This window comes from Anabrus simplex, chromosome 4 (assembly GCF_040414725.1).
Source record: "Anabrus simplex isolate iqAnaSimp1 chromosome 4, ASM4041472v1, whole genome shotgun sequence".
Taxonomy (NCBI): Eukaryota; Metazoa; Arthropoda; class Insecta; order Orthoptera; family Tettigoniidae; genus Anabrus; species Anabrus simplex.
In genome coordinates this window covers 407,026,870-407,171,048 of record NC_090268.1, presented here as the reverse complement: position 1 = coordinate 407,171,048, position 144,179 = coordinate 407,026,870, and the positions used below count along the sequence as shown (strand labels likewise).

Here is a 144,179-nt window from a genome sequence, read left to right as displayed (position 1 = left end):
AAAGATAATAACTTACAACTAAAAGAACAAACGATCCTCCTCCAAACTAATTCACATTCTGCATCTCATACCTTCAATTAAATAATACTGAGTATTTTGTGTTTGAGCGGCTACTAGCAAGGTGATACTTTCCATGTCTACCATCAGTTTTAAAAATTATATACAGTACATATATATCTTGATACAAAATATGAGATAAAGCATGCATTATTCAGTTTTGTAAGAAAATAAACTGATGTTTCAAATACTCTAGTAACGTCAGCGACTCCACCACTCGATGAAACACTGAATCATATGACTCAATTTCTTTGGGGCTTCCAGCATGGCAAAATGTCCTGCATTTGGTATAAGTTCGAGGAAAGAACGGGGAATAGTCTGTAACAGAAGAAAAAAATGTTATTTTAGACATGATATGAGTTCTATATGGAGCTAGGATGGCGTCGTCACTTCTCACTCGGAAGGCCTTTTTTTTTTTGTTAAGAAGGAAGCCATTCTTTCCAGTGTCGACTCAGTTAAATGTTACATAAAATCAGCTTCATGGTCCGTATCACACTTCAACAGATTCACAATTAAGTATTTATTTATTTTCCACCTAGTTGATACAATGATTGCTTAAGGCAATTTTTAATGGTTAAAAGTGGTACATGTTTCGTATATTATCAACATCTTCAGCCACATCAATTTTAAGGACACTTCCTCTAAAGCATCACTTTGTCAATTTTTATATTTTTCATCTAAACAGTGTTATGTGGCTGAAGATGTTGATAATATACAAAACATGTACCACTTTTAACCATTAAAAATTGCCTTAAGCAATCATTGTATCGACTAGGTGGAAAATAAATAAATACTTAATTGTGAATCAGTTAAATGTAACATAAAAGCTTTTCAGTTTGTCGAACACACAAGTTCAATATAAAATATTGCACTAAAACTGCCACAGGTGTAGAAGGTATTGGAAGTGGAAAGTGTTTATTGAAGATTTTATTTGTAAACCTTGTTAAGTAGTATTTACTACATGATCTGAAGTGTGGTGATAAAATATTTTATTTGTATTCCATGTAACTACCTAAACTGTACAGTGTAAATAGTTTGGCAACATATGGTATTTGTAACAACTAGATTTCATTTTTATATTTACTGGAACTATCCAGAAAGTTGTAACTTGAATTTTTGAACAGGGTGTATTGGCCTTTGTTAGTTATGTATTCTAGAAAGTATGTTCTGACTGTTCTGGAAATGGAAGATTCGCGATCGTGCGTATTCGAGAAAATTATTTAAACTTCACGACTGAAGTAGGAGTTGTGATTGGTGAATCTGGGTGGCGATAGGCAGGCTCCTGCGTTCTGATTGGCTACTCCAAGGCTAGGGTTTCCTTTTTAAAGAAAGCGAGGCAGCATATCGGGGTCTCTCTGTCTGGCTGTCTGAAGTTTTGACGTCGTCTTGCTACCAGGATGGGCCACCTTGGGATAAGCACTCTCAATTTCTGTTCCACCTTAAATTTCACTTAATGTTCGCTTGCTTTTTCATATGGGAGTTTGCTCTAACCTCACCCAGACTCGCCACTCAATTATTTCGGATGCCTTAGCTTTTCAGCTGGGCTTGCCTGTTTGTTTCCGAGGCATTCCCCTTTCCTTGTTTCACTAAACATGTAAATTGTAGTTTTATGTATTTACCTTGGGGTTTTGGCTCTAGTAGTTCCGTGTCACCTGACGTACGCTAGTTTTCCTCTGCCCAGCATCAGAAGTGTTTTTGGGTGTGGGGTCAAGTTGAATTGGCCTCTGCGCCAAGTTTTGATATTTCTGATTTTACTCTTTTTCAATTATGTTGTTCCGATATTTTGAAAGGTACGTTTAGCTTCGATCTAAATTGTATTGTACGACTTGGGTTGTAATTAGATGTATGGTATTTGCTTGACTCTTTGAACTTATAGGAAGCTATTGTCAAGGAACATGCAATTTGTGTGTCTCAAGGAACATGTAATTTGTAGTTCACAAGTTCGGTATGACTGAAATAGTTCGGAATTCGTTTGTAAAGTCCTTTGTAAATAATATTTTGGTAAATAATATATTTTGAAAATCAAGGATCAGGGTTAATTTTCCGGAATATGCAACCTAAGCCATCTCAATGCCCTTGGTAGGTTCCCAGCTCCTTTCACGTTCCTGGGTTTTTATCGTCAAGTTGCCCCTACTGATATTTACCAGTGTTGTTATCGGCGGAGTTCCGTGTAGTTCATCAGCTGTTTTCTTGTGTGTGTAGTGTCTTAGGTACCATGTAATTGCACTTATTTTCCTCCCTTTACTGTGTTTGTTGTAGCCGCTGAAGTAACGGTTACAAAAACATACCTGTAAAAATATTTTTTAAAACACAATATGTTTGACAGACTGAAAAGCTTTTAAGTTACATTTCACTTGAAAGGTTAACACGCAGTGAGCCATCTAGTGACAAACTATAACTTATAATAGACCAATGGTAAAGTATCCTCAATTTCAAACCAAAATTATTAGCGAAGTCTTCCTCATGAACAGGGGAGATTTTCTTCTGAGACAAGGAGCAAAGTTCTCTGTGAAATGGAAAGAATTACACCTTGTGCTTGACACGTCAAAAGCCGAGAAGGATGTTTGCTGTAAGAATGGAAAGAGGGAGACCTGAGAAAAAGGTCAAGAGGCAGATGGTTGCAAAGGAGTTAAGGAAAGTGTACAGGCCAGAGGACTGAAGTGGAGATAAAAGAGAACAGAATGTTGGTAGAAGGCAGAGGAGAAGCTCATTTTCCCAACAAAACCAACTGACGACTGAAGATGATGATTATCCAATGAGCTAAAATCAAAATCTATGTCTTGAAACTTCATATACACTGAAAACACGGTAGAAGAGTTTTTTATTATTACTCTTCTTTCATTTTGGCCGACTATGGACCACGTTAATTCGGATTCAACTTCATCTGTTTCTGGGCTTTCGTCCTCCTTCATTCTTTCACTCTGCAATCTTCCCCTTTCTTCTGTCCAGGGCACTTGGGTACGGGATCTTTTTCTTGAAACCTCTACGTGCCCTTGATCCTCGACTTGTAAGCATTGCTGCTGCTGATTTCCATTCCTTATATTCCCATTTTTTCCAGATCCTTCTTCACCTCCTGGTACCAGTGCATTATAGCTTTCCTGGTCTCAAGAAAGCTTATTGTCTGATTGGTCAGTCTTCCCGAGTTCATTCTATAGACATTTCCGAAGAACTTGGCTCTCCTCCAAGATCTTTTCCATCTTGAGATATAATTCTTGGTTTCCTTTCTTTGTGTATGATCCATCCTCTGTTCTTTGGGATCCCAGTATCTTCCTCACAATCAGAAGAGTTTATAATAAAGAGCTAATTTAAAGTTCACAAACTGAAGCCTGTATTAAGCATGAGATCTTGTATTCAACTCTCATTTCTTCCTTGCCACCCTTGTAGTCTACTTTGCTTTCAACTACCTTTCACCTTTTGCTTTTATTTGTTTTCATTTGATCTGTCTTCCTACAGAGAAATGTCATTTTGAATATGATACCATTTGAATGATGCAAAGAAGTAGAAAAATGCCAAATTAAGACATATACAGAAAGGTTAAACATGAATAGGATAAACATAACAGGTTAGCATCAGAAAAAGGAGCAATCATAAAGTAAACAACACAATCATTCTTCAACATTAATTTCTTCTCAGCCCTCGGCAAGCTCACTTCTGCTTTCCAGCTTCATCAGGAGGGTAGGTTATAACACACAGAGCATCAGTCAGTATTCATCTTTATCTTTTTCTCTCTTGCCTTTCCCTGTGTTCATCTAGCAATTTTCTGAGTCTGCCGAAAGACCACCTGTATAAGTGGTCCCCTTCTTCCAAGTGCCAACGGCCTCCTCGGAGGGCGGATGAGCAGGTAGAGGTCCAGGGCACCCTCTTGTCCTTGCGATAAGAAATCATCGCTAAAGGCGGATGAACTGGCTTGATCTGGTCAACGACATTAGGATGCAGAAGGCAAAGGGAAACCACTGCAGTAAAGATCCTAGGGATATCCCTTGTATAGCAGCCATGCCAAGTTGCGGTAATAGAATTGTAGTTACTAATCATGGAAGTCGGAAGCCAAGATTCGGCAGGAGTGGAAACAGCAGCAAGGCCTCTCCGATCGTCATCATGCGAAATCCTTGCAAAGAGAACAGTAAGTTCAACTTTGGTACATGGAATGTGAGAACACTAGGTAAGCTCGGAAAATTGGAAGAAGTAAAGAACTCAATGATCAAGAAAGACGTAGATGTGCTTGGTGTATGTGAAACTAGATGGGCAGGAAACGGAGACTTTCAATCAGGGAATTTCAAAGTAATACACACCGGAAATGATAAAGGTGGAATGAATGGAGTAGCAAAAATCCTAAAAGGTAAATGGTGTCAAAATGTGATGAATGCCATTCATATCAGTGACAGGATTATGATGGTTAAGATAAAAGCTGACCCTGTTGACATAGTCATTATTCAAGTATATTTTCCAACCACAAACAGTGAAGACAATGTTGTAGAAGAAATGTATGATTGTATTCAAGAACTCTTTGAGTTAGTAGACACCAAAGCTAACATTATCTTAATTATTATCGTAATGGGAGACTTCAATGCTTCAGTTGGTAGTCATGAAAATCTTAAACATACTGGCAAATTTGGACTTGGCGAAACAATTAAACTCTATTGGCGAAACAAACTCGAGAGGAGAAATATTGCTCAAGTTTTGTGAACAACATGAACTATTAATAACTAATACATGCTTTGATGTTCACAAAAGACGATGTTATTCATGGAAGGCTCCTGGAGATAGTAGAAGACATCTGTTAGATTACATAATAATAAGACAGAGATACAGAAACCAAGTGCTAACCAGTCACAGTTACCCAGGAGTTGATGTAGACAGCGATCATATATTAGTTGCAGCGAAGTGTAGTTTTAGAGTCAGAAAACATAAAGCATATGGTTTGAAGAAATGGTGTTAGAATAACTTGCACATTGCAGATTTGGCTTCAAAATTCAAAGAGAAAACTAATCACTGAGTAGCGAAAGTACTGGATGGGAAAATGACAGCCGCTTCAAAAATATTGGGTAAAAGAAAATTGGAACCAAAGAAGCCTTGGATGACTCAAGAAATTTTAGATCTCATTGAACAGAGGAACAAAATAGAAGCAGGGATTTTGAACAATATAGAGCATTAAAAAATTTAATAACATATAAGTGTCGATAGCAAAAGACTGCTGGATGAATGAAATTGGCGAGGACATTGAAAAAGATTTAAAAGCAGGGAAATCTGATAAGGCATATTTTAAAATAGAATCATTGCAGAACAAGAAAATAACCAGAAGTAATGTGGTTAAAAACAAAGCAGGAAATATTCTGTTTGAAAATGAGGAAGTAGGTGATTGCTGGAAGCAACATATTGAAGATCTATATGAAGGTTAGGAAACAGATAACATTCGGGATTATGTAGAGGGTGAGAGCCTGAATGTGGTAGAAAGGAAAGGCCCACCAATAACGAAAAGCGAGTTTAATATGGCTCTATACTTATTAAAGGATAAAAAAGCCATAGGTGTTGATAACATTTCAGCAAAGCTCCTAAAGAACTGTAGAGACATCATGAAAGAGAGATTGTTTGATATCAATACAAACTGCTATGAAGAAGGAATCATACCACCTGATTTCATAAAGAGCCAGACAATAACACTCCCAAAGAAAGGAAATGCCAAGAACTGTTCAGATTACAGAACAATAGCCATTCTATCCCATGCTTCTAAGATCCTACTGACAATACTTAAAGGTCGAATCAGCAGGAAAACTGAACAGAATTTAGATGACGACCAATATGGCTTCAGAGCAGGTAAGGGTACTAGAGAGGCAATTCTAGCTCTGCGTCAAATCCTGGAAAGAAGACCGGAAGTTAACAGGAAAACTTATGTAACTTTTGTGGATTTAGAGAAAGCATTCGACAAGGTTGACTGGAAGTTATTATTTCAAACTCTGAGAACGTTGGGTTTTGATTGGAAGGACAGATGTTTGCTTTTTAACCTGTATAGAGCCCAAAGCACAGAAATGAACATCAATGGAACGACAAGACATGCAAGAATAAGAAGAGAAGTGCGGCAAGGCTGTCCCTTATCACCTTATCTGTTTAATATCTTCATAGAATTTGCTATTAGAACAGTAAAAAAACCAAAGGGATGAATTTTAATGGTAAACAAATTCATAGTATTCACTTTGCACAGGATATTGCATTGATAGCTGATTCAGAGCACAAAATGACTAGGATGCTCGGTATACCAAACACCACTTTACAATGGCGAAAAATGAAAGTATCCTCCTATTCAATACATCTCTCCAACTCAACATCCCCTCCCTTCCTCAAACCAGCCCTGCACCTCCCTTCCCCCTCCGCTCCTTCCAACCTAACAAACACAGCCAACCAACAATAGACTCGATCACGCGACCGAGACCGTCACTTTAAGAAGGCCACACCATTCGAGCTTTAGAAGTCAGCGAGTAAACTAACATCCTCTTGAAACATTCATTCTTTATATTTGCCAAACAAACCCACCTCCATCTCTCCAACTCAACACCCCTCCCTTCCTCAAACCAGCCCTGTACCTCCCCTTCCCCCTCCGCTCCTTCCATCCTAGCAGACACAGCCGAACCAACAATAGACTCGATCACGCGAACGAGACCGTTACTTTGAGAAAGACAGGCCACTAGAGAGGACAACCACCTACTGCACACCGTAAGTTTAAGCTTTCTTCACAACCATTCCACACTTTTTACTTATCAACCCATGTTTCTCATACAACCTCATTTTTTCCATTACAGATTAGAACTTCATTGACGGTTTCCACTAGATTACTACAATTTACTATGCATCTGTCTTCTACCTAACACAGCTTCTCATATTTTTTATATGCGGCCCTTCCGACCCCTCTATAATAAGGCAAAACACCAGCCAACATTATGAAACAATAATGAAGAAAGGGACCGCTAGATTGAGAAGATATTAAGAATGCTGCTATTTCTGAAGCCTTAAATTTAAGGTGTTTTTTCTCCTTATCACAGGCTTTTCGTCTGCAGGTTAATTCAGGCTTGGTTTCTCTCAAAATGTTTGCTCCCGCTCTCCTCCTGACCATTTTGATGTGATGGGTTTCCACTAGGATTTTGACAGCGATTTCAAACTGTTTTGTCGTTTTTATAAACTAATAATTTGTAAACTATGAGGTCCACAACCTCACCATGTGCTACTATCATTCATTTCCATCTGCATCATTTGTTTTCTCATTCCCTTGTTTCTTAGGTTAACGCAGTTTTTTAGTATCAATTATTATTTCAAATTAACTCCTGTTTCACTGAATTTTGTTGCAATAAGTTGTTTTTTACTCTGCATATTGATGTAAATATTGTATATTTGTGCTATTTTGTTTCCGTCTAGGCTCTCTTTTGTTTGTTTTTTCATTTGCGCTTTCATTATGTTTTTTAGCATTTTTTCAACTCATATTATGTAAATTATTCCAACCCCCCTAATTTTTTCACTGAAGATGGCTCAAACGAGCCGAAACATGTCTGAACTTGTTTACTCCGTCTAATGACGGAATATATGATGTATTGAATAGGAGGATGCTTTCATTTTTCGCCATTGTAAAGTGAAAACCGTCAATACGGAATGATTCTAATATCTTATAGGACCTCTACCGTATGTACAAACTTTGGTTGTAACATAGGATGACAGGAATACATTCTCTGCGTCTCTCAGTATTAGACATACTGTATAATGTGGAAAAAGTCCCAAAGTCTGCATATTAACATTCATAAAAGGCACTATCATGCAAGTTAATATTATATATGCGCCAAAGTCATGTCATATTATGCAATATTAAACGTCTAAATATTCGCTATTAAATCCAAAATCTTCAAAATATGCACTATGCATAAATTTTCTCCTAAAAACAGGCCAAAACATGCAAACATGCACGGAAAATGAACGGTTATTTGGACTCGTTAAGCCATAAAATGAATATCTGCAAAGTTTGAGAAGTGTAACCAGCTTATTTAAAAACATGCGTTTGCATGGAAATCCGGGCTCTAGTAATAACACTACCCAGATAGCAAAATTCTTTAACCTGATCTATTTTTTCACAGCCTAATTTAATGTTTGTTTTCAATTCAGTCTTCTTCTTTTGAACGACCATCATTTTTGTTTTCTTTGTATTTATTTTTAGCCTGAACTTCTCTAAAGTGGTGTTTGGTATTACAAGATATTAGAATCATTCCGTATTGACGGTTTTCACTTTACAATGGCGAAAAATGAAAGTATCCTCCTATTCAATACATCATCTCCATCTCTCCAACTCAACATCCCCTCCCTTCCTCAAACCAGCCCTGCACCTCCCTTCCCCCTCCGCTCCTTCCAACCTAACAAACACAGCCAACCAACAATAGACTCGATCACGCGACCGAGACCGTCACTTTAAGAAGGCCACACCATTCGAGCTTTAAAAGTCAGCGAGTAAACTAACATCCTCTTGAAACATTCATTATATTTGCCAAACAAACCCACCTCCATCTCTCCAACTCAACACCCCTCCCTTCCTCAAACCAGCCCTGTACCTCCCCTTCCCCCTCCGCTCCTTCCATCCTAGCAGACACAGCCGAACCAACAATAGACTCGATCACGCGAACGAGACCGTTACTTTGAGAAAGCCAGGCCACTAGAGAGGACAACCACCTACTGCACACCGTAAGTTTAAGCTTTCTTCACAACCATTCCACACTTTTTACTTATCAACCCATGTTTTTCATACAACCTCATTTTTTCCATTACAGATTAGAACTTCATTGACGGTTTCCACTAGATTACTACAATTTACTATGCATCTGTCTTCTACCTAACACAGCTTCTCATATTTTTTATATGCGGCCCTTCCGACCCCTCTATAATAAGGCAAAACACCAGCCAACATTATGAAACAATAATGAGGAAAGGGACCGCTAGATTGAGAAGATATTAAGAATGCTGCTATTTCTGAAGCCTTAAATTTAAGGTGTTTTTTCTCCTTATCACAGGCTTTTCGCCTGCAGGTTAATTCAGGCTTGGTTTCTCTCAAAATGTTTGCTCCCGCTCTCCTCCTGACCATTTTGATGTGATGGGTTTCCACTAGGATTTTGACAGCGATTTCAAACTGTTTTGTCGTTTTTATAAACTAATAATTTGTAAACTATGAGGTCCACAACCTCACCATGTGCTACTATCATTCATTTCCATCTGCATCATTTGTTTTCTCATTCCCTTGTTTCTTAGGTTAACGCAGTTTTTTAGTATCAATTATTATTTCAAATTAACTCCTGTTTCACTGAATTTTGTTGCAATAAGTTGTTTTTTACTCTGCATATTGATGTAAATATTGTATATTTGTGCTATTTTGTTTCCGTCTAGGCTCTCTTTTGTTTGGTTTTTCATTTGCGCTTTCATTATGTTTTTTAGCATTTTTTCAACTCATATTATGTAAATTATTCCAACCCCCCTAATTTTTTCACTGAAGATGGCTCAAACGAGCCGAAACATGTCTGAACTTGTTTACTCCGTCTAATGACGGAATATATGATGTATTGAATAGGAGGATACTTTCATTTTTCGCCATTGTAAAGAGGTCCTATAAACCAATTAAACAAGTACTATCTTATCTGTTGGTTGAGTAAACATTGATGTAAGCCGGAAGTCCCCACGTCGATCTCAGTAATTCTTAGGAATAAGGTGTCCCAACTATACACTGCTATAAATTGAACCTTAAATTGTGCATTATTCATTGACGGCTCATTTGTTCGTCTATGTTAGACGAAGAAAACAAAACTCGAATCACACTTCTGTGACGCCATGTAACTGAGATAGCAGCTTAGAAAACTGAACCCTCTACCGTTGTTATTCTAGAATTTCCTACCCAGAAATCTCACTTGTCACACATCTTTGTTATCGCACAAGGCAATTGTTACCAGTTATTGAGGACATTCAAAAGTATCTGCAATCATCGCACGGAGAAGTAGCTGCGGCAGCTAGAGATAGTGATGAAAATAATTTTTTGTCCGTATTGAAAGTTTCATAAAATACATAGGAAAATATTTAAAATTTATCTCCACCTATTCAATACAATGCAAGATGTTGACATTTAAGTCAAAACATTTTTCAAATGTGAGACATGTTTCGTCTCTTACTGTGAGGCATCTTCAGTCACTAATCAAAACCTTATTACTTTTGTCAGACAACATTTCAAACATTCTACAGCTATTATAAAAATGTTCATAAAACAACTAAGAATCTAATACAATGATGAACAATATGTAGTATACTTGATGAATAGGACGACATTAGATGGTATAGTAGTACGGATAATGGCTTGAAGCCTTAGTCAATATTAGGTTTAAAATACATAGTGGAAAGCATATAAAATCATTTCAATGAAGATATACATTACATTTAAATCTATAAATAACTTATGAACTATTGACCATTAAACATTACGGGCAAATATACGCTGGCGTCAATAACAATTGTCCAACATTTGGAATGTTTTTCCTTTACATTTTATATTAATTAATGTAATCTTTTTCATACGTGTATATTAACATGTTATTTTACCTATACTTCAGACTCTGACAACGGCTTTAAGCCATCAACTGTCACTTATGATACCTCCATTCTTAAGTGTACCATCTAAGAACCTACTATTTTAATATGCGCCTGTCACTTCTTGTGTTGTAGAAAGATAATTTTCTGTGTGTAAGAATGTGCGAACAGATAAATGGGTGAGCTTAAATCAAGACAAGTTGGAGAAATTACAGTAGTTGTACAGTGTTTCAAAAGGAACTAACTTTTGATAGTGCATATTTTCCAGTTTATTTTACATGTTTTGCCATATGATAGTGCACGAATGCATGCATATTTTGAGGTTTGATAGTGCATGGAAATCCGGGCTCTAGTTATTACCAATGATAATCAGTGTCTGATGGAAGTCAAAAGAAGAATTGCTATGGTAAAACAAGTGTTTCAAAGCAGGAAAAATCTATTGTTAAATAAGTACATAGGAATTAAAAACCAGGAAGAAATTTGTTAAAACCTTTGTTTGGAGTGTGCTAACTTACGGTTGTGAGACCTGGACTTTGGGAAAACAAACACATTCAATACTAGAAGCTGTGGAAATGTGGTTCTGGAGAAGACTGCCAGGGACGAGTTGGACAGAAGAGAAACGAACCTTAATTTATTCGATAGAGCAGAGGAAAGCTAAATTTTTTGGACACATCCCACGACATGACACCTTTCTCCGGAATGTCTTCGAAGGAAAGGTCCAAGGGAAGAAGTCGAGAGGAAGACCACATCTCTCATACCTTAGGAACATAATCACTCAGCTGGATTTTGCTTCTTACGTCACGATAAAAAGGACTGCTGAAGACCGTGGGATGTGGCTGCAGCAAGAAGCCTTAACCTTTGGATGGATGGATGGACGGACGGACGGACGGTGTTATGACTTGATGTACCGGTCACCTACTATAACCTTCATCAGTAGCAAGAAAGCTTTAAACAAGATCTCCAAGAATTGTAGCCAGTAGAAGGCATTGAAATTTGCCACTTGGATCTAGAAGAGAAACCTTATCAAATTTATTAAAATGTGACAAGAATGAAAACCAATTTTTTATGCTTTCCTCCTAACTTATTTACTTTCTTAGGAGACAATTTATAGGAACACTTAATTTGCAATACTCACTGTGAGTTAGGAAGAGCTGATGCTACTGTTTCTGATTTGTGATCTTACGTCAGAAATTTTTAATATATATTTAACGTCATAAAACATTAGATGTACTCCTTTTCAAAAACTATTTGTTTTACGTCGCATTGACATAGGGTGACAGTGGAACAGGAAAGGAAGCGACCCTGGCTTTATTTATGGTACAACTCCAGCATTTTCCTGGTGTGAAAATGGGAAACCACAGAAACCATCTTCAGGGCTGCCGGCAGTGGGATTCGAACCCACTATCTCCCGATTACTAATAAGTACTTTGGAGAAGATACTATATCGTGAACCATTGCCTTTAATAAATCCCCAGAAATCTTATCTATTCCAGCTGCTTCTCTAATTTTCAACTTTTATATCTTTCTATGAATATCTTTGTCATCATTGGTAAATTTCAGTTCTTTCCTAGTACTGAATTAGTCACCACTTCTACCTGGACACTATCCTTATATCCAACTATCTTTACATACTACTATTCTTCCCCCCTGTTATTATCAGCAATCATTTTTGCTGCTTTCATGTATGTATACTGTTTGATTTAATAGCATCCATGTGACACAGTACATTGCCTTTAGTATGGCACATTCTGAAGAAAACGTGGTGATATGATAGCAAGGACTAAAATGAAAAAATAAACAAATTCTAGACAACAAACAGGGTATAACATAAATGCTTTCATGCACTTGTGTTAAAATGAGGTATTCTAAATAGCATAACTTAACCTACTTACTCTTTCCATTTCACACTCCTGTACGAGAGTCACGTAAGGATCCTTCATCCCATGGACTAGTAAAGTGGGTACTAAAATTCGTCGGTGAAATGCTGAATCTCCTTCTGGCCAATCTTGACCTCGAGCTATGTGCTGCAGAACATATGGAGGAATACCACTACTCAGAGCATCAGCATAACTTATGTGCTTGCCACACGGAGCATACAAAATGTCCCTAGAAAGAGAAATACAAAAAAAATTATCTGAAGAGATATTTTCACTTTGTTCTTGTTATTGTCCATGAAATCAAAATGACAACTCAAACTAATGATGAATAGGAAAGTGAGTAACCTTCAGGATATCTTAAGGAACATAGTTACAAACAATCAAGACTGGGAACTATTATAAAACCATACAGTCAAACCTTCTTACAACAATATTTTTGGGCCTAAACAGATGGTATTGTTATATCAGTGTTACTGTCATACTGAAGGAATAAGAAACTGAAATGAGAATAATGGTTGACCTACACGTTCATTCAAGGTAACATGCAAAGAGCTAACTATTTAAGATTCCAAAGTAATTAGTTCCATCTGACCCAGCAATTCTGTTGCTTTTTTTGTTATTTGCTTTACGTCGCACCGACACAGATAGGTCTTACGGCGACGATGGGATAGGAAAGGCCTAGGAATGGGAAGGAAGCAGCCGTGGCCTTAATTAAGGTACAGCCCCAGCATTTGCCTGGTATGAAAGTGGGAAACCACGTAACTGTTGTTAAGGCAGATTGCAAAAATTCATTTGAGATCAAGACAGGTGTTCGACAGGGAGATGGTCTGTCACCTCTTTCATTCAACTGCGTACTACAGACGGTAATACAGGAGTGGCAAAAGACGTTAAAAGAAAGGAACCTTTCAAAACCCATAAGGATTGGGACAAAGAAAAACGGAGTGGAAATAGATTGCTTAGCATTCACTGATGATATAGCCCTTACGACAGAAAATTTCAAAAGTGCAACAGAACAGATCTGTGTTGAAGGAAGTAGCAGAACAAACAGGTTTACAAATTTCCTTTCAAAAGACAGAAGTAATGTCAAATATCAAAGATGATACGGCACAACTAAACACCAAATATGGAACGATAAACCGTGTTAGTAATTTAAATACCTTGGGGAATGGATTCAGCAAAATGGACTTGACAAAGAGGCCATAGCAGCAAGAATCAGGAAAACGGAAGTCACTTTCCAAACCACCCGCAACATATACAACAAAAAACCCTGAACACAAAAATTCGTCACTACAACACTGTCATCAAACCAGTATCGCTGTATGCATCTGAATGCCTTATCCTGTCCGAGAAATGTTTGCTTGCAGATTTAGAGAGGAAAGAAAGATCCTACACACCATACTTGGCCCAAACTACAAAAATGGCATCTACATTAGTAAATCCAGGCAAAAAGTATACTCTAAGATAGAGAAAATCATGGACACAATGCGTAAAGGCAGAGTTCGCTTCTACGGTCATATACGACGGATGATCGACTCTCGATGGACGAAACGTATCTTCAGTATATTTGACTCAAAACCAAAAACGGCAATGCCATGGTACGTTAATGTCAAGAAAGATCTTAAAGAACTGGGCCTACAAACAGAAGATGTACAAGACCAAAATCTTTTCAGAGCAGCCATCAAGACTTTTGGGACTTTCCAGGACAAAAAACGGGCAACTGGTGCTAAATGTACAGAAGAACATTGTGCTAAGCACAGTGAGCTGATGAAGACGATGTGGATCAAGCGAAAAATGAACAAATGCCAGAATGTAAAATGAGGCTTATCGTGGTCCCTAGTTGGCCGATTAGCGAAGTTGAATGAATTAATATATATATATTTCTTTTTTTTTGAAACTGCTGTGTACTTCATTCCATCATTCAAACCCTTAAACACTGCTAATTTTTATTCCAAACAAATTAACTAAAGATGAATAAAGGCCATACATATCATACCTCACCATACTAAGGAAATAACTGGGAAGACTGGCTATTTTTAAAGGTTGTGTACTTCAAGCTTCGATTGATTAATAGTAATTCCTATTCTGAAGTCGTAAGCCATATCTGCTACCGTCCATGAGGATCATCGTATCACTTTTTATCTAACATCAAGATTTGTTACAACAGGGTGTTTCTGAAATTGCTTCATCACTGTAATGAATAATAATATTATTAAGATACGACATCTGCCAGGTCTGTACAAAAATATTGCTCAGTGCAGGTTTATCATTACAAAAAAGTTTGACTATATACGTCCAGGAAGGGATGACAAAGTACAGAGGGTTGCTTCCATAGGAAGGGGATTTTAGCGCTGCTATGTGAGTGCCAAAATCAGGGTTCTTGGAGGCAAACAAACCCGTTTTCATTTAGTCCTCTCATAGCAGTAGCAGGTGTTTTGCTCTCATAATGCCTAAGAAAAATGAACCTTTTTGGGAAGCCTACTTCATTGCCCTTTTTGATGTTCAGTTATTCTGCTATTTCTGAAATATACAGGAAGCAAAATTTTGTGGTGTTGTAGAAAGAAATCAGTTCGCTGTTGAATAAAAAAGGAAAACCTTATGTGAGGTTAACTCCGAAAGGAATAAATCCACAACCTACTACTAGGCATACCCCAGACGTGATAAGGAAGGTTAAGGTCCTTGCCTCTGGCAGTAACCCAGCCACACAAAGAGTCATTGCAAGGACATCGTCGGCTGTAACTCGATCCGAGTATATATCATTTCTTCCTGCATAAAGTGAGCAGTTCAACTCAGTTTATGGATGTGTTTACAATGACTGAACAGACCAATCTTGGAATAAACATACGCCCACACAAATCACACTGAATGGATGAAAGTGGATGGGGTTGTAATTGATGGCTTTCTTGCTTGGCCTCTTGATGTCTGCGGTGTTCTCTTTCAAAAAAGTTGACAGCGGTGGATGTAGTGTTCCGCCACAGTGAACGGTCCACAGCACATTCTTCCCATGCCTGTATATTTATACCAGTTGTCTTCATGATGTGTTTTAGCTGGTCCTTAAAATGCTGAGGGGCTCCACCAGGTCTACTGCCGTAGCAAAGTTCACCACAAAGAATTTGGCGGGGAAGCCTGGTACCACTCATAGGTAAATATGGCCTAACCATCTCAGTTGAAGAGCGATGATTGTTGCCTCAATGCTATTTAGCTGCACTTTGTCGAGAACTGCAGTGTTGGTCACATAATCCTCCCACTTAATATTCAAGATGTATCTCATTTTTTGTTGGTGGAAGTGCTCAAGTTTTTTGATGTTACGATGATAGTGTCCAAATTTCACAGCCATACAGTAGCGTGGAAATGACAACAGCTTTGTATACCATGAGTCTGGTATCTAGTTTTAGGCCGTTATTCATTAAGACTCTGCGCATTAACCGCCTGAATGCTGCATAAGCATCCCCAATTCTTTTATCGACATCTTGTTCGCAGGTACACCGTTTAGACAAGATGCTTCCAAGATATGAAAAGTGATCAACCTCCTCCAGTGTTGTGTCAAAGATGGAGATACTGAACTCAGGAAGAGTTAATCCTGGGGCAGGTTGTGCAAGTACCTTCATTTTTTGTTTTTTTGGCATTAATGGCAAGATCAAAGCGATCACAAGCAGTTTTAAAGCAGTCGACTGACTGTTATAGTTCTGCAGGTGTTAGAGCAGGAGATGCATACTGCAGTTCTGTCACCCGGGTAACCAGAGTACATCTTTGTGAGCAAAGTCTTGCCAGATTGAAAAGGCCTCCATCAAAATGAAATTTAGTCTCATGCAGCATGGCAGCCACTGTACAGTGCAAAGTGTGTAGGAGCAAGCACACAGCCTTGTTTCAATCCATGAGTGATTGGGAACGAATCTGATACTTGGTTACCGTGAAGAACCTGTCCAGACATGCCATCATGAAGAGCTTGAACCAATTCCACATAACGTTCAGGACATCCAAAAATGTCTCAATACTTTCCACATAGCAGATCTTGGTACTGAATCAAAGGCTTTTTCCAGATCATAGAAAACTAAATACAGAGGCTGCTGCTGCTGCTGCTCTATGCATTTTTCCTGGAGTTGTCTAGCACACAAGATCATATCTGTTGTGCCTCTGGAGGTTCAGAAACCACATTGAGACTCAGGCAAAATCCTCTATGAAATAACTTGGAGCCGGTTTAATAGAATTATTGTGAGAATTTTACCTGCAATTGACAAAAGCGATAAACCTCGGTAGTTTCCACATACACTACAATCACCTTTCTTGAAGATAGTGATGACGGTACCATTAAGTCGTCAGGTACTTTATGAGTTTCCCAAATCAAGAGGATGAGTGTGAAAAGTCTAGTATTCAATGGTATACCTCCATTTTGTATCAGTTCCAGAGGGATGTTATCAGGACCAGGAGACTTTCTTGGTTTTAGTTGACTGAGTGCTTTGGTGAAATACATGTACGTAGGTGGAACTACCATCCATGGTTGTTGGGGTTGCTGAGGGACATTACGAAGAAAGTCCTCAGCGACATTGGAGGCACGATTTAGAAGCACAGAGAAATGTTCGTTCCAATGCTCTAAAATTTATCCATTATCAGTTAAAATGATGGAGTTGTCAGCAGTCTTCAGTGATGCCGATGAAGATCGAATTGGACCATATATCTCCTTTATGCCAGCATAGAAGTTTTGCAGGTCACGGGCATCAGATAGTCTTTGCAGTTCTTCAGCTTTTTGTTGCCACCAGTTATTCTTGATTTCCCTCATTTGTGCCTGACATTTTTCTTTAAGTTCCAAGAAATGTGATTTCTTCACATTGGAAGACGGATCTTGAAGATAGGATAGATGGGCTTCCCGTTTGGCATTGATAAGACACTTAATTTCTTCAAGTATATAAATAAGGAATAAACAAGGATTTGAAAAAAGGAAAAAGTTGCAAGAAGTGAGTTTATAAATTATAACATCATAATCTTTCAGAACATCACATAAACAGCAACACACTGAATGAAAATCATCTGACAGGAGAAAAATGGAAATTTGTGATCATATTAAATGAGGCTTATGTTTACCGAAGTGACTGCAATAAATCCAGTACAATTTACTACCATTAAAACAGTATGCAAAGTACAAGGAAAATTTCTCAAAGGCATTTATGATCATCACAGGTTACTGGTACAATCGGAAGTTGCTAACACCCTGTATTATTAGAATGAAATTCTGATTCCAATTTATTACACCAAGATCCCAGCTCTCTATGGAAGAGACACAAAGTCTAGGTGCATCAAAATAAGACCTCCAGTCACACTAATAATTTGACCCTGGAATTAATGGAAAGAATGGAGCAGGAAACAAGAATACAACCTATTCCTATCAGCGACATTCCAGTGAAATCTTGCGTTTTTCCATGGATTTTGTGCCTATGGACTCTTGAAAAGGGCATTTGGAAACAGGCGTCCTCGTACTATAGGTGGCCTATGAAAAGTCTGTAAAGAGGAGTGGAAATTTCTGTGTATGGCTGTACTATGTAAGAGAATTCTCTAGTCAAAACTATGATGTAGAGCCATAGCTTGTATGAAGGGACAATAAACACATAATTGATGGTGGAGATACAGCTTTTTGTAGAGTAAGAATCAAGTCAAATTTGTAACCAGAGATCAGAAACAACTCTCCACAATGATGGCAAAATTCACTGAGATAACCCTGAAAAGAAACTCTTCAGAGCAAAGTTAACTCACCTTCTGAAGCCACAAAGCAGCAGTGGTTTCATTAGCACTTGCAAGCACGGAGATACAGACGGTGGACGACAGTCACCTGTGCGTGGTGCAAGAGGAGTTGGTCCCCCTCCACTGATAAGAACTAGTTGCGAGACCTGCTGAGGACGATAGCGGGCCATTGCTGCCGCCAGACTGCATCTATCAAACATTATCACTTCCTCTTCAGATGTTCTTATAACAATACTGTCTAGGACTCTAGAGGAGTCTTTAAAAACTGCCATGTTACAGGATATGCCTCTAAACATCAACAGTTAATACGAAAACCATTTCCAGTAGGGAATATGCATATTAAATGTTTGAAAATCCAATAAGTGTGCTTTGTGTGCAGTACATTGTTCATGAGCAATTGAATGAGAGATACCTGACTAGTAGTGTGTATCACCCCTATCACCTTGATGACGGTGGTGATGTGGAGTCACATGGACTCCACAAGACATCGGAAGCACTGGGGAGCCATACTGATCATGTTTGCTGCCTGCCTCCCATAATCCACGAAGACTGGTTGGAGCAGGATCCAAGGCATGAATATCCCTCTTGACAGCATCCCAGATGTGTTCGATGGGATTGAGATCGGGGCTCCTCATCTTCACATCCGTGGAGTGTTCACTGAGCTATTCAGCCATAATTCGGGAGCGATGTGCTGGAGAATTGCTTGCTGTAGGTACAGATCACCTGCATGGTGCTGGAGGAGAACAAAGGAGTGAACATGATCTGCCAGCAGGTTCTTGTAACGTTCACCAGTGAAACACTGTCAGATGTACCAGGGGTCCCATTTCATCACTGCCTCATGTGGCTGATGTTGCACTCGTACCCAGCCATCAGCATGTACCAAATGGTACCTCAATCATCCATCCAGGCAACCTTTTTTCCATGCTTCCGGTGTCCAATGGTGGTGTTCCTTTGCCCATGTTAGTCATCATGCTTTGTGGCAGGGGTTGATCACAGATCCCCTTTGGGATGCTTTCTTCTTTACCCCATGACATGGAGATTGTTCTGAATGGTAGAGTTGCTCACACATCATCCTCCAGCATTGAATTAACGAGTGATGCACTGTGGCCCATCTATCCACTCTTATGATCCGAGCTAGCTGACGGCGACCCCCGTCATCAGTCGACCCTGGTGGCAGTGGTTTTGCCCACATCCACATACTCACAGTACACTCTTGGTTAAAAGATATAAACTTCTTTTTGTTTCCGTATTGAACTGGGATCACAGAGATAAGTTTTTTAAAGTTCAACCTGTTCAATACAAATTACGAGTGGTATAAGTTCACAGGACCCGCCTTAAAATCCTCCTCCTGTCCTCTACTCCCCCAACCCGCTCCTTCCCCTCCCCCTCTCCCCACCAGATATAACCTACCTCACTACACTCCACCCGTCAGTATTAGTCCGTACCTTCACACAAACTGTAGCTTCTCAACACGCGTATATTACACACATTTTAGCTCGACCAGGCCCATTATATTTTAATACTTATAATTCCTTTGTTTTAATTTCACTTCAGACTGATTCAAATCCTTCCTATTAAACTGAGAAATTTTAGTTCATCTGTATTACATCAGAAGAGAAGGCGGAAGGACAACCAATTATCATTAACCGTTTCTTCTTTATAACTTTATTAATACATCATTGTATAATTTTAACGAACACAACAAGCCTTTTCAGACATGTGTAATGATATATACTAACGCATATTTCTACAAGTTATTTACATGAACAAGGTGTTATAAACTAAAATTACGTTTTCATCTTGACAAAATTTGAACAACAAGTGTCTTGGGCGGACAAATTATCGCCAAAGTTTCTAATGCAACCATAAATATGACGTGATGATTTGAGTATTAGCACATAAAAAGATCAACAAAAACAGTGTATCAAGTGATTGTTGTAAGTTTTTACTATTTTATTCAGCACACAGTGTAAATAAATGTTTCAAAAGACTTTTATACTTTGATAACCTGTCAAAACTTTTTAATCTTTTATTGTTAAAAACTATGTATTTATGTGTGATAACGTCAATTTTAATTATCATGTCCTTTCCCAATTGTGTGATTAATGTATTTTATGGCTGATGATGACATTTAAATGTTGAAGCTGGTACCATTATTGAATAAATGTTGTAAATAATAACTTATACAACTCGTAATTTGTATTGAAAAGGTTGAACCTTAAAAAACTTATCTCTGTACACTCTTGATACAGTGACCCTTGGAAAGCATCTCTTCAGACAATCTGGCCGTGATCAAATGTGCTGAGGTCTCATGTCATATCCATTCTGTAGCCAAATGTTACTCATGCAGCTCGTTACATGCTATGCCCTCCTATTACATTCGCTTGGCAGACCACAGCACCATTTTGCCAAAGTGGCAGCTATCTCTAATTCTCTAGTTCAGTTGCTCATGAGTGTAGTGTACTGAGAGAACAGGATTTTCCATGTTTTGAAATTATACACTAAAAAAGGAAATTACTTTTTCAAACATACTAAATTTTTTATGAGCAATTTAGTAGCTCCCTAATAACACTGGATTGGAAAAAACTGAAGATAATATCAAATATATATATATTCTAATGAAGCAATAACTGAATTATCCAGTAAGCTAATCTGAAGAACATTAGGCCTAAATACAACTGACATAGGAAACTTTAAGAAAGTAATAAAATTTTAACTTGGGCATATGCTGCATGTTATTTATTTTCTAATAATGGTATTGTTGTTGTTTTGTTATTATTATTATTATTATTATTATTATTATTTAGACATTAATCAGATTCTGTCACATAATTGCAAAGAAAAATTCAGAAATTGCAATTAAAAGTTTCTTAATTAGTATAAATAATGAAAACTTAACAGATGTGAACAAAGGTAATTTCAATGAAATAATTTTAAACTTATAAATAAAACACATACTGTAAATGTTCATAAATGAGCAGCTGCATATGAAGATGCATGATGTTGTGCAAGAGCAAAAGATATGAGAGGTTGTAAAGTTTTTTATAAATGAGCTGACATCTTAGAGTTATGTATTTCTGAATTTCAAGCGTGCTGATATCATTGAGATCATACATGGTATAATATAAGTTGTTCTATTGTTCTTAAAGAAAATGCAGATTTCCTGATTTTCATTTTCACTTTAGCCTTGATAATCAAGGTGGATATTGAAACAGCATGTTGATTTTCAGATTCGATCCACTGAGCCAACATCCTTTCCAATTTCTCTTATCTTTATTATCTTAGCAGTTGACAACCTAGTCACACTTTTACAACTTTCTCTTGTTTTCTCAACTTGATTTCTTGTTTTTAAAGTTAATTCTGGAATTTCTGTAGCTGTGACTATGTTGACTGTGCACTCACTACATCTATACTTATTTCTACTTCTGCCTCCAGTATTATATATTATCTCTGATTTATTAGCCTTTGAAGTATTTTAATCGTAACTACCTAGGGCTCTCTAAAGACTAGGTATGCTCGCCCGCCAATATGGTTCATTCCCGCACTACGTTGGTAAGGAAGTTGACCGCCCCACGCTTGTATATGCCATACCTGCCAACTTTGCAAAACCAAAAATCAGGAGATTTGGACATGAAAATCAGGAAAAATCGGGAGGAATCAGGAGATACAATTGCTCAAAACCGAAATACAGGAGTATTATGGTATATTATAATACTTATTGTCGGAAAACACGACTGTTGCTATACGACGCTACAAGGTTGAAAATTACACATCTCTAGTCCCTCAAAGGAAGTATGCGAGTGAGATGTTCGGTCTCTGATAAGTCTTCCGAAAATAGTATGAACTCATGCTCCACATGTGTGAATCAGTCATGCATTTACTGTAGATGCCATTAATATATTGCATCACGCGCCCGCGCGATTATGCGAATCGCAATACTATTTTTTCAAAGTAATAAATTTAAATTCGCCAAAATTGTCTCCGAATGGCTCCTAAAATCTCCAGAAAAGTCCCCAGCCGCTATCTTTGAAATTCTGTCACTAATTTATTAAAAAACTTCAAACCTAGCGACTAGTCTCTAGAATCGACTAGACTGATGTGAACGAACACGAACGTAGCACGTAACAACGAGAGATTGACGATCGAAATACGCGTCGTGATATTCAGGTTTCAATAAACATTGCACATTCGCGCGCATTTCTCGTATTAATAAACGTCGATATTTAATTTGAAAGCGGCAATGAGCGAAGGACTTCCGGCCACTTGCGTACAATGCTGAAATGGCGGGATTTGAAAAAAAAATGTTTAGTTCAACAAAAAATAAGCTACAATCGGGAGGCGGGAAACAATGTCGAAAATCGGAAGTCTCACGCCTAAATCGGGAAAGTTGGCAGGTATGTACCTCTTTCTTACTGTTCTCAAAGCTAGAAAATAACGCTAAATTAACATAATGTAAAAATACTCATTTTCAGTATTACTCAAACGGTTACTCAACATAAATATTAGTATATTTCGTACATTATTGTGTAATTTTTACTCGAGACGGTGATTGTAAAAGCAAGGTCGTTTATAATTTGCCTTTTAACAATCAAACAAACTAGGCATGTACCTCACTGGAGCAATATTAGAAAACATAGCTTACTAATAAATCAGTTTATTATTATTATTATTATTATTATTATTATGATAAGTAGAATACGTTGTTCGTAAGCTATGCGCCGCGATACCGTCAAATGAAATGAGGGACACCGTGGTATTGATGTAGGCTACTGTAATTCTTAAATCGTGGAATCTGACATGGTAATCGGTCAGTGTCAAAGATATATAGATTGTGATAGAAGATTTTGATACCATATGATCTCCGTCGGTATTTCATACTTGCGTGAAATTGATTTCAATGTTGTCGAAATAATATTCTTCAAATAAATATAACGCTGAAATGTGATGTACGAAAACGAACACACGCAAGTAACTGGGATTCTTTAATTTTATTTCTCTCTTATAAAATTTAGTCCCTTTTGTTATTTTTTTTAATTTCTTGACGCTATTTCTAGCGAGTGCAGCCCTTGTAAGGCAGACCCTCCGATGAGGGTGGGCGGCATCCGTCATGCGTAGGTAACTGCGTGTTATTGTGGTGGAGGATAGTGTTATGTGTGGTGTGTGAGTGCAGGGATGTTGGGGACAGCACAAACACCTAGCCCCTGAGCCATTGGAATTAACCAATAAAGGTTAAAATCCCCGACCCGGCCGGGAATCGAACCTGGGACCCTCTGAACCGAAGGTCAGTACGCTGACCATTCAGCCAACGAGTCGGACCCTTTTGTTGTTTACCAGTATTTAAAAGAAGACATTCTATGAGTAAAATAAACTTAATTTTTGGTGAGTGTTATGAATCTCATCAGCTTATGCAGTTGTAATGAACAGAGGATGGTAGTTTATTCAACCGAACGTTCATGAAACAAATGTTATGTTATTATAAACTAGTTGATGTACCCGTGCTTCGCTACGGAATTCTAAATTTTATACAGAATTCTAGGTTAGGTAGTGTAAACGTTGTGAGTAAGATTGTATTAAGTTGCATAGCTCTTAAAGTTGCCCTAGAAGCACGACGGGCAAGTCACCAACGTCTTTTCTCATATGAATACTGGATTAGGGAATTTTCATTGTAATGGTAGGCCAGCTTGCCTACTGTCAGTCACAATCAGGTTGGGGAGTTTTCATTATAATGGCAGACACTCACTCTCCGCCTGCCTTTATAGATTCTCAGAAAGACTCTCTTAGTGGTTTTCCCAACTGAAATGAACATGGGGCATTACAATGATGTCAGTAGGAATGGCGCGATTAAAAAGCATTGCCTTCATATGAAATAGTCGATCAAGTGAAAAACCACACATTTTCTCACTTTTAACGAACAGTACTATGCTGCCGAACTAACAGTCCAAAGCTACAGTGCTGGAATGACCAAGACTCAGACATCCGTGATCCGTGAACAATCTTCGTCCTTTTTTCGGTGGGGGGAAGGGGGATTTCAAATAGTGGACAGTCCCAGGGCAAAAACTATGCCCGTTTACTTAACTGTTTCTTGGGAGTACCTGATGAGTCGGAAAATCTCAATTCACTACACTGGCGGGGGAAAGAACTGTCTGACTTGGAGGCAATTTTTCCTCCAAGCCAGAGAAGAAACCAAATCTTCGCTGCTAATTTGGAATAAAATTAATGTCGATTTAATGAAAGTGAAGAGGAAGAAGCTTTTCCTAAGAAACGGCATTTTTCAGGGTTGAATTTTGAGTTACTTAGTGAATTGTGGTACTATAATTTGGAATAGGGCTAAATTGTAATTCCAGACCAGTTCATACTCCTACTACTACTAACTGAGCCTCTGACTCAAGTGCGCACACTGCTCTTTCAAAACAGCGCGTCAGAGTAGGCATCGAACAGCTGCCATACTATGATGAACCAGTGTGTTACGTACCAGCAGTATCCGAAAATGTATGAACCAGAGGATTGGCATGCTAAAGAAGAAAGTTATCTAACTCCTCATCTATTTCCCGCCAATATTAATTTAGGCTGTTATACTCGGTACGCAGCAGTAATCCCATCTATCGGAGTTGAATGTCAGCATAAGAGACAAAGAAAATTACAACAAACAACAGTCAGTGTAATGTTATTGTTGATCTATGTTACGCGCTTTCGATATTGTAGGCCTTCACATTATTAATTGTCTTCCGGTTCTGAAATACCACTCTTATCACAGTCGGTACGGTAAAACTGAATAAGATATAAATGATCGGAAATTATATTCTCTATAACTTTTGTTATGTAGTACTTTTCCATAGGACCAAGAACATACGTATTTAAAAATTAAATTTTAGGTGCCTTCCCCTAAACTACAATTTCACCCAGGGTGAATAACATTGTTTATAGCTTAAACTGTAGTTTCTTATTCCCCGACTCTATATACCGATTTTCATTAAATTCTGTTTAGTCATTTTGTCGGGGCTCGGTGTTGATATGGACTTAGCAACAAAAATACAAATTCATGAATATCTGTGTTATCATAGCCGGTACGGTAAAAATGCATAAGACGTAAATGATCAGAAATTTAATTCTATATAACTTTAGTTATGTAGTACTTATCGATATGACCACTAATATAAATATTTGAGAATTGAATTTTAGGCCTTCCCCTAAACTACCATTTCACTCAGCGTAAATAAAATAATTTATAGCCTAGATTGTAGCGGTTCACCCCCCGACTCTACGTACCGATTTTTATCAAATTCTCTTCAGCCGTTTTCTCGTGATGCATGTACATACAGACAGACAGACAGACAGAAATTACGGAAAAGTAAAAACTGCATTTTCTTGTTACTGTGGACATGATCGATACAGAAATACCATTCTTTTCAAATTCTGAGCAATGTACAGACAAAACTCTTATTTTATATGTATAGATTACATTCAGGAAGAAAGTAGGAATAGAGTAACTACTTCTATAGCTGAATCTTCTCTTCCAACCTGAAGTATTGCACTGATAATCAGTTACCAGTGACTTGTAAGGTGAGTGTGGAGAATATTACATTTTTTGACTTTGGCAAAGTTAACAGCAATTTTTTTTTTTTTCAGAGGATCCTCTGGTTTGAAGATAAGTAGTATGATTTCTTAACACAACTCACCTTATTAAACTTGAAAGGCTTGCAACATTGGTTAACTTGCTCAGGCAGCACATTTCAAAATATATGATAGTTAAGTAACATTTTACAAATTGACTGTCTCCTTTTATTACAATATTTACAAAATAATAACATTCCATTCCTTATTTACCTTCTTTTCCGAAGCAGTCCCTACACTTTACCTCGTTTCCGAACATTCTTGTTAAAGTCCACAACAGCATAGAATCGAACTTTGAAGAAGTGTCTAACGTTGTTTTATTTTAAATTACAGTACGTTGGAGAACATGTACTGGTAAATTTATCATTAAAAATTTTCTCCACAACAAGATTTGCACCATTTTGCATTATATAATGCTTATAGTCCCTATAGAAGACCTCAGAGTTATAAATTAATTTCATAACTTCACAATTTGGTTTCTTTAGACCACCCAAATTAAAAAACCGAATGTTTCAGAGCTTGAGTCAGACAGCTCTTTTTAAAACCTGTCTGCATATAGGCCTACCACAGATCTTGGTTTTCAATAATGCATTTGTTGTACTACCACTAATGTTAAACAAATTATTTCTGTCATATGAAGTTAGTTTTGACAAATATTGTAATTGTGGTGTTTGGAAGTTGAAATCCTGTTGCCGGACTTTGGGGGAAGAACTGAATATTGAATGATCAGCGTGACTGAATTAAGGGGTGTAGTGATGACAGTGGGAGCTGTATGCAGGCTTAAGTCAGCAGTTGAAGTAGAAGGTGTAGCAGAGGTAGTGGAGGCATAATGCAGATCAGAAGGGAATCTAAACAACCTGTATACCGCAGTAGAGACATTACTACAATTAGGTGCAGAACGACCCACCCCTATGTAAGAAATATCCACACAAATATAGCACTATTCTGTCCATGCACGCGGTGATTAAAGCAATATGTTCAATGTTGCAAAGCGAGCGCTCGTAGGACAAACTAGAGTTTGATCACATGGCCCATTGCTCATGTATGAACCAAAATGGCAGCTAAGAATACCCATCTTATAGAGCCTTATAACTACCAGCTTATGCCATAATGTTTACATTGCAGAATACTCAAATAATGGAGCTGTAAGACTGACATACTACAAGATGCTGTCTTTTCAAAGCAGTGAGCACACAGTCATGTGACCACGCTAAGGTTAACTTCTAAACTGCTACCAGTTGCAATTTTTACAAATCATGTTATAGCAAAAACATATAACTTGAGAACAACATATAACCTGTATTGTCACAGTGCAGTGTTCAGTCTTTTCCCAATGTTAAGTCCCCTTAATACGTGGAATTTGGTAGTCTTAGGAGGATGCTGAGGCATTAAATTTTGAGAAGGTGGTAGATGATTTTATATCAAGAAATGAGATTAGAAAGTGGGCAATCCTTCAGAGAACTATATTTCTCAATGGAGACTGTTCAGGCGGTAGAGCTTTGCACATTTCGTATCATGAAATGCGTAATATACAGTAACAGGTCAGTTTCTAATTCTTTTTTCTTATGATTATTTTTGATAGCTTCATACATAAAACATTCCTTCAAAATATTTATTTATGAATCAAGTTATATTTTTCTGTTTACTTATGAATATTATTGAAAACTCAGTACATAAGACTCTTTCAAAAATGTATTTGAGAAACAAGCTCTATTGCTCTATTATTGTTCTGTTTTTCTTATCTGTGAATATTGTTATTATATAGGAATGTTTGCATTAATAGTTGTTCCTCATTTCACATGGCTGTGTTCATGTTAATCAGGTCTCGCCAATTACCTGAAGTAAGACACTTAAAATTCCAAAACCATAAAACAACCATCACTGCTTTGGAAGAGGTCAGTTCCATGTACACTGAGGCAATGATACAAGTATTCAACATCAACTTCAATGGGCCACCCATGTTATCTGCATGTCTAATTCACACTTTCCAATGTAAGTAATGTACTCTTGATCGAAGGATGGGTAACGTGATCAGAGAAGACAGCAGAAATAATACAGGGTCTCTTATAAACTAATTCCAAATGCATGGCGTTTATACTCTGTGCTATGGCAGCTGCCTCAGACGAACTTAAGTCGCACGTGGCCACACTGTTTAAAGCGTGTATGAAATGTTACCTTCTAAAATATGCTGGAAGTGTCGTCCTTCCTGGGTTATACAGGCTTGTATCTGGTACCCACATTCTGGCTGATGCGAGCGAATGCTGCCACTGCAATGTTTGATTTCTTTTGCAATGATTTCTTTCAGTTCCTCCAATGTGTGAGGATTTGCTCGATACACTTTTTCTTTCAGTTTACCTCACAAGTAAAAATCACACACTGTTAGATCTAGAGAACGAGGGGGAAATAGACCAGCACTGATCACTCTGTCTGCTAACACTTCCGAGATTGTAAGAAGGGAATCTTCTGCCATATGAGCAAGGGCTGAATCTTGAAATTGCTGTCAACTGTTTTGTCATTTTTACTAAACCAATAATTTGTAAACTATGAGGTCCACAACCTCACCATGTGCTACTATTATTCATTTCCATCTGCATCATTTGTTTTCTCATTCCCTTGTTTCTTAGGTTAACGCAGTTTTTAGTATCAATTATTATTTCAAATTAACACCTGTTTCACTGAATTTTGTCGCAATAAGTTGTTTCTTGCTCTGCATATTGATGTAAATATTGTATATTTGTGCTAATTTTGTTTACGTCCAGGCTCTCTTTTGTTTGTTTTTTCATTTGCTCTTTCATTATGTTTTTTAGCATTTTTTCAACTTATATTATGTAAATTATTCCAACCCCCCCCCCCCTAATTTTTTTCACTGAAGATGGCTCAAGCGAGCCGAAACATGTCTGACTTTGTTTGCTCCGTCTAATGACGGAATATATGATGTATTGAATAGAGGATACTCTCATTTTTCGCCATTGTAAAGTGAAAACCGTCAATATGGAATGATTCTAATATCTAGTACCATTGTTACTCACTCACTTACTCACTCGCTCCGTAGGCTTCTGAGGGACGTGAAGTTCACGTGCCGATCTCACAATCCTCTTCCATCCTTTTCCATCTTGAGCCTGCTCTTACCAGTTATCAATTTGGAGGGTCCGGCATACCTTGTTGATCTCCTTCTTCCAGGTGCTTCGGGGTCTTCCTAAAGGTCTTTTCCCATTAAGAGATCCCTTGTATAGATCTACTGGTGCCCTGTTATCCTGCATACTCAATACATGTCCATCCTAGAGCAGTCTGTTGGATTCTATCACACCCATTATAGTGTGTTGTTGAGACAGTGTGTAAATCTCATAATTAGATCTTTTCTGCCAGCTTTGAGAGATAGGATCGAACCACTGGCCAAATATTTTTCTATAAACTTTATTCTCAAAGACTTGCAACTGCTGCTGCTCCTTCTTGGTTATATTCCATGTCTCGGAACCATACAGAAGTACTAATCGAATGACTGTATTGTAGATAATCATTTCTGCATTCCTTGTAAAAAACTTAAGAGCCTACTATAGGGCTCATAGAGTAAAATGCCTAATTTGCATTCTTAATTCTAGCTTGGTGTTCCTGTTGCCTTCGGTTTTGCTCATCGATTAATACAGCAAGGAATTTAAACATCTCTACTCTTTTAAATATATCTTCTTCTTCTCATCTTCATCCATTCCCTTTTCCAGATTCTCTCTGGGTAGGGTAGTGTACCAAAGTCCTCCACCTTACTCGATCTTATGTCTGGCCAGTTAAATCTGCTATGGTAATGGAGTAAACCATAGAGCCACTGTCTCCACGCCGAGTGTCGGGCGGCGGTAAATAGCCTGACCCACTATAAGGAGCAACAGCTAAGGGCGGAGGAGTCCTTATAGAAGGGAAATTGACCCTCAGTGGAGGAAATGCCACTGAAACCCCATATCAAATGTAGCGTCTGTACTCCAGAGGAGTGGCTACAAAAAGTGACTGTTCTCCATGTTAGGAGTGGCCTACAAGCTTCAGCTGGCATTAGCTCTAAAATGCCTTTGGGAGTGGTGAACCCATTATAATAAAAGCCTATATGATGACAAGTGCACTGAAGCCTTTTAAATATATATATCTATAATTATAAAAGGAAGTGTTTGTCTGTCTGTCTGTGCGCGATGTCCAGCAAAATCTACAGCATTGAGATATCTGAAATTTTGAACATAGGTCGATGGAAAGGTGTCTGAATGCACCTCGAAGCCGGAATTTTCATTTTCGCTTTCGTTGGTGAGTTATGAACGAAAAACCATCGGAAAACGTGCATTGGGCTATGACAATCCAACGTGCTGTCACCAAGATTAAATGCATCGAGACGCTGTCGCTTGGGAACGTACGTAAGATAGGTACAGAACACAGTATTCAAGGAGCCATTTTACGTCCAGGGCGTAGGAAACCGTTTTTGGTCTTATATGGTGTGAGGGCATATGACGCTGTTCATGCTCTGCAATGAACACGGCTCTGAAACTGATGACGAATATTATTGAAGCCACCATCATTACTGAGCATGCTGCGGGCGAAGTAGTATTCCTCGGACTGTAAGTCCATTGAGTAGGAAGCCATTTTCGGTCCGCGACACGAGGAGCCCTCAGCCCATAATATTCGGAAGTGTTTGGGTGCATGTGTGCGAAGCCCAGTCAAATCTACGGCACACAGAGATCTGAAATTTTGATATGGGACAATCGCTTAAAGTTGTAGGACTCCATCTTCGAAAACGGTGCTTTTGCCATTGTCAACTCTTCGTGGACTGTTCAAGAGTTCGAAAGGCAAACGCAATACAGTATACATCTTACCTCCAAATAGGACATTAATATTTTTTCCGAAGCTGTATAAGGAAGTAATATATTTTGTATTATATAACATGGTTTTTTACATGGTGTTAATATTATTTGTACCATCCATCAACCCGGTATTTTAAGCATTGAAAGTAACAATATAATAAAAATAAAATAATGTATTTCATGCAATTTACGACAAAACGATGTGAGTTAATAAATATAATGTTTTAATTTGCTTTTAAATAAATAGTTTAGAAACATCTAACGGTTCAATTAATAAACGCGGGCAAAGCCGCGGGCACATGCTAGTGTATATATATAGTTGCTTTAGAAAATTTACATAGTCTAATGTTTTCTAATTTTGGCAGCAAGTATAGTTACTTATTAAATAAACAAATTAAGGGCATAATTTATTTTTTTTACAATCGGTTTTACCTCGCACTGACACACAGATAGGTCTTATGGCGATGATGAGATAGGAAAGGGCTAGGAGTGGGAAGGAAGCAGCCATGGCCTTAATTACGGTACAGTCTCAGCATTTGCCTTGTGTGAAAATGGGAAACCACGGAAAACCATCTTCAGAGCTGCCAACAGTGGGGTTCAAACCCACTACCTCCAAAATGCAAGCTCATAGCTGCGCACCCGTAACTATCCAACTTGCTCGGTAAGGGCATAATCAAAATACTTCAGATATATAGAAAAATGTTATGCACTGCAAATCGTAGAGCATATATCCGGCCCTTGCTCCATTTCTTCATGGATATGAAGTGAGATTAATCTTGATAGCGAGATTTTACAACCGGATGCTCTTCCTGATGTCATCCTCATCAGAGATGAAATGAATGGTGTGATATATTAGAAAGGGATAGGGTGAAACCTGGTGATGGCACATAGTTTACTCCTGTCGAATAGCACCAAGGAGTTTGCTCAATGCTTAATATCTCCATCTGATGGATGAATCACCATCAACATTGCCACATGCCCTCACTCCATATGAACACTGTGCAGTGGCTTGGAATTGAATCTAGAATTTTGGCAGGCAATCAAGTGATTAGAAATTTGTATACCACCACCTCTCCTGCTGGCCAAAATTCTGATGGTGAAACATTCTTCGACTAACAGGACTCAAATCAGTTAACCACAGTGTCAGACAATATAGACTTGACGCCTTGATGATCATGCCTACCAGGCCATATGCACAGTAAATGCCATATTTACTTGCGTATTAAACTCCCTTTTTTCCCCCCCACTTTTACAGCAAAAAAAGTATGCGATAACCTCAAATTTTGTGCAGTGAACACATGACTTCTAGGCTATACAGAGCTATTAATTGTACATGTAAACATTCTACACTATTCTTTAACAAACTTATGAATGTATATTTTTTTAGGCCAACATATAAAGTAGATATAGTCAGTTAATATAGTTACTCATATCACGTCATTTGTTTCATGTCATCAATTCCTCTGATGAGATTGACATCAGAAAGGGCATATGATCGTAAAAACCGGCTACGAAGATTCGTCTCACTTCATACTCGATCCCGTAAAGAAAAGGGATAAGGGTATTGTATTATCATATTATGCAATATTGATACAAAATAACTTAACGGCCAGTCATTTGTCTCTCTCAGTTGAGCAGTAGGCCAACCACACAATAAACCTGAGTAAACCTGATCACTGCTTTCATTTGAATTATCGACTTGGGCCGCAAACTTCCCTGCTACCGGCTTGTCATCATTCCAAATGATGTCATCTTCACTACCATCCCGTCAGCCATGCACTGCAATTGAGAGCATTCAAAATCCCATCTTTTTGAACCTTTTAAAAAGTTTTGTTCCCGACTATAGAGTCCAAACAGTGAGAATCTATTCCCAAATGGTTTCTAGAGATGGTCTCTCATATTCCCAGTTGGTGTATGTGTAGCAGAAGCCACTCCTTCCGAATAAAGCCTATAGAAAACATGCCAAACCAGCAGCTGATAACAAGCGTACGTAACGAGCTGTACTTCCGAATGTAATACATAGCGACTGGAAGCATTCTTTCGATAACTGCGGCTGTTGAAAGCCAGACCCTCACGATGGGAAGAATAAAAATAAATAACAGAAAAGTTTGCCGCATTTACGGATATCTACAGGTGTGGCGGTTATGCATTTTATTATCATCATAATGTTTAATTTTGTACGTTTGTTGTCTCCATTTTTTATTAATGCGTAGTATGTTTTGTTTGGCATCTCCAAAAATCGTCAAAAGTAAGTGGGGACGTAAAAGCTGATGACTTACTCATCAGCTACCGGTAGTTACTATAAAGTTTCAAATCTTACCCATAGGCATGTCCAATGATGACACATATTTTATTTTCTCCTATGAATTTATCAAAAAGGTCTAGTGCATCCTTAAGAAGGTGGTGAAAAGTATAGGCAGCAGCTCGGTCAGGTGCACTGCTGTAGCCATGGCCCAGCATATCGGGGGCAATCACTTCATAGCCTTCCTTGGCAAAGTGACGGACAAGATTAGCCCACAACTCAGCCGAACACCCAACACCATGCAGGAAGAATAAAACAGGTTTCTGAAAATAGAACACAAAATATAACATTACTAAATTCACAACAAACTATACATGTACATTGTAAAAAAAGTAATTTATTTAACTCACATTATCCAAAAAAAAAGAACTTGTCAGCAAATACACCTATCTTTGTCACATGTGAACATTAAGGAGAATCTAAGATCAGAACTATATCACAGCATCAGGCTGGGATGCAAAGTGTAAGTAACATACCTACTCATCAGAAGTCTTTAAATAAAAAATGCCCGTAGACCTGAAGAGAACAGTTTTTTGCCAGTGTATCCTCCCTGTACTAACTCATGGGTGTGCGGCATGCAAACTGAATGAATTTGTCAAACAATGACTAAGAAGAGCTCAAAGATCGATGCTGAATTTCTAATGAGATAGGAAGAGAGCAAATGACATATGCTCAGTTACTAAGGTTATTGACATCATTCAAAGAGTGGCACCTCTGAAATGACAGTGGGCTGGACGTGTGGCTTGTAGAAAGGACTGCTGGTAGACAAAATTTGTTCCTGACTGGAGCCCTAGAGAATACCAGAGGCCAAGAGCAAGACCAATGGATTGAGGCCACATCTTATAATAAATGAATTGGCTGATAAACCAAAAAAGAGACTGCAAAACACACCATATTCTGTCACTTGAGAGTAATAGCTAAACTGGTGATTATTAAAAGACTGACTAGTAATGGAAAATCAGCCTTCAGAACGATACTGATTCAGTAAGTTACTTATGATTGGATAGTTTAACACAAGTGAAGACCTCAATGGCATCGAAGACGGAAAAGGTGGTTTTCAGAACGGCAGAGATGGGAGATGTGGCAACTCATTAGCCGTAGCATCTGTCCTCGACTTGATTAGATCTGTAATCTTTATTTACAACCTCGTTAAAGTGGTTATCCCAATGAACATCTTTCATTATATTAACTCCTAGGTACTTACAGTGGTCCCCATGACATCTGACAAGGAATTATTTTATCCACAATTAAAAAGCCCCTCTATTAGCGTACAGAAAATTGACTAAAATGAAACACACATTTTTCACTTTTTATACAGAATATTAATTGCTCCAGTTAGAAAATATTACTGAAACTTTTAAAAGATACAGCATTTCTAATCAATTCCTAAAATTCCCTGATGTATTTCAAATTCATACATACTAATCCCATTTCAATAAAACACATCTCAAAGTAATTTCCCAGAAAATTTTAAAATGTTTATGAGATTTAATTTAAAGGGCATATTATTTATATTATTATTAATAATAACTTCAGATGGTTGAGGCGCTGACTTTCTCACCCCAACTTGGCAGGTTCGATCCTGGCTCAGTCCAGTGGTATTTGGAGGTGCTCAAATACATCAGCCTCGTGTCGGTAGATTTACTGGCACGTAAATGAACTCCTGCGGGACTAAATTTTGGCACCTCGGCGTCTCCGAAAACTGAAGAAGTCGTTAGTGGGACGTAAAGCCAGCAACGTTATTATTATTATTAATGTTAGCTACTTTTGACGGTTTTAGGAATTTGTCCCACAGGAGTTCTTTTACGTGCCAGTAAAACCACAAATATGAGACTGATGTGTTTGAGGACCTTCAAATACCACCAGACTGAGCCAGGACTGAACATGCAAAGTTGGGGTCAGAAGGCCAGCACCTCAACTGTCTGAGCCACTCAGCCTGGCATTATAAAATATGATTCCCAAATTTATGGCAAAAGTGGCAAAAACATTTCTCCACAGAATGTGGTTGTGGAGCTCCAAGACAAACAGTTAACATATTGTGAAACAGTGTCCCCTTACAGCATACCGGTATCAGGCGTTTTTTAATAGCTAATGGGCATCAAGTGTGGACTATACAAATAGTTTATCTGTGCATTTATAAATGATATACACGATTCCATTCTAAAATAATTGCGTGTTGTTACTCCCTGCCCCCTTTATATGCTAAATAAAAATAAAAATCCCAGACAACAGTTTCCTTTACCAGGAACGTTGGCTAGGGGATATAGGTCATGTAAGATACAATAGGTTTGGCTTTTCATGTTTTCCAATTTTTAAACCAGACTAATGACAGTGCTGTACCTTAATCAATGCCATGGTTGGAACCTTCCCAGTCTTACCCCTTTCCCACCTTAGCATCACCAAAAACCTGTATGTGTTAATGTGACATAAAATCTTTAGGGATAAATTTATTTCACTCTGAGGTTCAGTGCTGTAGGAAAGAAAATAAATTACTGGAAATGTTCTGAAATCAAAGAAAGCTAAAATAAACCATCCAAGCAATACTGTTTTGTAAGATTTTGTAAATAGTAGTCATCCACATTTTTCCCTCATTAAGGACATCGGTAGCACTTTATTAACAAGGGGGGCATGTTAGGGAATGAGAAAATCATGCAAAAATGATGTGAAGTGATACCTGAAGTAGCAGAAAGGAGAGGAATCCTTCCATTTTGCTTGCCAGGGACCCACCGAACCTCCCTTAGAAGTATTCTTACTTACATGGAAAAATTAAAAAGGAGACCATGTCAATCTGGGAAAGGTGACTATTTTCTGTATTCCTATTGGCCAGAGCAGTTTGCTATTGTTTCCAATAGAGCTCTGTAAAAATAACAAAATCATAAAGTTTGAAAGTGTTGTAGGTAGCATGTGCAGGGTGTATCTGTGACGTGAATGTATGAAGTAGGTAGATTTTTTACAATTTGTTTTACGTTGCACTGACACAGATAGGTCCTATGGCGATGATGGGATAGGGAAGGGCTAGGAGTGCAAAGGAAGCAGCTGTGGCCTCAATTAAGGTACAACCCCAGTATTTGCTTAGTGTGAAAATGGGAAAACCATCTTCACGGCTGCTGACAGTGGGGTTCGAACCCACTATCTCCCGAATACAAGCTGATAGCTATGTGATCCAAACCGCACAGCCACATGCTCAGTGAAGTAGGTAGAGAAGGAGTGAAATTTATCTAATTTTAAGCCAGATCAATGACACTGTGTAAGCTACCACGCTTAACATACTGAGATATGCTAGTCAATTTTTTTTAGAGGTACAGGAGGTAGAGAAGCTTACTGCACTATGCTGGATTCCTGCCTCTCTTTAGGATCCCAGTCACTAAAGTTTCACCAGGACTTCTTTAGCAAAATATGCCTTTGATTAGTCTATAAGATTTCATATCACTGCACATTCATTTTCAAACAAGTATGTAATACATCAAGGTGTCTGGTATGGCTGAATGGTCAACATTGAGGCCTTCAGTTCAGAGGCCGGTTGAGGGATTATAAACATATCCGATTAATTCTTCAGGGTCCAAGTGTTTGTGTTTGTCCTGACACACTCCTCTTCATATTCACCATCGCCATTTAACAACCCTTCTGCCTTCCCAATCTACCTGCCTCCCCGTGTTGTTCAGCAAACACTCCCTAATTTACATTCTCTCCACAAGGATCGCTAGTTGGATGACCCTCGCAACAGCTTGTCCTTGTCAGTTGGCACTGGCTACTCCTGATATGATATAGATGTTGATTGGACCATTTATATTGGTATTATAAATTTACTCATTTGGGACAAATATTTCAGGTTCCCTATGGGAATCAGCATGTACCGTATATCATCTGATGGCCAGGCAGGCATCAATTTTTGGTAATGGGACAAAGTCTCTCATAGTGCACTGGCACTGCCGGTGGTCCAACGTAGCCTACGCAGTGGCCTTCATGGTATGCATTAGCCATGCGTCTTGGTGAGTGTGCTACTTACCAACTGATGAGCCCAACTTAGCACACTGGGGCGAAACGCTGGCAACCAGGAATGAGTTAGCTGGAAAATTTATAATGTCCTGTAATGGACCATTTATATTGGTATTACTCCTGATATTACAGATGTTTTGTTTTAGTAAAATATATAGTGGTGTTTCTGGAAGTGTTTGTGCTGGTTTAATTTGTTTTGGTACATATCAGAAGCTTAATCAGTGTGTTCCAGTAGGATAGATGTTTGAATTTGTGATTCTAAACTGTACTAGACTTGGTACTAGAAAGCTGCAAACCGGCTTTGTACCGTCCACTCTGAAAAGAGCCAGGACAGTTCTCATTCACAAAGGAGGAGACAATGATTGCCCAGCTAAATGGCATCCAATAATCATTTGTAGCATAATTCAGAGGGTAGGCTAATTGAAAGAATACTAGACCAAAGGTTTCGTCCATATATTAGTTTCAATCAGAACCAGAGGGGATTCAATAACTCCCTAGGGACACATCTAAATAAGTCAATATTAGAGGTGGTTTTACGTTTGGCTAAAGACAACAAACACGACACCTGTGTTGTGTTTTTAGACATCAGAAAAGCTTTTGACAATGTGGGGCACCTCCATCTACGGAAGATTCTTGATTCAAGGTATTCCTGATATATTGACCAATCTTATTATGAATTTATAAGAGGATAAGAGTACACAGATTGAAACATGAAACAAGAAAACTGATCCCATCCAATTTAAATGTGGTGTATTGCAAGGTCCTCCACTATCTCCTGCTCTGTGTAATTTAGCAACAGATCACATTCTTGTAGAATTATCTGAGGAATGTATAGCTAGCCAGTATAGTTTCCCTCTAATCAAAGGAGAACAAAGACTGACGATCATGAGCTTTGTAGATGAAACGGTAATCATCAGTAACAGTGTGGAAGCAGCAGCTGAACAAACGAAAATTTCCCTACGATTGCATGAAATAGGCCTCGACATAAATGTTTCAAAATCTGTACATGTATGCATCAAGGAAGGGAAACATTCAGACAAAAACTTCAGTATAAATCAACGAGAAATAAGAACACAAGCCCGTGGTGTATCTAGGCAAAAATTTATCCAATGAACTGTTATTTGACCCTCAAACTACCCTGACAAAACTAAGAGACCATGTAGAAATTCTTGTTAACTCACCTTTTCTGCAATCAAACCAGAAATTCCAAATTCTAAACTGTTCAATCACTCCAACACTTATACATTCATTCCAGGCAACAGCTATGTATAAACTTCCACATAAATTTCTATCCGATGCAGGTATGATAATAAAAAGCACGCCGAAAGAAGTCTTTCAACTACCAACTGATACGCCAGACCATATGCTACACACATAAAGGAAATACAAAGGCTTTGATCTCTTCTGCACCTCTTGGGAAGTTCGACTTCAACATATAAACATCTGTACAACTGTGAATAAGACTTAAATACGGAAATTAGTCGATGTATTGACCACCAAGCAAGAACGAATGTTCATATGCATGAAGTGTTTTTATATATTGTTTTATCTTGTACATATATATAAGTTAGTTTAGGTAAAGACATGTTTTATACACTAGTTTTAAGACCTTCAATATTTTAGACATACAGTTGCAACATTGTACAGAATGACATATACGCCAGTTCACGCTAAGACGTGCCCCATTTGTATGTGACTAAATGTACATCATCATCATATGGCATTCCTTCAACACCACAATCTTAATCAAAGCTTCATTATATAAATATGTATGTATGTATGGTTCAGCTGAAGATGACCTTGAATATGAGGTCGAAACCGGTCCTGTAGTTTAATATATACAATAAATAAGTATTGATTGGTGGAAATCCTCTCCTATTTTTAATTGTGCAATTGTCAATACGGAAATGAAGATTATAGATTACGATATAAACATCTGTCAGATTTTGAGCAGAGAGAAAAACCTTTATATACATGGCACAAGGGACCTTAAAACAGAGAGTTAGGACGGCTTGAATCAACTTGGCATTGAAGCAACTGACCTAATCATTTACAGTCGCACCCAATTTCCTGATACCAGGAAGGTTCGTACCGAATTGCAAGAACGTGAAATTTTTCACTGGAGTGAACTGCCTCATACGGGTAATGGTGTCACATTATTTAAGGAACACACATCAACTAATAAGTGGATATCTAATCACCATGGTCTGTCATGTTCAGAATGGCGCAAAGCAATCAGATGACAGCTATTGTTGCAGTTCACTCCCTACCGGGCAGGTTCCAGGTCAACACCCTCTGTCGGTGTTGCCACAGAGAGCACGAAACACTTGCCCATGTCCTGGGTGCTTGTCTGTTTGGAGATGTTTTGATGATCATGATGATGATGCTTGTTGTTTAGAGGGGCCTAACATCTAGGTCATCGGCCCCTAATGGTACGAAATGAGACAAAATGCAATGACAATTTAAAAGTACAAAATTCATCCACTGACCAGAATTCAAAACGTGATAATAGACGAAATGCAATGACAATTTAAAAGTACAAAATTCATCCACTGACCAGAATTCAAAATGTGATAATGAAGAATGAAGGAATGAATATGAATTTAAAACAATCAGTGGATCCGACCCGCATTGCCTCACCTGACCAGAAACAATATTACAGACCAAGGAACTGTTTCCAAAGCACAATCCTGAATCGATGATACTTGTCCAAAGGAGTTCAATATCCATGTCAATGGTCCCTCATAATGGCACTTATCGCTAGTAAAGGAGAACCATGGTATTTCTCAGGTTGCGGTACTAATCAAAGGTAGCGTAAACTCATGGTGTTCCAAATATTATGGTACTACCAACAAGTATTGTACGTCGTACAGGTAACACAGGCTTCTGGTGTTTCTCACATAAGCGAATCTCATAGGCAACGCAAACCCATAGATTCCTCACTTAGGTGTACTAATCATGGGCGCCGCTATTCCCGTGATGTTCCGCATATAGTGGGTACTAATCATAGGCAACGAAGGCCCACAGTGTCGCTCATATTGTGTTACTTGCTATTTGCTTTACGTTGAACCGACACAGATAGGTCTTATGGCGACGATGGGAGAGGAAAGGCTTAGGAATGGGAAGGAAGCAGCCATGGCCTTAATTAAGGTACAGCCCCAGCATTTGCCTAGTGTGAAAATAGGAAACAACGGAAAACCATTTCAGGGCTGCCAACATTGGGGTTCGAACCCACTATCTCCTGGATGCAAGCTCACAGCTGCGCGTCCCTAACCACACGGCCAACTCGCCCAGTTATATTGTGTTACTAACCGCAGGCAACACCCAGACTCGTAGTGTTTCTCACTTAATGGTACTAATCACGGGCAACGTAAGACCGTGGTGTTCCTCATTTGGTGGTACTAATCACAGGTACTGGAAACCCACAGTGAACCCCGCTCTACTGCTATGAATCACAAAACTATCGAGTACCTAACAGAGTGGTACTACTCGCAAGTAAAGGCAACCCATGGTGTTACCCCGCATGATGGTACTAATCACAATGAGTTTCATGGTTCTGATGCAATCATCCCTTGGTCGCCCCTTTTAGTCTCCTCTTACAACAGGCAGAAGATACCATAGGTGTATTCTTCGTCTGCACCCACAGGGGGTAGACAAAGAGAAAAACGAAGGAAAAAGTAGGGATCCGTCACTTTGAAAAATGAAGTAACGGACGAAAAAAAGCAAGGGGCATGAAGGGCGTGAAAATGAAAGACTCCCTAGGCCTCGAATGCTCTAATATCATCGGGGTCGGAAAAGAACAAGAGCTGACCAAGGGAGGTCGGACAGTATAGATGAAAGTGAGGAGCCTGGCACAAGTAAGTAGAAGCAATGCCAGGACTCAGCTAAGGGCCCCGTGGTCACCAACCCACACTCCCAAGTTGAGAGCCCCTGGGGTTGGAGATGTTTTAAGGAATAGTCAACACCACAAGATTCTACACATGATAGCCGGAGCCCTCAAAGAACAAGGCTATATGATCTACGAGGAAGTGTCTGGACTGGCGGCAAATGGAAGCACCTGATGAATAGATATCATTCCCTTTAAACCGGAAAACAAGAACGGAATGATCATTGACTCGACGGTGCGATATGATTACAGAAAATCAGCTTCATGGTCCGTATCGCACTTCAATAGATTCACAATTAAGTATTTATTATTTTCCACCTAGTCGATACAATGATTGCTTAAGGCAATTTAATGGTTAAAAGTGGTACATATTGCATATATTATTAAAGGACACTTCCTCTTAAGCATTACTTTGTCAATTTTATATATTTTTCATCTAAACAGTGTTATGTGGCTGAAGATGTTAAGTTGCGATATGAATCGCATTCTGGTCAACCAGAAGAAGTGGATTTAGAGAAGAGCATTTATGACCCTACAATCTTGTATTATAAAGAAAAATATGGACTGCAAAATATATGTCACAGGCTTGATGATGGGAACCCAGGAAACAATTCCTAAATTCTTATCGCAGTTTTGTACTTCATTAGGTTTAGAAAAACATCTGTTGACAAACATAGCAGTAGCTGCCATCTGCGATTCAATATTAATTTTAGGTAACCATTTATCCAGTCAATAGCATTGTGTGTGTACTTTTTGCTTCTTAATTCCTTTTTGTACTGTATGTGAAAGACATTTCATTTTCCATGCCCATACAATTTATTACATAGTATTTTTATAAATAACCTGTTAAACAGTGATGGTAGATTTTGTATTGAAAAAATGAAGTTTACTTTGTCCTAGTGGCAACCCTATAACTAGGGAAGTTATAAACTAAAACAGCAGCTTGTATTAACCAAATGTTTCTTTAACCTGTATTATATTCTGCATGCAGCTGCATGTCATCTAGAAGACCAAGGCAGACCTTTATTTCTGGCTTTCAACCAATGCCATAGGGCTATACTGAAGAACGTCCGAAACACACTGCTAGAAAATAAAATGGGATGTAAACAAATAACTGGTGAATATGCCAATAATTTGTTGAAATCTAGTACAAGGAAATTATTAAGCCTGTTCCTCTTCTTTAACTTGAAAATATGGTGCATCATCCAATTTCGAAAAAAAATCAATGTGAAAAGGGTGAGAAAGGTATTTTCTACTGAGGTCATAACTGCTTTGGAATGTTTGAAGGATAATTCTATGTATTTTAAAGCGCAAGCTTCCAGAATTGTAATGTGACTACAACTTCCCTAATAGTAATAAAAAAAAGCCATTTGATATTCAAAATGCGAGTAGTTTTATTATCCATCAAAATCAAGAGAAAATTCACTTCGTCCACATGCACGATGAGAGGCTATTATGGTTGAAAAATGAGTTTCTGGTGTATCTAGCACAGAACAAGAATCCTGCCATAAGCTGGAGATGGATTTTTTTTTTTTGGTAAAGACACTTATGAAGTCATTCTACTGATTAGTACTTCTACAGTGTAGTGCATTACGTGCAATCTTCTGAGTTTCATCTGGTCCTAACAAGGGCATTTAATAGTGACTCGACTGAAATTTTTTACGGCATATGACATGTTGGATTGTAGAGCAGTTGTATTCAACACGAACCGCTGGCTTATCAATGACAACCTTTTTACAAAGAAGGAAGGAGAGACTTTCAGATAAGGTCATATCCTGGCAGGATCAACTGGGACAGGAATTGAAGCGGGCTACAGTTCTGGAATTTAGTGAAGAATAATTTTAGGACCCCAAGTAAGTTCCAAATATCCACTTGATTATTTTGCACCCTGAATGAATGATCTTAAGTGAAGTATTAATTTCCACACAATAATGCTCAGAAGTGTTCATATAGCATAACACTACCTAAGGGAAAGTGATAATACCTAAAAAATCAAACCCTGAATATTATACAGACTAGGTTCAAATATACACCATGCACTGCAAGGTTTATAATCATCATCATCCTAAACCATCTCCAGTTTCCCGGGAGTGGTATATGAGCCTCCTCCATCTCATCCTGGCCTTGTACCATTCCTCCTCCACCAACTTGTCCCAATCATGCCCAATTCCTGGGGGCTTTAGAATACTGGGACACCCTCTCTCCAGGAGTCATAAATATGGATGGCCCTTGCCCTAGGTTAAGGGGGAAGACCTCAACGGCATCTACAGCAGAGAAGATGGACTTTGGTACATTGGAGATGGTGGAAGCGGCAATCCATCCTTCTGGGGGTATAGAGATGGAACCTACTGCCTTGTAAGACGAGGAAGGCATCCTCAAAGGCTAAGGGAGTAAACCCTGAAAGAAAATCCTCTTATGCGTTAGGCCTAGCAAGTCAGCAGGAGAGTACCGAGTACAGTCGCTTTCAATAAGGTTTATAATATTATAAGGAAATGGTAATTGTACAAATCTTATGTGAAATTCCTTTCAGAAGAGAGATGTGTTCATTGCGATGTTCAGGAACCCATCAGCCCGGCCCCCAGAAGTACATTTACTTTTACAACCTCAACGTACGTGGAAAACTGCCAACAGGATTCGTACAAACCATGGCGTATGTAACGACTTCCTCTACAAATGGAACAAAATTCCTGATCCATCTTGTGTTTGTGGAGCGACTCCCCAGACCATCCAACACATTGTGCAGCAGTGTAGTATTATGTCATACTCGGGAGATCTGAAGGACTCTCTATCGTTGACTCCAGATGCTGTTAACTGGATAGACAAATTGACTCTCGCAATGTAAGTGCATACACTGTCATTGTATACTCTGTTTCACGTCTAATAGTAATAAGGCCATAGTTCTTTAGTACATGATTTATATATAGTTGTATATTCCAATGTGTTGCCATACGCTAAATAAATAAATAAATAAATAAATAAATAATACAACCTAATAAAGAGAATCACACGGCGTTCTCCACTGCTTAAGTAGCCATGTAAAATTGGATATGACGTCATTCCCGGCAATGATGAGAATTACATTCCATTACCAACCCCCGCAGAATAAAAGCACAAGTAAATAGAACCTGTAAAGGAACATACTGTCCACACAGCAAGATAAAAAGATAATTTAGTAGCTGTAACCTATTTTTGCAGATGAAATGAAATGGCGTATGGCTTTTAGTGTCGGGAGTGTCCGAGGACATGTTCGGCTCGCCAGGTGCAGGTCTTTTGATTTGATGCCCGTAGGCGACCTGCGCGTCGTGATGAGGATGAAATGATGTCGAAGACGGACACATACACCCAACCCCAGGCCAGCGAAATTAACCAATCATGGTTACAATTCCCGACCCTGCCGGGAATCGAACCCGGTACCCCTGTGACCAAAGGCCAGCATGCTAACCATTTAGCCATGGAGCCAGACATTTTTGCAGATACAGGCCAATCTCTGTCATGAGAACAGTGGCCCGTTTGGGGCCACACTCCCTTCGACAGGCTTTTTTCTATGGCCGCGGTGTATACTGTCCATACAGCGAGAAAAAAGGTAATTCAGTGTTTATCTTAGTTCCCAAGTAGACAAGCTGGCAGCCTTGTGCACCGCCTGATCACGTCATCCACAAGAGGGCCACGAGAAGGAAACAAACGAGTCGTTCCGTGCATAGATTTTTGCGATACAAGTGACCCATGGTACTAATGTTGAGGTGTGCGGGATATAGTTTTCATAGCAAGTTGCTGCTTGATTTGAGTCATATAGGTATCAGCTTGCATTCGGAAGATATTGAGTTCGAAGTCCACTGTCAGCAGGTCTGAATATGGTTTTCTGAGGTTTCCCATTTTCACACCAGGCAAATGCTGGGGCTGTACCTTAATGAAGAACATGGCTGCTTCCTTCCCATTCCTAACTTTTTCCTATCCCATCATTGCTGTAAGATCAATCTGTGCCAGTGGGTTGTAAAGCAAATTGTGAAAAGAAAAAAAAAAATTACAGCCTACAGGACCATCAAATTGTAATCATGCAGTATAAAGTTTATTCAACAGGTGCAGTTAAATATCTTGAGAGGACCTACTTACCAGTCTTAAGGTACTAGATGCAGCATGATGACAAGAGTTATTCTTTCTTCTTAAATTAACCTCTGGATTAATGCTCTCCTGTAAATTAGATTCTGTGACTGGATCCAAACAAAATGTGTTTTCAGATCTTTTATCATATACGGGTATATCTGTGTGCGATTCTTTGGTTCCACCCTTAGTAGGTGATAATGACTGAGATTCAATAGAATGTTTAGGGATGGCACTTAAACCAAAAGGAGATTGATTATGGGTGGAGTTCAGCACTGAAGGAATTTCACCTAATGAGGCTCCATGGTCACTAGGGCCTTTTTTACTACAATAAATACTGTTTGAATGAATACTTTCTGTTTTAATTCCATCTAGCATGTCAGGTTCCTTCAGTGACCCAATAAAATTAGGATTTACACACCCCATTTTAATATGAACAATTTCATCCACATCTCCTTCACATGCTCTGCTTTCTTCTTCAAATAAACTATGATTTAATGTTAATTCATCTTTGACCTCAGAAGTGCTATTCGAAGATGGTGAAGTAACAATATTAGAAGAATTCTTCTTAGATTGCATATACTTCAACGAACTTTGAAACCTACCAAGCTTCCCACTTTCAGAAAGAAACCTGAAGGTATCATGTAAAATTTCTTGAATTAAGGCCTCAACAAAGTTTTCAATAACAGTCAAGTTTTGTGTTTCGACTGCAGATACACCATCAACATGGGAAATGTCCAAGTGAACCTCTTCTTCTTGGGTGCCAGGTAAAATATGATTTGAAAACTTAGAATCTCGCACTGACTTAGTCCAGGATTTACGGAAAGAACAATTGCATGTCTCAGTTTGTCTTATTAAAGGACGACTCCATCGTGTAAACCAATAATCTTCAGATTGTTCTGAAATGTTGGAAATTATTGAATGACTTCTTGATTTAATGCTGCAGATATCCAGTTGTGGGCTCACTGCCTCAAGAGGATATTCCACAGACTGAGGTGAATGAAAAGAACGTTTATTTGCTTCCAAACTTGTAAAGTGTTTCACATTACTCTCAATATGAACTACCCTTATCTGTCTTTCAGAACTCAGATGAATAAAGTAGCTATCCGCAAGGCCACTCGTATCTGGATGGACTTGATGTTGTCTTCTGAGACATGGTAAATAGCCCATGCAAGGGTTAAAAGTTCTTGAAGTGAAATTCTCAAATAATCCTAGCCAGTTTTGGGACTCTGATGGATTGTTCATTCTGCATCATGATTGGTAGCAAGTGCCTGAAAGAAAAAAATAGGGATATTCTGTCAGTTTTCCGTAAATACAGTTGAACAAACAACTAGCTTAATATTAAATTACACCCGATTTGGAAATCTAACCCTGAGGGGTGGTTGATGAAATCAAGGACTTAAGAAATATCCTGGAAACAGTAAAGAGAAACTTACCACAATAAATATCCAAGTGTTCTTCGGTCTCATTTCATATGAACGAGTAAATTTAACTTCATATTCTCCAACACCCACTCGCACACCTACTTCAATAAATTAAAAAACAGCAACAAGTGTTACCAGCACTGCCTATAGCCCTACACAGACTCGCATCGCGAAAAATGCATTGTGTTATAGAAACAATGTATACACAGCAGAAGTATGATTGTGGAAAAAATGATTAATTTCTAAAAACAGATATAATTTTTATGCTGTACGATTAGAAATACCTCAACCTCTCGGAATTCATGTTGCCGATTATGATATACCGTGTGCCGTGTACCATCGTTTCCGAAACGTCAAAATGCGAGTTTTATGTGTCGATTAATCTATTACAATGAATATGTCGATTACAATTGAAGATCTCTCGATGTTGTAATATTGATTGTCACTTGAGATGTAAACGAGAATCTGGTCTAGAGGCGGCAAACTATCGATAGTAATCGCCATCGATATTTTCCGATATAATGAACTCTACTATCGATAGTAATCGATAGTTTTCAGAAAGTGGAACGAATCGCATCATTATTCCCGAAAATACAACATTTATTGAACACTAGCTGATGTACCCGTGCTTCGCTACGGGATTCTCAGAAAGACTGACTTTGTGGTTTTCCTAACTGAAATCAACATAGGTCATTACAAAAACGTGAGTATGAATGTAGCGATTAAAAGCAATGCTATCATATAAAATACTCGATCAAATGGAAAGCCGCATGTTTTATTACTTTTAACGAACAGTGCTGCGGTTAGATTGCGGTGCCAATCTAATACTCCAAAGTTCCAGAGCTGGGATGACCAGGCCGCAGATTGCCATGAACACTCATCTTCCATTGTTCTGCTAAATATGCACACTGTTCATTCCAATCAGTGCCTCAAAAGAGGGGTTGGATAGCCCGAATGCTATGATGATCCAGTGTGTTACGTACCAGTAGTATCAGAAAATTTAAAAACCAGGAGAATGGCATGCTAAAGAAGAAAGTTATCTAACTCCCCAGCTACTTCCCATCAATATTCAGGCAGGCTGTTACACTCTGTACGACTGGGCGAGTTGACCGTGTGGTTAGCGGTGCGCAGGTGTGAGCTTGCATCCGAGAGATAGTGGATTCGAACCCCACTGTCGGCAGCGCTGAAGATGGTATTCCGTTGTTTCCCCACTTTCACACCAGTCAAATGCTGGGCCTGAACCTTAATTAAGGCCTAAGGCACTCCCAGCCCTTTCCTATCCCATCCTCGCCATGAAACTTATGTCGGTGCGACGTAAATCAAATAAAAAATACTCTGTACGCAGCAGTAATCCTATCTACCGGAGATGAGGGGCAACAGAAGACACACAGCACATCACGACAAACAATGGTCAATGGTACTGTTATTGTTGATCAATGTTCTGAGATTTCTATATTGTAGGCCTTCACATTTAGTTTTCTTTCGACTCTGCGATTTGTAAAATATTTTATACCGTAAACTGTAGTTTCTTATTCTCCGACTTTACATACCGATTTTCATTAAATACTGTTTACCCATTTTCTCGTTACTCGGCGCTGATAGGGACTTGGTAACAAAAATCCAGGTTCATGAATATCTTTGTGATCATAGCCAGTACGGCAACAATGTATAAGACATGAATAATAGGAAATTTAATACTATATAACCTTAGTTATGTAGCATTCATCAATTACACCTCTAATAAGAAATATTTGAGAATTAAATTTTAGGCCTTCCCCTAAACTACCATTCCACTCAGCGTGAATAAAATAATTTACAGCCTAGACTATAGCGCCTTATTTCCTGACTTTGCATACCTATTTTCATCAAGATAGGACTACTAATAACAACAATATTTGAGAATTAAATTTTAGACCTTCCCCTAAACTACGATTTTTCGCAGCGTGTATACAATTATTGATAGCCGAAATTGTAGCAACTTATTTCCCAACTTTGCATACCCATTTTCTTTAAAATACGACCACTAATAATATAAATAGTTTAGAATTCAATTTTAGGCTTTCCCCTAAACTACCATTTCACTCAGCGTGAGTAAAATGATTTATAGCCTAAATTATAGAGGCTCATCCCCCAACTTCACATACCGATTTTCATTAGACCACTATTAACATAAATAGTTGAGAATTCAATTTTAGGCCTTCCCCTAAACTACCATTTCACTCAGCGTGAGTAAAATGATTTATAGCCTAGATTGTAGAGGCTCATACCCTGACTTCACATACCAATTTTCATCAAATTCTCTTCAACCGTTTTCTCGTGATGCGTGTACATACAGACAGACAGAAATTACGGAAATGTAAAAAGTGCATTTTCTTGTTACTATGGACATGACCGATACAGAAATACCATTGTTACTGCATATCGCATTAACAGTTATATTTGAGTGATTTTATGACTTATTTGTGTAACTTACATTATTGTAGTGTTTTATTTATATTTCTTGAAATTGTGAATAGAGGGCAGCACTTGGCTTCCGGGACTGTTTTCTGGCGCAAGTGACTGGCGAGAGAAAGGGAGTAGCGCGTCAGACATGCCGCTAGTAACATGTAGAGACAGCAGTCTCACAAAATACTAGCACAACAGTGCTAACCTTTCAGGTGCAGCCAAACCATTGGCACAATAACAATTAGGAACACAAGTGTAAAGAATATTTCGAGTGTTAATTTGTGTCAGTACGTACCGCATGTGTAAATAAAATTTTATTGTATATGTACAAGAAGTACGTTCAGTACTAGTGCCTTTTGTAATTCACGTACATCTAAATATATGTGACTTGTGTACCTTTTATGTTTTATATACTGTATTGCCTTAATAACATTTAAGTGGTCCTCCGAAAGTGTAATTCATTGTTTTTATGTGTGGTTATCATACGCGACCTCCAGAGGTAAAGTTTTGATCGAAAAATAAACAACATTTTCATCTCGGTCAAACATTTTGGTCCTAACGGGCCGGATACTTCGAGCTTTCATTTTATGTGACAACAAACATAGTGCATTTACAGTGACTGGATTATGCCGATAATATATTGTGATGTATCGTGGTGCAATTTATGACGCAATTCGCCACATGGCTGATTTACGCGCGAACTCACGCCGCTAAATCAGAGCTACCAACCGCGCCGGTCAAATCTTCCGCGCTGTGGAATACAACCTGTGGACTGTTGGCAGTAGCAACCCTGAGCCATATCAAGATGGCTCCTTGATGACAACAACTACTTCCCACACCTTACAAGGTCAGATCCAATTCATATCTTTATTCCTATCCTTTCATTATGGCAGAGGAGAGTATTAAAATTCTAATACGCAAACGAGGTGTAATAAAGGGCAGCGTAACACGTATTAAAAACTTCGTAGATGGGTTTAACAGTGAGCAGGGAATTGTGGCTATTATCTCTCGTAGGGAAAGTTTAGAGGAATTGAAACAAAGGTATGAGGACATTCAATCCCAGCTAGAAATCAGTGAGGAGGGAGAAACATACGAAGCAGATAGAGAAATATTTGAAGACACATATCATCAGATAAAGGTCGACATAGACAGAATAATCACCCAGCATGAAATAACAGGTCTTTCCAGACACTCCAGTCAAGGGAATATCTCAGTAAGCAATAATTACAATGGGGCGCACATCAAATTACCTACTATTACACTGAAACCATTTGGAGGCGAGTACGAAGACTGGAGAGGATTTCACGATTCCTTTGTATCTATGATCCATAACAATCAAGATTTGCATGATATACAGAAATTTCACTACCTAATTAGCAGTCTAAGAAACGAACCTCTTTCAATTGCACAAAGTCTCCCTCTATCTGCTGAAAACTACAGCATAGTTTGGCAAAGGTTAATAGACAGGTTTCAAAACAACAAATTAATTTCGTCAATCCACATTAAACGGATATTAGAGCAAGACTCAATCCAGAAAGAGAATGCCAGTTCTCTCAGAGAGGCTATAAACACAAGTCAGGCCAATGTAAAAGCATTACAAGCCCTTGACTTAGATGTTTCAATTGAAGATTTATTATTGTCACAATTGTTAATCAACAAACTAGACCCAGCGACTAGGAAGGCATGGGAAATACACACTTCAGGTTCTGAGTTAGAATCTCTGGAGGTGTTGTGGACATTTTTAGAAAAGAGATGTTTAGCACTTGAGGCAATCAAGCCAGGTACTCAAGTTCAACAGATTAAACAGTCGATTAGATCTACACCCAAACATCAAGTAAGCAATGTGCATGCTAGTGTTAATTACCAATGTGTACTCTGCAAGGGCTCACATTACCTATTTAAGTGCGAGTCCTTCAAAAGGCTCAATGTCCATGAGAGACATAATGTTGTGAGAGATTACAAATTATGCTTTAACTGCTTGGGCAGTAATCATAATGTCAATCAGTGCCAATCAGGCTCGTGCAAGATGTGCGGAAAGTATCACAATTCACTATTGCATGATGACACCAGACGTGACCGCAGCAGGCCAATGCTTAGCTCACGGGAAACAGAGAGAGAACACAGCTCACGCCAAGCAGTAGCTAATCACACAACCCGTTCAACAGATGTTACTCACTGCGCTGTCAAGGAATCCGATCTGTCTACAGTCTTGATATCAACAGCGATAGTCAAGGTTAAGGACATTCACGGTAATATGCATGAGGCTAGATGTCTTTTGGATTCAGGTTCTCAGACAAATTTCGTGAGCGAAGAACTAGCTCAATTATTACGTCTAAGAAAACAAAAACATGTTACACCAGTAACTGGAATTAACGGTGCAGGAGTTCAAACCTCACACTGCATTACAGTTCATTTGCAATCTGCGGTCAGCCCTTTCAATGTAGATGCCACATGCTTAGTGCTACCAAAGATTACAAACAATTTGCCAAGTAGAAAAATCGACATTTCAAGATGGAATCTACCCACCAATATAAAATATGCCGACAGAAATTTCCACATTCCAAGCAAGATTGATTTGCTACTCTGTGCAGACATATTCTTTAAGGTTATATTGGAGGGCAAGAAAACTCGTGATGGGTATCCAACATTGCAGAATACGAAACTGGGTTGGGTAGTAGCTGGCCAGGCACCCATACAACACCAAGGGGAACATGCAACATCACTATTCATCCAGGTAGACCAATTAGACACACACCTTAAAAGATTCTGGGAAATAGAAGAACTGAATATGCCACCAATCACTAAAGAAGAAAGAGATTGCGAAGAACACTTCACTAAGAACACAACGCGAGATGCTACAGGAAGGTTCCGAGTTCGACTGCCACTTAAACAGACTTCATCGCAGTTAGGGAATTCATACCCTCAGGCAGTAGTGAGATTCTACAGTACTGAGAAGAAACTTAATCGTGATCCCAAATTAAGAGAAGAATATTCAGCATTCATGAATGAATATCTGAAACTTGGCCACATGAAACCGGTACCCACGTGCACTGAAGATGGAGGATACTTCATGCCACATCATGCCGTATTCAAACCAACAAGTACCAGCACTAAAACTCGTGTTGTCTTTGATGCGTCTGCTAAGACTGACAGTGGCGTATCTTTGAATGACAAGTTACTCGTAGGTCCTACCATACAAGACGACCTGCATTCTATTGTACTACGTTTCAGATCACACAAGATTGCTCTTGTCGCAGATATTACAAAAATGTATCGACAAATACAAGTTGACAACAAGGACATGAAACTACAACGAATACTATGGAGAAACACTAGCACCGAACCTCTCCAGTGTTATGAACTCACGACAGTTACTTACGGTACGGCAAGTGCTCCCTTTCTCGCTGTGAGGTGTTTGAAACAGTTAGCCGATGACGAGTCAAAGGAATTTCCACAAGCAGCAGCTGTCCTTAGAAAGGATTTTTATGTTGATGACCTCCTAACCGGAGCCAGTACTGAATCAGAAGCCATTCGTTTACAGCAAGAATTAGAGACATTACTGTTAAGAGGGAGATTTGAACTTAAGAAATGGTGTTCTAACAGCAGTAAGGTCATGTCAAAAATACCAGAAGAAAATAGAGAAACCAAATCACCACTTCAACTCGACAATGCAGACACAGTAAGAACATTGGGAATACTCTGGCACCCTTCTACGGACCAGTTTCAATTCGACATAACTGTTAAAAGGGTTTCCCATGCAACCAAGAGAAGTGTACTCTCAACTATTGCTGCAATTTTTGACCCTCTGGGCTTATTGGGTCCAGTTATTCTCTCATGCAAGGTCTTCATGCAACAACTCTGGACCTTTCAATTAAAATGGGATCAAAACCTGCCGAGTCAGCTTCTTAACACTTGGAATGCTATTTACTCGCAATTACCAGAACTTAACGACATCAAAATTGACAGGGACATTTTAAGTAAGACTAAAGTTGTAAATTGTGAATTACATGGTTTCTGCGACGCCTCTGAACGTGCTTACGGGGCTTGCGTGTACATTCGTACCACAGATGAAGAAGGGCTTATTTCATGCAATTTGATGTGTTCTAAATCAAGAGTCGCCCCACTTAAACAATTGTCAATTCCACGCTTAGAATTGTGCGGCGCTCTCCTGTTAGCAAGATTACTTAAGCGAACGTTCACGAGTCTCAACCTGGATATAAGTTCTATTCATGCGTGGACAGACTCTACAATTGTCTTACAATGGATTGCGTCACCGTCGACGAGGTGGAAAACATTCGTCGCCAACCGGGTCTCTGAAATCCAGGACACGGCAGAAAACTGCACATGGCATCATGTGTCTACACAAGAGAATCCAGCTGACATATTGTCACGAGGAAGCGAGCCTCAAGCATTAAAATCACATGACCTCTGGTGGCATGGACCGTCCTGGTTGTGCCAGCCTGAAGAATTATGGCCAATCAGTACTGCAGAATGTACCTCAGAAGCACTTGAAGCCAAACCCACTACATGTGCAATCAACAGCTGCGATAATGAAGACATCACTACACGGTTTTCCTCGTTATCAAGAATGAAACGTGTCTTTGCGTACTGTAAAAGATTCATCTACAATTTACAGCACTCACATGCGAAGATTACAGGAAATCTAAGCACGGAAGAATGCAACAATGCACTACGTTGCTGTGTACGATATATTCAACACCAGGAATTTCAGAAGGAAATTCAATATCTTCAACTGAAAAAAGAAGTTGACAAGAGAAGTCAGTTAAAATCTCTCGCTCCATTTCTTGATAAAGATGAGTGTCTCAGAGTGGGCGGGCGATTACGTAATGCAGACGCAGCATATGACCAGAAACATCAGATTATACTACCAGCGCATCACCATGTCACGAAATTAATTATTCGTGACGAACACTTAAGATTACTACATGCTAGCACACAGCTACTAGTTGCATCACTTAGAATGAAGTATTGGATTCCTCACGCCAGGACAACTGTCAAAGGTGTCATTCGCAAATGTGTGACATGTTACAGGTTCAAGGCCGAGAGCTCATCGCAATTGATGGGCCAGCTGCCTGCTGAAAGAGTTAAACCCACTCGTCCTTTCCTATATAGCGGTGTAGACTTTGCGGGACCCTTCTTCATTAAACAGGGTTCTCCACGTAGTAACACGAGAGTAAAATGCTACGTTGCACTTTTTGTCTGCTTAGCCACCAAGGCCATTCACTTGGAACTTGTAAGCAATTTAACCACCGAAGCCTTCATTGCTGCCTTAAGGAGAATGATAGCCCGGAGAGGAAAGGTACTTCAACTTCACAGTGAAATCAACTTCGAGAACTTAACAAATTATTCCAATCAGAGCAACACCAACGTGAAATTGATAATGTTGGAATCCAAGAAGGATTTACCTGGAAATTCATTCCTCCACGAGCACCAAATTTCGGAGGTCTTTGGGAAGCTGGGGTGAAATCTATGAAATTTCACCTTACTAGAATCACAAAGCACGCTCACTTGACATTCGAAGAAATGACCACTCTTCTCTGTCAGATTGAATCCATTTTAAATTCACGTCCAATCACTCTCCTGAACAATGACCCAAATGACACCTCTTATCTTTCACCCGGACATTTCCTGATAGGAGAACCCATGATGGCCATACCTGAAACAGACCTAACCTTATCAAATACTTCAAGGCTTTCCAGGTGGAATCATCTTCAAAAAATGAAGGGACATTTTTGGAACAGGTGGTCATCCGACTATCTGGGCAGCTTGCAGCAACGCATGAGATGGAAGTCAGCACAGCCCAGTGTATCTACAGAACTGTTGTCCTAATTAAGGAGGACAACACTCCACCATTGGACTGGAGACTAGGCATCATTGAGCAAACATTTCCAGGCAAGGACGGGTTGGTGAGAGTCGTTGATGTCCGTACACCCACAGGAGTTTATAGGAGACCTGTGTGCAAATTATGCCCACTCCCAATTGACTAGTGACCTCAGTGTAGTGCGTCGTCCATATTTTCTTGTGTATTTGTGCATATGTATTTATCTTTGCCTTGACAGTTTTTCTTTTTTTTGAGACAGAACTCATGCATTACTTGTCTTATTTTCAGGGTATTTAATTTCATTGTTATTGCATTTAATTTGTAAAATGTGAGCACATTTTAAGTGGGCCGGTATGTTACTGCATATCGCATTAACAGTTATATTTGAGTGATTTTATGACTTATTTGTGTAACTTACATTATTGTAGTGTTTTATTTATATTTCTTGAAATTGTGAATAGAGGGCAGCACTTGGCTTCCGGGACTGTTTTCTGGCGCAAGTGACTGGCGAGAGAAAGGGAGTAGCGCGTCAGACATGCCGCTAGTAACATGTAGAGACAGCAGTCTCACAAAATACTAGCACAACAGTGCTAACCTTTCAGGTGCAGCCAAACCATTGGCACAATAACAATTAGGAACACAAGTGTAAAGAATATTTCGAGTGTTAATTTGTGTCAGTACGTACCGCATGTGTAAATAAAATTTTATTGTATATGTACAAGAAGTACGTTCAGTACTAGTGCCTTTTGTAATTCACGTACATCTGAATATATGTGACTTGTGTACCTTTTATGTTTTATATACTGTATTGCCTTAATAACATTTAAGTGGTCCTCCGAAAGTGTAATTCATTGTTTTTATGTGTGGTTATCATACGCGACCTCCAGAGGTAAAGTTTTGATCGAAAAATAAACAACATTTTCATCTCGGTCAAACAACCATTATTTTCAAATTCTGAGCAATCTACAGACAAAACTCTTATTTTATATATATAGACAATCACAAAAGAAGTAGAAAGCACAACTATTTCATGCTATGTAATTTCTGAAATATAAATCGGAATAATTCATAAATCTCTTCAGTGGCACGTCCGGGACGTTCTCGGGCTGCACGCGCTTGCCCATAACGTGACCGCCCGAGAAATTCTCTTTCAGCTGCAGTATTCATTTTGCGATCGCCCGACATGTTGCGGGTATTGTAATATCTTTGGTAAAATGTTTCACAGCGTTCTCAACGAATGGCAGGATAGTTTTCAGTTGCTTTCATGAAGTCTTTTGTCCCGTATTGGCATCAACTCAACTAAGGTTAGGTTGAATGGAGAATCCCACCATCCAAAATGCTAAATAGTCTTTCTGCCGGCACTGAAGTCGCGGGTATGCAGAGATACTTAAATGCACACCTATGAATTGGAACAAACTCCTCACGCCTCACCAGCTAACTGCAAACAGCTGTACCAAAGAGCTATACAATTTCTGTTGGCGCGAAAAATAAGCCAATGATGGGGGAAAAAAAATCTATCGTTGACTATCGATAGTAGGTAACTGACTATCGATGTATGACGATAGTTGTTGCTATCGATGGTTATCGATAGTTTTCCGCCTCTAATCTGGTCGAAAACATGCAAAATGAAGTGAAAAAGGATTAGTTCTAACCTAAAATTTTGTTCTATCACATTATGTGAATATTTATATTATTTACTTACTAGTGACGAATAAAAGGAAGACAAACTGAGAAAATGAGGTTTACATCGCTTCTGTGCCGTGTGTCAGATATGACAAAGCAGTTTTCCAATCTTCCTGAATCGTACATTAAGAGAAGCATGGAACAGGTGAAGACTCAAAATATTTATGGTGTTCTGTCCAGTGACAGGTCCTAGACACTACCGCCGTCTTCTCCTGCCCCAGAAAATCCGTTCTTTGGTCGTCTGATATCCTCCACTCTTCTCTTCATTCACCATTGTTATTCCTTTCCGTCCTTTCTTCTTTTCTCATTCTTCCGTATCTTCAAGTGCTGTTGTTAGGAGCCCTTTTCCACTCATGACATAGCCTTTGACTCTTTTTAACACTTCCACTGTTTTCTTTTCATTCTCCTCCAAACCCCCATTTCAAAGTCTTAGATCCTAACCTTATCTCCGTTTTTCAGTGTCCATGTTTCACGACCGTATAAAAGAACATTCCATATGTTTTGTTTCTAACTCCATTCCAACGAAGTCTTAAAATTGTTACTTTTTCTTCTTCAAATCAAATCAAATCAAATCAAAATCTCTTTATTTGCAAATGAGGTGTCTACCTCGGTGGCAAATGGTACACTAAAATACATTATTGTCAAGCACTAAATATTAAATTAACAAGAGAAGAAAATTTTTCCTATAATACAATATTATACAATTTACGCTAACAATGTTTTCTATTAAACACACAGCTCATCCTTAATAAATTTATATTGTTAACAAAATTCTAATTATAATATCTCCTGTACTACTTACAAATATAGTCAACTGATATACAGTATGTGGAATTGCTTCAAATGATACTATAAAACTGGTATAACATTAATATTTACATTGCATTTATTTATTTACTATTTTTTTTTACCCGTTCTGGATCCTAAGTAGCATAACGACCTGCTGCGTCTTAACCAGAGCCCCTTTTGCCACCACTTTTCAGAGTTCCTGAAGGGCCTTCACAGCTACCGTAGCGGTCCCAGGGCCCTCGAAGTCCCCACTGTACTTCACCCCTACAGGCAGTCCCCTACTTTGGCTGTCCAAACTCCTTAGACCAGGGGATGGAATTAATTTATTCACACACATTTTTTTTTTATTTACAATAACCTGCACCGGTCGAATGCCCTCTAACACTTCATTTATTTTCTCTGTTGCTGTTTATTCTCTTCTTGAATATCTGTACAGATTTTGGAAAAGGATCAAACACTACCCCTGGTAAACTGTTCCACTCCTTCACACCCTTCCCAATGAATGAAAATTTACCCCAATCGCTTCTGCTAAAATTCCTTCTAATTTTATATTTGTGGTCAGTCCTGCTGATATAATTATTTTCCAACTGAAGCCTCTCACGGATCTCTCCCCATGCTTCTTCTCCTGTATAGGCTCTATATAATCCTGTAAGTCTAGTTTTCTCCCTTCTCTTACTTAAAGTTTCCCACCCAAGTTCCTTTAACATTTCTGATACACTACTGTTTCTCCTGAAATCCCCTGTTACAAATCTTGCTGCTTTCCTCTGTACACTATCTATTTCTTTTATTAGGTATTCTTGGTGAGGATCCCAAACACTGTTTGCATATTCCAATAATGGACGAACCATACTCAAGTAACTTTTTTCTTTTAATTCTTTGTTGCATCCTTTAAGTAGCCTCATTATGGCATGTAATGATCTGTATGCTTTCCCAACAATGTCATCAATATGACCCTTCCAGTGCAAATTACTTTCAAATCTCACACCTAAGTATTTGCACTTGCCATCTTTTGGGATAACTACCTCATCCAAAGTATATTCAAATTCAGTTATAAAGCTCCTGTTTGTAAAAGTTGTAACAGTTGATTTGCCTCCATTAACCTTCATATTATTTTCTTCAACCCATTGTTGGATACTTTCAAGGTCCCTTTGTAATTCTGAACAATCCTCAATGTTGTTTATTTCTCTATAAACAATTATGTCATCTGCATACAATCTTATTTTTGATGTTATATTGTTCCCTAAATCATTTGCGTATATTAAGAAAAGTAACGGACCGATTATACTACCCTGTGCAATTCCCTTCCAAACTTTCTCTTCCTGCGATACATTATTTCCTACTTTGACTTTCTGAACCCTTGAATTTAGAAATGCTTTTATCCAACGTGTAACCCTTACATCCAATCCTATTCCCTCCAATTTCTTTAATAATATTCCATGTTCCACTCTATCAAAGGCTTTGGAAAGATCTATGGCTATGCAATCTAACTGACCTCCTGAATCCAACTGATCTGATATGTCCTGCTGAAATCCCACCAGTTGTGCCTCACAAGAAAATTTCTTTCTAAATCCATACTGGCTCCTCATGAACCAATTTTTATCATCACATATCCCTCTGATGTACTTCGATAATAAACTCTCCAGAATTTTACAAACTATACTGGTTAGGCTGATTGGTCTGTAGTTCTCTGGTTTCCTTTTATCACCCTTTCCTTTATAAATTGGTATTATTATAGATTCCTTCCATTCCTTTGGTATTACACTATTATTTATGACATAGTCAAAGAGAAATTTTAAATAAGGCACTATGTACCACCCCATTGTCTTTAATACCTCCCCAGTAATTTGATCACTTCCTGCAGCTTTTCCTTGCTGAAGCAGTTGGATTTCTCTGAAAATATCTTCGTTTGTGAATGAGAAGCTTCTTGTTTCCCTCTGTCTCTCTCCCTCTCTATCTTCTGTTTCGGTTTCCAACTCTTGACAATCATCTACTGAATCTCTAAATTCCCTACTAAATAGGTTTGCTTTCTCAGTATCTGTTAAATAGTGTTCACCCCCTTCTCCCACCATTGTAGGAATTTGGACTCCTTTTCCTTTTTGATTCCTGATATATGAATACAGCTTTTTCCATTTCCCTTTGTGGTCATTACCCTCTTGAAGTATGCCATTCATATAATTCTCTTTTGCTTCCTTTTTCACTCTATTCAGTTCCCTCATTAGCTGTTTTCTAGTTTCTCTACTCTCCCTACCCTCTTTGATTTTCCTGTTTACTATTCTACATTTTCTTTTTAATTTTCTTATTTCCCTTGTATAATAAACAGGGTCTGAGGTCATTTTACCCTTCTTAAAAGGTACAAATCTCTTCTCTCCTTCCCAAATAATTCCTTTAAATTTAGCCCAAAGTGTATCCACGTTACTCCCTTCACTTATCCAACAACTGAATTGTGATTTAAGGTAAGTCCCAAATTCATCAACTTTAGTTTTTCTGTACAATTTCTTGTCTTGTGTAACCCTCTTATTAAGCCTTTTTGCTACGAGTCCTACATCCATTATTACAGCCTTATGGTCTCCTATTCCTTCAATTACCTCAGTTTTATCAACAATTTCCCATGGTTTAACCAAGAATACATCTAGTAAGTTATTGAGACGAGTCGGTTCTTGTACTACTTGTGTAAATCCTCCCTCCCAAATTAACTTATTTGCCAGTTTCTGTTCATGGGCTTCACTTGCAGCTCCTTTCCATTCAACTTCAGGCAAATTTAGATCTCCCCCAATTATTACCATATCATTATTATTGTTTTTATGAGTATAATCTATTATTTTTTCAAAGATTTCCATGTCTCTTTCCTCTCTTCCAGGCCTGTATGTTCCTATAATTCCCACCTCCTTCATATTATCACAAACTAATTTTATCCCTAATATTTCATCCCTTTCATCGGTAAACCATTCATGTGAACAGTAAGTTTCCTTCACCAGAATAAACACCCCCCCTCCCTTTTTATCTCCTCGGTCTCTACGATAGACTGTGTACCCTTCTGGAAATACTTCTCTATTACCCACCCCTTCTTTCAACCACGATTCCACTCCTATCACCACATCAGTCTCATAAGATTCCATCAATGTACCGAATTTTAATTGTTTATTTACTACACTTTGACAGTTTACCAAGAGCAGTCTCAGACCCCCTTCCTCCCTAAAACTTGACTGTTGCAATTGGGTAACTTGAAATTCCTTACTATCCTGAGTTTCTTTTTCTAGTTGACTGAGCCAGCTTGAAGTACAACTGGCTCTTTCTACTAGTTTTCCTGGTCAGTATTATAACTCAAGGGAGTTGCCTGTTTTACAGTACATATCTTAAGATTAATAAAATCTAGAACAATATTTGCTATCTTTCGTTTACCTGAATTGTTTAGATGGAGGCCATGTTTTGTATAACAGTATCTCTCAAAACTGCTGCTTCTTTTCTAGCCTGTTTCATTCCACTGCTGGATGTAGGCCTCTTCCATGTGCGTCCATCGTCTTCGGTCTTGAGCCACTTGGAACCAGCGTGTTCCAGCCAACAGTTTTATATCATCGAGCCATCTCTTCTGGGGTCTTTCAGTGCCTCTCTTGTGTTCCCATGGTGTCCAGTGAACAATTCTAGAGGTTCACATATTGTAGTCTTGGAAGATAGGAAAACGTAAAGGGGTCCACCTTTTCAATACAAAAGTGTTATAGTTTATTTATAACATGTATTTGCACTTGGAACTAGTTTCGACGCTGTTTAGCGTCATCATCAGCCAAAATGTGGGAAATAGGCCAGCATGTAGGCATTTATATTACACAAGGCGTTGCATTAAACAATACACATCTTACAAGGAGATAAAAACAGGGACGAATATAGAAACAAATGAATCGTTGAGAAAGCAAAAGTTGTACATATTAAAAATAACCTTAACCACACATCTTGCAGTGCGAAAATATTCTTCTTGAATGATTCCTGAATATAAAACACACGCGCACACATTTCTGAGGAGCCAGCAGGCAGGACAAAGTAAAGTGAAACCTTAAGAGTTCTTCTGAGTAGAGTTCATCATTTTTTCTATGTTCCGACTAACTAATGAAGTCTCCCTTGAGTTCCTGATAAACATACACAACAGGAAATTCTCCTTCACTCTCAACAATAGTTATAAAGACCAATGGTAAATTTCATTTTAAATATTGTGCAGAGACGTGAAAGCATGATCTTGAACATGATATGACTCCTTCATTTAACCCAATTTTTTACACAAGGTGTTACATTAAATAATACACATCTTACGAGGGGATAAAAACAGGGACGAATGTAGAAACACATGCATCATTGAGAAAGCAAAAGTTATACATATTAAAATAAGCTTAACCACACAACTTGCAGTGCGAAAATATTTGCGCGCGCGCGCGCGCGCGCTCTCTCTCTCTCTCTCTCTCTCTCTCTCTCTCTCTCTCTCTCTCTCTCTCTCTCTCTCTCTCTCTCTCTCTCTCTCTCTCTCTCTCTCTCTCTCTCTAAGAAGAGCCAGCAGGCAGGAAAAAGTAAGGTGAAACCTTATGAGTTCTTCTGGGAAGGGTTCATCATTCTGTCTATGTTCCAACTAACTAATGAAGTCTCCCTTGAGTTCCTTCACTCTCAACAATAGCTCAGAAGAACTCTTAAGGTTTCACTTCACTTTGTCCTGCCTGCTGGCTCTTCAGAAATGTGTGCGCGTGTGTTTTATATTCAGGAATCATTCAAGAAGAATATTTTCGCACTGCAAGATGTGTGGTTAAGGTTATTTTTGATGATGATGATGCTTGTTGTTTAAAGGGGCCTAACATCGAAGGTCATCAGCCCAAGGTTATTTTTAATATGTACAACTTTTGCTTTCTCAACGATTCATTTGTTTCTATATTCGTCCCTGTTTTTTTATCTCCTTGTAAGATGTGTATTGTTTAATGTAACGCCTTGTGTAATATAAATGCCTACATGCTGGCCTATTTCCCACATTTTGGCTGATGATGACGCTAAACAGCGTCGAAACTAGTTCCAAGTGCAAATACATGTTATAAATAAACTATAACATTTTTGTATTGAAAAGGTGGACCCCTTTACGTTTTCCTATCTTCCATTCTCAGTTCAATACGGACAAAAATATGAAATTCTTAGGTTTAAATGTTGTAGTCTTGTCGAGCTATGTGTCCTACCCATTGCCATTTTAGTTGTGCTACTCTCTCCAGGATGTCTGTTACATTCGTTCTTCTCCTGATGTCCTCTGAATGGATCTTATCCCTAAGACTGATCCCTAGCATCTGTCGCTCCATGGCTCGTGTTCGCTGAAGCTTGCGAGCACTTGCCTTAGTCAGAGTCAGTTTCTAGGGCAGCATGTACATATTATAAACCTTGGTCTTCAGGTTAATTGGAACATTCTTGTTGGTCAGGATGAATCTTAGTTTTCGGAATGCTATCCAACTCATACCTATTCTGCGAGGAATTTCTGCACGTTGGTTGTCTTTTCCACGTTTTATCTTGTGTCCAAGATAGATATACTCATCAACAACTTCTAAATATTGATTTCCCATGTTAAGTGGTTCACTGTATGGGCGTAGTATTTTCATTTTATCAATGTTCATTTCCAAACCAATCTTAGAAGAGGCAGTTTTTAATTCTTGGATCATATTTTCTAGCTCTTCTAGATTTTCACTTATGAGTGAAATGTCATCATTACAAGATATTAGATATTATGTATTGAAAGGAGAATACATTAAAATTTTTCCTTTGTAAAACACATTGTCATCGGAAAAATGTAGGTGGTTCAAATATAACCCATTGATTTTTATTCCTTTATGATACCAATGAAGAGTTTTGAATACATCTTTCAAGGCAAGGGTTAACAGCTTTGGAGAGATTGTGTCACCTTGGCAAACTCCTTTGCCAACTGGGATTTTGTTGGTGATGAGGTCTTCATCCACTCTGACTACCATTCTTGTTTGATCATAAATGTTTGCCAGGAGCTTTATATACCTTGCCCTGAGTTTATCATGGCATTTTGAAGTGCCTTCATGATTGCCCAAATCTCCACTGAGTCAAAAGCTTTCTTATAATCATTGAAGGCCAGATGAATCTCTAAAGTAAAGCTAAACTCAGTGGGTTTTTTTTTTTTTTTTTTCAAGAAGAAGGCGAATAGTCTGGGTGTAATACCAATATAAATGGTCCGTTATTGGACATTATAAATTTTCCAGCTAACTCATTCCTGGTTGCCAGCGATTCACCCCCGTGTGCTAAGCTGGGCTCATCAGTTGGTACCTAGCACACCTACCATATCATAGTCTGGATGTAACATTAAAATCTAATTTTTTAATTAAAAATTGTCCACCTTTTCAATACAATATAATGTTATATATAATGTTACTTTGAAGCTCAATACGGACCCAAAAAATGAAATGGGTCTATATAACATGTAGGCCTAATGGTCTGGATGTGTTCGCCAGTTGAGAAACCTTTATGAAATCCCGCTTGCTCGGCACGTTGATAAAAATCCAGTTCTCTCGTGAGGCGGTTGGTTACAGTTTTAGTCAGGAGCTTGTAAAGGTATGGTAAGAAACTCACAGGACGATAGTTCTAAATTTTCCTTATCACCTGATAAGGAAAATTGTTACCAATTTGACCAAAATGTATTCGAGCTCTTTAGGTTTTTTCTATATAAATATATATAGCCTATATATAATAATTTTATTGCGCACAGTGTGATTAAAGGATCACAATTAGATGACTAATGTGCTCTGCATAAGTGTTAGTCCTTGATAAACTCACTAATCGAACAGGACCTCGAGGAACACTTCTGGATATGTTATCTTTCACATACTTGGTCACATAACCTACACACACAGTTTATGTTTGGGTCATGAAATACTTTTTTACACATCTTGAAGTGGAATCTGCGAACAGCCAATCTCGTAACTATATGTCACAGTTGGTAGCCCATTTCCACCCATTTCTGATCCCTCATGGCCTCCGTTGAGTAGAAGTCTTCCCAAATGTCCCTCTTCTTTTCTCTTAGTTTATGCATCAGTTTATCATATGCTGCACCTCCTGGTAATATAAGATTGTATCTCAGGTCCTCAATCAGGAAAGTTTATCTCGCAAGCTGTTATACAATGGAAAATTCTAAATTCCCATGGAGGGAATTAGATATTTTTCACCAGTAGAGCATGTCAAAAACAGATCAGATGTAAGGCTTTTCAGGCGTTTGCTCTATTAACCAGCATTTCGTCTTAGGTCTGACACTAGACTCATCAGAGTGGGATGTGTCAGACCCTACCCACTGACGCTGGGGTGTATGCAGGTGAACTTATCAGAAGCCCTTATAAGAGGCACAGTCTGATAACTGCATATGGGAGATAAATCTCCAAATGGAATTATTCTTCCATTCCAGTTAAGAACTAAAACAGATGTAGCTCATTAACAATCAACCACGGGGCTTATGTTCATAAGAATTTTTGTGTTGTTTGGAAACAGTGATAAAATTTCCAAAGCTTTATAATTCAATAATTCCATACACCTGCATACACCCCAGCGTCAGTGGGTAGGGTCTGACACATCCCACTCTGATGAGTCTAGTGTCAGATCTAAGACGAAACGCTGGTTAATAGAGCAAACGCCTGAAAATCCTTACATCTGATCTGTTTTTGACATTTTTGACATGCTCTATTGGTGAAAAATATCTAATTCCCTCCATGGGAATTTACAATTTTCCATTCGGAATTGCTAGGCGGGCAGTAATTCCATTATGGAGATTTATCTCCACATCCAGTTATCAGACTGTGCCTCTTATAAGGGCTTCTGATAACTTCACCTGCATACACCCCAGCATCAGTGGGTAGAGTCTGACACATCCCACTCTGATGAGTCTAGTGTCAGACCTAAGACGAAACACTGGTTAATAGAGCAAACGCCTGAAAAGCCTTACATCTGATCTGTTTTTTACTATTATACAAGTCGAGATCTTGTAGTCTTTGATACACTCAAGACTCGCTTCAGGTTCCTGGATCTTTTCCAGATCTTCTAATTGCTTCACACTCAGAAATTCTCCTATGATCTCAAGCCCGTTGGTTAACACTGGTAGCACTTTTACTTGAAAGAGCACCATGGCTGTCTCTACTGCAATTTGTGCGGTGTTCTCAATGTCATTCATCACTTTCAGAGCTGCAATCATTCTAGCTCTTGTATGGATCCTGAAACTGCTGCATGTGGTCTGCAAAGTTACACCTAGGTATCTGAAAATGCTAACTCTGCGAAGGCGGACGTTATTACACTATATGTGCTCTGCTTCGTTTAGTTTACCTCCTTTCCTAAATTACAAACTATCCACTTCATTCCCGTATCGATTCCTAAATACGACTAGTTCAGTCTTCTCCTCATTAATTTTCATTTTATTCCTGTTTGCCCAGTCGGGTAGCAAGTTCATCAACGTTGTAGTTCTTTTATGTCTTCAGCCGCTATTGCCATGTCATCAGCATACAAGTATCTGTGTCAGTCTTTTCTTTTTATCTTTGACACTACATCTGAGGTGAAAGCGTTAAATAATATAGGGCTGAGTGGATTACCTTGAAGATCTCCTGTAGAGTGTGGCATCCAGTCTGATGACCCATTGCCATTGTCCACCTGTATATAATTCACAGCCAGCAGGTTTGATATATATAATTTCATGTGGCTATTTCTCGCCAAGTGCAGCCCTTGTAAGGCAAGACCCTCCGATGAGGGTGGGCGGCATCTGCCATGTGTAGGTAACTGCATGTTATTGTGGTGGAGGATAGTGTTATGTGTGGTGTGTGAGTTGCAGGGATGTTGGGGATAGCACAAACACCCGAGCCATTAGAATTAATCAATGAAGGGAACAGGAAGGATTGCAACAACTATCGAGGTATCTCATTGATTAGTATACCAGGCAAAGTATTCATTGGCATCTGGGGAGGGTGCGATCAGTCGTTGAGAGGAAGTTGGATACCAGTGTGGTTTCAGACCACAGAGAGGCTATCAGGATCAGATTTTCAGTATGCGCCAGATAATTGAAAAATGATACGAGAAGAATAGGCAGTTGTGTTTATGTTTCGTAGATCTAGAGAAAGCATATGACAGGGTACCAAGGGAAGAGATGTTTGCCATACTGGGGGACTATGGAATTAAAGTTAGATTATTAAAAGCAATCAAAGGCATTTATGTTGACAATTGGGCTTCAGTGAGAATTGATGGTAGAATGAGTTCTTGGTTCAGGGTACTTACAGGGGTTAGACAAGGCTGTATTCTTTCACCTTTGCTGTTCGTAGTTTACATGGATCATCTGCTGAAAGGTATAAAATGGCAGGGAGGGATTCAGTTAGGTGGAAATGTAGTAAGCAGTCTGGCCTATGCTGACGACTTTATCTTAATGGCAGATTGTGCTGAAAGCCTGCAGTCTAATATCTTGGAACTTGAAAATACGTGCAATGAGTATGGTATGAAAAGTAGCCTCTCAAAGACTAAATTGATGTCAGTAGGTAAGAAGTTAAACAGAATTGAATGTCAGATTGGTGATACAAAGCTAGAACAGGTCGATAATTTCAAGTATTTAGGTTGTGTGTTCTCCCAGGATGGCAATATGGTAAGTGAGATTGAATCAAGGTGTCGTAAAGCTAATGCAGTGAGCTCGCAGTTGCGATCAACAGTATTCTGTAAGAAGGAAATCAGCTCCCAGACGAAACTATCTTTACATCGGTCTGTTTTCAGACCAACTTTGCTTTACGGGAGCGAAAGCCGGGTGGAATAAGGATATCTTATTCATAAGTTAGAAGCAACAGACATGAAAGTAGCAAGAATGATTGCTGGTACAAACAGGTGGGAACAATGGCCGGAGGGTACTTGGAATGATGAGATAAAGGCTAATTTAGGAATGAACTCGATGGATGAAGCTGTACGCATAAACCGGCTTCGGTGGTGGGGTCATGTGAGGCGAATGGAGAAGGATAGGCTACCTAGGAGAATAATGGACTCTGCTATGGAGGGTAAGAGAAGTAGAGGTAGACCAAGGCGACGATGGTTAGACTCGGTTTCTAACGATTTAAAGATAAGAGGTATAGAACTAAATGAGGCCACAACACTAGTTGCAAATCAAGGATTGTGGCGACGTTTAGTAAATTCACAGAGGCTTGCAGACTGAACGCTGAAAGGCATAACAGTCTATAATGATAATGTATGTATGTATGTTCCATACTTTCTCTCAAGTGTGTGTGTCGTGTGAAAATACAAACCCATTGCTCATCAGTCAATAAAATCATCGCATTAAGGGGACACTATAGTGAAATTTCTAACTTCTATATTTTTTCAATGAATTTTTTCCATTTTTTTTCTGAGGTGTAACACCTCAGATATAGTAATGCAACCAACTTTCAATATTGTACCTATACAACTTTTTGAGTAGGAATTTTTTTACTCTCCTTTTACCAGCATCGTTAAAAAAGTCCTTTGCATCACAATATTTTTCCATTTGGCACCAAAGTTTGCACAAATATGCTGTATAGTTATGACAACAAACATCAGTATCACAGTTTGTTGTTTGAGAAATATATTGGCCTGTAGAATTTTTTAAATGTAATGTTTAATTTTTCTAAAAATAAAATGTGTACACACAAAATTTGGTAGGTTACATAAAAAATTGAATCACCTTAAACAGCAAAATGCACACTGACATTTATGCACTAACTATCTAGCTACTACTGTGTAAAATTTTCCCTACATCAGACAAAAATTGCATGATAAGGGATTATTTTTGTGAAAGAAATCATGAAAATTTTGCTAAGCCATAAAATGCAAAATAAAAATCTATGCAACTTGACTCACTTTAGAACTGTCCTGCACAATAAGTATGCCCTTCAGACTTCTTTCTTCTCTCTTCCAGTGATATTTTTATCACCTTATTCTTTTTCCTTAGCTCTTTACTTTCACCTGAGCTCCTTTTCCTGCTTTGTTATAAGCACCTTTGGTCTCGCTGGTGACTGATGTCCACAGCAGAAGTTGGTACTGGCTTCCCTCTGATGGACTGAAGGACCTCAAGTGTTCTAACACACCGCATATTGAACTCACTCACAGCACTCACAATACCAAGCTGAAGTTCATTTCTAGTAACAAAGACTTCTTTTGGACATTTGGACACTTATTCCAAAGAAGACTGTGAAGGCTCTCATTTGGATTTTGTGTCTTCCCTTTTGTGCACCTTTGTAGCAGTACATCTGATTCAAGCCTCTGATATGTTGGCATTATTTTTAAAACTGCATCATACAGAATACCACATCTGCTACTCAATGCTTAGATTACATTTGAAATCCAAGTAAGACAGACGTAAGAAAGGGAAAGCAGCAACTGGAGGGGCGTGTCCAGTAGAGCATGGGACAGTTAAATGCTAGTGCAGCGCCATTTAAATGAGGCACTGTGGGTTTTAAAATGGCGGCTTTTAAAAAATAAAAGCATTTTTTGAAAGAACACACATCAGGGTATTTTTTAGAGTTCTAAACCCAATTTTGACATTTTCTGCTAATTCATTAAATTTCACTATAGTGTCCCCTTAAGCAATGTCCTTAACTAGAAGCACTCTCTCAGCTACACTTATTGTGTATTAATGTTGCAGTTAAGGATGTCAAACTGATAGATATTGCTTCTTTTTGTTCTGTACCGAGCTCGATAGCTGTAGTCGCTTAAGTGTGGCCAGTATCCAGTATTCGGGAGATAGTAGGTTCGAACCCCACTGTCGGCAGCCCTGAAGATGGTTTTCCATGGTTTCCCATTTTCACACCAGACAAATGCTGGGGCTGTACCTTAATTAAGGCCACGGCCGCTTCTTTCACACTCCTAACCCTTTCCTGTCCCATCGTCGCCATAAGACATATCTGTGTCGGTGCGACGTAAAGCCAATAGCTTTTATTCTGTACATTGCATACCATCATAATCCTTCTTGTTTGAACACCGTTGGCTAACTTCTTCCTATTCTAATCCAATTTTATCAGTTAATAAATCTCCAGGTGTTATATTTTATTCTCTCATAACATCCTTTAGTAAACTAGGCCTAACATCGAATAATATATCTTTCCTTGTCTTGAAACTCATGTCATGGATTATATAATCACTGACTTTTGTAACTTTAGAAACACCAATCAGTTTAATAGACAGGAAGCCTTCTCTGATATATCTTAAATTTTCTCATATGCATTATGCATATATCTGGAAGGCCAAGGCTGCAGGCCTCAGGATCGTGTAAAGCCAGTGCAGTGTTGTCCTCTTGAACTCTTATTTTCATAGTAACATTACCTCACAGCACTAGATATCTCTCGGTGATTCATCATCATTCATTCAACATCTACCGTCTCAATGTCAGTCCCTTTCATTTACTTTAGATAGATCATGTGTCTAGCACTCGATACCCCATGTCTGACTCATAATTCAGAAATCATTTATTGCCTGTTTAGGGAACTGCAGTTAGGGCTATTATGCTCTAATAATAATAATAATAATAATAATAATAATAATAATAATAATAATAATAATAATAAGTCTTGGGTAAGGAGTACAAGATGAAAATAAATAAGTCCAAAACAAAAGTAATGGAGTACAGTCGGACGAAGGCAGGTGATGCAGGAAATATTAGATAAGGAAATGAAGTCTTAAAGGAAGTAGATGAATATTGTTACTTGGGTAGTAAAATAACTAACGATGGCAGAAGTAAGGAGGACATAAAATGCAGACTAGCACAAGCAAGGAAGAGCTTTCTTAAGAAAAGAAATTTGCTCACTTCAAACATTGATATCGGAATTAGAAAGATGTTTTTGAAGACTTTCGTGTGGAGCGTGGCATTGTATGGAAGTGAAACATGGACGATAACTGGCTCAGAAAGAAAGAGAATAGAAGCTTTTGAAATGTGGTGTTACAGAAGAATGCTGAAGGTGATGTGGATAGATCGAATCACGAATGAAGAGATACTGAATCGAATTGGTGAGAGGAGATCGATTTGGCTAAATTTGACGAGAAGAAGAGATAGAACGATAGGACACATCTTAAGACACCCAGGACTTGTTCAGTTGGTTTTTGAAGGAAGTGTAGGGGGTAAGAACGGTAGGGGTAGACCAAGATATGAATATGACAAGCAGATTAGAGCAGATGTAGGATGCAATAGTTACGTAGAAATGAAAAGGTTAGCACAGGCTAGGGTGGCATGGAGGGCTGCATCAAACCAGTCTATGGACTGATGACTCAAACAACAACAATAATAGGCATGATAAGTTTGTCTTTCAGAGGAACAACATTGTTTTTGTATTACGTTGTATTTATTTGCCTTGCAATTTCTTGATATGGTTATGGCTATAGGGCATTTCTTTCACGCTAAGCTAAAGTTAACTTCTCCACAAAAGTAAATTGGCTACTACTTATTAAAATAAAATTCCATGGCACTGTAGCCCTGATGAAATGGCGTATGGCTTTTAGAGCCGGGAGTGTCCGAGGATATGTTTGGCTCGCCAGTGCAGGTCTTTCGATTTGACTCCCGTAGGCAACCTGCGTGTCATGAGGATGAAATGATGATGAAGACAACACATACACCCAGCTCCTGTGCCAGCGAAATTAACCAATGATGGTTAAAATTCCCGACCCTGCCAGGAATCGAAGCCGGGACCCCTGTGACCAAAGGCCAGCACGCTAACCATTTAACCATGGAGCCGGACATAGCCCTGATGGGCCTTGTCCTACTAAGCGACCGCTGTTCAGCCCAAAGGCCTTCTAATTACAAGGTGACGCATGGTCCTCTCGGCTGTTATTCTCGACTTTCTAGACTGGGCCCGCTACCTAGTTGTCAAATAGATAGTCGCTTGTCGCATAGGCTGAGTGAACCCTGAACTAACCCTCAGATTCAGATAAAAATCCCTGACCTGGCTGGGAATCAAACGTGGGGCATCCATTTAAAACCAGACACACTATCCCGGAACCACAGGGCCAAAAATTATTAGCATACTTACAGTCACTAGGAAATAATAATAATAATTAGAATTTATTTTAAATTCATTTATTTTACATGTCCATAACATGAAATTAAACGATAATAAAATGACTAGGGTAGACAGAATAATGCATATACAATTAAATGTGTTTTGAAGGTACCGTAGTCCGGATAACCTTGTTTTTTGCTGTAAAGAGGTCATTCAACTTATCTGGCTCTCTGCAAATCAAAAGACTGTGCATTAGCTTTGTGTAGTGGAAACCTGCTGGATTTAGAACATCTTTTGATTTGCAGAGAGCGTCATTCCCCTTTCCAGTCTAGTATTTCACGATACCAGAGTAGCCGTGCTTGGCGGTGTCGTGTTGTGAGTGGTAGCCTGGTCAGAGGCACATGCGATTGTAATCCTACTACAAGCAGATGGTTCCCAATGGTCCTTGGTAACACAGCAGGTGCAATATGTGACTGGATTTTGTTCCTGGATGATGTTTGGTCGGTCTCTGCTGCTCATACAATGTGTTGATCTTGATGCGCATCTGTACTACAAGGATGTCCAGAGTCTGGTCTGTGGGTGTGGGAATGTTCCACAGATCAGTGCTGAAAGCAGCGGCCCACCACCGATACATTGTGCCCAGCATGTGCAGTAATCCATCAATATGTCCATCCAGCGCTTCCCGCAGGCCCACAATGCGACCCCGTACAAATGGCTGCAGTTCTTCAACAGAAACATACTCATCGACAGGGCATGGTTGTACCATTGAATGAATGTTGCAAACACTGTTCACCACTAACTTCAGCACAGTTACTGCCTGCAGAGTCAAAACAGAGTGCATACTGAGCACTACCTGATTGCCAATGTCTGTGACAAATGAATCACTAACACACCCCCTCAGTATGCACATATTATACCCGGGTGCTACTGAACATAGTCCTTGAGGATGTTGCATGTTTTTCTGACAGTGTAGATGCATGCCATTATCTGCAACTTCTGGCCTTTTACAGCAAAATTATTTTGAAAGTGAGCGCCATGCTGACCCCTCGACCAACAGCAGGTTAATAGTCGAACCAGCAGGGTTGGAAAAGAACACGAATTAACCAAGGAAGATTGGACAAGAAAGATAAAAGTGAGGAGCCTGTCACAAGTAAGTAAAAGCAATGTCAGACTTGGCTAAGGGCCCTGTGATCACTAATCCAAACTCCCAAGTTGAAAACAGAAGTATGTTGCTCCCATCTGAACAGCAAGGTGACTAATAAAGAATTGCGGGTGTACATTGGAAATCAATTATTGATACATAATAGATTCCCTAAATATCTAGGAGTCACCTTAGATAGAACACACTCCTGTAGACAATACTTTCGCAACATCCAATCAAAGTAAGAACTCACAACAATGTAACCTAAAAATTATGTGGTACAACTTGGGGTTCCATGGCAACTTTACTCACACCAACCTCATAGATACACAGCTCAACACCACGATGCGTCTCATCACCGGCACAATAATGATAAGTAACAGTGTAGCGCCAACCTCACACTTGCAGTGTGTACAAGATTAGCCTCCATAAGATGAATATGAATGATTACATGTGCTTGTCACAATAATGACCTCCTTAACCATATTCATCAGGAGAGACAACATGTTTGTTTACTAATGTGATTGGTAGAACATTTTTGAGGATTTAACTAGATGTAAAATTATGTCATTGGCCAATTTTTTTAAATATGTTCTTGCATTATGTCATAATATGATTTATAAACTTATCGTATTAAATATCAAGTTATATTGAATTTGTGGATTGACCGTGTGATTTCTTGTGAAGCTATTTTGCATAACTATAGTGTAAATCAATACAATCCAAATCTTGAAGTTTATCACATGTAACAATAAGATCTGTGGTTGCCTCTGTGGATCAGTGGTAGAGTGTTGGCCTACGGGTCCCAAGATAGCGGGTTCAAACCCGGCAGAGGTAGTCGGATTTTTGAAGTGCGGAAAAAAGACCATTCAACACTCCATGTCATACAATGTCGGCATGTAAAAGATCTCTGGTGACACATTTGGTGTTTACCCGACAAAATTCATTAAATCTCAGCCATAGACGCCCAAGAGAGTTTTGGTTTACTCGGTCTGCCATCTAGTGGGCCTGGAGTAAATCGGGATGTCAAAATTGATGAGCAGACAGCCAGATGGCATTAAATTGAAATGTCTGCACATGGTAGCTGAGGCTGTACAATTATTAGAAAAAAAATAAGGTCTGCACTCACATATTGTCTGCCTATCCTCAGCCATATCTTCCCATTGACATAAATGCTCTCCGTGGGGAGTTCAAGAAAATAATTAATAATCCACAATTACCAATACGTGGTGACATCGCGGACGTTCATCTGAATCATCTACGGTTTAGAAATCCATCAATAAGAAAAGCAATAGAATTGAAGAGTACCAGTTTCAATATAACTAAAGAATGGCAGGGAAGACAAGGTGTCAGGCTTGAGTCCACTCTGCAACGCATTGGTTCGTTTCTGCCACCTGGATTTGAGTTTCATCGTAAAACATGGTCTACTCTCAACAGGATACGATTGTGTTGTGGTAACTGCACAGATCTCCATTACAAATGAAAAAAGAATCTCTACTCCTTCCTGCAATTGTGGTGCCTCTAAGCAGACCATCCACATATTATCATTGAGTGTCCAAAAAAAAAAAGTACAGTGGCAACATCAGTGATTTTGCTCATGCATTACTAGAGACAATTAGTTATATAAACAACGTAGATATAAAGATATACTTTTTTTCGTGAATCAGTTAGCATATATGCATGTATTGTATCTGTAAAGCCATATGCTAAATAAATAAATAAATAAATAAATAAATAAAACACCCGTGCCAATTTACAGTATCATAAAATTACTCGTAGAATAAGTCTGCATTATGCATACATGCCACGTGGTCGGCCCAAGAAACGCTGGCTTGATCGCCTTCAAGAAGACATACCAATATAAATGATGCATTATGGGAATCAACATCTATATCATTTAAGAAGACATGTGCTATGTTCATCTTGTTTCAAATGATACCCTTAATAGAACGAAGTGGAGATTGTGAAATAAAAATCTTCCGGGCTATTATGCCATGGTCCACTCTTCTCATTTTGTCCAGACGTTTCGACTACTGCTGACTGCAGTCGCCAGCAGGATACAAGAGAGAGTACCTACACGACGCCACAGAAGATGACTACTGCAGCACACCCAGGACTTGTGCATTTGGTTTTTGAGGGAAGTGTAAGGGGTAAGAATGGTACAGGTAGGCGAAGGTATGAATATGACAAGCAGATTAGAGCAGGTATAGGATGCAGCAGTTATTTAGGAATGAAAAGGTTACCACATAGGGTGGCATGGAGGGCTGCATCAAACCAGTCTATGGACTGATGACTCAAACAACAACAGAATGACATAGCTCAGTGTAAAGAAAGTGTCCTGGAACATGTAAAGTGTCCACTTAAGACAAGTGGGTGAGACTAATGGCGATGTCCGTTGTCCGTAATTTGAGGTGTCCACTTAAATGAGGCTTATTTAGCATGTGTCTTACGTAAAATAAAATCGGTTCCATGGAAAAATGTCCATATAGAGGAGCTGAATAAAGGTTCTATTAGAGCAGATTCGACTGTAGATTTTAATAGCTTTGGACAAGTCAGTAGAGGATGAAATTAAGTCCTTATTATTGCTAAGTGTATCAGCAATACTTGTAATAATTAGATCTATATGTCCTATCATTCTGTCTCTTCTCGTCAAATTAAGCCACAACAATCTCCTCTCACCAATTCGATTTGATTCAGTATCTCTTCATTCGTGATTCGATTTATCCATCTCACCTTCAGCATTCTTCTGTAACACTGTAACACCACATTTCAAAAGCTTCTATTCTCTTTCTTTCTGAGTGAGTTATTGTCCATGTTTCACTTCCATATAATGCCACGCTCCAAACGAAAGTCTTCAAAAACATTTTTCTAATTCCTATATCAGTATTCGAAGTGAGCAAATTTCTTTCCTTAAGAAAGGCCTTCCTTGCTTGTTAGTTATTTTACTACCCAAGTAACAACATTCATCCACTTTCTTTAAGACTTCATTTCTTAATCTAATATTTCCTGCATCACCTGACTTTGTATGATTTTATTCCATTACTTTGGTTTTGAACTTATTTGTTTTCATCTTGTACTCCCCACCCAAGACTCTCTCCTCCACACCATTCAGCAACTTCTCCAGATCTTCTGCAGTCTCAGATAAAATAACAATATCATCGGTAAATCTCAGGGTTTTGATTTCCTCTCCTTGGTTTGTGATTTCCTTTCTAAATTCTTCTTTGATTTCCTTTACTGTCTGTTCTTTGTAAACATTGAAAAGAAGGGGGAACAAACTGCAGCCTTGCCTCACCCCTTTCTGGATTGCTGCTTCTTTTTAATAGCCCTCAATTCTTATCACTGCAATATCAATTGGCCATTATAAATGTTCTAGTTAACTCATTCCTGGTTGCCAGCATTTTGCCCCAGTGTGCTAAGTTGGGCTCATCACTTGGTAAATAGCATACCTACCAAGATGCATGGCTAGTGCATACCATGGAGGCCACTGCATAGGCTACTTGGAGCCATCGACAGTGACAATGCACTATGAGAGACTTTGTCTCATTTTCAAACATTGATGCCTGCCTGTCCATCAGATGATAAAGATGTTGATTCCCAGAGGGAATCTGAAATATTTGTTCCGGATGAGTACATTTATAATACCAATATAGTTGGTCCATTATTGCACATTATAAATTTTCCAGCTAACTCATTCCTGGTTGTCAGCATTTTGCCCCAGTGTGCTAAGTTAGGCTCATCAGTTGGTAATTAGCACACCTACCAAGACACATGGCTAGTGCATACCATGGAGGCCACTGCGTAGAATACTTGGAGCCACCGACAGTACCAGTGCACTATGAGAGACTTTATCTCATTTTCAAACATTGATGCCTGTCTGGCCATCAGATGATAAAGATGTTGATTCCCATAGAAAACCTGAAATATTTGTTCTGAATGAGTAAATTTAGAATACCAATATAGTTGGTCCATTATTGGACATTATAAATTTTCCAGCTAACTTAGCACACTGGGGCAAAACGCTGGCAACCAGGAATGAGTCAGCTATCGTCATCTATCAGCAGGACAACACTCCATGCCACCATGCCACCGACCCATGGAATTGCAGCGATGGTTTCAAGCCATAGACATTGGTCTGCTTCTCTGGCCTCCTTATAGTCCCGATCTGAACCCCATAAAAAACCTATGGAACAGAATGGCATAACAGTTGGCAAAACACAAGCCCAAGAACAGAGAAGAATTGAGACTGGCAGTCCTTACACTACGGCAACAATTGATGCGCGAGTAGTGTAGAAAGCTAATTAACTCTATGCCTGACAGGATCATGGCATGCTACAATATTCCAGAGGTGGTCCAACAAAGTACTGAACATTGTCATGTAACTTGTGCTTTTAGTATCTCTGTTTTGAGTGAATAGATATCTGAATAATAAGTTGAAAGATGAAAAATAACATGTTTTATTGGGTGGTCTTAAACATTTTTCTGACACTGTACTGTATAGGCTTTTGGGCTTATGCCGTGTCAAGAAAATAGACACGGCATAAGCCCAAAAGCCTATACAGTATCATGTCTAAGTACAGACCGTGAAAGCATCAATGACAACATCTCTTGAGTTATCTATTGATTCTTAATTGATCTTTCCTTTCTTCCTAACATCTCTTCAGCAGCCCTACTGACCTCATTCTTCATGACTGTCCATTCTTCTTCTACTATGTTTCCTTCAGTCTTTCCATTTAGTCCTTGAGCAACATGTTCCTTGAAACAATCCTTCACATTCTTTTCTTTCAACTTGTCTAGATCCCATCTTACTGGATTCCTTCCCTTCTTCAATTTCTTCAACTCCAGACGGCATTTCATGACCAACAAGTTGTGATCAGAGTCCACGTCTGCTCCTAGGAAAGTTTTGCAATCCAACACCTGGTTTCTGAATCTCTGCCTAATCATAATGAAGTCTATTTGATACCTTTTGTGGTGTTTGAACCAAGTAGCAAGAACTAAATTGTGATTGGTGCAGACTTCAACCAGCCGACTTCCTCTTTCATTCCTTTCTCCCTATCCGAATTCTCCTTCTGCATTACCTTCTCTTTCTTGGCCTACCACTGCATTCCAGTCTCCCATAACAATTAGATTCTCGCCACCTTTTACATACTTTATTCTTTATCTCTTCATATATTCTTTCGATTTCCTCATCTGTTGAACTAGTAGGCATATAGACCTGCACTATCATAGTGGGCATTGGTTTGGTGTCTATCTTGACAACAATAATCCTTTCACTATTCTGGTCATAGTAGCTTACCTGCTGCCCTATTTTCTTATTCATTATTAAACCAACTCCTGCATTTGCCCTGTTTGATTTTGTGTTGATAATTCTGTGGTCATCTGACCAAGAGTCCTGCTCTTCCTGCCAATGTACTTCACTTATACCAACTATAGATTCTCTAACCTACCACAACGATTCAAACTTCTAACATTCCACGCTCCGACTCGCAAAATGTTCGTATCCATCTTCCTGATGATCGCTTCCTCTCGTGTAGTCCACACCCGGAGATTCAAATGGGGGACTATTTTACCCAGGATGAAGCCATCATCAGTACATCATTCATACAGAGAGAGCTGCATGTCCTTTGGAGTTAGTTACGGCTGTAGTTTCCCATTGTTTCAGCTGCGCAGCAGTATCAACAGAGCTAAGCCAGGTTGAGTATTATTACAAGGCCATATCAGTCAGTCATCTAGACTGCTGCCCTTGTAACTTTCAAAAGGCTGCTACCTCCCTTTCGCTGTCACTCTTTCTCTTAAAATCATTCTGCAGACATGGGAATTCCTTTTGAATCTTTGTACGATTTTGTGTGTAAGGAAAACAGAAAGAAACATACATAGGAATGCTGAAGTTAAAAGATATAAATTTCATTATGATTGATCTGTGTTGAACTGTGATTACAATAATATTTAAATATTTATTATTAAGGTCCACCTTTTCAATACAAACTGTATAATTTTTCACATTACATTTACGTTCAGGGACTAGTTTTGACCTCACTGTAGGTCATCGTCAGCCTTAAAGCAAATCACTCAAATATTTATTGAAGAAAATAAACAATGTATGACACAAAGGTCTTAAAAACTGTATGCACAACTCATAGAATTCAAGTTAAGACTGCTTACATAAAATAAAATGCTGTTGAATGTGCATTGACACTGCACTGTGTCTTTAGTGCTGAAGTTGCCGTGAAGTTAATTGTTCTGCACAGGCCACTTTCCAAACCTTTCATTAGCGTCTTGTATTCTAATTAGTGTAAATTCTGATAATTCTACTTGCCCGGAAATACTACCAGTGACTACTTACTCACAAGTTACCAAGGGATTTTCCAACATATCTTGCATCATTCCAGTCATAACTCAGATTTTCACTAATAAGTTCAAGGTCAGGTAGTTCCGCTAACCACTCAGTGTGGAGTGCCGTAAACTGCACGCAGACTCCCTAACACTCTCTGTCGCGGTGTGACGTTCATTGCACGCGCGTAGCAGCTTCTGATTTGTGCTTCTATCTAGGCAGATATTTATTCTGAACATCGCAGGCAGTCACACGGTATGTTATTTGCGTTCTGATCGAGGGTAAATGAATGTGTACCGGTTACTGTGGAGGAAATGTATATAGTTTTTGCGTTGTGTATGTTAATGAGCATAGTACAGAAACCTGTATTGAGATCTTATTTCTCAAACAATCTGGTTACTAGCTACTTCTATATTTGGTTCAGCCATATTTCTTGGTCGATTTGAAAGCTCAGAAGATTCCTCCACTTCATTGACCTTGGATAATTCCAGTAAATTATGCTGTTTATGTGTTTATGCACTAATAACATACTGAATATTTTGGTAAAATTCATTGAACCGCTTGTCATTTACACCCGATTAACTAAAAGCCTGCACTCATAGCATGCTTGGTGCTATACACCTCCCGCAGCACATGGTAGCCAGGTAGTGAAAGTCGTCCTACGCTGAGAGGTTAAAATTGACAAGGAAGAGACTTTATGTGCTGATTGTCGAAGCAAAAATACCATAGCATTTCAGACGCCCGATAAACATAAGTAGGAGCGACGAGCGTGTTTAGATCTCGAGCCAAGGAAAAATGTACTGCAAAAGGTCTTTCAGTGAGAAAAACTCCTTGAAAAAATAAACTGCGGGAAAACACAATTGTGAAGAATAAAAATGACAATTTAAGTGAATGAGAGGAAAATAGGAATCGAGGAATGAAAAGGTGGGAGTCATTACAGTATACGAGTGGTTCAAATTTGTTCAAGCAAAGAAACTGTGAGTGAGGGCCAGTGTTACAAGAGAAAGCATGAGAAATCGTAAATAACCTGAAAGTTGAGTTTAATTCAGTAAATATACCGGGCGAGTCGGCCATGCGGTTAGAGGCACGCGGCTGTGAGCTTGCATCCAGGAGATAGTGGGTTCGAAACCCACTGTCGGCAGCCCTGAAGATGATTTCCCATTTTCACACCAGGTAAATGCTGGGGCTGTACCTTAATTAAGGCCATGGCTGCTTCCTTCCAACTCCTAGCCCTTTCCTATCCCATCGCTGCCATAAGACCTATCTGTGTCAGTGCGATGTAAAGCCACTAGCAAAAAAAAAAAATTCAGTAAATAATTTGTGTGTCACCTTGGGTCGTTATTCTCTTTTCGAGAATATGGCAGTAAAGAAAAATGTGCTAAATTTGTACACCCAGCTGAATGATTATTTCCTGAAGCTGTATTGAACGTAAATGCTGTAAAATCACTTGTAATATTTCCCGGGCAAATACAGTATTTAGTTAGAAATTATTTAGAATAATCAAAATAAAAATGTACGCTTATATTTAAGGTGGATGTTCTGTACCGTTAAAGTGTTCGATTAATTTTTACAACCTTGTTTTAGCAGACACCTCGCGTAACGAACATTTTACCATGGAACCGACGGTGTCCGCAGAGTATATTTAAAATAGTGTGTGTTCCATCCACCTTGTCAGTACACTTTTTATAATTGAAAATTATTTATTCATACGTGTTTCAGGAACATAGTACATTCCCTTCATCAGTGAAATCCATTCAAAGAATAATAATGTTATTTGCTTTAGGTCCCACTAATTACTTTTATGGTTTTCGGAGACGCTGAGGTGCCTGAACTTAGTCCCGCAGGAGTTCTTTTACGTGCCAGTAAATCTACCGACACAAGGCTGACGTATTTGTGCACCTTCAAATACCACCGGTCTGAGTCAGGATCGAACTTGCCAAGTTGGAGTCAGAAGGCAGCGCCTCAACAATCTGAGCCACTCAACCCGGCAATGAAAGAATGAAAACAATATAATGCTATCTTTTGTTTAGCCCATATTTAGAGAAGTATTATATCATAATTCACCATATCAGTGAATAAACAAACATTAGTGAAATCATCATCATCAACGTCCCACTCCAGTTGCCTGGGTGTGGTTAACAAGCCTCCTCCACTCCTTTCTGTCCTTCCACTTTTCCTGCTCCATTACTTCCGCCACATCCAATCCAGCTTCTCTAATGTCCTTCCAGATCTAATCCATCCACCTTCTTCTCGGTCTTCCAACTGGTCCCTTTCCCTTAATTTCTATTTCCAATTCCCTTCTTGCTACCCTTTCCTTTCCCATTCTTTCTACATGTACGAACCATCTCAGTCTTGCTCTCTGTATGTTCTGTACTAACGGTTCTATATTTAGCTCTTCACTGATTTCAATATTTTCTATCTCTTCTTGTCTTTTTAACCAATGTTCTTAAAAATTTCATTTCTTACTATCTTGTCTCTTATTAGTTACCAGCATTTATATTACAATTGGTATGAAATACTGTTTATATAATGTTAATTTCATTTTCTTGGGTACTTTGTCATCCCATAAAAGCTCTCTGACTTGATGATAAAATGTTGTACCTTTACTTAGTGTGTTATATTAATTTCAGGGTTGATTTCATTACTTCCATTAATAATGCTACCCAGATATGTAAACTGTTCTACATTCTCTAACCATTCTCTGTGTATGTTCACTTGGCTTCTCTTTTTCTCTTTTCCACAGTGCATGACTACAGTTTTCATTTCACTAATTACCATTCCAAACTCCTTCAGATTTTCATTCCAAACGTCCAGTCTCCTTTGTACTTCCTTTCCTCCCTTTCCCCAAATCACCACATCATCTGCAAATACCAAAGCATTCACTTCATCACTACCGATACTCTGTTTTACATGTTTTATGATTTCATCCATCAATATAATAAACAATAATGGTGACAGTGCACTTCGTTGCTTGAGACTTTTTTTTTTTGTGTAAAGTGTTTCAGAGTCACCACTCCCCACTTGTACAGTGCTCTTACTCTCATGATACAAAATTTTTATCTTGTTAATTAATGATTTTGGTACATTCCTTTTCAGTAGACATTCCCATACATGTTTTCTCTTAATTGTATCATAAGCCTTTTCCAGTGAAATCTTATGAAAATTATTATTACATACAATTTTAATATTTTGATGATGTTGAATGAGAATACCTAAATAAATTTAAGATCCTCAAGTTTTATCTTGGGGCCGATGACCTGCGATGTTAGGCCCCTTAAAACAACAAGCATCATCATCAAGCAGTTTTATCTTTTTCTTTTTTCCTTTTCTTCCGTAAAGGATTAAATGTTAGTTTATACAACAGGTGATGATGGGATAGGAAAGGGCTAGGAGTGGGAAGGAAGCCCCAGCATTTGCCTGGTGTGAAAATAGGAAACCATGGAAAATCATCTTCCGGGCTGGCAACAGTGGGGCTCGAACCCATTATGTCCTGAATGGAAGCTCACAGCTGCGCGGCCCTAACTGCATGGCCAATTTGCTCGGTATATATGTCTTCAGATGGTTTGGTAGCTTCCTAGCCTTGGCAATGAACACATTTCTCTCCTACAATTAATAGCGAGGCAAGATTTATTTGGAAGTAATGGAAGTTATGCTGAGGACCATATTGTAATAAATTCCACCAAAACATATTCTGAACGTCTCCTTATCCTTGCATTTTGAAAGAGGAAACAACTTAAAAACAAACATGAATACGCAGAAGGACCAGGACGATCTGATTAGGAGCACAGCCATCAACACTCATTGAGAGGCAATTTGCATTGTTTCACATAGCAGAGAAACTAGAGATTATCATGTCTGTTAAAACAGTGTGGTGGCTGGTAGATCTAATGTTATATTTTAAACCTCTGAATAATTTTTTTATTTTGTTACAGGTATATTGGCGTACTCCAAGGGGGTTTCCTCAGCATCTTCCCAGAGAAGTAGCTAAGAAGAGGTTTAGGTTTACCACTAATCGTCCATGGACAGCTCAGTTTCGCCAACAAAATCAACCTCAGTCTATAAGGAAGAAAGTATTTTTAGAACCTATTAAGGACTGGAGTTTCTTCAGAGGAGACAGAGTAAGTAAACTTCATATGTGTGCGTGAGTGTTTGGTGTTTGTGCATGCATGCATGCACCCTACCTCCTCCATTTTTCTAATGCCTAGGCACTTGGATACAAGTGCATTGGCCGTAATGATGGGTGGTTGTGATCGTGTGTACCATCAAGAGAAGATTAGCACGTCAGAAGGAACGCATTATACATTGCCTGAAAAAAAAATTGAAGGGGGGGAGGAATGAAATGAAACTTCATATGTTGAGAGGGTATGTGATGGTATTTTAGTGATTTCAAAATCAAGTCAAATTTACATAGAACTTGGCAGTATGAGCCCACTTATCAGTATGATGTTGCAACCCCCTCTGGCCTAGATGCATATACTAATTCGGTTGGGAAGGATGTCATAAAGTCGTTTTATGCTCTCCTGAGGCAAGCTGGCCCATAACCATCGTAACTAGTCCTTGATGTCCTGGATACTGGCCCTGGGTCAGAGTTGACGTCCAAGCTGGTCCCGCAGATGTTCTATCGAGGACAGATCTGAAGATCTTGCTGGCCACAGGAGTACGTCAGCATTATGCATACAGCTCATAGAGACATGTGTCATGATTGGACAAGCATTGTCTTATCGACAAATTACACCACAATACTGTCGCATGAGGGGTAACATATTAGGACACAGGATGTCCGTTACATACCGTTGTCCCATCAGAGTTACCTCAATCACTACCATCTGTGACCTGAAGTCATGGCTCCCCATACCATGACACCAGGAGTACAGTAACACCGCTGTACCTCACCGAAACATTGGAAGAATGGAACCTCTCCCCAGGTTGCCACCATACTTGCAGATGATGGTCATCCAGGGTAGTGCAGAACCCCGATTCATCGCTGAACACAATGCAATGCCATTCATCAGCAGTCCTTGTTTGCCAGTCACGGTACCACTCCAGATGCAGCCGTTTGTGTTGTGGTGTTAATGGCAGCCTGCGCATGGGACGGTAATTCCCTAGACCAACTGCTGCTGGTTTCTAACCAATGGTGGGGGGTGACATAGAATGTTGCAGGGAGTCCACTACTTGTTCTCGGATGGCAGGCACAGATGTGAAAGGGTTACGATATGCTTGGTGCACAATCCCGCGATCCTCCCTGATGATACGTGGTTGACTGGAACCATGACGATGAGTATGCCTCCCTCACATTCCCATGCACTCCAGCATCGGACCACTATCACATCCGAATGCCCCACATATCTGGATATTGCAAGATTCAACCAGCCGGCCGTATGGAGACCGACAATGAGGCCCCTTTCAAACTCTGTCAGGTGCTGAATACACTGTCTTACACAAGTCACAGACACGCAGGCATCTATAGGATTCATTAAGTAACTTTGAAGATTTTCACTCTTACAAACTATTCACTTCATGTCCGTATTGATATGACAATCTAACAATCAAAGATATATTTTTTATCCACTGAATCGATACTTTATTTGCCTTTGGCAATTTTTTATAAAATTATTAACCTAACATGTTTCGACTGCTTTGCAGTCATCATCAGCTGTATTTACATAAGCTTAGGTGTAAATAAGGTAAAAATAAACACATTATATGTTTTCGTAATAGACTTGATACTTTACATGGGAAACTTAAATTTTTGTCTACTGGGGAGGATGGTAGTGGGGGGGGGGGGGGGCGTGGATGGGGGAAGAGAATGGCTTAAAAGGTGATTAATAACTAGTTCTGAACTAAAATATTGTTAAATATTCTTCTTTCAATAAGATAAAAACGTCTTTAAGTGTCTCTTATTGCTCCTGTTCGGAAGTGTATTTGAAAAATAAATTGGCTTTTATAATTTATAATGTCCAATAATGGACCATTTATATTGGTATTATAAATTTACTCATTCGGAACAAATATTTCAGATTCCCTATGGGAATCAACATCTGTACCATCTGATGGCCAAGCAGGCATCAATTTTTGGTAGTGAGACAAAATCTCTCATAGTGCATTGGCACTGCCGGTGGCTACAATTAGCCTACGCAGTGGCCTCCACAGTATGCACTAGCCATGCGTCTTGGTAGGTGTGCTAGGTACCAATTGACAAGCCCAGCCTAGCACACGGGGGTGAAACGCTGGCAACCAGGAATTAGCTGGAAAATTTATAATGTCCAATAATGGACCATTTATATTGGTATTATAAATTTACTCATTCGGAACAAATATTTCAGATTCCCTATGGGAATCAACATCTATACCATTATTTGTGTTAATCAAAGAAATTTAGCAAGTGAGATGAAAGAACTCTGATGTAAATTGATGGAAGCATGACCAGATTTAGTTTTGGTTCAAAGTGAGGACAAATGCCTCTCCAGCCGAAAGCCTCAGCATCCTAGATGATATTGGCAGTTTGATTCTTGAAGAATATTCTCTTCCTACTGTTTTTTTTTTTTTTTTTTTTGCTAGGGGCTTTATGTCGCACCGACACAGATAGGTCTTATGGCGACGATGGGATAGGAAAGGCCTAGGAGTTGGAAGGAAGCGGCCGTGGCCTTAATTAAGGTACAGCCCCAGCATTTGCCTGGTGTGAAAATGGGAAACCACGGAAAACCATCTTCAGGGCTGCCGATAGTGGGATTCGAACCTACTATCTCCCGGATGCAGGCTCACAGCCGCGCGCCTCTACGCGCACGACCAACTCGCCCGGTCTACTGTATTTTAATCTGTGCCAAATTGTAATTGAGACACTGAGTGAGAGAGCTATGCCAGAGTAAGATGGAACTGAAATATTTTGTGTTTGCCCTAATAAAGATAAAAATGTTCCATTTAACATATATTTCATTGTTCATCATCTCAAAGTATACATTTGAAACTATTTTAGATAATTATTTACAGGATGTAATTCCCATCATTTTACCATTTCTTTTCACTTGCAAACAAACAAAATAACCTTGCATTATAAAAGATTCATCTGCTTTTTCCTTTTTTGGTCACAAAGTTCTCTTTCCATCTGTCTTTCCTAATTTATCAGCAATAACTTAAAATTTATAGTCCACCTAGTCAATAATTGTTATTTAAGAATGAAGTACGTCGATCATTCTAAACTATATTCCGTTTTATCCCATATCAAATTTGAAAACTGTTTTGTTATTCTAAGATGTAAGTCATATAAGTTTTGATTTAACAGGTTTTTTTGACATAAAGAAATTTAATTCACTTCTTATTCCTAATTGGTTAACTTTCGTCTGAGTCTCCCTTTCATGTTTTTGTAAAATGCCTCTTAGTGACTTTAAATGCTTTGGAGTAACTTTACTTGCCTTTCAAATCTTGATGATTTTAATTTATAAGTTCTGAAATCTATTCAGTAATGTTCTAGCCTGGCTGGCATCTTCAGAGTTTATTATTTGAACCATAATGGTTTGATTTATTTTGATCCGTATTGACTTCAAAATAATCTATCAGCAATACTTTAAAACTTATTGTTCACCTCGTCATTACTTATTGTGGTTAAAATAATATCCTCTTTCCTATAAATCTAACTCATTTCTCACCCAAAAATCCCCTATCTTTACTCAGTTACTATAGATCTCTGGTTCCATCACAAAAGGTATTTAGATCTTCAGTTAACCCTAGAATCATAAACTTTCGTCTCCCAGACTATGCACCCCTGTAGTTTCCGCGGTAATTTCCAGATGCTAATGAACTGTGCCTTCCCCCTCCATCTATTCTTCCCTGGCTATCAACAATCAGTGCTGACCTTAGTTTCAAGCATAAAGGACCAGTTGTTTGTTCACTGCGATATGAAAGTCATCTGAGAGACGAAAGTTTATGATTTGTGAAAGTATTCATGATTTGTACATAGCTGTAAATAGTGTGAATATCAGGTTTATTACAGTAATGTTTTTTGTACATAATACGTAAGTTTAATAGGATACTGAAATGGAAAAATCTAGCGCACGATAATGAATTGATAACGGGAGTGTTTTCTGAATTAGACAGAGAACCACTCTCTTCATGAGCCATTAGTGGTAATGTATTTCGTGAATCAAATTACCCGGCCAATACATGCATCAGAGAGAAATATTATGACTGAAAATTGGTTCACCTCAATTCGTCTGGCTGATTCTCTGCATTGTGACCGTAACCTGACAGTCATTGGAACAATGAGAAAAGACAAGCCACAGATACCACCAGAGATGAAAACAGTCAAGGAAAGAAATCTTGGGTCCTCCATGTTTTGTTATGATGGTATAAAAACAATGGTATCCTATAAAGGAAAACCAAACAAGAATATAATCCTCCTTTCTACATGCCGTGAAGTAGGAACAATAGCAGCCAGTCGGAAAAAGATATGGCAGAAGACTACTATGGGACTAAAGGTGCCGTTGACACTTTCGATGAAATGTCAGTATTGATGTCCTTTTCAAGAAAAACGAGATGGCCAATGTGTATCTTTTATAGTATGTTTAATACATCACTTGCCAATGGATACATTATTTATGTGCATAAGATGGTTCAAAAAGGCCAAAAGCCACTTTCAAGGCGAGAGTTTTCAAAGGATATATCCAAAATGCTAATGGCTCCAAAGCTGCAAGAGAGACTTCAGACACCAACTTTGAGGCCCAGCCTGAAGAGGACCATTGCTGAAATTCTTGTAAAAGATGGCATTCCTGAAGATCCTCAATCAGGTACTGCTGAAAGAAGAAAAGTTTTTGCGTTTTGTCCATCAAAGAAAAGAAGTATAACCCGATTCCTTTGTAAGACATGCCGAAGCACATTTGCCTTGATCACCAGGCAAAACAGTGCATTGAATGTGCCTATTGAAGAAAAACTGACCAGAGTGTATCGTCATCACTACGTGTGGTAGTTTTAATATTCCATATTTTGTGTAAAATGTTGGGTTTATGCTTATTAAAGTGCTTTTCTTTTTGGTAGTCTGACAGACGAAAGTTTGATTCGTGTTACCCTGGAGGGACTTTATGATTCTAGGGTTAAACTAATACCATACATCATAAATGCATACATACATACATACATACATACATACATACATACATACATACATACATACATACATACATACATACATACTGTTATGCCTTTCAGCATTCAGTCTGCAAGACTCTGTGAATTTACTAAACGCCACCACAATCCTCTATTTGTAATTAGTTCTGTGGCCTCTTTTAGTTCTATACTTCTTATATTTAAATCGTTAGAAACTGAGTAACCATCGCAGTCTTGGTCTCCCTCTACTCCTCTTACCCTCCACAACAGTGACCATTATTCTCCAGGGTAAGCTATCCTCTTCCATTCACCTTGCACGACCCCACCACTGAAGCCAGTTTATGTGTATAGCTTCAACCATCGAATTCATTCCTAACTTATCCTTTATCTCCTCATTCTGAGTACCCTCCTGCCACTGTTCCCACCTATTTGTACCAGCAATCATTCTCACTACTTTCATGTCTGTTCCTTCGAACTGAGGAATAAGATATCCTGAGTCCACCTAGCTTTTACTCCCGTACAGCAAAGTTGCTCTGAAAATAGACCAATGTAAAGATAGTTTCATCCGGGAGCTGACTTCCTTCTTGCAGAATACTGTTGATCGCAACTGTGAGCTAACTGCATTAGCTTTACTGCACCTTAATTCAATCTCATTTATACCAAACTGGAAGAGCACACATCCTAAATAGGCCTACTAGAAATTATTGACCTGTTCCAGCTTTGTATCCCCAATTAGACATTCAGTTCTCTTGGATTTCTTGCCTACGGACTTCAATTTAGTCTTGGAAAGGCTAATATTCATACCATACTCATTGCACATATTTTCAAGTTCAAAGACATTAGACTGCAGGCTTTTGGCACAATCTGCCATTAAGACCAAGTCATCAGCGTAGGCCAGACTGCTTACTACATTTCCACCGAACTAAATCCCTCCCTGCCACTTTATATCTTTCAGTAGATGATCCCTGTAAATACCTTGAACCAAGAACTCATTCTCCCATTAATTCTCACTGCTGCCCAATTGTCAACATAAATGCTTTTGATTGATTTTAATAATCTACCCTTAATCCCATAGTCCCCCTGTACGGCGAACATCTTTTCCCTCGGTACTGTGTCATATGCTTACTCTAGATCTACGAAACACACATATAAATGTCTATTCCTCTTGTATTATTTTTTATTTACCTGGTGCGTGCTGAAAATCTGATCATGACGGTCTCTCTGTGGTCTGCAACCACACTGGTATTCATTTAACTTACTCTCAACCACAGATAACACCCTCCTTTCCCAGATGCCAGTGAACACTTTGCCTGGTATACTGATCAGCGAGATACCTCGATAGTTGTTGCAATCCTTCCTGTTCCCTTGCTTATAGATAGGTGCAATTACTGCTTTTGTCCAATCAGAAGGTACCTTACTAACATGCCATGCTAATCTTTGTGAAGCCATTTCAACCCTGCCTTCCCATTATATTTCACCATTTCAGGTCTGATTTCATCTATTCCTGCTGCTTTATGATACTGGAGTTTGTTTACCATCCTTTCCACTTCATCCAGTGTAATTTCATCAATATCATTGTCCTCCACCCCATGAACTCAATATTCCTTCCACCTGTCCAGTGATTCTATGTGGTCAATGATGAATTCACCTGAATTACCCAAAACACTATTTCGTTTTTCTCTCCCTTTCTAAGATTCTTTATTACTGTCTAGAAAGGTTTCCCTGCTGCTTGACCTAGCCTCTCCACGTTATTACCAAAATCTTCCCAAGACTTCTTTTTGATTAAACAACTATTTATTTTGCTCTATTTCTTTCATCTATGTACAATTTCCTGCTTGCATCAGTCCTTGTTTGGAGCCATTTCTCATACTCTGCCTTAGATTTACAAGCTGCTCTCACTTCATCATTCCACAAAGTTGTTTGCTTTTTCCCATCTTTACATACAGTTGTTCCTGACATTCCCTTGCTGTTTCTACTAGAGTATCCCTGTATGCCACCCATTCTCTTTCTGTATCCTGATCCTACTTATTGTCCATTGTTTGGAACTTTCTGTTAATCATATCCATGTACTTCTGTCTAATTTCTTCGTCCTGGAAATATTGTACCCTTATTCGTCTACAGACAGATTTTGCTTTCTCTATCCTAGGACTAGAGATACTTAGTTCACTACAGATCAGATAGTGGTCTGTATCATCAAAGAATCCCTGGAAAACCCAAACATTCCCAACATATTTCCTGAATTCAATGTTAAGATAGAGTCTATTACGGATTTGATGCCCTGACCCTCCCATGTGTAGCGGTAAATAGCCTTATGCTTGAAGAATATATTTGTAGCTGCTAAACCCATACTAGCTCAGGAGTCCAGCAAACACTTCCCATTCCTTTTAGCGTCCATATCTTCCCCACATTCACCAATCACCCTTTCATATCCTTCAGTTCAATTTCCAACTTTCGCATTGAAATCGCCCATTAACACTATCGTATCCTGGCCGTTGGCCCTGACTATGATGTCAGCGATGGTTTCAAGCCATAGACATTGATCTGCTACTCTGGCCTCCTTGTAGTCCCGATCTGAACCCCATAAAAAACCTATGGAACAGAATGGCATAACAGTTGGCAAAACACAAGCCCAAGAACAGAGAAGAATTGAGACTGGCAGTCCTTACACTACGGCAACAATTGATGCGCGAGTAGTGTAGAAAGCTAATTAACTCTATGCCTGACAGGATCATGGCATGCTACAATATTCCAGAGGTGGTCCAACAAAGTACTGAACATTGTCATGTAACTTGTGCTTTTAGTATCTCTGTTTTGAGTGAATAGATATCTGAATAATAAATTGAAAGATGAAAAATAACATGTTTTATTGGGTGGTCTTAAACATTTTTCTGACACTGTACTGTATAGGCTTTTGGGCTTATGCCGTGTCAAGAAAATAGACACGGCATAAGCCCAAAAGCCTATACAGTATCATGTCTAAGTACAGACCGTGAAAGCATCAATGACAACATCTCTTGAGTTATCTATTGATTCTTAATTGATCTTTCCTTTCTTCCTAACATCTCTTCAGCAGCCCTACTGACCTCATTCTTCATGACTGTCCATTCTTCTTCTACTATGTTTCCTTCAGTCTTTCCATTTAGTCCTTGAGCAACATGTTCCTTGAAACAATCCTTCACATTATTATTTTTAATATATCTCTACTCAACTTCCCACATGCTATGTACCTTTAAAAAGACTGCACTTGTGTTTACATTGTTTATGTTTTCTTCGATATTTACGCTTTAATTTACTTCAGGCTGATGATGACCTATTATTAGGTCGAAACTAGTCCCTATGTAATTTTCATTTTGTATTGAAAAGGTGGACCAATAATAATATATTATTTTACCCTGAGGAGACCCATGAAATAGCGGTGTACAAAAATTTAGCTGCCATTTCAAACCGGAAGGTTTTGAAATCTTGATACAAAATCCATGTGACAACGTAGCTTACTGGGCAACCCTTGCTTCTTGCTGGCTCGCGCGGTGCACAGCGGAGTGAAGTTGCAGTTGTGCTAGAGAGAGAGAACAAACAGGCAGGCTGCCATGTGCCAAGGTCACTTTATTGTTACGGAACAAATGTGAAACATAAACGAGGTGCGCTAATCGCATGATAAAAACACAAATATTTTTGGCACCATGCACAACAAATATGCACTTTGAGGCCACATTGTTCTTTGCCATTTTCTTTACTTGTTTGAAGGCAATATTTTGCAGGCACTTCAAACTCGGGAGGTCTCTCCGTTGTATAATTGGTTGAAAACCACAAATATTTAATCCTGTCCTTAACCATGGGGAACAAAATTGAAAATGAATGAAGGACTGCATTTTCAGTATGCTGTTTCTCTGATAAAAATCAAACTGAAAGTCTTCACAAGTTGGCACAGTGTCTGTTAAGCGGTGATACAAAGCCTTCACTGCCAGAAGAAAAACTTAAAATACCAATATAAATGGTCCGTTATTGTACATTATAAATTTTTCAGCTAACTCATTCCTGGTTGCCAGCGTTTCGCCCGAGTGTGCTAAGTTGGGCTCATCAGTTGGTAAATAGCACACCTACCAAGACGCATGGCTAGTGCATACCGTGGAGGCCACTGCGTAGGCTATTTGGAGCCACCGGCAGTGCCAGTGCACTATGAGAGACTTTGTCTCATTACCAAAAATTGATGCCTGCCTGGCCATCAGATGTTGATCCCCATAGGGAACTTGAAATATTTGTCCCGAATGAGTGAATTTATAATACGCATTGGCCTCCACAGTATGCACTAGCCATGCATCTTGGTAGGTGTGCTATTTACCAACTGATGAGCCCAACTTAGCAACTTAGCACACTCGGGTGAAACGCTGACAACCAGGAATGAGTTAGCTGGAAAATTTATAATGTCCATAACGGACCATTTATATTGGTATTATAAATTTACTCATTCAGGACAAATATTTCAAGTTCCGTATGGGAATCAACAGATGAAAAACTTGTCCAAACGTTGTATTTTTCCTGTAGTGCCAGGAGGAATCTAGAGAATTTCTATATTGTTGCCCGGAAGAATGTCTTCAAGACAGCTCTTATCACTATAAGTAGTCCAGGAATCTAGCAGTAACAAACACTTCTGTTCTGCAAATGAGAAGAAGGATTCTTTAAACCAATACTTTAATTCCGTTTACCCATTTTCTCTGATTTTGTGGTTGTTACAATTATATTTCTGGCATGAAACATTTCTTTGGAAACTCTTGGATCGAAAGTTTTAGTTGCCTCCTATAGTACGATGAATAATTTTGGGAAAAGAATACTGGCCATACTAATTGTAGGCATAATTGTGTATGAATGGGTGAGTGCACTAACTGATTGAGCAACTGTTTCTGTATGTTTCTCACCAACAAATGATAGAGTCCTTTTCGCTTTCATTTCGTGCACGAAACCACTCTGATCAGTATTGTATATTGAAGAAGGGGTATAGTCTAAAAATTGCTCTGTAACTGCTTCCACAAATTTCTTTGCAACTTTATCTTTTTCATCTTCTTCTTGCAGATGCAATCCAGGAAACAAATTTCATAATATTTCTACTTTGTATTTTGGGCTTTTTCTTAAAATGACTCAACCAACTAGCACATGTGCTAAAATTAGTTCGCCCCATTGAAATCTCTCCTCAAATTTCCAAGACCCACAGTCGCAGGTCTTTATCGCATACATTCCGCTTCAGTCTTCTTGCTTCTGTAAAGTGAGAAAATAATTTTGTATGCATCAATTTCCTGTGTTCAGTGAGGGTTACTGATGTAGATTCTAATTGATTCTTCCACCTGTACAGTTGTCATAGTGACATCACCTTACAACAACTTTTGCGAACAGTAGTTAATGAAAGCCGCTTCTTATCCCCCTTTTTTTTTACCATAAATTTACAGCTTTTCTCTTGTATGCAAGATTTACAGTTTGTTTCACTTCCTTCAGTAGATCGGAAGCATAGCTTTAACTAGTAGATTTGCTAGGTGACTGCGGTGTCTCTTCACTGGATTGACAGGAATCAGACTCAGGGCTCAAAATTGGATCCGTAACACATGTTCCTGGCAATGGTGTGCTGCCTTCTCTTTCAGATAATGTAGATGAGGTGTCGCTGCTTCCACTATCACTTTCACTGTCACTGTTTCTCTCCAGACACGACTCTGAGACGATGCTGACACCCATGGAATGATTTCCAATTAGTTCAATCACATTTCGACCCATCTCCCTTTCTTCCGAAGTTATTTCACGGGAAGAGGAGAAACTGTTTTCACGGAAATAACTTAAAGCATACTCTAGAATATTAGCTGGATTCATGACTGCTCTTTCAAAGGAACATGTGTCAACTGGCTAGCACAGAAAGCTCAAGGTAACCCTGTCACTTCAGGGCTGTCCACGTCGAGCTGTATGCTGTAAATTATGACTCTTAACTGTATGCTAACGCGTGCAATACTATTAGATATTTCCGTATAATTTCAGGATCTTACAGATTGAAATGACAGCTGAATTTTTGTACATTGCTTTCTTATGGACCTCTCATCCTCTCTACCAAATTTCATTGTTGATTTCGATATGACAATATGGACAGTTCCCTTGTTGGAATATGTCCAAGATATCCACTCCCATTGCATAACAACTGGTATCCCGACTCTCAGGACCACTTACTACGCCACTCGGCCGTTGCCCATGGTTCACAAAGGAAAATAATACCAAGGTAAACAAAATATTTCAGTACCTTCAGATATCAGGGTCTTCTTTGATGTCCTCAGCTGTACTCAAATCATCCGACTGGAGTGCATGGTGATTCTGCAGTACATACAGTAGAACAGACATCAAATCCTTTTATTTAACTGTATTCATTTTTCACAGAATATGTGAAAGATATGTGCTATCTTCAATTTTCGTGAACTCTTTGAGTAAATGCTAGAGATCAAGCTAGCTAGGCAGGCGCCTGGTCGCGCATGTGCACTTCGGGCGATCCAGCATAGCGCAACCCCTCCAAACAGAGCTCCTGCTGCAAGGACACTTCAGTGCTTAAGTTTACACTCAGCTGTCGCGTGCTGTTTCCTAATTTCTCGTTGTCTTATAACTGTGCTCAGTGGTGTAGTTAGGCCTATCTGTGACAGTATGGAAGGCGTTGAAAGTAGCCTATATCGTAAGATGCTAAAGAGTCAGGCTCATGCAGCAATCTCGAACGTTATAAACGTTATGAAAAGGGAGGCAATGAAAGAAAAGTTTGTGATATATTGTAAGAAAGTGCAGGAAAGAGTAGCAGCAGCTGTTGGAGTGTCAGAAAGTTCTGTGGCACGGATTAAGAGCGAAGAACAAAACGTGATGAAATTAGGAAAACCTACGGATAGATTGTTTGAAACACCAAACAAAAGAAGAATGCCCACAAAGAATGTTACTGGACTAGACGACTTTGACAAAGGAGTCGTACATCGTATTGTAAACAATTTTAATTAGTTGAAAAATGTTTACCTACAGTTTCAAGAATTCATGAAAAGTTAGAGAAAGACTTAACGTTCAAAGGATCCAATACTAGTGTCAAGCGAATCCTTTGATCATTAGGAAAAAACTAACACTACTAAGTGCATCCTAATGGAGAAGCATGACATAAAATACAAAATATTTCTTTATTTGAGAAATAAAATGCCCAGTACCGGGTGGATGAAACTTGTATTCATACGTCCCATGTATCTAGCAAAGGCTGGTCTCAAAATCCAGTATATCAGCACCCATGTTCAAAGGAAAAAGACTTATTGTTGTACATGCTGGCAGGGAAATGGGATTCATTGAGAACTGTCTGCTAATCTGAAAGTCTGGCAGTAAGAGTGGCAACTACCATGATGACATGAATTGTGACAATTTTTTTAAGTGTATGAAAGATATGCTTATTCCTAATCTTCCACCTTGCAGTGTTTTCGTGATTGACAACGTGTGATATCACAACAAGGAAGTAGATTGTGCTCCAACCTCCAACTCACGGGAAGTGACGATCTCGTGGCTAGTAAATAGGAACATTCCACACCATGAGACAATCTACAAACACGACCTTCATGAGCTTATCAAATTGCACAAGGCAGCACACAAAACCTACATTCTAGGTGAACTCTTGGAACAGTACGGACACTCGGTCCTTCTCCTGCTCCCATATTACCATAAATTAAATAATTTTGAAATAATGTGGGCAGATGTGAAGAATTGAGTAGCTTCTCACACCACCACTTCACTATTGATGATGTAGAGAAACTTGCTAGACAGAAATTTACGTCAATATCCGCCAAAGACTGGAAGCGTAAATGTGAACACACAAAGAAGGTGGAGAAAGAATTCATGAGGGATGAGGCACCACTTGAAGTCTTTTTTTCTTCTTTTTTTTTTTTGCTAGTTGCTTTACGTCGCACCGTCACAGATAGGTCTCATGGCGAAGATGGGACAGGGAAGGGCTAGGAGTGGGAAGGAAGCGGCCGTGGCCTTCATTAAGGTACAGCCCCAGCATTTGTCTGGTGTGAAAATGGGAAACCACGGAAAACCATCTTCAGGGCTGCCGACAGTGGGGTTCGACCCTACTGTCTCCCGAATACTGGATACTGGCCACACTTAAGCGACTGCAGCTATCAAGCTCGGTCTGAAGTCATTATAGAGTCCTTTGTGATCCAGCTTGAAACCGGCGACACGTTATCCAGCGAGGATGACAGAAGTGATGAAGAAGGACTCACAAGGGACACCTTTGACCTTGAACGCTCTGAACCACACACAACCATTCTTAGAATAACAAGCAACCATAAACAGAACAGTGGTGTGCGTCATTTCCATGCAAAACTTTGCATTCTACCTCAAGTAACATTTCAATACAGAGACACAAAGTAACAAGATATCAATACCATAGGAAGGAAATTATATGTAATTTAATGGTGTCAGTGTATCATTACATTTTCAATCAGCAGTGCCAAAAACTCTCTGCTTAAAGTACTTATAATAGCGCAAAACACTCATATACAGCAGTACCACACACCTGAGAATGCTTATATTAGTCCTTAAAGTGCAGATGCAGGATTTCAATGAAGCGGTTAAAACAAAGTGGGAGGGAACAATGTGCACACCTCACTAAAGCCACGTTATCACATTCCAAATCACTTTTGCATTAACGCAGTCCAATATCAAAACCCACACTAATTACATTTTCAAATGATGATGTGGTATGTCAGTGTCATAACCTGACTTTCGCCAAGCATATTGCAACATAGGCTTATACATAGGTGCAGCAAATTGATTGTAAATCACAGAGTGAATTTTCACGATGAAATAATGATAATTTACCTTCACTTGTGGTTTGGCACCTTGTAGTCTTACAAAATCAGTAATCCTTCTGATATAAAATTTATATTGCCGAAAGAAGTAAACATCAAGGGGTTGGCAATATTTTGTTGTTTTCAGTGGCAATATCTTCAGCGTAGCATCTTTGTTTAGAAAACTTGTATCTAGAAGGGTAGGATCTGTATGACCTGCCCAGGAATCACACAACAATGGGCTCTTTTCATTTGTTACATGTTCGCCAAGGACTGAAGTTAGAAAACGTTTCATGTGTTCTTTAGTCATTTTTCCACTCTTGCTTGCCTCCACATGAATGTTTTGTGGACAGGTTGTTGCAAGTTTCTTTAAAATATTTGGACCGAAAGTGCCTTGTGTCTCTTGAAAACAGATGTACAACTTGTTTGCTAGTCAGCCTGCCATTGATAAAGCCACATCAATTTTGTAGCTGTGGGTAGAGCTATGAACAGACTGCAACACACTACCTGTAGTTTTCTCTCTCCTCTGTAAGACAGTGTTGAAGCTGAAGACATTTCATACTGGAATTGACTCTGGTCACTGTTCCAAACATTACCTTTCTCCACACCCTCCTCTGTTATAAACATGTTCACTTCTTCCACAAACTGTTGTGCTTTTACGTATAATATTATCGTCTTCTATGTCCTTACGTGTGACAAATATAGTAATATGGCTGGATAAAATGCCATATTCAGCCTTGAGATGGTTGATAAAGGAAATGGAAGCTTTGAAATTGACCAAGCCAACCATTTTAGCTCCTTCTAGTGCCTACATCTGCAGATGCCAATAGTGAACAGTAGCTCCTACCTCCTTGCACCATCAAATTGCGACATTACATACTCTTTTATAGTTTGTAATTGTGACAGTCTGTTTCCTTTGAAACTTGCACCTGCTCCCCGTTTCCTAGACACATAATGTAGAATTAATGTGCAATTTGATTTACTTTTGATGCACTTACAGCGCTTCATTAGTTTGCTATTGGAATTGAAGCCATGATGTAGTAGTCCTCATAAATGTTCTGTAGTACGCTGTCATCAGTATCTTATAATACACTGGACCTTGTCTTTTTGGGTGGAGAGAGTTCGTACTCACTTTGACTCGACTGTTCCTGTTGCTCTGGAGATGAATGTCGTGTACTGCATGAAGAGCCACCTTCAGGTTTAGGTTCCTCCTGTCCTTCAAAATCCATATATCTATACAACGTAGCGTCGTGTATTTCTGTGTCATTGCCATTATATTTCTGAATTATTATGTTATATAATATATCCGCGAACTCCATATCCTCGGCCCTGATGTCATTTCCATATTCAGCATGTCGCAACTTGGTCCCTAATATTTGGACTACATGAGTAGGTTTAATTCTCTTCATGATATCACTGCACTGTACACACTTTACACAGTAACTCGCTTACGAACACTCCAAGAGACAAATATGTACTGCAGCTATACCACTCACGCAACTAGAGCACTGGTTAGTGCAGCTACACTATGCCACCGTCTAGTGGTGCTAGCAGACAAGTGCGGAGTTTTGCATGGAAATGAAGCACACTGTTTTGTTTATGATTGCTTGTTATTCCAAGCATGGTTTTGTGCGGTTCCGAGCATTCGAGGTCAAAGGCGTCCCTTGTCATTGGAATTGAAGAGCTGTAGAGGACAGGATAAAACAAGTATTTACTCATTTTGTTAATATATTGTCATTTTTTAAAATGATTTCTTACTTCAGGTCTCATTTATGTTATCTTTGTATACATACATTGTTGCCTTTTACTCAGCATATATAGACCCTTTATTGTGTTTCTTTTTATGACTTATATTTTGTTTCTGTACCTGAAAACCATTATATCGTTTATATATCATATCGTTAAGTCACATTTCTTATTTTACAAGAGACCAAGAAAACCTTGGCATTAGGAGCTAGGGACATACGATCATATAGTCTAACCCTGCTTTCTCGCCTTATAGCAAAAGTTCTTCTTTTTATTATTATTATTATTATTATTGTTACCGTGGTTTGGTGGATCAGCAGAGGTGAAGGAAGCGACTGGGGGTGAATAGGTCTCAACTCAGGAAATTAAAGTTAATTTAAAATTTAACAAGGTTATATTTTCTTTTCAAGATCAAGAAAAAACAAGTATAACAAGCACTCAGTTGAATATTGACAAGATAAGAATTTACAATTACAGTTTATTAATGTATTTTGGGCTTCGAGCCCCCGATTCACAATCCCTGGGCGATGAGCCCAACCTCACTAATAAACAAGGTTCAACAAAGGGGCAGGACCCCAATCATACCAAGGAGCACTAGCTCCCAATTACCAGTTAAGCCTGCTCGAGGCACAAAACCAAATTTAAGAAAGAGCAACCCGCTCTCAAAGTTCAAGCCAATTCAAAAGGCCACTCCAAACTCCACTTTCAAGCTGCCCTCCGGGCACACAATAACAGGGATAATGATACCCAACCTACAGAAGCCTATTCAATAAAGAAACAATTCAATTACATGGCCCCAAAATACCAATTTAAGTGGAGGCGTAACTTGCACTCCTAATACACCTTTTTAAAACCTACTTGGCACTAGGCCGTGTATGCAAGGGCTAATCCCATTCTAAAGAGGTGACATGATAGGAAAACTTATTACATTACGAAACGAAGAAAAATGGTTGTGAAAACATAGTCACCTCAAAACGATATGAAAGGGAGCTCGAGAGGGTTAGGCACTCTCTATCCCAATTTGTAGTTAAAGAGACAGAATTTCTATCAAGAGTCTTTTACATTTTAAAGGAAAGTTACATGGTAAAAGTTTCGAACCCGCCCCGAGGGTTAAACTGCTGAGCTAGCAAGAAAGTAAGTTATTAAAAGGCCATTACCTTATGAATGAACTGCTGCCCGAAGAAAGAGGCGCTTCCCGCCCCCTGCTACATAATTACACTTTGAGCGATGTTACTGAAGTGGCCCGGAGACCCGAAAATCAGCAGTTTATATACCCTCGTGGAACATTCGAGACCTTTCATGAATGATAACACCCGCCCACAAGCTTTTTATTGGACGGCCAAAAGATTACAAGTCAAAAACTGAAGAAGACATCTAGGATTGGTGGAAAATTAATTACAAAAATTACTCATTGGTCGAATTCAAAACTGGCGGAAAGAGAAGGGTTATACAGCCAACCTAAACAATGACTGAAAGAAATTTAACAAAGAACAAACTTATGCATACTAAAATTCTTCAAAAAAAAAAAAACAGTTCCTTCACTTCGCACTAGGGTGCACCGTTGTATTTCTTCAGTAGTGCCATCTAGAAGAGAATGTTCACACTTCTCACTACAGAGAAAACAAAAATAAATCGAAAAAGACACAGTTCAGAACTCTTCAAAATTTACAGATAGCGACATCTTCTGAGAAACCTTAGAATTAATGGGGTTGTTAAAGATCAGGCTTTCTCCAGTAGAGGAGTTCCAACTGGCGCAATGTTTGAATTAGCGGCGCGGAGGTGTACCGCCTGGTACAATGATTATTATTATTATTATTATTATTATTATTATTATTATTATTATTATTATTATTATTATTATTATTATTATTATTATTATTATTGACTTATTTTACATGACATAGCTCAGGTTATGAAGCCTGCTGTTATGTCAAACCACAAACCATATTCTACTGGGTACACTGTACATCTGCAGTGTTGTAAAGTTAATTCTGCATCTAATTATAATTTAAAACAATGGCTATGCAAATTGATACACGGATTTAATTTTGACAGCTACTGTAATAAAAGGTCAAATTATGTTCTAACTCCTTAAATCTATCAATCAACTGTAACACTTCTAAATAAATTTGTTTTGGCTATATATGTCTGTAATTTATAGCTGAAAGGGAATTCCACCAACTGAAAATCTGCAGTGTTACATGTCAGTTATAACAAATACCATATTTACGCGAATAATCCCCGCAGCCTAACTTTAGGAAGCCTGATTTTGAAAAAAAAAAAAGCACCAACATTGACGCAAAAACCCCGCACCTCAATTTCGTGCCTTAATTTTTTTTTTAAATGTGCGGGTATTATTCGCGTAAATGCGGGTATTTATGCGAATAATCCCCGCACCCTAACTTTAGGAAGGCTGATTTTGAAAAAGAATAGCCAACATTGGCACAAATAAAACCCGCACCCCAATTTCGTGCCTCAGTTTTTTTTAATGTGCGGGTATTATTCGCGTAAATACGGTATTTCAGGTCAGCTGTACGTCACCACAACACCTAGTAAGAAAAGGAAGTTAGCGTTCTCGCTCCCATGGTTCTGCTTTCACACTTGCAAACTTCCCCTCCCCGGCAGTCTTCATAGCTGGCCCGGTCTCTACCTACGGCATTCTTGCCGACATGTCATCGGTTCAAATAAAAAAAAAAAAAAAAGCATTTTGTGTATAATATTCACCAGTTCTATAGAGCATACCATATATATAGAGTGGTATATACCATTTTCCAATTTATATAAGTTTGTAGTATTTACACCAGTTCACATTAGCTGCCACTGATTGCATGCTGCACTCACATTCAGCACCTTGCTGCTTTGCAGGAGCCATCTTGTCCGTTAAATAACTGATATTCTCTAATCCTAGGATTCTACACACTCAAACCCTTTTTCTTTTCCATTTATCATCATTTCTAACTTTTTTCTTTTTCTTCTTCACAACTACTTAGTATTTCTTCTTCACTGTCTGTCATGTTGTACTCAACTAACATGTGTTTGAGAGTAGGCGTAGCTATTGGTCAGCTTGCGTAGCTTACAGGCCGTGCACATCATGAATGCTTCTAGCTGCTTGGCATAGCTCATTCTCTTGCAGTATAAACATGAGCTAATCAATTTGCATAAAGTAAGTTCTTTAAGAACGAGGGAAGAAGCCTAAGGATGTGTTTGATATTATGCACACCAGTAACTCAAATTTACCGAATTCTCAGCATAGCCCACTCTCTCACTCACTGCCTCAATGTTTGTTCATATCTTTAATTGTCCACATACTTTCTTCTTATAAGGTATAAAATCCAAACATCCTTAGTGCAGATGATTCATCAGGACCTTTGTCACCTACTTGGTAATAAACTGTGTAATTTAACATTGCCACGTAGATATTAGATCTAACTTTCTGGTAGATGATGAGTCGTGTGTCTCAAGTCATTCATTTTGTTCACAGGTTGAAGTGTTAGTTGGCCGTGACAAGGGGAAGCAAGGAATTGTTATGCAAGTTATTCAGGAACGAAACTGGGTGATTGTTGAAGGCCTGAATTGCCACTTACGAACTATTGGAAGAGACAAGGACTTTCCTGGAGTTAAAGTAAAATCAGAAGCTCCTTTGCTTGTTACAGACCAGGTCGCACTGGTTGATCCTTCTGACCTGTAAGTGTGTGCACTGTTTCCTCTGCTTGTAAGTTTTAAGTAATATGATTAATGTGTTAATTCATGCTTGAGTTCTTGTTCTGTTAAAGGCAACCCACAACAGTAGAGTGGAGGTTCACAGAATCTGGTGAGAAGGTTCGAGTTTCCAACAGGAGTGGAAGGATCATTCCAATCCCTAAACTTGCAGAAGAGACTATGGATTACAAGACAAGATCTTCTTATAAAGGTATTCATTCATTCACTCATTCATTCATTCATAAAGTAGCTAAACCCTATCTCAAATAACCTGGGAGATAAAGTAAATACGAAAAAAAAAACCATGGTAAATGTGGTGGTACTGTCTATCTTTTGGTAAGGTGCTAAAAATTCTTTACAGGTGTTAAGTAATGTTATTTCCACGTAAAAGTTATGTACGTCATCTAAATCCGTTTATCTTCACTTTTCACTTTTAGAAAGCTCTTTAGTTTCAATTTATAATTGATACTCGTACATTAAAGTGCCTAGTGAGAGGGGCGATATGTCAACAGAGGAACAGCCATTGCAGTATTCAGTAGCGGCTCATTTAACTAGTATACAACTCATGTGTTTTCTGTTTGCTGCTGTGTTCTGGGTGTTATTGGCACGCTAGTGACTTTGCATATTATTACGAGTTTCTTTCATGCTAATATTTAGTAATATATCATTATTAAGTTGGTAGTTGGTCTTTGTCTTGGTGTTCAGGACTCATGTGGCGTGTATTGAGTAGATGATATTGCATTGCAATCGGGAAGGCAATTTTTAAGGTTACCTCCATACCATTGTTCTTTAAATCCAATTGAAAGTGTCTGGAATCAAGTTAAAGGCCATGTGGCTAGGAACAACAAATCTTTCACCCTTGCAGAAGTAAGATAACTGCTGCTGGAAGAGATTGAACTAGTGACCCCTCAATGTTTGGAAATGTGTGCAAAACACGTCATTGAGATGGGAAAAAAAAACGAATGTGGGATACAGACCAGTTAGCAGACGATGCCATTGAACGATAGTGATAAATGTGAACAGTGATGACAATTATGATATGGAAGGGATTGAGTAACCTATCTTTCCTCCGCAGGCGACACTGGTGAGTACATTAACCTATCGCAAGAAATAAATTTCATAGTAAATCCGTATTGTCGGTCTCATTAAGAAATAAGGTCGCTTAAGTGCGGCCGGTATCCAGTATTCGGGAAATGGTGGGTTCGAACCCCACTGTCGGCAGCCCTGAAAATGATTTTCCATGGTTTGCCATTTTCACACTGGGCAGATGCTGGGGCTGTACCTTAAGTAAAGCCACGGACGCTTCCTTCCCTCTCCTAGTCCTTTCCTATCCCATTATCGCCATAAAACCTCTCTGTCGGTGCAACATAAAGCAGCTTGCAAAAAAATAAAAAAAATAAAGTAAGTCTAATTGATTGTACCTTTACAATACAATATAGTATTATCTTTTTATATTATTTTAAGAAAAAAGGACATGTTTCATCTCTTCTATTGTGAGACATCTTCAGCCTAAGCTATTATGGTAAAAACACATGATAATCTTAATGCTAAGAACAATGACATATATTAAAATACTAGCTGATGTACCCGTGCTTCGCTACGGAATTCTAAATTTGATACAGAATTCTAGGTTAGGTAAAGTAAACATTGTGAGCAAGGTTGCCCTAGAAGCACGACGGGCAAGTCAGCAACGTCTTTTCTCATATGAAGACTGGGTTAGGGAATTTTCATTGTACTGGTAGGCCAGCTTGCCTACCGTCAGTCACAATCAGGTTGGGGAGCGTTTCATTATAATGGCAGACACTCACTCCCCGCCTGCCTTTATAGATTCTCAGAAAGACTCTCGTAGTGGTTTTCCCAACTGAAATGAACACGGGTCATTACAATGACGTCAGTAGGAATGGCGCGATTAAAAGCAATGCCTTCATATGAAATACTCGATCAAATGAAAAACCACACATTTTCTCACTTTTAACGAACAGTACTATGCTGCCGAACTAACAGTCCAAAGCTACAGAGCTGGAACGACCAAGACGCAGACATCCGTGATCCGTGAACAATCTTAGTCCTTTTTTCGGCGAGGGGGGGGGGGGGGGGGAGGGTGTTCAAATAGTGGATAGTCCCAGGGCAAAAACTATGCCCGTTTACTTATCGGCTTTCTGGGAGTACCCGATGAGTCCGAAAATCTCAATTCACTCCTCTGATGTGGAGGCAATTTTTCCTCCAAGCCAGAGAAGAAACCACATCTTCGCTGCTAATTTGGAATAAAATTCATGTAGATTTAATGAAAGTGAAGAGGAAGAAGCTTTTCGTAAGGAACGGCTCTTTTCAAGGTTGAATTTTGAGTTATTTAGTGAATTCTGGTACTATAATTTGGAAAGGGCTAAATTGTAATTCCAGACCAGTTCATACTACTACTCCTACTACTACTACTACTACTAACTGAGCCTCTGACTTAAGTGCGCACACTGCTCATTCAAAACAGAGTATCAGAAAATGTATGAACCAGAGGATTGGCATGCTAAAGAAGAAAGTTATCTAACTCCTCAGCTATTTCCCGCCAATATTCAGTTAGGCTGTTATACTCGGTACGCAGCAGTAATCCCATCTATCGGAGTTGAATGTCAGCATAAGAGACAAAGAACATTACAACAAACAAAGGTCACTGTAATGTTATTGTTTATCTATGTTACGTGCTTTTGATATTGTAGGCCGTCACATTATTAATTGTCTTCTGGTCTGAAATACCACTCTTATCATAGTCGGTACGGTAAAACTGAATAAGACATAAATGATCGGAAATTATATTCTCTGTAACTTTTGTTATGTAGTATTTTTTCCATAGGACCAAGAACATAGGTACCGGTATTTAAAAATTAAATTTTAGGTCCCTTCCCCTAAACTACCATTTCACCCTGGGTGAATAACATTGTTTATAGGTTAAACTGTAGTTTCTTATTCATCGACTCTATATACCGATTTTCATTAAATTCTGTTTACCCATTTTGTCGGGGCTCGGCGTTGATATGGAAAAGTAAAAACTGCATTTTCTTGTTACTGTGGACATGATTGATGCAGAAATACCATAATTTTCAAATTCTGAGCAATGTACAGACAAAACTCTTATTTTATATATATAGATTGAAGAGTCAAGGTGACTCAATCAGTCACATTTAAAAACGGATTTTTTTAAAACACAGTTTGTGTAAAGCTTAAAACCATTATTTGGATAGTAAAAGTTCCATTGTACTTTTAATATACAAAATTAATTGAAAAGATGGTCATAGTGTGTTAAAATTGGTTCAAACTTGGAAAACGTTGATGTGATCTAGTGTTGGAAGCCTTGAGTATGTGAATATCTGATCAAACAGGGCTTGTTTGTAGGTGGAATAACTCAGTTGAATTGTATTATGTGGCCGGACAGTTCTTGCAAAGCATATATTATTTTGAAAATCTAAGAAGGAAAAAGAAAAAGAAGAAAAAGATAAGAGACTTGTACGAAATATTGAAATAAACAAAGTGTTTTTACGGTGTCTGAGTACTTACTTCTCCGCCCTGTTTGTCTCTCTCCCTTGTCCAGCCAGCTCGTGTATGGCTTCGTATGGGACTGTTGTTTGCTGTTAATTGTGAACTAGGAGCAGCATGTTCCGGAGCAGGGATGAGAGGAGTGGTAGTAGAGGGAGTCGAGTGGAGGGGAACGGATGAATTAAAAGCGCTAGAATTGTTCGTGGTTGAGTTTCAGAAATTTTGTTTTGATTACTATTGGGGTTAATTCTTTGATCAGTGTTAATAAAGATATTTTTGTATATATTGAGAAGAATGCCTTTATTAATTATTTGTAAGATGGAAAGATCTTGTTCAATGTCGGAAAAGGGATGATTGTAGTCAGACGTGTGACTACTCATGGCTGAGACGCCGCCGCCCGCATTCTGTACACAATTGAGCAAACGATCCGACCTAGAGTCGAACCGCAACCTCCTAGTACAAAGAGTAATGTAAAATATGAGTCAAAAACTTAAACAGAAAGAGGAGACTCAATCCAAGTGTATCTCACAATTCAGTAGTGAAAATGCCAGGTCCAAGGATTGAAGGTGTCAGAATAATATAATTATATAGGGAAATAATTTTAAGACATATATTGGAAATCTCAAGACAATGCAGCTTTGAAAAGTTGAAACCAGCTAGGCATGGTGAAACATTAGGGTACACAACAGGATGTTTGTAACTCCCTTATCACAGTGTGTACATGATCAAAGGACAGCAGAACGAAGCTTAGAGGACGCACGTAGATGGAAAGTTTCAGATATTTCAAGCTTCCAGAACAATTGAAAGATAACCTCATTAGGAAAGGGATGTTACTGACCAATAGGAAAACGACAAATCAGAATCACGAGGAGGTCGAAGTCGACATTGCGCGGTAGTTTCGAGAACACCAAAGGTGACTTAAGGAGGTAACAAAAGATTAGGAGATGAGTTGGGAGCAGAAAGCCAGTGGGGAACAGAGCTAGAGCAATAAGCCGGTCAGGCCGTGAGATGGTAATCAAGTAAGAGCTCGGAGTCAGAACCTAACAGTCAGGGCATCGGTGATCACTAACTCACTGTTGAAAAGTATTATTAAGGCGGTTGCAGGGAAATCATCTAAGCTTGGATGATAGAGTAGAGGATTGGAACGACACTTAAGCAGAAGAGTCAAAAAACCGCGAGTACGAAAGCCTTTCAGGGAACAATAGGTGACCAGGGAACAGCATAAGTATATGGGCAAGGATCCGATCCTCAGATTCGTATAGCTGCATTATAAAGACACTTATTTAGAGGAAGTGACTGTAAAGGAACATTGGTTGTTCTTATTAAGGACGAGTTGGAGGTCTCCGGAGGAGCCCATCGGGTAGTTCACTAATGTTTACAGAAGCCATATAAGGGAAAATTCACGTAAGAGATGTGGAGCATTCAGGTCATAGACTCCAGCGGGGATAAAGAACTTTACCGACGGCAAAACAGACAGTTGGGAAGAGGTAACCACGGAAGGAGTAGATCCAGTACAGCTACAGAGCCCACACCCAGCAACCCATACAGACATTAACGCTTATAGGGCAACAAGGCTGCATTCTCTTGGGTTGAGGTGTGTGAAGCGAGTGAAGTTAGTGAGCGTTAAAAAGTGTTAGTAACCACGTAAAGCGAAGAAAGAAGACATTGTGGAAGCCATCTTTCATCTCGGAAGATAAGTGTTCACAAGTAATAATTGAAGTGAAGATAGGGAGCCAAAGACTACCTAATTAGCTTAAATGTATGTAGAGTAGGAAGTTCCCTAGCAGCAAAAAGAATCTTTATCACTTGTATATATTTGTGTATTTTGTATTATTGTGGACAGTGAACTTCAGTAATCTTTCAATATAGATGGTTTGGCATTAAGCCACCTTATTTGGTGTTATTATTGTAGAGCCACTAGTGCATTAGAACCCAATCCAGTCCCCAGCCTGTTAGTCCCTAGGATATGACAAATTTACCATACTTTATGGCATTAACGTGTTCTGAATAATGAATAGATAAGCTGTGTCCTGTTTGCTCTATATAACTGGCGGAACAGTGGGTACAATTCAGTTTATAGACTCCTGAATTAGATAATTTAGATCTGATATTGATTTTGTGATATTGTTTATTTCAATATTTCGATCACACTATGACCATCTTTTCAATTCATTTTCTATATTATAAGCTGAATGGGACTTTTACTATCCAAATAATTGGTTTTAAGACTTACACGAACTGTCATTGTTCTTAGCATTAAGATTATCATGTGTTTTTACCATAATAGCTTAGGCTGAAGATGTCTCACAATAGAAGAGATGAAACATGTCCCTTTTCTTAAAATAAAATAAAAAAATATTGTACAGTATTGTATTGTAAAGGTGGAGTCACTCAATCAATTAGACTTTATTTCTTATACAGTATATACATTAACCTTCAAAATTGTATTGAATATCATCTTGATTCATTCTGGTGATTGTATAAATGTTGTATTCTTCTTATAATATGTTAGTTACAGATTATTTGAACTAGTTATCGATCTCACGGTTTCTTGACTGATGTTTTTATGTGACCAGAACTGCAACATGCAAGTGCCTGGACTTGTTATTCTTATCTCCCAGGTAATTTGAGATAGAGTATAAGTTAGCACTCTTGGCCTTCTCTTACTCATAACCACATACAGTTTTTGAGATTTTTACTGGATTATTTTAAATATCATGGTAATTAATTACACTTACAATTAATGAAAAAAAAAACATAACCCTTGCCTGTTGAACAGAAGCGTGCTTATCATAGAGTTCTGTTAATAAGGAATTAAATTGAAATAATTTTCAGTCCACATTGTTCAGTTGTCGTATGTTGCCCCAAGGTAAACTATGTGTCGTACTGTAGTTCACATAAGTTTAAACTTTAATGTCTCTGTAGCTTATATACTTGGCCGTATTCTTTGGCATCTGCAGTGAGTACCACAGATAAATGAGATTGTTTGTGGAAATACCAGGAACAGAAATTTGTCCATGCTTGACAGCTTTCTGGGGATTATTCATCACCCAGTAGTCATTTAGTGTGAGTATTGAATTGTTATATGTGTGTACATTATTTAATTGCTTCTAATGGTAACAGGGTCATGTCCATTGAAGTGAACAGTCTACAGATTTGATCTGAGGCCCGAGTTATGTGTAAGTTAATATAGATGTAATAATGTAGTTATAAAATATTGCTGTTATCAATGCCTACTTGTGTATATGTATATATATTCACTAAAACACCCATTTACAAAATACACAGTACAATAATTGTACTGTATATTAATGGTTAATCGGAGGCTCCAGTGCAAGATGAGAATAAGTCTATTTCCTTCATTTTTCAGGAGATAAAGAAACAAGTTTTCATTTTTACAATAAAATTATCATAATGTTACATTAACAAAGCGACAAGGCAGACAGAAGGTAGATAACACAATAAACATGAACTTATAATTTGTTTTGCAAGGTTTATTAAAAAAATAGGAATTTGGATTTATTTACTTTTTACTTTGGATTAGGATATTTATTAACTTCAATAAATTGTTTTTAAAAGTGCAATCAAGCAATAGTGCTCCATTTAATTAAGGTATGCATCTGAAGTCTTTATTCACTCGTATTCATCATTATCCTCGTCAGAGTTTAATGTTGCAGGAGGAATTGTTCTCTAAAACCTGAAGTGCTCCTGTGGAGCGAAATGTAGCAGATATTCGATGTCCTTAAGTTTTGCGTCTTTAATCGGGATAAGCCCATCGTATTTCTGTAATTTGATGCAATTTTTGCTTACTCTTCCAGTATAAAACTAGATATTTTTTTCAGGTCCCACATATTAACCAGTGTCGAAACAATGCTTGGTGACAGGTAGAGATGCGTGGTACAGATGATTTCAACATTGAAGTGTACAGTTCTTTGTAATTATCTAGGACAGTAATGCTAATGACAGACAGCATGAATAATAAATGTTAAGTAAGTTAATCTTTGAAAGATAGCCGACGTGCAGATTCAAGCATTCTAACGCACCTTTTTAAATATTAGGCTGAGCGACTTCATTATTTGGACTTATCAACTTTATTATTGAATTTACTAGACTTAACTGCATTTTTGATTGGTAATATGATTTATTTACTTCTTGTATTGAAAATAGTCAAATGTCACTATACGTCAATGGCTCAAATACAGGCTCATAGGATTTTAATGTTTGAAATTTGTAAACCAGCAGTTGCTGACAATCGCCCTCTGCAGAGATGCAAAAACTCATTTTTTCCAAAAAATGTGCTTAACAACATTTTGCATTGGAGTCTCCAATTATTAACAATTGATTTGTTAGGCGGTATTGATATTAAACTAGCTTTGTTGTGCTCACATGCCACACACCAATATGACAACTGAACTGTACTCAGTTGAACTGAAAGACTTGTACCAAGTTCAAAAGACTGGCTCGAGATGGACATCTATGGCTGCAGCGACATGACTTAGCCTATGATAGAGTAAAATATGGAAGTACAAGGTAGCACACACTGTACTGTATATGTTGCAATATCTGGGAAGAGTACAAGGACAAGATGATGTGTATAAAGAATGGGAAACATCAGAGGAGAAACTAGGAGGTTGTACACTGAAGCAGTTGGATTTGACTTTGAAGGCTATTTAATAAACAGACATTGTTCTATGTTTTATTCCATATTACAGTGAAATTCCAGCCAGTGTATAAGGGATTTTGAGAAAAATAACCTTTTAAGTTTTCCAATCTGTCAAACATAAGATACAAATTAATAAAAAGCTGCTTTGCATTCCAACTGATGTTAAAGAGATCAGAAGGATGTCTGAAAAAAACAGGCCAGGAATTTCTTGATTTTAAAGACATGGCCTTGCAATATTCCCCTTGCCTTCATTTTTCAGTATATCTTTAATAAACAGTATAGTTGATAGATTGCACCCATGCTGAAGTCCAATATTTGAATGCATTTCTCCTACCACTAAGTCTTCCTTTACTTTAATAATACAGTAGCATTAATCATTTTGTTTGACACTCCTATTCTGCCCAGTTTTGCATTGACCATCCATCTGCTGACTGAATCACAGGCTTTCTGTAGATCTGCTGTAGTAATATATATAACATACCACCATTTCTCTTTATTTATCCACTATTGGTGAGCCTCCGAGGCTCAGGCGGCAGCGCACCGGCCTCTCACCGCTGGGTTGCATGATTCAAATCCCAGTCACTCCATGTGAGATTTGTGCTGGACAAAGCAGATTACATAAAATCAGCTTCATGGTCCGTATCACACTTTAACAGATTAACAACTAATTATTTTTTATTTTCCACCTTGTCGATACATTAGTTGCTTAAGGAAAGTTAGTGGTTAAAAGCGGTACATGTTTCGTATATTATTAACATTTTCAGCCACATAACACGGTTAAGATGAAAAATTCATATATTGACAAGATATAAGTGCTTTGAGAGAAGGTGCCCTTAAAATTACTGGAAACAGGCTTTGGATTTTCAGTGTCATTATCCATTATTTTAATGACAAATATATTCTCTGAAGTTCTCATTTCAGTGAATTTAATCAGTTAACCAAATAACTTGTTTCTTTTTCAGATACCATATGCTTTCTTTTGCAGATAGTTTATAAATTTACTACTCAAAATTAGTTTTGGCAGACTGAAGAACCGAACAATTATGCTAATTATGCTAACCTCATATTTAAATAACAATTTACTTCTTGACAAATATCAGTCTGGTTTTAGAAGCAATCATAGCACAACTACTGCACTACTTAAAGTTACAAATGACATACGAGTAGCTATGGATAAGGGAGAAGTTACTGTTCCAACTCTTCTAGACCTTAGTAAGGCCTTCGACTACATTTGTAACCTTTCCGGTGTACACAAACACAAAATTAAAACATGATGATAATAATAATAATAAAAGTAATGAGGTAGACAGTTTTCAGACACGATCAAATAATATTGAAAGCATACACACGATTAACACATGAAAACAACGGAAAGTAACTATCAGGTTGGGTAACATGACAACTAAGGGACGGAGATGGGATGTGGTTGGGAACATACCCAGGCGGTGCGAATGTATTGGCATTGCTGGTGAAACGAAATTAGCGGTGATTCAATTAGAATAGAATTCACTGAAATAATAATACTAATAAAAATAACATTCCAATCGGAACTTCCAAAAATAATAATAATAAAAGGAAATTACAATTGAAGCCATCAGTGACGCAAGTTAATGTTAACATAGATTTAAGAAGAAACATCACACTGAACTACAAACTTCACGGTGCTAATTTTAAAATAACATACAGAATTAGTTAGTAAATTTAACAACCTAAGTGCATTGAAAAGTAAGAGTACAAGCTCGCAAGCAAGCAAGCAAGCAAGCAAGCAACACCGTGTCCCAAACGTTTCTATCTTACCTTCGGATGCTCGTAAGAACTAATAATTTTTTTTACAATAACCAAATAAATTTAAAGGAGTATCAGAGTAATTCAATAACTCTAGATATTTTTACATACAGAAAACATAGAAAAACAACCAAGTTCAATATTACACAAGTCAGTCTTTCAATCTAAAGATTAAAAACCAATTTAACCATTTTACACACACAGTCGCTTTCTTTTTAGAGTCCAACAAATAAACATATGAACATACAGATATACGATTATTCTTCTTTTCCCACAGTCAAATTTTCCAAGGTCAGATAAATATTTTACAATCACTACAGCGTTGACACAGACTTACTGATGGCAAAATTACATGCTCTTAACTTCTCACAAAGCACACTATCCTGGATGTATTCCTATCTCTCTGATCGCTGGCGGTGTATATCAGCAGGTTAAAATTTCTCTTCATGGCAATCTATAGAGACTGGAATACAACAGGGGTCAGTGCTAGCACCACTCTTGTTCTCGATCTTCATTTCAGGACTAACACAAGTAATTAAACATTGTCTGTATCAAGTGCATACAGATGACGTACAAATATACACACATGTACACCCTTGTGACTTACCGAATATGAATGACGACCTAGAAAGAATATGTAAGTGGACCAATGAACATGCACTAAAAATCAATGCCCAAAAATTGCAGTGTATTCTTTTAGCTACGCAAAAAACTCACGCACGCCTCACAGATGTTCATATTCACCCAGTAACATTAAGAGGTACTCAGCTACAATTCAAAGACACAGTTAAAAACTTAGGGATGATAATGGACAAAAACCTTAGTTGGAACGATCATGTAATAGGTATATGCCGGTGAGTGTTTTATTCCTTACATTCCCTTAAGAAACTCAGAGATTTACTCCCCCAAAATGTAAGAAAATTGCTTATCCAAAGTATGGTAATGCCAATATTCAACTACTGTGACGTAATATACAGTAACCTGAACGTTTCACTTTCCATCAAGCTCCAAAAGGTACATAACACATGTGTTTGATTTATTTCAGATATACCAAGGTTTAACCGTATTTCTCCCGCATTTGATAGACTTTCATGACTTTGCTTAGGAGAGCGACGAAATTTACACACCGTTTCTCTGTTACATCGTGTACTGAACCTCAACACTCCTGAATATCTTGCCGCACAATTCCATTACTTAGCATCACCTTCTAGTATTCCTACCAGATCCACCTCAGTACTAAGCATTCACATTCACTGCTCAGCTGGTTACAGTAGATCATTTGTAGTCGCCGCCAGTCGAATTTGGATTTCTCTACCTGCCGAAATTAGGAGCGTGTCAAACCACCTCCACTTTAAGAAACTCTGTCAAACCTGGTTAATAAATAATATTATTCATAACATACATAGAATTAGATCATAGCCAAGTTATTAGGTTAATTAAAACATTTCAGTGATACCTTAAGATATTAAATTGTAAATAACTTTCATGTAGGTGTATGTATGGTCGGACAGTTTAGCAGGCTTCATAGCCAGTGTCCCGCCATATAAAACAAGACAATAAATAATAATAATACAGTAGTGTCTAACTGATCATTTCTCACCAGTTTCATCATTCTGTGAGCTTTCATTTTACCAACAATGGTTTGCTTTTTGGAAACATACAGTAGCTTTCAGTTACATTTGCATTACTTGTGACATTATTGGCTGTCACATTTCTCAGCTGTTTTAGCAGTTCAAGTCAAACTGGTGATAGCATATTGCAAAGAATACCAGTACAATTTGAGCAGCAACATGATGCAAAAAAACACATGTTATACTACAAACAGTCACACTCACAGCGCTAGACGTAAACAATGACTGAAGTCTCAGACTGTGCTGCACCTGCTACATAGCTGAGTGAGTGAAAGGAATGACATGATTTTAACACTGTGACTGTTAACAGAAACTGATGGTTTATAGGGTGACAGATACCAAGATTTTACTATAATGTAATTTGTTATAAAAGATTTTATTTTTAGCAATGCATTTTATGAAAATATAATGGAACTGTGAATATCACTTGTGTAATGCCTGTATAAATGATAAAGAAATATGACTAGTACTAACAATTGCACTTTTCAGCTGCTGAAAAGGACACTGTTGAAGATGACCTTTCTAAAATCACATTTGAGCCCAAACTGAAGACATTTGAGATGGACATAATGGAACATATGGGAATTAAAGAGGAAAGAACTCCTGCTAAAACATATTGGTATTAATGTTTAGTGTAAGATTTGTAGATTAATAAAGATTCTTTTGATATAGTTCAGATAATCTTTCCTTTAATATAGAAAACTTCCCTTTCACAATTTGCTGTTTAAAGGGGCCTAACATCTAGGTCATTGGCCTTCTAAACCCTTTTTATCCACCTATTCCTCCAAAATGAACATGATACTCAGAATTTCTTGGCTAGGACATGCATCACTGTGACATCACTTTTATCGACGTATTGGATTTAATGGCAAAATCTTAATGATCCCGTCTAAATTCTATATAAACACCGTATTTAAAAAATTGCCTAGTGTGACATTGCTTATTATGACATATCATATAAAACCAACTTACTTTTATCATATTTTTAGAGAAATGTATCGACTATAAAATCAAATGTTGATTTTTGTTGGTTACTTATTTGGGAATTGCTGACAAATATGTAATGCTTATCTTCAAACTCGTGTTGTCAGTTCAAACAAAAGCCAGTTCATTTGCTCGTCCCATGAACCTACTAGGCTGGCGTAGCAGGAGAAGAGGTGATACTCCCACGTGGCGCGTCCCAGGTGGCGGATAGGAGGGTCCTAACCGGCTTGCCGGCGGACTTGAGGGAAATAAAATACCTCTCGCGGACCAAACACACTACCCCCTGCAGGTGGGGGATGCACATGTAGAATACACCCGCGGTAAGAGGCGACTAAAAGGAGCCCAAGGGGCTCTCAGCTTTGAAGCATGGGTTGGAGACCACGGGGCCCTTAGCTGAGTCCTGGCATTGCTTCCACTTACTTGTGCCAGACTCCTCACTTTCATCTATCCTGTCCGACTTCCCTTGGTCAACTCTTGTTCTTTTCCGACCCCGACAGTATTAGAGCATTCGAGGCCTAGGGAGTCTTTAATTTTCACGGCCTTCGTGGCCCTTGTCTTTCTTTGTCCGTTACTTCATTTTTCGAAGTGACGGATCCCTTCTTTTTTCTCTTTGTCTACCCCTTGTGGGATGGGGATGCATACGAAGAATACAACCACAGTATCTCCTGTCTGTCGTAAGGGGCGACCAAGGGATGATTGAATTAGAACCATGAAACTACTTTTGATTAGTACCACTATATTAGGTACGAAATAGGTTTGTAATTAGTAGCAGCAGAGAGTGTGTCACTGTGGGTTTCCAGTACCCGTGAGTCGTACCCTTGTGAGCAACACCACGGGTCTGGGCGTTGCCTGTGATTAGTACCACTATATGAGCGGCACCGTGGGTCTGTGTTGTCTGCGCTTAGTACCCACTATGTGAGGAACACCACGGGATTACCCTCGCCCGTGTTTAGTACACCTAGGTGAGGAACACCATCGGTTTGCATTGCCCATGTGTGGCGCCATTATGTGAGAAACACCATAGGTCTGCGTTACCTGTACGACATCCAATACTTGTGAGTAGTACCATCATATGTGGAACACCGTGAGACTACGCTATTTTGATTAGTACGGTACCCCAACATGACAAATACCATGGTTCTACTTTACAAGCGATAAGTACTATTATGAGGGGCCGTTGACCTCTATTTTGTACCCCTTTCTACAAAAAGCATCCTCGATTCAGGATTTTGCTTTAGAAGTGGCCCCTTGGTCAGTACTACTATTATTTATGATCGTTTTTTAGTCGGATCCACTGATTGTTTTGGTTTCATGTCCATCCATTCATTCTTCATGACAGTTTTTATTTTGGCCAGTGAATGATTATGAACTTTTTGTTTGTCATTTCATTTCGTACCATTAGGGGCCGATGACCTCGATGTTAGGCCCTTTTAAACAACAAGCAGCAGCATTATCATCATCAGTTTGCTCGTCGGCTGGGCAATCCTAACTTAAATGGTTCTTCCTCTTGTCTTCAACACTTCCGAGCTTGCCATGATATTGTCGCCGGGAAAATTGATGGTATACCTGATGGCGTAACAGACGAGTGGCTATCTAAGAAATAGCCTCCTATGTGGGAAGGTTACAATCTAGATAATATAGTGATGGGCAACTCTCTCGCTCGATACTCTCGAGACTGACGCCACGGATCTCGAGACCGATTCTCCTCTGTTGCAATCTGTGCCACGTCCCAGTAACTATGAGCGTAAACTTTATAGTATACCATTAGCAGTTATTGCGTGAAATGACGTTTTCATATGGAAACGTGTGAGCCGATAAATTTTGACAAATGCCTGGAAAAGTACAACATGCTCAGCAATGACCCCCTTCTTAATACCATAAACGAAAGTGAAAACAGAATGTCAATATCGTAAACTGTTCACGACTTATTGGAGGTGGACATCTTAGCTGAATAATCCTGTATAATTTGTGATAAGATGTACAACTACCCGGATACTGGAGGCGCGCATTATTCGAACTTGAGACGGAGCAAGATGTACATGGCTGCATATGGAACCACCATTACACATGAGTGGAACGTGTAATCTAAAATGCCCGATTTGCTCCAATTCTTTCGACAGGGGTAATCGCCAATGCTCTCGAGACTGATTATTCTGTGCTGCGAGCTGTGCGACGTCCCAGTAACTATGAGCGTAAGCTTGATAGTATATCAGCAGCAGTTCTCATTTGTAAACATGTGTGGCGATAAATTTTGTCAAAAGCCTGGAAAAGTACTGCATGTTGAACTATGAGCCCCTTAATACCATTAACGAAAGTGAAAACAATGTCAGCATATTAAACGGTTCAAGAGTTATTTCAGGTGGATACAAAAAATCACTGTTTTGATTATATTTACAGGATGTCTATTACCAAAGAATTTGTTTCTTGTACACTTTCTGACTTCTACCCATGTTTTCAAGAAAAACACTGTCTGGAAGGTAAATAAACAAACAAACAAACAAACAATAATATCAACACACTAAACCTACATGGAAACAAAAGATAGAGCAAAACCAGTGACAGAATGAATCTAAAGTTTACCAAGCATAATACAAATTTCCCTGAGAGAAAAAATTGTGAATGTAATGAGTAAGAAAACATTGTAGTGAAAGTGGTTGTGGCACTTTCTGAGCAATAGCTGTGCAGTATACAGGGAAAGACAAGAAGAGATAGAATACGAAGTGAGGGAATAAGAAGCATGGGAGTGTGTAAACTTCCAGAAGAGACTGATATAGCAAAGCTGAAATGGTTTGGACACATGATGAGAATGCCAGAAGAGAGAATACCAAAGAGAAAGAACATTCGTGGATACAGAGACTGCAAAGAGGCCTAGGGGACGGCCTAGAATGAGATGGAGGAGCTGTGTTGTGGACTGTATTGCAAATAGAGGAGTTGACAGCAATAAAGTACTAGAAGAGGAATGATGGGAAGATCAAGTAAGGTGGAGGGCTTTGGTACACTATCCTACCCAGAGAGAATCTGGAAAAGGGAATGGATGAAGAAGAAGAAGCTATAAACTATTTACTTAAAAATTAATTTTCAAGTCATAAATATAAAGAATTTACAATAAACTATACCTACATCAAATTATTTGCAAAAGAATGTGGAATTTTATTACGTTGAAAACCAGAAATGATTCTTTTCATCAAATTACATGGTGACCTTAAGTTCTTTCTACAGAGTTCCTTTCTATCTATCTATGAACGTTTTCATTCCCCACCCTGAAGGGGCGGGCCACTCTTGTAGGCGCTGTTTGCCGAAAATTTTGCACTGTCTCACACAGTGAAGAGTTGAAGTCTGTGAGGAAGGTAGGTCAATCTGCATTACACTTGGGTTTCTAAACGATGAAAGTGGAAATGTGTGTTTAATCCTGTGTGAATGGCCTGAAAATGAAGATTGAATGCCTGATTGGCTGCTGCTTCGAGATGGGATAATATTAAGGGGCGATGGTATGGAAAGATGTTCATCAAGGAGAGTGTTAAAAACCGGATGAGATCTTCTACGGTTGGTACTGGGTAGATGGAGTCTGACGGAAGAGTGGAGTTATCTATGTGCGGATAGGAGCTATAAGATCTGGCCGGTTTGAAGGAACAGCAGCAAGTACGAGAGACTTGTGTTCTTAACTTTCATTTGAGATGATAATTTCCAATTTCCTCAGCTGACGTTGGTTAGGCGCAAATAAGTTTCCTCTCCACTTCCTTCTATTTCTCTACCATTTCCCATCCAACACTGTGTTCCAGTCCAGGTTCTGTTGTCCTGTGCTGTTCTTCAGAGTGTCCATCCTTCAAAATTTTGCTCTTCCTCTTCTCCGTCATCTGTCTTTCCCGTACTTGTCTTGGCAGTCTTCTTTCATCCACTTAAGATATTATTATATGGTAAAATCTGTAATGTTCCACCTATAGGCAACGTGCAAGTCACGAAGTTCAGAGTACTCTAGCGGAATTTCCTGAGTTAGCGTGTATGTTAGCATTGCGGGTTCCTAATGTAAATAGTGAGCAAGGAGAGATAATCAAGGGATATTTTTATTTACTACAGATTCAATGCCGTGAATTTCATAACCCAAAAGTGAATAAAATAATAGTAGTAAGCAGCACACTATTTCATATAATATAGATAGAAGGGTTTTATTTTATAAAATTGCTATACTTCACACCGACACAGATAGGTCTTATGGCGATGATGGGATAAGAAAAGGCTAGGATCGGTAAGGAAGCGACTTTGGCCTTAATTAAGGTATAACCCCAGCATTTGCCAGGTATGAAAAATGATTAGCCGGGCTGATTGGCTCAGACGGTTGTGTCGCTGGCCTTTTGACCACAACTTGGCAGGTTCGATCCTGGCTCAGTCCAATGGTATTTGAAGGCACTCAAATACGTCAGCGTCGTTTCGGTAGATTTATACATATTTCACATGTAGTGACTCACATACATTAAAGAGGATCATGCAGACAACTATCTAGAAATATTAACTTTTCTATCTTTTACCTGTATGCCATAATTATGTAGGCATATGTCTATGACAATCGTGATAGTATGCCAGCAACCAGACTGATCACAGTTGGAACACAATAAAATATGTACAGACACTCACTGTAAGAAGAGTGTCCATATTATATGTCCTCAGGCCAAAGCTGGTTGGAACCTCAACAGATCAACTGTCATAAATCGCTTAGCTGTCACTGAAGCAGTGTTTCTTCACAGGGCCAGAAGATGCTGTCAGTCTGCCTAGCCCACTGAAATGTATATGTTATAGTGAAAGTATTGTGAAAGTGAATTATTGATACCAGTTTCGCTAAACAATACACATTCACTAGGGATAGGGCACCATCGCTAGTGATGGTATACCTTCACTGCCAAGAGGTAAGGAATTTGAACGATGGTGCTGCAATAACAAAACAGTTATATTTCAAAAGTTGCATTTTATGAGCTCCAATTTGAAAATATAGTCATATTATATAAAGTAGCATGAAAATTATATGACATGAATAGAAAAAAAATTGCTCCACTGAAAGTTGCATTTTAGTTTATGAATAAACCAGAATTGCACATTCATTTAATGCAGCAAAGACGTGCACCATAGCTAAGAGTTGCACAACACATTTTTCCTTTTGCAAAAGCATCGCAGAATGATAAATTTGTGCTGGTAGTTGCATTTGAAGAATCCCGGACCACCCACCATCGACTGAGACATCGCAACTGTCCTCAAGGCAACAGTTTTCTCTGCTGGAACTTCCTCCTCTGAGATTATTCTAAGAGTGCAAGTAGTGAATTGGAACCTGAAACAAAATGTCGCAGTCGTAGTCACAGTCGAATATTGTATCATCCTTTCCAGAAATATTTATACACAATCAATATTTTTCCTTGCGTAAAGCTGGCTCAGCACACCATCTCTCGTCCCGATTCGGTAGAAGCCATGAGCCGTTGCCTCGAGGACGACAGCCAAGATCGACCTTGCATCTCCTCTTCCTCGATCATAGTCGGGAACTAGAACTCTCACTGTACAACCTTTTTCCACTGGTGGCAAACGACGATCTGAGCACTGCTGCATTATTTTTGCTTGTTCTTCTAAGCACTTGTACGCCTCAGTTCTGTGTTTTTTATTAGTACGGGTTGACTCGTCCAAATCAGTCAGGCAGTATACGTTGTCAGGAGCACATTCTTCCTCTGTTCTCAACCTCTGTTCCTGTTGGTATGTTATCCTCTTGCACTGGAGGTTTGTTATGATCAGTATCCTGCAATGTTTCAGTCCCTTTTTCACTGCTAACACTAATTTGATTAATTACATTTTCAAGGTCGTGCTTAGACGGAACATTTGCCAATGCTTCATTAGATAAACTTGAAGACAAACCATGTTTAGGAGGGCATCCAAACATTGCTTCGTGCGGGGAACCTTTTAATTCCAAAATTTACGCTGTTCTTTATTAACTGGACAAACCTTAGTGCACGGTTCCACTCCGTGGTGCTGTGCTCCTGCAGCCATGTGTTAGCATATTTTCTATGACTTGACTTGCTCGCTCTATGCTGGCTTGACTCTGGTGTGTCTAGGTTTGGCGTGCACAATCTTAAAATCATGCCATAGTTCAGTTAAGATGCTCATTATTTTGTTAACGAACTCTCAACCATTGTCTGACTGCAACACTGAGGGAGCGCCTAACAATTCTAAAATGTCAATAAAGTTTTCGCATACCTCCTCAGCTGTTATGGACTTAAGTGGGCTGTGAACAATGAATTTAGTGAGATGGTCCTGATAAACCATTACGAATTTATAGTCTCCTTCTGGTTGCGATTGGAAGTCAGTGAGATCAACTTGAACCTGAATTTAACTCCTTGAATAGCATAGGCTTCATCAATATTCCTTTCTTCTGACCTTATTGTTTTTGTAAACAAGGCTCACATAAGCTAAAGGCCGGTCTCCACTGTTTAACATTTAAAACACCAACATGTTACAGTTGACATGTATATTATGATTGTGTCTTCCAACTGACTTTGCATGTTAACTCAGAATGTTGAGTTAACACTTTTAACATGTTGGCGTGTTTTCCGCTCCAAGTGGAAAACATGTCAAGTCAATTCGTTGTTCGTGCGTTGTCGGCACAGCTTCCGCAACTTCCATGTTGTTTCCATGCCAACACATAACCTAAACGACGCAAACGACGTGCTCCTCATGAAGTAGGATTATAATTACAACACTCCGCAACACTCCTTCTCTTTGTTATAAGCTACAAATACAGTACACGCACGTGTGTCGTTCTCTCTGCACTATACTAAAATGTATAGTCAGAAATGGAGTAGAGCAAGGAGATTACTCTGGACTTAATTAATGATATAATAGAAAGGCCTTATTTGTGGGATGTCTCATCAGAGGAATACAGATATAAAGCGAAGAAAGCTGACAGTTTCCAGAAACTCGAAATATCTATAATTGTTCCCGGGAGTAAATAGAAAAAAAAACTACCGTCCCTCCGCTCCCAGTACAGTCGAGAATTGCAGAAAGTTCAGAAAATTCGGTAGTCGGGAGCGGACGAAGTTTATACCCTGTACTTCAAAGTGGTTTGCTTTTGAAGCAATGAGCAGAGGGAGGGGAGAAAATGTGCCTAATAAAACTGCATTTCTAAATCATAACAAGTAGCAACAGTGACAATAACAAAGGCCAATTCCTCTTCATCTGAGTCCATTGTCCTTATTTAAAAATACTAGACACCATCTAAATGTATTACCATAAATTGATATGATGAACTACCTGTACATGGGCACCCGCAAGGGGGGGCAAGGGGGGCATTTGCCCCCCTGGAATTCTAAAGATGTTGATGTTCAATTGTTTAATATCATACAAGATTATTTCATAAACTGAAATTACTGACAGTCATCTAGCATATGTTATAACTGGAAGTTTCTATAAACAATTTAATGTTGCTGATTTATATTGGTTTTTATATTCAAGAAAATTGTTAATGTGCCCCCCCCCCCCCCCCCCCCCTGGAAAAGATCCTGCGGGCGCCCGTGTACCTGTATATAAACAAAGGATGTCAAGTTTAACATGTTTATTAAGTGTGAACACAATGTTAAATGAAACAGTTTTTAACATTTAACATGCTGATGGTGTCACCAGTTAACATTTAACATGTTGTTGTTAAATGTTAATCAGTGGAGACCGGCCTTAAGATAAATCTGGACATCTCTGTATGTTATATTATGGTACTTTGACCTTAAGCATTTTATCATTCGGTCATGTCCACGGTGGCCAGTCGTTACATGGGCATTATACAGAATATCACAGTCCTTCATCACAAACATAGTACAGTAGAGTCTCGCTCATCCGACCTTCGCTTATCCGACATTCCGTGTTATCCGACACTGGTAGACTTAATTTGAACTTTTGGTGGAGACTAAATTCAGGGAGACCCGGTGTAGAAGGTGCGACCGTGGGACAAGCACTGGCCTGACCGCTGGTGGTAGGACCGTTTTTTCCTCAAGGACAGGTGCAGTGAGGTTTGAGTCATTGTTCATTGTAGTATTGGTTGGATGCGGATGTTATAGTTTTCATATCCTCTGTGAGTATGGCGAGTATTTGGAAGAAAGTGATTGTTTCTATGCAAGACAATTTTAGTGCTTTAAAGAGACTGGACAAAGGGTAAACTCTTTAAAAAGTGGCTTCAGATTATGGTGCTGGACGTGTTACAGTGGGAGACTGGAAAAAAAGAGGGAAGAAATTGAAAAGTGGTGCTCTACCGGAGCAGAGAAAGCAATGAAAAAATGTGAGTGCGAAAAAGTAGGTGAGCACTATTTCTTTGTTTCACTCAACACCGGGAAAATTGCCTGCCAATATCTGGCCCCATTCTGCATGAAAAGGCTGTGTATTTCCAGAAGGAGTTTAATGAATGGGACCCCAATTTTACTGCTAGTGCTGGGTGGCATGATCGGTGGAAAAAACGGTACGGCATTAGGCAGCTTAATAGCTGTAGAGAAAACTGTCAGCTAAATCTGATGAGGTTGTGAAATTTAAAAAGGAATTTCAGGAAATAATTCTTGCTGGAGGATTAACCGGTGTTCAGATTTCTAATTGTCATGAGACTGGGCTAAATTTCAAGGTGCTGCCATCAAAAACTCTCGCAGCCGAAGCCGAGACGTCTGCACCTGGCTACAAGCGCAGTAAGGAAATAGTTACTGTTCTTTCCTGTAGTAATGTTACTGGGAATGTAAACGCATAATTGCTTATGATCGGTAAAGCAAAGAAGCATAAGGTCTCTAAAAACATTTCTGTTAATGTTCTTCCAGTCGATTACACGAATCAGAAGGCTGCCTGGATGTCTGCTGATATCTTTAAAGAGTGGATTTTTACACAGTTTTTCCCAGATGTAGAAAAATATCTAGCTTCGAACAATCTCCCTAGAAAAGCTCTTCTTCTACTAGACAACACTCCATCACACCCAAATGAAGAGCAACTTAGAAGTGGAGACATCAAAGTCATGTTCCTCCCTCTTAACGTGACGTCTTTATGCCAGCCAATGGACCAAGTTATGCTGGGAACACTGAAGAGGAAATATCGCCGGGAAATCCTTTCATCCCTGATACATGAAATGGAAAATGGCAACATGATACAAAAGTTGAAACGAATCGACTGGATAGCGCAGTATTGGGAAGAAGATGAAACAACGACATTAGCAAAGTCTTAGAACAAATTGTTGAGTGAGGTTGAACATCGAAAGGAGGTGGTACAAGGAGACATGGAAAATATTGTGCCCTTACTGAATTGCATTCCTGGCTGAGCGGATGCTACGACTGAAGATGTGAGTGATTTTGTGAAAGCTAATGAAAAAGAGGATGATAAAGAAGAACGAGGCATTGCAGAGCAAAATGAGAAAACGATTCAGAGTGAATGATTAAGTGCATTGGAAATGGCCTTAACCTATGCTGAACAACAGACGGAAGCAAGCGCAACGGAGGTGTAGATTTTTCGTCGATGGTGCGATATCGCAGCAAGTAAACGTGGATCAGCAGGCAAGCAGACATTGTTGACAAGTTTCTTTTCGTAAGACATTTGGAATGCTTTCGTTCAATACTGTATGCACTGTACAATTGAATTGATAATTTTATAAATAGAGTACCGTAAAACATGTCATTGTTTTAGTACTAGATTATGGCCTTCCTGTTTGTTTCACTTCATTCTCAAAGTTGTTCTGTATTATCCGACATTTTCGGTGATCCGACGTACTCCAGGTCCCGTTTAGGTCGGATAATCGAGACTCTACTGTACTTAATTTTACCTTCTTCAGTAACAGGTTGTATTAATTTCGTTATTCAATTCACTTCATGTTAGTGTTGGGTCGCTCAGGAGCTAGTCGTTACCGATGAACGACTCTTTTTGTGGAGCGACTCCCCGCTCGCTCCTTTCAAGAGAGCGGACCGTTCAAACATAACACTCGCTCATACTTTTTTTTTACGCGGGGCCCCCGTACCGCGATCCCCCGCCGTGACCATCGACTCAATCTACATGGCCTCCGACATGCTATTAATTTCTAAGAAGAAAGAGATAGCTGGGTAGAGTGGGAAGTGATACAAGGAGTGTTGTATGAGATCAGTTAGTGTAACCTCTTTGATTCTTGTTACTCCTGAGATTTGTTTACGAGAGCTTTGAAATAAGCAAAGAAAGACACTTCAAGTTTTAGTTTGGTATTATTTTTGTTGTTCGATTTCTCTTACATGATCCTTGGTTGTTCGCAAGATGGCTTCCATGTATATATGTGTATTAAAATAAATGTGTTCGATTATTGTGGAATTGTACCCGTGTTTTATCGTTTTCAAAGTGCATTCCCAACATTTGGCGACCGTGACAGGACATTAGACAGTTATATAATCATATAAACAGTTTCATACGTAGTATTTCATGCATGGAAGTCAATATAGCTGTGACAAAGAAATCAAGAGCGGTATTACGGCGATCAATATCCAAGATCTACAATGAGCTCGACGCGTTACTACAGATGCCGGAGAAAGATACGGAAAGTATTAGTGCACATATGGATCTATTAGAAACAAAATTTCATGAATTAACAGGTATGGATACTCTTATCTTCACTAATATGATTGAGAACGTGGAGGTTAGGGATGACGAGTTAGACAAAGAAATCAGTATGGCTGACGAGTATAAGTTCAAATTTTATAAGGTTAAGACTGTTGTTACGAAATTATTAAATGAAGACCGGAACTCAGAAGCTACTGCAGTATCAGTTAATTCTAACTCGTCACTCCAAATTAAGCGTTCATACAAACTGCCTTTGTTGGAATTGAAAAAGTTCGGAGGTGAACTAAAAGATTGGCTTCCTTTCTGGTCACAATTTAAGAAAATTGATGAGGACCCTCTTTTAGACCCTAGTGATAAATTCCAATACCTCATACAGGCCACCACTTCTGGATCCAGAGCAAGAGATTTAGTTGAGAGCTTTCCTGCTACCGGAGAAAATTACTGTAAAGCAATATCAAGTCTCAAAGCACGCTATGGGAAGGATGATTTGCTGGTAGAAGTGTACATTAGGGAGTTGTTAAGTTTAATCTTACAGAATGCTGTGAGCCCTAATAAGGTGTGATTATCATCCCTCTATGATAAGCTTCAGAGCCATATAGGAACCTTAGGTGTCACAACGGACAAGTGTAATTCCATGCTTTTACCACTAGTAGAGTCATGTTTGCCTGAGGACATTCTAAGAACTTGGGAGAGAACTTCTTCAATCGCGCTCATTGGCCAGTCTTCTTCAAATTCAGCTGTTGAACCAGGGGGGGCTAGTGTCGGTAACCAGAGTGTGAATTCCAAGAATCGTTTAGACAGTTTGATGCAATTTCTTAGATGTGAAGTAGAACAGGAACAGAAGATTACTTTGGCTATGTCAGGGTTTGGTGTTTTGTCTTCGGTAGCTGTCAAGGGAGGTCCAAAGAAGAAGGAAAAGAGCTTGAATTACACCACTAATCCGAATGAGAACATTCCCACAGCAGCAGGTCTCCTTACTGCATCTGGTAGAGAAACAGCAGGGTGTGTCTTTTGTTCGTCTAATCACAAATCTCAAGACTGTATTAAGGCCCAGAAGATGACTTTCCAAGAACGTCGTCTTGCACTTGAGACTAAAAGATGCTGTTTTTCTTGTCTCAAGGTTGGACATCCAGCGAAGAAATGTAGAAATAGGCCTAGGTGCATCATTTGTAGTCAAGGACACTTTGTGGTTATGTGTGATAAGTTGCCACAAACCCAGGTAGACTCAGCCGTAGAGAGACCGAACTCAACAGGATACAGGATGGCTTCTAGTGCGCAAGTCCAGAAAGATGAAGCTTTAGCTAGTTTGTCGAACCATTGTGGGGTGCTGATGCAAACACTAGTTGTCAAGGTTCGGGGCCAAGGAGTTGAGCGGACTGTAAGAGCATTAATTGATTCAGCATCACAACGTTCCTACATTATGAAGAGTACAGCCACGGAAATGGGATATCAAACTGGCAGACAGGAAAATATCCAACACTCGCTATTTGGAGGTACAACCACTGGAGTATACCATCATTGTGTGTACACTATTTATCTCTCTAGTCTGGATGGTAGCTACAACTGTCACTTTGAAGCATTAGACCAAACAAGAATTTGTGGTGCCATACCTTCAGTACAGCAAGGTCCTTGGATTGAAGAACTGAGTAGTCAGAACATTGTTTTGAGTGACATCGAATCTTATGGACCAATAGAAATATTAATTGGAGCTGATGTTGCAGGCAAATTGTTTACAGGAGGCCACAAGATACTAAGTACTGGACTAGTGGCCATGGAAACTCGTTTGGGTGGATTTTAATGGGCAAAGTACCTTCAGAACATAGGAATGAGGAAAGTATGGCTATGGTGGTGACTGCTATGCTAACAAGAGAAGCCACCATCACAGATTTGTGGACTCTAGATACTTTAGGGATTAGCGATCCATCTGAGAAACGCAGCAGATCTGAGATTGAGTCTACTACACAGCAACATTGCCTTGATACAGTATCAGTCAATGAAGAAGAGCGGTTTGAATTTCACCTCCCGTGGGTTGAGAAGCATCCTCCACTGCCTGATAATTACCAATTATCACTGAAGAGACTGATGTCTACTGTTAAGAGATTGAAGACTGAAGGTTACTATGATGCTTATCAGGATGTACTAGATGATTGGCTGAGGGAAGGGGTGATAGAAGAAGTGCCTCCTCAGGAAATGGATGTTCATTGCCACTATTTGCCTCATCGTCACGTTGTGAAACCTGGATCAAAAACACCAGTGCGCTCCGTGTTCGATGCCTCGTCTAAAGAAGATAAACAGCCCAGCCTCAATCAATGTCTTGAGAAAGGCCCTAATTTAATTGAGAAAATACCTTCCGTGTTGGCTCGTTTCCGACTGAAGAAGGTGGGAGTTGTTGGAGACATAAGAAGAGCTTTTCTCCAGATCAGCATTCGTGAGAGAGACAGAAATTTTTTGAGATTCTTGTGGTTAGACAGAAATGGAAGTCTCAAGACATACAGACATTGTCGTGTTGTATTTAGAGTCTCTCCAAGTCCTTTTCTATTAGAATCGTGCATCAAACTTCACCTTGAAAATACATTAGTACTGTGTGAGGAAGGGAAGTCACGATGGCCCAAGTCATTTGTGGAACTTCTTACCCATAGCTTCTATGTTGATAATTGCCTTGCCAGTTTGGACGATGAAGAACAAGCTAAACAGTTTATTGATGTAGCTTCAGATGTCATGAGGGAACGGCAATTTTGTCTTCAAGGGTGGGAGTTGACCGGAAGTAATGATGTTTCCGGACCTACCAATGTGTTAAGACTCCTATGGAACAAGTCCGACGATTCCCTAGCAATCAACATAGATAACCTTCTTTCGATTAGCTTCGAGAAAATAACAAAGAAAGTTATTTTGAGTGCTGCCTATAGAATTTTTGATCCGGTGGGTGTCACATGTAGTGTAGCATTAATACCAAAATTGTTGCTTCAACAGACTTGGAGAGAAGGTTTGACATGGGATGAAGAAGTCAATGAAGAGATCAAAATGAAATTCTTGAGTTGGCTTGAAGAAGTTCCTCTTTTAGCTCAAGTCAAGATTCCTCGTTGGTTGTCTAACTGCAACAGCCCAGACGACTCCTGGACACTTCACATTTTTTCAGATGCCTGTCAGACATCATATGCAGCAGCTGTATTCCTGCGTGTTGAGCAAGGGGGTGAAGTGAGTGTTCACTTGGTGGCTGCCAAGTCAAGAGTTGCACCAACTGGAAAATCAGGCAAGGGATTGACCATTCCCAGGTTAGAACTTTTAGCAGCTTCAATAGCAACGAGATTATATGCATCGATTGTAAAGGATTATTGTATTCCCGATATTAAGGCAATTTTTTGGACAGATGCTTCAACTGTTCTCGCTTGGATTCAGCGAAGTGAAGCATGGGATGCTTTTGTCATGAACCGGATTAAAGAGATACGAGAACTGTCAGTTGGTTGCGAATGACGACATGTTCCTGGAAAAGAAAACCCATCAGATCTTCCATCACGCGGATGTTATGTGAAGAAGTTGATACAATGCCGTTGGTGGGAAGGCCCTGGTTGGTTGAGAGAAAATCCAGACTGCTGACCACAAACTGACTTTTCTTATAATGAGGAAGAGATAAATTCGGAGAGAAGGAAGAATGTCGTTTCATTGATATCAAGTAATTCAGAAGACACCGGTAAAGATTGGTATTACCAACACTTTTCTCAGTACAAGAAAATTGTAAGGATGGTAGGCTGGATGTTCCGCTTTCTGACCAACTGTCGCATCAGCAAAGCTCAACGCATACATTGTGACCTGACAAGTGAGGAATTTGTCACGGCAGAAAGGAAGATTTTACGGTGGGTGCAGGAGGAAGTGTTCATAGATGTTTTCAATTCCAAACTAAAGAGCTTACTTCCGTTTGTTGATGAACAGGGATTGATTCGTTTGATGACCAAGATATCAAACCGGGATGATGTCAGGGACTTTTGTCATCCCATTGTGCTCCCAAAAGCTGATCACCCAGTCGTTCAGCGACTGATTATGGACGCCCATCTTAGCAACTGTCATGCTGGTACGCAGATGCTTTTGTCAATTCTGAGGCAACAGTATTGGATTCTAGGAGGTAGACAAACAATTAGAGCTGTTATTAACTCCTGCATGATTTGTAAACGTCATAGTTCAAAGAAGTTGGCAGCTCATCCTTCACCTTTACCTGAGAGTAGAGTGCGTGACGCAAGAATTTTTGAAGTTACTGGAGTTGATTTTGCTGGTCCTCTCTACATCAAAGCCGATGATGGAACCTCGAAGAAGGCATGGGTTTGCTTATTCACTTGTGGAGTTTACCGTGCAGTTCGATTGGAACTGGTATCTTCGTTATCAACAGATAGCTTTCTACAAGCTTTCAGACGTTTCTGCAGCAAACAAGGAAGATCTGTCATTGTCTACAGTGACCAGGGAACACATTTTGTTGGGTTTAAGAACTCCTGTCACAAACTGGACTGGAATGCAATCTCACAATTCAGTTCAGCGCGGAAGATAGATTGGCGTTTTAATCCTCCAGCTTCGCCATGGTGGGGAGGTTGGTGGGAACGACTAGTAGGAATGCTCAAAACTCTTCTCCGTCGAGTGCTTGGTCGAACATCTGTCAACTATGAAGAGATGCAGACAATCCTCTGTGACTGCGAAACCGTCATAAATTCTCGGCCATTAACCTATTTGTCTGACAACCCATCAGATCTGGCTGCTCTAACTCCAAACATGTTTCTACACGACATAGAAGAAGTAGGACCTGTTCGAAGCAACTGATCTTCGGAAAATACTGCAGTATCGCCTTCAGTTGAAAAAGAATCTTAGAGAAAGATTTCGTACTGAGTATTTAGGTCAGTTGAAGTTATTCGCCAGCAAGGATAAGCCACATGATCTCAAACTGGGAGAAATTGTTTTGGTTGGCAATGATGACACTAGAAGAATGGATTGGCCATTGGGACGAGTTGTCGAGCTTGTTAAGGGAAAGGATGGCAATGTTAGAGTAGTTCGTGTCGTCACTGCTTCAGGCGAGCTTATAAGGCCAGTTCAAAGAATATACCCCTAGAACTCGAGTTTCAACCACCTGAGGATACCCAGGAAATCCGAACCCACCTAAGGAAAGACTTTGTTCCAAATGAGGAAAATATAAGGGATAATCACGAGGCCGGAGCATGTGACTCTTCTACTCCTGCTGAAGATGGTCCTCAAGTTTCAAAGCAGACTGAAAATAACTCGTCTTGGACGATTGATTCACAAGCCAGAAAGGTTAAATTTGTGATATGTATCAATTAACATATTTATTTGTGTTTATATTATTGAATTTTATCATTTTGTAATTGTTTCAGGACTATTTTATGAAAGTGGCAATTTGTGCATAAACGGTGTAAGTCAATTCATGTTAACATTCATTTGACTTAGGTGGGAGGATGTTGTGTGAGATCAGTTAGTGTAACCTCTTTGATTCTTGTTACTCCTGAGATTTGTTTACGAGAGCTTTGAAATAAGCAAAGAAAGACACTTCAAGTTTTAGTTTGGTATCATTTTTGTTGTTCGCAAGATGGCTTCCATGTATATATGTGTATTAAAATAAATGTGTTCGATTATTGTGGAATTTTACCCGTGTTTTATCGTTTTCGAAGTGCATTCCCAACAAGGAGTATCTGCCTGTTTCCATGTCGGACACGTTACCAGGCGAGATTGTGTTGGTTGGATAGTATTAAGGTATGGTATTGTTTTGTATTAGTTCAAGCTTATCCAGGTTCGTCATAGCAGTGTAGCCCCAGGCGGGGGCTGCGTACGTTATTATTGCCTAATTAGGGCCTTGTACATGTTGATTGCTACTCTTTTGTTAATACTGGATCTTTTATTCAGTATAGGATAGAGCTGTGACAGTCGTGCGTGTGTTTTCCGCTGGATCTCTTTAATATGATATAGCATGGTTAGTTTTCTATCTAGGACTACTCCTAGATATTTGACCTTGTCGTGCCATGCTAAATCTTGATTACATAGTTTGAGCGGTTTTATATTGGCTGGCCTATGTGTGCGTCTGTTCTTCCTAGTGAACATCACATCTTGGCATTTGTCAACGTTGACCTTGATACGCCATTTGGTTAGCCAGGGCTCGAGGGTTCGTAGTGCTACTTGTAGTCTCTTTCGGGTGCATGCTAGCTGAGGGTGTTGTACTGTGATAGTAGTGTCATCCGCGAAGAGGTGTGTGGTAGCGAGTTCCGCTGTCGGCATGTCATTCGTAAATAGGATGAACAGGATTGGGCCTATTAGTGACCCCTGGGCTACGCCCGCCCTGATCGGTCACGTGCTTGACAGTGTGTTGTGGACATCTACTTGGAACTCTCGGCCTTCCAGGTATGATTTAATTAATCTTATGTACCCTGGGTGGAATTCGACGTCTATTAATTTCGCTAATAAGCCTTCGTGCCAGACTTTATCGAACGCCTTCTGGATATCGAGGAATACCGTGCCTGTGTCCCTCCGCTTGTTTAGTCCGATGGTCGCTTGTTCTATGACCCGGGTAAGCAGTTGCGGGGCGGAGTGGCCGTTCCTAAAACCGAATTGTTCATGTCGAATGATTCCTCTTTCCTTAATATGTGCTATTAGCCTTTTCAGCAGTATTTTCTCGAATACTTTGCTGAGGGCGTCCGGAGGCTGATGGGCCTGTAATTATTAAGGTTAGACTTGTCCTTGCCTGGTTTTCCAAATACAAGGATTCTCGCCTTTTTCCACTGTTCCGGATAGTACTGCAATTGAAACATTGCATTGTATATTTTAGTAAGTAATGCGAGGGCTTTCGGTGTTAGCTTTTTTAGTATTATGTTCTGAATCTCATCTGGGCCGGGTGCCTTCTTCGGGTTAAGGTGATCTATTATCCACTTAATTTCGTGGATATTAGTCTTGACCTCAGGCTTGGGCTCGTTTGCTAGGAATTCCGCTACCTTGGCCTCTGTTTGTCTAATGAAGGCGGGATCTGACGGTTCGTCATTGGGCGTGAAGGCCGCTTCCAGTGAGTCAGCTATCACCTCGGCTTTATCGTGGTTTTCGTATACTGGTCCATTAGGTCCCTTGATTGTTGGGATCACGTGTGGTTCTCGCGTGAAATATCTCGCTAAGTTCCATACCGGTCTGGTATTAGTGTCAAACGTACTCAGTTTGTTATTCCAGATCTGCGACCTATACTCCATTACTTCGGTTTCTATTTCCACTCTGAGTTCATTTTTACGTATCCGGTCTTCATCGCGGTGGTATCGGGCCCATTTGCGCTTGTGTTGGTTGCGCTGGCGTGTTAGATCATTAATGTGGGCCGGTATTTCGATGTTAGTGTGTTGTCTGGGTTTGTGTACCGGGATGCTCGCAGTTGTGGCTGCCTGGATCGCATTTATGAGTGTTTTTAGGGATTCATCCGTTTAGGCTGGGTTTACTATTTGTATGTCCTCAGTCCCCTGTAGGAGTTTTCTTTCGAATTTACCCCATTTGGCTGCTTTATAGTTGAGTCGGCGCTTGGGGTTTTTCTCATATTCCTCCGGGTTCGCTTCCAGTGTAAATATCACTGGCTGATGTATTCTCCCTAGGTCGTTTATGACTTTAATGCTGTGTCTTTGAGGAATATGTCGCAGTAGAGCTATGTCTAGTATATCGTCGACCTGCTCGTTTGGCGCTAGGAACGTGGGTTCGCTGGGGGCTGTTACCACATAGTCCTGGGTTAGCATGTGGTTGTATAGCCTTTCGCCGTCTGCGTTAGGTTTCAGGCAGCCCCAGCTGGCGTGTTTCGATTTAGCCTTAGTACCGCTTCAATGTCTTGTGTGTTAAGGCTTTTAGGTCTGGCGTATGCCGATATGACATTGATGAGTGTTCCTCGCACTGGCATGGCAATTCCGCATCCCTCCAGCTCGATCAGCTCTGGTAAGTCTAGTTCCATATGTTTAATGTCCTTCCTTACCAGAACTGCCACCCCCTCAGACTCTCTTGGCCTTGTCGCTTCTGTGTAATTTATAGCCTCTTATGGTGAAATTCTTCCCTGGTGGGAGAAAGGTTTCTGTTAGGAGAGCTACGTGTATGGTGTTCGCGGCTAGGAAGGCTTCGAGTTCATATTTCCTAGACCTGACGCCCTGGTAGTTCCATATTAGAACTCGAAGCTCCTGCGTGTTATTGTTATTATTATTGTTGTCATCGTCGTGTTGTTCAGGCATCTTGGGTTAGGAGATCTGCGATCGCATTAACCAGATCCCTTAGCCAGGAGAATGGGAGCATGTTGGCCATCATAACCCCAGTAGTTATGGCTGCCGTGAGGTTCAGGTTCGGAAAGAAGGTTTTCAGGATTTCTTCTATCCTTTCCCTGAACGCCTTTACTGCCATGTTTCCCTTTGGCTGTTGTACCTGTGTTAGTGTTACAGGCGGTGAGATGGGTGTGTCTGTTGTTGAGCAGGGGGCGGAGGTTGGGGAGGGGGTGAGTCGAATGCTGGTTTATTAACGGCAGGTTCCTTGCGGGGGTGGAGCTGGCCTGGGGCGGGCCCTGGGATTGTTCCAGGGCAGCGTGCGTGGGCTTAACCTCCCTTAAGTTGGATCTTGGGGGTAGGGCCTTATTCCTTCTGTTTTTATTTTCGGAGGTCTTACTTTGAACGGAGGTGGGGGTGCTTGGGCTGAGGGCCCAGTTTTGTGTGTACCCTCCGTCCTTGGGGGTTGCAAGGTTACTTTGCCTCCACCTGAAGGGTCTAGTTTGCCTGATTGGCCTTGCTTTTGGCCCTTGGTGTCTGAATGGCCTGTAGATCCTGAAGGGTCCTTTTTGCCTAAGGGGCCTATTTTCTGTCTACGTGAAGCGTCTATGCCTGATGGACCTGCTTGGGCTTTAGGGTTGCCACGCTTGTTACCCTTTGGCCCTTTGCCTTGATAGACGGTTTCGTAGTCCTTGCGGTTGGGACATTCTCTATAATTAGCCGCGTGTTTCCCCTCGCAGTTGGCGCACTTAGAGTACGCTGGGTCATTGCCGTGGGGGCAGTCGCGAGACAGGTGGGAGACGGCGCATCTGCGACATCTGGGATCCAGCTGACATGTCGCCCCCGAATGCCCATGCCTCTGACACACCCCACATTGGGGGCCAGTGGCTTGCGGGCGGTACGGTTCGACTGTCACCAGCATGTTCTTCAGCATCCGCATTTTCCACAGATTGTCCGCTCCTGGGGTATCCGCCACGGCAACTAGGAAGAGACAGCCTTTGGCTGGCCTGTTTCCTGTTCGCATCCTGTATATAGATAGAGCGTTGATACCCTGGGCTTGCATGGTAGCCCGATATCACCTGGCTCATACGTGTTATTGGGCGCTTTACTCTTGTGTTGGGCAATATCTGTACAAACTTGATATTAAGCCCTTTCAGCACTTGTATAGCGATTTCGTAGCTTTCAAAGCTGGACATATGTAGCCGGACCGTTTCATGCGCGTTTATTCTCGGCTTAGAGAAATAATAATTTCTCTGCTCATGTGTCAGCTTTTTGAGAAGCTCCATTTCGATATGTTTGATGTTGTTACTGTACACCGTAAGGGGTGGGGGTGGGGGGTCGACGCCTTACGGGTGGCTGGTTTACTTGTTTGTGCTTGTTGAGGTCTTATCTGTTGTGCCTGTCTCGTGTTTGTGTCTGGTGGTGGCATGGTCGAGTTGAATGAGGTGTCTGTGGAGCTTTCGGCTCGGGTACTTGGTTTCCGACCCCCTCCCCTTTTCTCCTTCTCCCACTCTTAGCCTCCCTGAAACCGTCTTCCTGGTTTCCCGGCTGAGTGGCTGGGTCCAAGGTTTCGGTCGTCCCGCGCTCGCACGGCTCCTCTCCCTCTGAACCTTCAGTGTCGGCATCGTGGGATGTGCTTGATACATCAATCACCAGTTTTGCCTCAACCGAGTCAGAGTCCGATTTGCGGCATGCTTGGGGGGACTTTACGTGGCGCCTTCCACCGAGTCCGTCTTTTCTTGCCCTCTTTCCTTCCCTTGGGCGCCGCCTCATCGCTCGGGTTGGCGGAACTGGGTCCCGCTTTCCCGGCGTCCGGCTGGCTTGTCACTAGGTTGGGTTTGGGGGCAAGGTTTGTGTTGGGGGGAGAAGTAGTCTCCTGTTGGTGTTTGAGTGTCTCCCCAGTCACTGGAGTCATGTGACTGTTCCTTCCCGAGTGCGAGTTCTGGCACTTCAGGGTCGAACCCCGGTTCCCGTTCGCTCGCACATAATGTCAAGCCTCCTGGTTCGCTTTCCCCGCGCTGCGCGCTCTTTTCTCGGGGCTCAGCTCGAGAGCCAGCCAGCCGAGTGGGCAGCAGCTGCTGTTACGACCGCTCTACTACTTCTTACCTTCTGCCTTCTGTCGCATTCATCTGCTTGCTCGCCCAGCTGTTCACTAACTGGCCTATTCTCCGGCACTGTTGCTGCTTCCTCGTTGTGACGTCACACCTACGTATTTTTCATCGAGTAACTTCTCGAATCTGTTCACCACCTATATAAGCAAGCTATTCCTTAGTTTCCGCGGTCAGACATTGAGTTTGAAAACAACACGAGTGGAGAGAGTGGAACTGTTCGCTAACGGCTGGCCCGTTGCGACGTTTTACCTACTTTTATTTGTGAATAGCTGCATTGTTTACCAACAGACTGGGTGAGCAAAATGTTACAACCTTTTATATCTTTCGTGGTCTACATCAAGATTTTAACTTTGAATGTTAAATTATTTAGTGGCTTCATGGTCTCCATTCTAACTAAGTCCTTCAGACTGATACCTTTATCTATCTCATACGCTAAAATAAACTGTGCTTGGACAAGTGATAGAAGTGTTGCCACATCCTGGACTGTTTTACAGGCCCGAGTGGTCGCTTACATTGCCAACGTGATAGCGTTTAAGCAGCCTGAAAGAATCCCCCCTTTTTTTCTCTCTTCTTCCCTTCTCACTCTGCTTCCTTTTTCTTTCCCTTTCTTCTTTTCCGGTATTGAGTTGTAAAAATTTTTGTCTCCCGACGTGCTATAACTCTCTTTCCCTCCTTTGGGTTTTAAATGAAGATTGTAAGGGTGGCCTTAAATCATTATTTTTCAAATATTTAGTGGCTTTATTTCTTAACCAAAGTGTTTTAAAAAAAGGTTGTGAACTTATATAGGTGCTGATTCTGGCTTTTTCTGTCGAACTCTGGTCTTGGGCTTTTCTTGAAAATCATAATCGTTATTCCCAAGAATTCTTAATAATTATTATTCTTGATTATATTTTGGTTGTCAAACGGGCTGAGCCCTTGTTAAAAGTTTGTAATTCCCCTTCTTTGCTTGTTATACACTGCCTATTCTAGTCATATGAAGTTTAAATACAACTTATTTTAAATCCATTCTCCTTTCTTACATTTGGTTTGTTGTACGTTCTCTCTCACTCTTTACCATTTCCTTCCCCCCTTTTTTTGAAACATTGTACTTACCACGGACACCCCTCTCGATTAGCCCGCCGTGGCGTCCACTGGCTCTGCTGATTGATGAATAATAAGTCTGATATACTAGGTTTGACCCAATGAGGCATTAAGCGCATGCCTTTCCGTGGTCCGACAAGTCACCACCAGTGAAATAACATTTGTTTGCCTTTAGCGTTATGGTGTCCTAATGATTACCGTTTGACTATCTTTGATGTTGTGGGTCGACCATCCTATTATTATCTATGCTAAGATTTTCGTCCTTTTTGCCATTGGTATGAACATAATATTTATTAGCACCCCACATTGACAAAGATCACCACAAATGGTAGCAGACAATCCTTTCTATTAATTATACGCTCTGTTTTTCTTTTACTTATCGTTATGGCATGTTTTTCGGATAACTTTCTTCTGGGTGACAGTTCTAATTCTTCATCACTTCCTTCATATCATAATTTGTCCTTACCCGACCCTCCTGTCGGGGACTTGATTTCTTTCTCTCCTTCTTCTTATTCATTAATGCATTCTTCTGATGACATAAAATCTCCTCCAGTCCTTGCTCAACATGCAATGTTTCCGTCTCCATCATCCCATTTTTCTTCCTCCCCTCATCTTACTTCTGTTGACAGTGCACTTAATATTCAGATAGTTAAGCAGTCATTGCTTCTTGTACCTCAGCTACAGGCTACTGATCCTCGCAGCTCGACCATTTGGCTTTTCTCTGTGAGAAAATTTTTAAATATTACACTTGCTTCCTTTCCTCAATTAATCGGTCTTTTGTCGGCTAAAACTACTGATTTCTTTTCAAAATTTTGGCTTGATAATATGTCTCATTTTTCTTCATGGTTTCACTAATGACTATAATACACAATTATTTTTTGCCATATGAGATTCGTTACAAATTAAATACTGAGTTTGTCCGTCGCCACCAACTACCTGCTGAATCTACACATGACTATCTTGATTCTATTACTACCTATAGTGATGTATTGAACATTGCTTATAATACTTCTGAATTAATTTCAATTGTCCGTTTTTATGCTGCTCCTTCCTTTCGTCAGCTCCTTGATGCACTTAACCCCCCCACTACCATGCTTCAGTTATATAATTTGGCTCAGTCTCATGTCATTAATTCCTTAGGAGATCTTTCATATTATTCATCTATTCCCCCACCTGGTATCGTACCCCCTCCCTTACCTATTTCGTTACCTTCGCTTTCCGTCTCCCCTTCTCCATCAACAAATCGTTCAACTATAACATGCTTTCGTTGTAAAGGTCAGGGACATATTTCTAAGTATTGTACTGCCTCACTTTCGGGAAACGCCTTCCACCCACGTCGTTAGGCAGTCGTCGTATTATTGGGGAAAACCTGCCTTCATCTACTTTTTCTCCTGCTGAAAATGTTCCTCAGTTTTCTTCTAGTATATATAATGCTTCTTTCCTTCCATGTACTTCTCATGTGTTGATAACTGTGAATAATTTGCCATCGGTTGCTCTTTTAGATTCAGATGCTGCCGTATCCCTTATTAGTTTGCCATTTTTTGAATCATTAATAGCCAATTTTCCTCATTTGCAGTATACTCCGTCTTCTCGGCAATGTATTTCCGCACCAAACCAACCCCTTCATGTCCTTGGCACTATATATTTTTTACATTAAAATGCAATATTTTTCCTGGCCTTTTACTTTTCTTGTGGTTGAACATTTATCGTCTCCTCTCATTTTAGGTTTTGATTTTTTTCTCACACTGGTATCATTCTTGATTCAGTTCATTCCCAGGTTTCTTTTCATTTTTCATCCAAATCTGTTCCGTTGGTAAACCCCTTTGATTTTCCCTTTTTCTATCAGTCTTCCTCCCTCACAATTAATTCCCTGTATTCTGATCAGGTACAGTCTCTCCTCCAGGAATTTTCTGATGTGATCACCCCTAACTTAGGGACTGTTAAGAACTTCACTGCCCATATCGATCTGACTGACACTACTCCGGTTCGTTCTTCTCCGTATTTTCTCAGCCCTCCTAGGATGAAGATTCTTAATGAATTAATTGATAAGATGCTTCGTGATGGCACTATCGTTCCTTCATCCTCCAATTATGCTTCTCCTGCCTTCATTGTTAATAAACCTGATGGCTCCTTTCGATTTATTGTCGATTATAGAAAATTGAACTCCCGTATATTGTATGATGCCTATCCGATGCCTAAATTACAATCCGCTTTTCAACATTTTTCTAATTCTCATTATTTTACTATTTTTGACTTCAACTCCGCTTACAATCAGATTCCCCTTGATGACATTAGCTCTCGCTACACTGCGTTCATTACGCCTAATGGTTTATATCAGTTCAAAAAAGTTCCTTTTGGGTTAAATCTTGGATCCCAGATCATGCAGCGTTTTGTTGATTCTTTATTTTCCGATCTTAAGTACAAATATTTATTTCCTTTTATTGACGATATCCTTGTTTATTCTCCTGATTTTGAATCTCACCTACTGCATGTCCGTGAAGTTCTTACACGTCTTCGTTCCGTTGGCTTGACTGTTAACCCTTCCTAGGTTCTTGTCGCTCAAACATCTATCAAATTTCTTGGTCATATCCTCAGCTCACAGGGTGTCGCTGTTGATCCTGACCGTGTTTCCGCCATTCACAAAATTCCCCCTCCTCAGAATTTGAAACAATTGCGCTCCTTTTTAGGCATGGTGGGCCAAATACATTCCTAATTTCTCTCAAATTTCGGAACCTTTAAATCTCCTTAAAAGAAAAGGCATTAAATTTCATTGGACTAATTCTCAACAAATTGCTTTTGATACCTTAAAATTCAAAACTTTCTCATGCCCCTCTCTTGCAAATCCCCAATTTTCCCTTCCCTTTGAACTCTCAACTGATGCCTCTGACGTCGCTCTTGGTGCTGTCTTACAACAAACGTGTAATGGCCACACCTTACCCATTGCCTATTTTAGTCGTCTTTTATCTCCTGCAGAACGAATATATTCTGTCTACGAAAGAGAAGCTCCTGGGCTGCTTCTGGCTATTGAACATTTTGCCGAATACCTGGGCCATCGGGAATTTGTAGTACATACCGACAATCAAGCATTATCCTGGTTGCTTCATAATGCTCCTAAAATAGGCCTTACTGGTCGTTGGCTCCTTCGGTTATCTCGCTTTAAATTTTCGCTCAAGTTTGTATCGGGTTTCCATAATTCAGTTGCTGATGCTTTATCCCGCCTTTTGAAGATAATCCCATGAACCTGAAATTGATTCTTTGCCTGTTAATGCTATTACCTCTATTTCCTCCCTTACAAATTTTCCCCTCTCTTTTCAGTCCTGTGTAGACCATCAGAAACAAGATCCGTATTGTCAACAGCTGATTCAAGACCTTTCTCTTCCAAATTACTCTGGTCCTTTTCGTTTGCGGAATCATCTCCTTATTTTTAAACCTACTCCACGTGCTATTTCTCGCCTCGTTCTTCCTTCAAATTTACGTCCTATGATTTTTCAGTATTTCCATGGTTCCCCTGTTGGGGGCCACTTTGGAATGGCCAAAATTTATGCTCGTCTTGCCTCTTTATTTTTTGGCCACAGATGAGAAAAGACATATATTCTTGGGTTCGTTTATGTGATTCTTGTCAAAAACATAAGCCACTCAACCACCAACCCTATGGTATCTATGCCGCTTCTCCTGCCACTTATTCCGCTGAAAAATACTATATTGATATTGTTGGCCCATTAGTTAAATCTTCAAAAGCAAATGCTTATATATTCACTTTGCTCGATGGTTTTTCAAAGTTTCTTATTGTTCGTCCGTTACGAAATATTTCTTCCCAAATAATTATTAATTTACACTGACTGACAGAGCAAATGCAACACCAAGAAGGAGTGGTCAGAACTTTATGCCAATTGCAGGGTAGACTGACGTCACTGAGGTATGCTCATGATGTGAAATGCGCCGCTGTGCTGCGCACGTAGCGAACGATAAATGGGACACGGCGTTGGCGAATGGCCCACTTCGTACCGCGATTTCTCAGCCGACAGTCATTGTAGAACGTGTTGTCGTGTGCCACAGGACACGTGTATAGCTAAGAATGCCAGGCCGCCGTCAACGGAGGCATTTCCAGCAGACAGACGACTTTACGAGGGGTATGGTGATCGGGCTGAGAAGGGCAGGTTGGTCGCTTCGTCAAATCGCAGCCGATACCCATAGGGATGTGTCCACGGTGCAGCGCCTGTGGCGAAGATGGTTGGCGCAGGGACATGTGGCACGTGCGAGGGGTCCAGGCGCAGCCCGAGTGACGTCAGCACAAGAGGATCGGCGCATCCGCCGCCAAGCGGTGGCAGCCCCGCACGCCACGTCAACCGCCATTCTTCAGCGTGTGCAAGACACCCTGGCTGTTCCAATATCGACCAGAACAATTTCCCGTCGATTGGTTGAAGGAGGCCTGTACTCCCGGCGTCCGCTCAGAAGACTACCATTGACTCCACAGCATAGACGTGCACGCCTGGCATGGTGCCGGGCTAAAGCGACTTGGATGAGGGAATGGCGGAACGTCGTGTTCTCCGATGAGTCACGCTTCTGTTCTGTCAGTGATAGTCACCGCAGACGAGTGTGGCGTCGGCGTGGAGAAAGGTCAAATCCGGCAGTAACTGTGGAGCGCCCTAACGCTAGACAACGCGGCATCATGGTTTGGGGCGCTATTTCGTATGATTCCACGTCACCTCTAGTACGTATTCAAGGCGCGTTAAATGCCCACCGCTACGTGCAGCATGTGCTGCGGCCGGTGGCACTCCCGTACCTTCAGGGGCTGCCCAATGCTCTGTTTCAGCAGGATAATGCCCGCCCACACACTGCTCGCATCTCCCAACAGGCTCTACGAGGTGTACAGATGCTTCCGTGGCCAGCGTACTCTCCGGATCTCTCACCAATCGAACACGTGTGGGATCTCATTGGACGCCGTTTGCAAACTCTGCCCCAGCCTCGTACGGACGACCAACTGTGGCAAATGGTTGACAGAGAATGGAGAACCATCCCTCAGGACACCATCCGCACTCTTATTGACTCTGTACCTCGACGTGTTTCTGCGTGCATCGCCGCTCGCGGTGGTCCTACATCCTACTGAGTCGATGCCGTGCGCATTGTGTAACCTGCATATCGGTTTGAAATAAACATCAATTATTCATCCGTGCCGTCTCTGTTTTTCCCCAACTTTCATCCCTTTCGAACCACTCCTTCTTGGTGTTGCATTTGCTCTGTCAGTCAGTGTATTATCCACTCAGATTTTTCCTATCATTGGTCTTCCTAAAGTATTAATTTCCGATAATGCCTCTATTTTTACTTCTAAGGTTTTTTATAATTTTTGTTTCTCTCACGGTATCAAGAAAGTTTTTACCTCCACATATCATCCTCAGGGTAACATTGTAGAAAGTTACCATCGAAATCTCAAAACCTTTCTTTCTATTTTTCGTTCTACTGACCATAAGTCTTGGGATTAAATGCTACTATTAATTCTTCTACCTCTTTTACTCCTGCCAAGTTGTTTCTTGGCAGAGAGTTACACACACCCCTTTCTTTATCTTGGAATTTATCCTCATTATTGGATACCCCCTCTCATCTTCTTACTGATACTCAACTGAATCACGCCCTTCAACAACTTTTTCACGCCAGAGATCTTCACTGTAAGGCTTGTAATTCCCGAGTCCGTTCTCCATCTTTTCAAGTTTCTGATTTTGTATTATTAAAGAATCACTCCATTAGTTCTACTTCTCAAAATTTATCTGAAAAGCTCTCCCCTCGCTGGATTGGCCCTTTCCGTATCCTCTCTTTTCCCTCTCCGACCACTGCCCTCCTCCAATCCCTTGACACTCCTACTGATGTTAAAAAGGCTCATTTTTCTCAGATGAAGAAATTTTTTACTCCTTCTGTTCCTGAGGGTTAGGGATAGAGATTTCTTCCAGGCTGCCTTTGTTGTTCCTTTTGGTTAGGTTTCTTTATCTTCTTTCATTTGTCCATTTTGAGTTTTCTATACTTGTATTTTTTCCTTTCATTTTGCTCACTCAGTTCTGCTCTCTCCACTCACCCTCGCCCTAAGTCTGATTCTCCCATATATAAATTTTGGGGGTTTTATATTCCATTTTTGATTTCTAATATAGGAAACGTTACTTTAAATTACATATATTGTTCTAAAACATTTATTTTTATTGCATCTATATATATATTAAGGCCACTTCTTTTTTATTAATGTATATATGTATATTTTTGTAATTCTCTATTTCACTCCATATCACTTTTCTCTTCCTTTTTACTTTATACCTCTTTTTTCCCTCTTTATCTCTCTATCCCATCCCATCCCTTTTTCCCTTTCCTCCCTTTTTTTCTTTTTATTTCGCTGCTTATGCCTGTTTGGTTTTTGCTTTCTGTTTCTGCTTCATCGTTCTACGAGTTCCGGCGATGGTATCTTCCGTGGTCACCATGGGAATTTCTTCTCCGCCTCTGGATCATCATCGTCATCTCCCCCATCCTTCGGATTCGCCGAGTGGTGGGAATATGTTACGACCGCTCTACTACATCTTACCTTCTGCCTTCTGTCGCATTCATCTGCTTGCTCGCCCAGCTGTTCACTAACTGGCCTGTTCTCCGGCACTGTTGCTGCTTCCTCATTGTGACGTCACACCTACGTATTTTTCATCGAGTAACTTCTCGAATCTGTTCACCACCTATATAAGCAAGCTATTCCTTAGTTTCCGCGGTCAGACATAGAGTTGGAAAACAACACGAGTGGAGAGAGCGGAACTGTTCGCTAACGGCTGGCCCGTTGCGACGTTTTACCTACTTTTATTTGTGAATAGCTGCATTGTTTACCAACAGACTGGGTGAGCAAAATGTTACAACCTTTTATATCTTTCGTGGTCTATATCAAGATTTTAACTTTGAATGTTAAATTATGTAGTGGCTTCATGGTCTCCATTCTAACTAAGTCCTTCAGACTGATACCTTTATCTATCTCATACGCTAAAATAAACTGTGCTTGGACAAGTGATAGAAGTGTTGCCACATCCTGAACTGTTTTACAGGCCCGAGTGGTCGCTTACATTGCCAACGTGATAGCGTTTAAGCAGACTGGAAGAATCCCCCCTTTTTTCTCTCTTCTTCCCTTCTCACTCTGCTTCCTTTTTCTTTCCCTTTCTTCTTTTCCGGTATTAAGTTGTAAAAATATTTGTCTCCCGACGTGCTATATCTCTCTTGCCCCACTTTGGGTTTTAAATGAAGATTGTAAGGGTGGCCTTAAATCATTATTTTTCAAATATTTAGTGGCTTTATTTCTTAACCAAAGTGTTTTAAAAAAAGGTTGTGAACTTATATAGGTGCTGATTCTGTTTTTTTTTGTCGAACTCTGGTCTTGGGCTTTTCTTGAAAATCATAATCGTTATTCCCAAGAATTCTTAATTATTATTATTCTTGATTGTATTTTGGTTGTCAAACGGGCTGAGCCCTTGTTAAAAGTTTGTAATTCCCCTTCTTTGCTTGTTATACACTGCCTATTCTAGTCATTTGAAGTTTAAATACAACTTATTTTAAATCCATTCTCCTTTCTTACATTTGGTTTGTTGTACGTTCTCTCTCA

The 144,179-nt window shown here is 39.4% G+C and overlaps 2 protein-coding genes across 2 annotated transcripts in view; one reads left to right on the top strand and one right to left on the bottom strand.

Annotated features, from left to right (window-relative positions):
* LOC136872775 (uncharacterized) overlaps positions 1-46,688 on the bottom strand; it is a 48,134-nt gene extending 1,446 nt beyond the window's left edge. Inside the window, exons 1-6 of the mRNA XM_067146611.2 lie at positions 46,410-46,688; positions 44,986-46,244; positions 33,012-33,256; positions 18,264-18,440; positions 12,537-12,750; positions 1-375 (exon numbers count right to left, since the gene is read on the bottom strand). The exon at positions 1-375 is cut by the window's left edge and continues 1,446 nt beyond it. Of these exons, the coding sequence (XP_067002712.1) occupies positions 259-375; positions 12,537-12,750; positions 18,264-18,440; positions 33,012-33,256; positions 44,986-46,218 (1,986 nt within the window). The 5' untranslated portion in view covers positions 46,219-46,244; positions 46,410-46,688 and the 3' untranslated portion in view covers positions 1-258. The remainder of the gene's footprint in view (positions 376-12,536; positions 12,751-18,263; positions 18,441-33,011; positions 33,257-44,985; positions 46,245-46,409) is intronic.
* A 9,606-nt stretch (positions 46,689-56,294) lies between these two features.
* Positions 56,295-114,260, top strand: LOC136872301 (large ribosomal subunit protein uL24m). Its single transcript, XM_068227318.1, has 5 exons — positions 56,295-56,512; positions 82,552-82,737; positions 101,768-101,970; positions 102,060-102,196; positions 114,079-114,260. The coding sequence occupies exons 1-5, from the start codon at positions 56,420-56,422 to the stop codon at positions 114,213-114,215; spliced, it is 756 nt and encodes a 251-aa protein (XP_068083419.1). The 5' UTR covers positions 56,295-56,419; the 3' UTR covers positions 114,216-114,260.
* Positions 114,261-144,179: the final 29,919 nt, after the last annotated feature.

Coding starts and splice junctions, on each gene's coding strand:
- LOC136872301 (XM_068227318.1), top strand. CDS start 56,420: ATGAGGTTTACATCGCTTCTGTGCCGTGTGTCAGATATGACAAAGCAG. Junction 82,738..101,767: donor GTTTCTTCAGAGGAGACAGA/GTAAGTAAACTT, acceptor TTTTGTTCACAG/GTTGAAGTGTTAGTTGGCCG. Junction 101,971..102,059: donor CTGGTTGATCCTTCTGACCT/GTAAGTGTGTGC, acceptor GTTCTGTTAAAG/GCAACCCACAACAGTAGAGT.